This window comes from Piliocolobus tephrosceles, chromosome 6, assembly GCF_002776525.5.
Source record: "Piliocolobus tephrosceles isolate RC106 chromosome 6, ASM277652v3, whole genome shotgun sequence".
Lineage (NCBI taxonomy): Eukaryota > Metazoa > Chordata > Mammalia > Primates > Cercopithecidae > Piliocolobus > Piliocolobus tephrosceles.
Genome location: NC_045439.1, coordinates 30279090 through 30423268, shown reverse-complemented (window position 1 = coordinate 30423268; position 144179 = coordinate 30279090). Strand labels below are relative to the sequence as shown.

The 144179-nt window shown below is 42.8% G+C and overlaps 1 protein-coding gene across 5 annotated transcripts; it reads left to right on the top strand.

The window, feature by feature from the left end:
- The first annotated feature begins 56544 nt into the window (after positions 1-56544).
- Positions 56545-117197, top strand: GPATCH2L (G-patch domain containing 2 like). 5 transcript variants are annotated; one of them, XR_002724909.2, is made up of 11 exons: positions 56545-56651; positions 59019-59690; positions 71591-71655; positions 76767-76943; positions 78438-78517; positions 81557-81624; positions 82912-82966; positions 85726-85811; positions 101130-101224; positions 103759-103875; positions 106982-107117. XR_002724909.2 is itself a non-coding variant. In XM_023184557.2 (10 exons), the coding sequence occupies exons 2-10, from the start codon at positions 59029-59031 to the stop codon at positions 107137-107139; spliced, it is 1446 nt and encodes a 481-aa protein (XP_023040325.1). In that variant the 5' UTR covers positions 56545-56651; positions 59019-59028; the 3' UTR covers positions 107140-117197. The 5 variants fall into 5 exon arrangements, 4 of the variants coding, with proteins under 4 accessions (XP_023040325.1, XP_023040331.1, XP_023040350.1 ...); XM_023184557.2 differs by lacking the exon at positions 103759-103875 and having other exon boundaries at positions 106982-117197; XM_023184563.2 differs by lacking the exons at positions 82912-82966; positions 103759-103875 and adding an exon at positions 82816-82855 and having other exon boundaries at positions 106982-117197.
- Positions 117198-144179: the final 26982 nt, after the last annotated feature.

Below are 144179 nucleotides of genomic sequence, written 5' to 3'. Positions count from 1 at the left end.
GGTGCCCGAGCTCAGCGTGACAAATGGCTCGCCCGGCCCTTGCTAAGCGCGGCTGTAAATTGCCCCTCCCGTTGGCCTGGCGTGGCCAGGGGCTGTGCTCAGCAGCCCCTCCATGGGGGTGAGGGGGCCAGCAGCGGGCCTTAGACCTAGCATTTGGCCAGCCCCCAAGGCCTCTCCCAAGGTCCTGGTATCCAGGAGGGAGTGAGGGGGCTGGGTGGGAGGCGAGGGGCACCTGTGGCTTTGGCTGGAGCAGCTGGGCCATCTTCATTGATCGGGCCATAACTCCAGCAGCTAACATTTCCTGCACACCACCATGTGCCAGGCACTGTGCTGAGGCTCCGCAGCACATGTGATGTAATCCTCACAGCAGCCTGTGAGGTGTAGGCACCGTGACTACTCCTGTTTCACAGATGACAACCCTGAGGAAGGCTTAACAAGGTCACATAACTTGCCAAGGTCACCTGACTACTAAGTGGCAGGCTGAGTCTACCTCAGACCTCCCAGACTCTCAAATTTGGGCTTTGCATCCCATACCCTGTGTGGGTGGCACCAGGCTGGGCACAATGGGAAGCAAGATGTCAGCTCCATGCTCCAGATGGGCATGGTGTTGATTTCCTTCTCTACTTCGTGAAGCTCCTCCTGCCTTTGTCCCCACAGCCCATGGACAAGGGGAAGACGCTTGCGGCTCCTTCTCCCCGGAACAACTGATCAGAAGCGAGGAAATCCATGCTCTTGCTTTTTTTGCCTCTCTGGGAACAGCCAGGGCGCCCCAACTTGGAGAAGGAGCAGGGCAGGGGGCTTGTCTCATTCTGGCTCTAGGGGAGTCCCGGGGATTTGTGTTTTGTGGGATGGAGAGCCCAGGGCTTGCGAGTCTGTAACCTGGTCCCCATGGGCATCTGGTAACGTGGTAATGGGCATGTTCGAGCTTCTCATCTTTTGCTTTGGGTGTCTTTAATCGCTGCCAATGAAAGTTCAGACTGGAGAGGAAAACAGCCCGAGCTGGGGCTGCTGGACTTCCTCTCTCTGCCTTCTTTCTCGCTGGTAATTACAAACACCAGGCGCTTTGTGTCTAAAACGGCCAGGATAATTGAAACGGAATTTGGAATCAGGGCCCCGCAGGCAACACTTGTTGAAAGAAGAAATAAAGATCGGTTGGGTCACGTCTTTTGTAATTTGCGTTTAATAATCATACCAGGAGGTACGCACACAGGGAGAGGCGGCATGTGGGCCAGCTCCCAGCCTGCCCGCACCCTCCCGGGTCTGCCGGGGAGGGAAAAAGGAACATGTGAGGGGCGGGCAGGGGCGGGTAGAGGGAGGACGCACACAAGTTGGAGAAAGTTATCTCCACGTGGCAGGGGCAGGAGAAGGGGTGTGGGCTGGGGTGGGCCAAGTTGCTAGCTGAGATGAAGGTGATGTGAGAAACCTTCGTGCTGGGCGCCCTCATCCCCTGTACTCTGCACACCTGCTACTTGTCTCCATGCACATACCCCATGGGAGCTGAGGGTGACCGTGGCATGAGGCGGCAGGAGCCCAGGAGATGGATGCCGTGATTTCAGACATACTACAGAGTGACTCTCTGGATCAAGAGCTTGGAGCACTGCCACTACTCAGTAATGCCGGCCCCAGAGCTAGGGTGGAGGGGGGCTGCCCCGCAGGGTGTAGCAGCAGCTTCCAGGCTGTGGGCGTGCGTGCTTTCATAGGCGCTCCATGGGAGCCCTGCAGCCTACTATTCCCCAGAATCACTGATACTCAGGCTTGGGTCCTTAAGGAGTGTGCCACTTTTACACAGACACACCCCCACTCTCCTGCCGCCCTGCACTAAGCACACCTAGAGCCACACTCTCTCAACCACCGAAAACATTCCCCCCCTTCCCTTAGGATGCTGCCCCTTTCTGTCTGCAAGACCCCACGGAACTGAGATCTCAAGGGCTCCCCCGACACATCATCACAGGGTGGGGGGCTGTCTTGGAGGTGGAGAGATGGTGTTACAGACTGAATTGCGCCCCCTCCCCCGTAATTCACATTGTTGATGCTCTAACCCCCAGTACCCCAGAATGTGACTATATTTGGAGACAGGGCCTTTAAAGAAGTAATTAAGTTAAAATGAGGTCATGGAGATGGGCCCTCATCCAATCTGACTGATGTCCTTATAAGAAGAGGAAATTCACATACCCAAAGAGACACGAGGGCCGCGTGTACACAGAGGAAAGACCGTGTGAGGACACGGCGAGAAGGCGGCCATCTGCAAGCCAAGAGAGGTCTCAGGAGAAACCAGCCCTGTCAACACCTTGATCTTGGACCTCTAGCCTTCAGAGCTGTGAGAAAATACATATCTGTTGTTAAGGGACCCATCTGTGGTGCTTTGTTAGGGCAGCCCTAGCAAACTAGTACAGAGAATGAGAGGCAGGGAGACACTGGCCTGGGATGCCTCTTGCCCTGCAAGCCCTTCCCTCTCTTGTCTGGACATGCATAATGTGTGCTTGAAATGCACCAAAGAGAGGGACCCTAGCTGCTTCCCTTCCTGGTGGGGCCAGAGCCTGAATGACCCAGGGAAGGGAACTCGCATGCTGGTCTTTACCCGTGGCTCTTTCTCCAAGGCCCAGGGCTGCCCACCACCAGGCCCTGGTCATGGGGTGCTCACAGCCCTGTGATGCCCAACTTCCATCTCTTCCTTCCATTCTTAAGCCTCTTCCCCTTTCACCATTGATGAGAAAAAGTGTCCTGCCTTGATAACACAAGGGGGCTCTCAGTCCTTGCAGAAGCCAGAATCCTGGCAACCAGGGACCTGGAATCTGGGAACCATCCAGTCAGGAATATTTCTGAACAAACAACTATAGAAAGGGGGCATGAATGAAGAGCTTTTCAAAGTCTGGATGTCTGGTGTGCACGGTGTGACTTCCTCCCTACCTAAGGCCTTGTCATAGGGCACACACCCCTTTCAGAGCAAGGCCTATGGTCACAGGGCTCCAGGTGGCTGGTGGAGAACGCTGCTCCTGGGCTCTTGTAGGTGGATGGCTTAGACCATCAGAGGAGCAGACTCTGGGGAGCAGAGGTATCCCCGGGCTGGGGACAGAGGAGAAGCACAGCAGCAAAGGATGGAAAGGGGATAAACAGAGTCCTGGACTTTTCGGTTTGCAAGGGCTTTGTGGGTGAGGGGGGATGGGTGCGGGGGCGGGCAGTGGGCAGGGAAACCACGAGCTGCTAACATTCCGGAGAACTGCCTCTGCTGCCAAGAGCTGATGGATATGCTCTCAAATCTTTTCATTTTAGTTCCTCCATGCTAGTGTGGGAGGAAGGGGAAGTAAATGGTGGTATCTCCACTGTACAGAGAGAAAATGGGGTTTAGAGAGGTTAAGTTCTTACTCACAAATGCACAGCTTAAAAATGGCAGAGCTGTAACCCAGGGCTTCTAGACTCTCCATCCAAGCCTTTCCTTCTAGAACAGGGGCTGGCAAACTACAGCCCATGGGCCAAATCTGGCCCACTGCCCATCTTCATGTGGCCTGTGAGCTGAGAAAGGCTCACATTTTTCAATGATTGGGGAAAAAAATAAAAAAATAATATTTCATGACAAGTGAAATTACATGACATTCACATTTCATAGTAGAGCTTTATTGGCACACAGCCTCACCCATTGGTTTACCTTTGGTCCACGGGCTTTCGTGCCACAACGGCAGAGCTGAGCAGTCATGACAGAGACTGCAGAATCCTCAATACCTAAATATGCCTTTTCTGGGCTTTCATAGAAAGCATTTACCAACCTCTGCTTTAGGGTCACATAACTTGAGAGATGGAAGAGATTTCAGGCACCATCCAGTCTGAAAATTTCAATTCTCTCCCATTCTATCCATCTATTTCCCCCAAAAAGCAATTAGACCCATTGCATCTAAACAGCTCCATTCCTAGGTTACCCTCGGATCCTCATCCCCCGCCCAGCCTCCTCCCTGTCCCGCACTGCTCTCTGGAAGCCGAGCTCACAGCAGCCTGCCCTGGGGCTGAGATGAAAGACTTTGTACCTCTACATCTTTGCTCTGTTGTTGTCTGTTCCTGAGGCTCTTATGGGGCTCCTGTGGCACCAAGCCACCCATGTCCTCAGGCTTGGAAGCCCACAGCCTGCAGGAGGTACCCATACCAGGGTCCAGAGGTGACCACTACCTGGGTGATTGGAGCAGGACGTGGTGAAACTTGGGGGTGTGCCCTGGGGTCACACTGTTTTGGTGAAAGCAGGTTCAAGTCCTGGCTCTGGGTAACTGCTGACTTGGGTGAGTCACTTCAACATTCTGTGCCTCAGTTTTCTCACTTGGAAAATGACTAAAATAATAGCCTCTACCCCATGGGATTGTGTGAGCATGAAATGGGTCAATGCATGTAAAGTGCTTGGAGAGGCACCTGGCACACAGCATGCGCTCTATGAGTGACGATGATCATGACGATGGTGAGGATGATGACTATTATTAAAAGTCCTATTCTAGCCAGCTTATTGTTTCAGGCCTACTGAGCAGAAGCAGAGGTTTCTACTGGACCTCCCTGCACAGAGATCCCAAGGGCCCAAAGGCCTTCATGGGACCATCAGCTGCCAAAAAAATTTTTATAAGGCCGAGTCTTAGCCTGAGATTTTGTGCCAAATTTCCCCTGGAATCTGTGTCTGGGCTGAGGGTCAGGGGGATCAGAAGGTCAAGGCCACAGGCTAAGTGCTCTCTGTCTGGGGAAAGAGGTGCTATGAAAAATAAGGGCAAGATGGCAGTGAAAATGAGCGAACTGTCAACGCACTTGAATCCTGTAAATACGACAGGGAGCTAAGAAAGCAAGTTGCAAAAGAAGATAAACCACGTGGTGGCCATTTACACAGAAACGTGAAACATGCCAGACAATTCCGTGTATTGTTTAGGATACATTTCTATATGGTAAAAGTCTAAAGAAATATTACAGGAACGGGCCAGGCACGGTGGCTTACACCTGTAATCCCAGCACTTTGAGAGGCTAAGGTGGGCAGATCACTTGAGGTTAGGAGTTCGAGACCAACCTGGCCAACATGGTGAAACCCCATCTCTACTAAAATTAAAAAATTAGCCAGGTGTGATAGCGGGTACCTGTAATCCCAGCTATTCAGAAGGCTAAGGCAGGAGAATCACTTGAACACAGAAGGCAGAGATTGCAGCAAGCCGAGATCACGTCACTGCACTCCAGCCTGGGTGACAGAGCGAGACTATGTCTCAAATAAATAAATAAATAAATAAATAAATAAAAATTAAAAAATTAAAAAAAGAACTATACAGGGATGGTGAACACTGAATTTGTGAATTTGGAGTAGTGCTTTCCCCAGGTGGAGGCGAGGGGACTGACCTGGAGAGGGACACACAAGGTCCTTCACTTGAATTTGGGGAAAGAATGTATTCTGGAGGGTGAATGTGTGAGTCCTTCATATTATTCTAGAAACCTTTTTATAGGTCTTAAGTATTTTGTAATAGGAATATTTTTGATGTAGGCAAGACTAATTTTGTAAACCTAATAGATTTTGGAGGCAGGGGTCTCAAAATTGTACCAAGAAGCCCCAAAGATGGACCAGTAGAGATGAACGTATCCTGGTGGACAGTGTGCCCTGTAGCGTGCAGGCACTGCCTGACGCTCCAGACCCTCATGCACATCCCCCCTGCCCCACACCCGCTCTCCTGCTCCTCTCCTGCCCTCCTCCCTGGCGCCTAGCAGGCCTTCCCCATCTGCTTGCTGTGTTGTTCCTTGCTCGGTAATATGTCCTCTCTGGGCTGTGGCATGGGCAGAGGCTCTGGTCCCCCCTCCCTGGTGAGGCAGAGAGGCTTAGGAACATGTGTTTCTGGGAGGCAGACACCAGCTGGTTGGGGAGACATTTGCATATTCCACTGAGCCCCCCAGAGCCAAGCCAGGGTTGGGAGGAGGAGGTTGCGGCAGGACAGAGGGAGAGGGAAGGCTCTGGTCAGCTAGGGGTCAGATGGAACAGATTTCAGATTGCAGAGACAGATGGTTAAAGCAGAGAAGAGGGAGGGGAGCAAATCGTGACTCCTATGTGAAGGAAGTCATTCAAGAGCCCTAAAATATCTTGTGTCTTTGCAGAGATTTGCGGTTATCAAGACATTTTCCTCTTTGACTTGTTTCCTCCTTGTAGTCCTGTGAAGTAGGCATGACCATCAGCCCCATTGTACAGATGAGGAAGCTGAGACTCAGACCGCAGAGCTAGTGCATGGGGAAGTCTCTGGACTCCTGGTCCAGTAGTGTTCCTTTCACTCCACCTCAGAGCCAGCTGCAATTGCTGTCTCCACGTGCTTTTCTCACATTCTTCTGTCAGCCCATTCTAGTGGCGTTTCTGACCCCACCATTCCATTGAAGCTGCTCTCCTGTAGGTCACTAGTGATCCCCTTGATGCCAAGTCCAATGGTCACTTCTCTGTGTCCACTTTATCTTGCCTCTCTGCAGCATTTGTTGTTGTTGTTGTCTGAGACAGGGTCTCGTTCTGTCATGCAGGCTGCAGTGCAGGGGTGCAATCTTGGCTCACTGCAGCCTTGAACTCCTGGGCCCAAGTGATCTTCCCACCTCAGCCTCCCAGATAGCTGTGACCATAGGCACATGCCGCCACACCCAGCTAATTCTCTGTAGCATTTGACACAGGTGACCACTGACCTCCCCTTCTTCCCGAAATGGCCTTCACCTTGGTTTCCATGACAACCTCCGCTGTGGTTTCCCTCCCTCTCCTTGGCTGCTCCTTTGCAGGCTCTGCTCCATGTCTGAATGCTGGGATGCCCAGGGTTCAGACTGCAGCTCTCTCTTCTCCCTCCTCTCTCTGTACATCAACATGAACCTCTCCTGGTCCAGTCCTGGCACTTCCAATACCATCTATACTGAAGAATCCCAAATCTATTTCTGCAGGGCTGCTCTCACCTTGGGCTGCCCTACATGGTGGTCAAGAGCATAGCCTCTGAATCTCAGCTCTGCCATTTATCAGTTATGTGACTTCAGACAACCTTTCTCTGTCTCATTCTTGCCATCTATGAAATGGGGATGATAAAGCCCCTACTCTGTAGGGTTGTTAGGAAGATTAAATGAGATGGAAAGGGCTTAGGACATTGCCTGGCACATCATAAGCAATCAAGAAATACAAGACATTGTTGCTTGACATCTGTTTCTCCAACATGCCAAGCATCTTCCCACCCAGGGCCTTTGCACTAGCCCATTCCTTTATCTGGAATGTTATTCTCTTGACTTTCCTAAGGCCCACTTTTTTTCCTTCAGATTCCCTGACCTCACTGTCACCTCATTCTATTAAAAACTTTTGTATAACACCTATTGTTATTGAATATTTTCCTTTTTATTTATTAGTTGACTCCCCCAGTAGAATATAATCCTCATAAGAACAGGCATCTTTGTCTGTTCTGTCCACTCTATCTCCCTGTCCCTGGAAGTGCATACAGTACGTGCTAGATACAAATTTGTTGCATGAATGAATAGTAGCTTCAGCTTCCAGCCTGGGAATGGCCTGACATATGCCTCATTCCCTGGCGTCCTGGTCATTGTCAACTGGGGAGGAAGATGTTTCCAACTGAGAAATCACTCAGAAGACATTTTGTCATGTTTTCAAGCCCCAGAAATGTTAGAGTTCTCATCAATTGCCCCACCCACTTCCCAAAATACAATCACAGCAACCACCCTCTCCCCTGACTTGACCAGCCCAAGAGAATCCTCCCTGTTGCTCCACAGGGGTTGGGCGGCTGATTTCAGCATGCCCGGCACTGTGAAAGGCCCCAAAGAGACCTAGAAGTAAGATTTAGTCTCCACTCTAGAAGACCCTACAAATCACAACCAGAGTTAGGGTAAGGGAAAGATCAAGGCCAAGCTTGTAGAGGACATTCAGGGCTGCAGAAATCCCAACAGAGAGGCAAGAGTTGCAGAAGAAAGAGCCTGGTCACCCTCAGGTCAGAATGCCCTTCTCAGGGTATGGTCCCCTAGGATAGGGGAGGGGGAACTGACCATCAAAGACCTCCTCCAGGTCCCACTGCACCTCACCTCAGATCTCTTCTCTGGCCTGCCTCTCTGACCTCCAGGGCCAAGAATGATGACTGGGCAATGGTAATCTGGGAGGCTGGCACCTGGGCCTGTGCTGGCTGGCCCTTCAATGCACAGAACCATCCTCCTCACCTAGGGGCCAGGGCCATGCTCAGGCTTTGTCTTTAATCGGGGCCCTGCTCCCTTTGTAGACAAAGTGTTTCCCAGATCTTCCCAGAAAGTATGGAATGCAAACACTTGATCCCATCCGCTGTGTGTTAGGGCACCCAGGCTGGCCGGATGCAGGCCTGGCTTTTGTTCTGGAAGCTCTGCTCCTGAGCACGGAAGGGATCTGGTGTTCCTGCCCACCATAGGAGGGAAATGGCTTCAGAGAATGATCATGAAGAGAGTGACCTGGGAAGGGGATACCAGAGCTGGGAGCCACAGGATCCAGAGCAGGTGGCTGAGAAAGAAGGTAGTCTGGGTGTGGGAGCAGACCACCCCACAAGCCCATGCCCCAAGATGCACAGAGGTAGGACAGTGAGATCCTTCTGGGATGAGCAAGCACGGTCATTTCAGTGCTTGCTAATGTGCTGTAGCCCCTGCTCCTTCCATCTCCAGGTGGCTGCAGCAGCTCCAGCTCTAAATCCTCAGATCCACTGGGAAGAACCTCATTTTTAGGATTTCCGCAAATAGACTCATTGTGTTCTATTGGCTCCTACTGGGCCCATGTGCCTATTGAAGAACCAATCATTGGGTCCAGGGTGATGGATGCTGGGGTTAGCATCAGTGAGCCTAGATGAACTGCTCAGAGCTGGAGTTGGTGCCCTCCACGCACAGAGCCTGAGAGTGGGGGAGGGCTATGTTTCCTAGAGGAGAATTGGGGTACAGATATCACAATCTGTATCTCAGAGTCTTGACGTGAGACTCCAAGGAGACCCTGAAAAGCCTAGAAAGGGAAGCAGAGGCTCAGAGAATTTCCACTATCCTAGTCCCCTGGCTTGTTGGAGGCAGCGCCTGGGCTCTAGGCTGTTTCCCACACTTCTTGGTGCACGGGTCACCCTGCTGTCCCTGACCCTGCACTTCTCCCAGTTCCCATGCCGCTTTGCCCCACCTTGCTTTGGCTTTGCTTACTTTGGGTTTCTGAAGCAGAGGCCCATTGGCATCTCTCTGCAGGGCATCCCTCACCAAAGGTCACCTTTGTCTGTGTGTGTAGTCGGAAGGGTAGAAATGAGGCTGCTCAAGTGGGTGTCGGGACCCCAGGTATCTCCTACTGTGGGGTTCAGGTGAGAGCCAAGGGGGCTGAGCTGTTCCCTTCCTATGAACCACATCAGACCAAGCATCTGAGCTTGCCTGGGTGCAGGTGGCAGGGTTCCTGTGGTCCCGAGGCAGCCTGGCCATCCCAGGAGCTCTCCTTAACACTTCCAGCTTCCTCCTGAGCCAGCTGCAGGGGCAAGGAGCAGGTTTGAGGGCAGGAGCCCCCAATTTCCACCTACTAGTTCCTAAGCCAACTCTGTGTGACCTGTGTTGGATCAGGGCTCACCTCCCTCCTGGGGTGGTCTCACTCAGCATTCTCTTTCTCCCAATCCCATTGACCACCTACTGTGCCTGCCAAGCCCTTTCCTGCCACAGGGACTTTGCACTTCCCTCGGCCTGAAGGCACTGCCCCTGATCTTCACAGGCACCTTTAGTTGGAGCACAGATCTTGCCAACTCAGAGAGAGATTCTCTGACCTCTTAATTTAAATGAGCCAACTCCCAGCTCCAACTCCTTACCCTTTATTTTGTCATCATGGTTGTCTCCTCATGGCACCTACCACGACTGTAATTACCCCTTTGTTTACTTGGCTATTGTCTACTCATTACTAAAGCCCTGTGAGCACAAGAACTGAAGTCCTGTCTGTCCTGCCCCGTCTTGTGTTCCCAGCCCCTAGAATTGTGTCTGGCACATACTACGTGCTCAATAAGTATCTGTTCGAGGAGTGAACTGAAAAGGCTTAGAAGATATAGTTATTGTTCTACTTTATAGATAAGGACGTCAGTGAGAATAACAGATTTACAATGACTTCATCAGTAGGAAATAGTTATGCCAGGGACGCTACCCCAGGTCTCTGGACTAGAAATCTGTACCCTCACTGTCATAGTCCATTTGTGTTGCTATAAAAGAATACCTGAGACTGGGTAATTTATTAGAAAAAGAGGTTTCTCTTGACTGAAGCAGTGATAAAAGAGAAAGAAAAAAAAAGAGATTTATTTGGCTCACAGTTCTGCAGGCTGTACAGGCAGGATGGTGTCAGGATCTACTCTGGTGAGGGCCTCAGGCTGCTTCCACTCATGGCAGAAGGGGAAGGGGAGCCAGTGTGTGCAGAGATGAAGGAAGCAAGAGAGAAAGGGGAGCGATGCCAGGCTCTTTTTTTTTTTTTTTTAACAGCCAGCTCCCCTCGGGGGAGCTCTGGCAAGAAATGTTATGGAGAACCAGCACCAATCCATTCATGAGGGACGCACCCTGATTAACCAAACACCTCCCATTAGCCCCGGCTCCAACATTGGGGGTCAGATTTCAACATGAGCTTTTGAGAGGACAAAGAGCATGCACTCTGTCCAGTCTCTGTGCAGTTACATGACCTGAGGCCAGACACCCTGTGAGTACCTTGATGTGGGGTCAGCAGGCCCAGCCTCACAATCAGGTGGGAGTGGGGGTACCCAGTAAGGGCAGAAAAGGGGAAATTCCATTTGGGGTTGAAGGGCACGAGTGGCTAGGGATAGCCCACGCTTCTTTGTGGATTTGGAAACCCCAGAGTCTCTGCATTGCATTTTTCTAGGAGAAAATAACAAGCATGTGTTGGGGAGTGCAAACCTCTTTTAAGATGAAAACTACAGAAGTGACCACATTCCACTGTGTGTGTTCATAAGAACCTCCTCACTGTGCAGGCAGGGTGGTGAGTGCCCCAGTTCATGCCTATTGCAGCCCCACTCCAGGCCCGGGGCAGCCTGCCTAGCTCAGCCCTGCACGAAGAGGGCCTCAGCAGTTTCCTGCAGCCCTAGCAACACTCGAGAATGTGCACTGTGTAACCAGATTGTCCTGTTTTCACCAGTCCCTTCTAGCCTACGTTATGCAACCACAAGGTAAAAGTAGAATCAACTTAGACTAACTTTTCATCCCTTTCACTTCCCAAAGGTTGGAAAAGTCCCTGTCCCCAGCCCCAGCCTCTTTCCCGTGCCCTTCCCTGACACCCCACAGCAACCCCACTTAAGCCCAGACACATCACTCATTTGCTTCACCTGTGTTCCCCACTGCCCTTGAAATTGAATCTTGGCATGTGTCCTGCCTGCAGCTTCGGGGAGGTGGGCTAAGTCCTGATGGAGAGATCACTAGTGGCTGGGGACTGATGGACTCTCCCTTTTCTTGGTAGGTGAAGGAGAAAGAAAGGCCAAGTATCTCTTGGGCTGCCTCCAGCATCATAGGATTCAAAGCCTGGGGTTGTACCTGCACAGACCAAATGCAAGACTTTTAAGGGCACAAGGACCCAGCTCACCAGGGAAAGCCCAGCCCAAGGTCACAAACACAAATTCAAGGCAACCAGCTGTCCTGGCCCTGCCTTGGCCTGAACCTAACTGGAAAAGCCCTGGATTCAGAGCCCAAACGCCTGGGTACTAAGTCAGTCTTTCCTTTTAACTAACTGTGTGGCCGTGGGCTGGTGTCCACTTAGCTGCCCTGAAAGCTAAGTGAATATAGTCTAAGTAATATACATTTGTAAACAATTTTACTGCAGTGAGAATCGGTACCGAGCTAATGCATGGGAATGAGCTCAGAAGCCTATCCAGTGCTGTGAAGTGGAGAGTGGGCTGGACCGCCACTGTGTTTCTGCCTTCCGCAGCCAGTGGGTTGGGTTTCACCAGGCACAGGGTGGCCTGTGGCCTTAGTGTGTGCAGTAGGCATTCCAGCCGTTCACCCATATCCCATTCCTCTCTCTTTCCTGGCCTATGGGAAGATAGTCTTTCTCCAGCCCCTCGAAGTTAGGCGGGTCCTGTGATTAGTTCCAGCCGGTGGGTTGTGGGCAGAAGTGCTCAGGTGGCTTCCAGGTTGGTGTCTTTATTTGCTGATGTGAGGCCCTCTAGCTCTGCTCCTCGATAGCCAACCATCACCGACTTGTGGTCAAGACGGAGTGCTATCAGCTGGGGGTCTCTGAGTGACTATAGTGAACAGACCCTCCTTGCATTGGCCTTGGGGCCTGAACATAAATGAATGGTGACTGTTGTAAGCCACTGAGATTTGGAGGCTGTTTGTTACGACAGCACCGCTTAGCCTAACCTAACTGATCTAGTGCTCCATCAGCAGAGTTCTTCAACTTTGGGGTTCAGGGACCAACTGCCTGAGAATCTCCTGGAGCCTTGTTAAAATGCAGATTCTGGCCAGGTGCAGTGGCTCATGCCTGTAATCCCTGCACTTTAAGAGGCCAGGGCGGGCCGATCTTTTGAGGTCAGGAGTTTGAGACCAGCCTGGCCAACATGGTGAAATCCCATTTCTACTAAAAACAAACATTAACCAGGCGTGGTGGTGGGTGCTTGCAATCCCAGCTACCCAGGAGGCTGAGGCAGGAGATTCACTTGTAGTGAGCCGAGATTGTGCCACTGCACTCCAGCCTGGGCAACAGAGCGAGAGTCAGTCTCAAAAAATGCAGATTACCAGGTCCCACCCTAGCTGCCACCGAGTCAGAATGGTCAGGGCTGAAGCCCTGGGATCTGCAATTCTAAAAATAATAACATTAACGATGGCAGTGACTGCTGCCATCACGCCCAGCTGTGCGGCTGGAGCTGCACACTCCATGGAGCCGGTGGGAACCTCACCCCTTCCGAATTGGGACGAGAGGTCCCTGTGGTGCTGCAGCCACCCAAACTGCTGTTGCAGAGCAGGCAGGAGCCCCGCCCTCCTGGGTGGGGCTACAGCTGCCCAAACTGCAGCTGTGGATCCCAGCCTCTGTGTGCTCTTTGGGGAGCTGGGAACAGGCAGGATCTGCCTTCCTGGGTGCAGTAGTGGTGGCTGCAGACCTGGGCTTCCTGCTCCAGGAAGCGGGCAGGGGCCAGGGACAAGTGGGAGCCCTGCCCCTTCCAAGTTGATGAGGCGGGAGCTCAGGGCCCAGCTGTGGCCACCCTCCCAGGTGCAGGACGCAGGTGTACCCTGGGGACCCCAGGAAGGAGCCTCCCAATCCCTGCAGGCTCAGGGATGTCTTTTCCTGCTGCCTGGCCTCTCTCCACTCCTGGCCTCTGCTCCAATCTTGGAGCAGGGGTTGGGACCAAGCTCGGGTGGCCATGAATGGCAGCGGGAGGCAGATTGATTCCTGGGTGGAAGGGGATGGGTCCCCAGTAAGGCCCCACCTTCAGGCCAGGGAGGGCCTGAAGACTGGGGGCCGGGCTGTCAACGTCCCGTGGACTGGAGTGGGGGCTCGTGGTGCCTCTTCTGGCCCGCTCATGGCTGTCAATGGACCAAATGGCATATCATTCCTCCCCTCTGAGGTCCATAAAAGCCCTGGGCTCAGCCAGAGCAGGGCAGGGGATGGCCAGAGGATGAAGAGCACAGAGATGACGGGATGGGTTGGCCAGCTGCAGAGAGGGGTACCCTCCCCAGTAAGAGCTGCAGGGACAACCCACCAGCAGAGAGGAGCTACCCTCTCTGCTGAGAGCTTCAGAGGCCTTCAGAGGTCATTGCACCCAAATGACTTGTCTGCAGAGAGGAGCCACCCTCTCCAGAGCCTTCTCTCTGCTTCAAGAGCTGAACACTTGATTGGACAACCTGCCTATGGAGAGGAGCTACCCACTCCTCTGAGCTGTTCTAACACTACATAAAACTCCTTCTTCACCCTTTGCTTGTCTGCGTATCACCTCATTCTTCCCGGACACAGGACAAGAACTCAGGCAAAGGCGTCACAGCCACAGAGGTTTCCTGTCAGAAAAATCGACACCCCAGAGATCCCATAGCATTAATATATCTTCAGAGACCACAGGCCTTGGGAAGGTGGGGGCCTCGGCTCCCTCTTCCTCATCTGCTTCCTCTGGAATATTGCAGCAGGCCTGCTCTGTGGTCTAGCAGGGGCTCTTCAGGGGCTCACCTCCTGAGAGGCCCCTGCTCCAGGTGACAGTCACAGCGCTCTACCCCTCGCTCCTGCCTCCTTATCTCTGCCACCTCGTGATGCAGCACGTCCCCTGGGCCTGCGGCTGGGGGAAGGGCTCACGGAGTGGTCTTAGAGCAAGAGCGATAGAAACCCTGTATGATGGATTAAAGGAGACGAGACCATTCCTGGCTGATGGCTGACGTGCATCGGCAGTGACAGGCGACGATGTTTGTGCTCTGAACCTGCAATCTCAGTTAATGGGAAAGATTGAGGAGTTCGGAATGAGACACGTCGTGTGCTGCAGCCCCACGGGCAGAGATGCTGCTGGCAGAGAATAGCACAGCTTCCTTGCTCCCCGAGGGAGGGGCTGCGGGACACATTCCCGCCCCAGTCCCTGGGCAGGTACGCAGATGCCTCTGGCTTGTTGGGAGCTGGCTTTCCCCAGGAGGTTCTTGGGTGCTCCCTGACTGTCTGGGATCATGTCGGAGGCCCAGACTGGGGAGTTGCAGGAGAGGGCAGCAAGAGAGTCTTTCTTTGGGGGGCATCCTGAGTGGCTGCTCTCCCAGCACCTCCCACAAGGGGCTGCAGTGCCCAAATGAGCTGGGGTCCTTCCACCCTTATTCTTGTTCTATCCCCAAGGGAGCTTCAGGTGTCTTCCAGAGAGTAGCCTGAGGGAGGAGACAGCAAAAAATGCAAGCAAAAGCTTAGAATCCGAAACTCAGCTCATACGCTGCCAGTGCTTCTTTTGGTTTGGAAGCCATACTGCCCTGGGTTTGAATGCCAATACTCCCAACACGGTCATTTTCTGTCTGTGTGATCTTCGACAACCAATTCTACCTCTCTGGGTCTGTTTTGTCGGTTGTAAAATCAGAAGGAAAGAAAACCACTTCCTGGGAATGTTGTACTAAGGACTGATAGAAACAAGCGGGAAAGCCGTACTTCTCCAACCACACCATGCTAGCGAATCAGCAGGGATCTTGTAAAAATGCAGATTCTGACTCAACAGGTCTTGGGCGGAGCCTGAGGTCCGGCATTTCTAACGAGCTCCCAGGTGATGTTGATGTTGCTGGTCCGTGAATCTCAATTCTAGCAACAAAGAGTGTAAGAGATCATAGCAGGTACCTGGTTCATAGTGGGTACTCAGCAGGCAGTGCCTTTGGTTATTATTATCATGGTCGTCAATGCAACATAGGTGAGACCATCTCTTTCTTGACCATGGCCCATATCCTCCTTCAAAACTGTGTCATTCAAGGTTTCCCTGGAAGCCGCTGGAACACAAATATTGGAGGGGCCCAAAGTGGGGGCCATCACAGATGGCCCAGTGGCCAAACCGTCCACTGGACATCTCTAGAAGCAGACATTGCTCCCGCTGACCCAGTGGGCCCAGTTGTTTGGGCTCACATCTGGGAAGCTGGGATGGCAGTGGTGTTGCCCAACCACTTCACCACTCCATCCATCACAGCTGCCTGAAGGTACAACAGAGGTCACTAGAGTCCCTATCCCTCATCCCAAAAGGAGCCACTTGCTCTCCTATTTTCTCATGAGAGGGAACCCTAGGGGATCAGGAGCAAGCTCCTCCAGCAGCGGCGGAACCAGCACGGCTCATGGTTACCATCTTGAGACCTTGGGCAACTCGTGAACTCTTTCAGGACCTCAGTTTCCTCATCTGTAAAGTGGGGCAACACTCTACCACCCTGATGTTGTGAGCATGAAATGAGATAATGGACATAAAATCCTTCTCACACTGTGTGCGCCAACCGTGCATCATTTTTTGATTATTAGAGTGTCTCCACAGCGTGTCTCCTGCCTTCTCATCACCTAGCCACAAAGGCTGGTGCTGGACTCACCTGAGCTATGATGGAACTGCGTGTTTGAGCTGGTCCTGCGCTGACTTGGAGCTGAGAGCTTCATGTGGTTTGGGGTCAAGTTAAGTGTAGCAGAAGTACGAAGCCAGAGGAACCAGAGCTGTGGCTCATGAGAAGGGTGAGCCCCTCCTGAGAAATTGTGGGGAAGGCAGAAGGAGGGAAGAAGAAGAAGAGGACAAGGGGAATGGTGAACGCAGTTCCATCTTCCGTCGCAGGCGTGGGTATGGGGAGTCTGGGGAGGGCCCGGCATGCTGGGTAAGGCTGCAGGGTGTGTGGTGGCTGCAGCAGAGATACAGAGGGGTGTTGGGGCCTTGTCATTCAGATCGCTCACCCCAGCAGCTCTAAAACCTTCTCGGGGGACACTTCCTGGAGGCCTGTTTCAAACCCCTTCCTTCCATTTGCTCGTGAGCAGGTGCAATGGGTGAACTCAGCCCCTTCAGGAAACAGCCTGCTTGTGAATCAGCAAATGCCTGAGTGGAAGAGCAGATCCAAACGTCTGGCTCGCCCCTCTGTGCTTCCTTTTGCTCTGGGGCCTTGACCCTTCCAGTCCTTGCTCCTATAGTAGCTCTCTGCTGCCTTCAAGTGGGTGTTGCTTTTTTTTGTTTGTTTTCAGGTTTTCTTTTCTTTTTTTTTTTTTAACTTTGACAAAATACACAACATAAAATTTATCATCTTACCCATTTTTAAGTGTACAATTCAGTTATATTAGGTATATTCACATTGTTGTACAACCAATCTCCAGAACTTTTTCATCTTGCGAAACAGAAACTCTGTAAATTTGACTACTGTACATATCTCACATAAATTGAATAATACAGTATTGTATTTATCTTTCTGTGACTGGCTTATTTCACTTAGCCCAATATCCTCAAATTTTATCCATGCTGCATATTTTCTGGTTTTAGATCCACCTTTACTAGTTGCTCCTGGAGGCTTGGTTGGCCAGATAAGAACTAGTGATTATAGATGGAAGCAGAAGTCCAGCCCCGATGGTCAGGTAGGTGTGGGACTAGCTCCCCTGCCATTGCGTCCATCACATGCTAGGAGGTCAGTGTGAGAGCATCCCTCCCACTCAACAACTTCAGTTTTAAGCAATAATTTCCAAGAATACCAGGCTAGTGAACTCAACAGGTTGCAGGCTATAGGTTGGGTTCATGAGGTCAAGTTCATGCATTTGCTACCTCCAAGGACAGTGTTATGTACTGATGAGGAACTTGGGCTCCAGGGTCAGATGGCCTGGGTGTGAATCCTGGTGCTATTAATTACTCTCTATGTGGCCTTAGGCAAAGTGCCTAGCTTGCCTGAGTTCCTTTTGAAAGTGGAAATTGTAATAGGGCTGATGTGAGCATTAGATGACATGACCTCTTTAAAGAACATAGCCCAGGTTTGGCACAGAGCAAGTGCTTAGTGACAGCTTGAGATCAGAGATTTTATTAGCATTTCATGGGTCAAAAACCTCCTCTCCCTGGCTTCTGATGTTGCCTAGCATGGACTGAGATGAGCAAGATGTGCCTTGGGGTTGTTCTCCAGCTAGTCCAGTGTTTTTCAATTTTTATATATTTTTAAGCAGTGGCACCCTTTGGTAAATGCTTTTTGCACAGCTCCAGTGTTGGGTTGGAAAAGGAGAGCTGCACAACTGGGGAGCAAGGAGCCCAGTCCTGTCCCCATTGCATATGCTTGCATGCACGCACACACACACACATGCATGCACACACACACGCACACGCATGCACACACACAGCACACACACACTCTGCCTCTTCAGACAGGAATTCTGGAAAACTCTGGGTTCCATGGAGGGAGCTGGAAACCCTTGCCCTGTGGGAGGCCCCTCCTCATGGAGAGTCCTGAAGAATCTCTGGCTCCCTGTGAACAAGGAAATGCCACGTGTGGACACAATTCACTGGGCTCCAGGAAGGCAGGATAGGGCCTCTGCCTGAAGACGCCTCAACATCATCATGGGCAGGCTGGGCAGCCAGAGGCCTGAATCGAAGCCAAAAGGAAAGTGGGCCATGAGTCCCCCATATTCATTTGTCTTGAGTCTTCACAAAACACCTTTCCTCACTTCCAGAGAGGAAACACACCTTCAAAAGCAGGTCTCTGACAGTGAGTCTCAAGGTCACCTGCTGGAGCTGAGGACAGTGTGTTTCTAGCGTCGTGATGAAGCCAGCCAGATAAAGGGGTTTGTCAGATGTGGGTGAATGAACGTGCATGTGCCTGTGCAGGTAGCTGTGGGCATTGTGTGTCTGTGTGCATGTCTGTGCATGTGTGTGTGTGCAGCTGTGCATGTGTATATCCATGCACTGTGTGCATGTCTACATGTGCATGTGTTTGTGTGTATATGTGTATATATCTGTGCATGAGTATGTGTGTTTGTGTGTGAATCTCAGACTTCTCAGAAAGGCCCTCCCACTTCATCATGTTCCCCTGCAAGACTTTTTGTGAATTCACTGATTCACCCACTCATCCATTTGTAACTTCCTTCCATAGACTAAATAAGGAATCATAAAATGATGAATTGTAATTTTGTTAAATGCCATGGTGTCTTGAGACCATATAATGGGAGCACCTAATTGCCCATCATTTTATGATGTCACAAGCACACGAGGTTTCTAGGAACTGTGTCTCCCAGATCGCCAATACCATCGACTGCATCGTCACCTTGTTCCTGGCACTTTCCCGGGCACCTCTGCCTGTGCTCTCTGAGTTCTAGGCCCTTGCCCTCACACACACCTGCCTGCATTTATGCATATAACCTATGGCACTGGGCCACCCTCGAGGGCATGGCAGCACGAGGGGCCTTGTTCCTCTTCCTGCTTTTTTGCCACATCAGGCATACATGAGTCCCATCAGAGCATTCCTGTGTCAACTCCAGACGTGTGTGTGTGTGTGTGTGTCTGGATAGGTGTGTATGTACCTCGTGGATATGGGTAGGTATGTTCTTGATCTGAGGTCTGGGGGGGATACTGAGGTCCTTCTGGGGAGAAGTGTGAGCAACTCCAGGTGTGTGGGTATGTCTCTGAGCATGCCCTGGGCCTCGACTCATTCTCAGCCCATCCCCAGAAGCCCCCACTGTGTTGTCCTGCCAGTAATTACAGCAGATAAACTACTCCAGTCGAGGGCTGCTGTCCCCGGCTGGCTGCCAGCCGTGCGGCCCCAGGCTGCGCCGTGGGAGTCCATTCATTTTAATAAGAGGTACACCCTGTGTTATTAAGAAGAGTGTTTATTACTGTCGCCACGCACTGACAGCAACTTCCATCATCGTTAAACGGCAGATGCGGGGAGAGTAGGGGGGCTGCGCACTGCAGCTTTGCAGAGGCACAGGCCCAGCTGGCGAGGCTGGGGAGGGAGGAGCTGTCTCTCTCCCTCTCTTACCCCAGGACCGCCTGGCACCCCCTTTCCCAGACAGAATGGAGCTTCTGCTGAGCCTGACCCTGTTTGGGGTGAGGGTTGGGGCCAGCAAAGGGATGCAGGAGGGGACTCTGCTTGGCATCTGCATGCTCCCCCAGAGAGGGCAAGGGAGTCCAGAGTTGGAGCTTGCTTCCCTGGGCCTGCTGACCCTACTCCTCCTGATGTCACCAAAGGCAGGCCAGACTTTTATTCTGCCTGGAATGTTCTGTCCTCCATAGGGATCTTGCAGTTTCAGCTCAATCTAAAGTAGCGCCACACCTGCCCCAACCAGCCTTGGGTTGGTCGAGGTTGCAGTGAGCTGAACTGAGATCACACCATTGCACTCCAGCCTGGGTGACAAAGTGAGACCTGTCTCAAAAAAAAAAAAAAAAAAAAAAATCAAGCCCAAACCTGGGTGGTGGGCTCCCTTCCCCTCGCTAGGGCACATGTGAATGCCAACCAGCCAAGGCTGATTGGTTCTTTCCATCCCCCTGAGGAACGCTCCATGAAGAAGGGTGCCACTTCGGGCTCATTCACTGCTCTGTCCCAAGCACAGAAAACAGGGTCTGCTGCACAAAGGCATCTCACAGACCTGTGTTCAACCACTGGATAAATGAAGCCCCTTTGACCTTACCCTTCCTGTTGTCTTTCAGGATGTCTGGGTGTGGATTGGGTTTATATACCTTAAGGACAAGTGTTGTAGAGTAGAAGAAACAACAGGGGATCTCAAACTTTCTCAGTTCTTAGCATCGTGGTAATTTTTTCATGGTGCCGTAAGTTTAAAGAAACTCCTGGCTGGGGGCAGTGGCTCACACCTGTAATCCTAGCACTTTGGGAGGCCAAGGTGGGAGGATTGCTTGGACTGGGGAGGTGGAGGCTGCAGTGAGCTAGGATTATGTTGCTGCAATTCCAGCCTGGGCGACAGAGCAAGACCCTGTCTCAAAAAGAAAAATAAGAGAAATGCCTGAACATTATTATTATTATTATTATTTTAAGTAACTAGGTCCAAACAACTTAAGTATTCATAACAATGAATTAGCCCTTTGAAAAAACAGCATCCACATTTGCCCCAGAGAGAGGAAGGGACCCCACCACCCAGGTTTGGGTTTGATTTTTTTTTTTTTTTTTTTTGAGACAGGGTCTCACTTTGTTGCCCAGGCTGGAGTGCAGTGCTGTGATCTCAGCTTGGCTCACTGCAACCTCGACCTCCCAGGCTCAAGTGATCCTCCTACCTCAGCCTCCCGAGTAGCGGGGACTACAGGCATGTGCCCCATACCCAGCTAATTTTTGTATTTTTAGTAGAGACAAAGTTTCTCCATGTTGCCCAGGCTGGTCCTAAACTCCTGGGCTCAAGAGATCTACCCACCTTGGCCTCCCAAAGTGCTGGGATTACAGGCATGAGCAGCTGCGCTCAACTGAGCTTGATTTTTTAAAAAAATTTTATTTAATTTTTTTTTTTTTTTTTGATACGGAGTCTCCCTCTGTCACCCAGGTTGGAGTGCAGTGGTGTGATCTCGGCTCACTGCAAGCTCTGCCTCCCGGGTTCATGCCATTCTCTTTCCTCAGCCTCCCGAGTAGGTGGGACTACAGGCGCCTGCCTCCACGCCTGGCTAATTTTTTTTTTGTATTTTTAGTAGAGACCGGGTTTCACCGTGTTAGCCAGGATGGTCTCGATCTTCTGACCTCATGATCCGCCTGCCTTGGCCTCCCAAAGTGCTGGGATTACAGGTGTGAGCCACTGCACCCGGCCCCTAATTTTATTCTTTACTGTAATTACATAGCAATGGGACGTGTGAATCTGTTGAGACACAACCTCTCAGACTGGACACTGCCACCCTCATTTTGGGTTCCATGTTGATTTCTATTACAACAGCCACCAGAAAACCACCTTCTCGAAGATATGGTATCACTGAAAAAAAAATGTAGCAAGATCTAGTATTAACTTGTGAACTACCTTGAGCTAGTAGTGCCTGTGGTGTTCAATGGCTGTTGAGTATTGCTGTGTTTGCCTGGAAAATTTAAGACATCCCAGATATCTCTGTGTGTGTGCTGCAATGCCTAGGGGCACCTTGGTACCTAGTTTGGAAACCATAGTGGTAGAAGGCCTGGTTCCAGTCCCTGTTTTTTGTTAGCTTGTTGACATATTTATTTATGTAGGAAACACTTTAATAGTACTGATTCTGTGCCAGGCCTTGTTCTGAGAGCTGTACGAGCATTAACTCATTTGATCATCATAACAACCTCCTGAGACAAGTACTACTCTGTGATGGTTAATTTCATGTGTCAACTTGGCAAGGCTATGGTACCCAGTTGTTTGGTCAAGCACCAGTCTGGATGTTGCTGTGAAGCTATGTATTAAGATGTGGTTGGCATGTAAATCAGTGGACTCTGAGTAACTCAGATTGCTGTCTCTAATGTGGATGGATCTCATCCAATCAGGTGAAGGCCTTAAGACTGGGGTTTCCTGAAGAAGAAACTCTCAAAACTGCAATGTAGAAATCCTGCCTGAGTTTTCAGCCTGCTGCCCTGCAGAATTCGGACTCAAGACAGCAACATCAACTCTTACCTGAAACGCCAACTTGCTAATCTGCCCTACAGATTTCAGACTTGCCAACCCCCACAACTGCATGAGTTAATTCCTTAAAATCAATCAAAATCTCTCTCTCTCTCTCTCCTTTCTCTCTCTCTCTCTCTTTCTCCTTTCTCTCTCTCTCTCTCTCCCCATAGATATAGATATAGATAGCTCCTGTTGGTTCTGTTTCTCTAAAGAACTCCCACCTGATTAATACATATTATCCTCATTTCTAGGTAAAGACAATGTTCAACTTTAACTAGCAGTGTGGCCTTGGATAAGCCTTTTTCCCTTTAGGCCTCTGTTTTACCATGGCCAAATGTAGGCCTTAGGTAAGATGAATTCAAGGTTACTTCCGGGGCTAACATCTGCTTCCTCAGCCCTGGAGCTTGGCTGGCCTTTGCTGGGTCTCTGACCAAGACTGCAATCTTGCCAAGGATGCTGCAGTGGGCCTTGCATGTTGGCCATCTAGCAGCCATTCCTAGCCCATTTCTCCCTTGCCACCACTTACAAATTGGCCTAGAAACTCTCGTTACTAGCCACTCAAGTAATTAGGGGAAGTTGTGTGAACTTCTTCTGGCTAATGATATATTAGCTAATGATGCAAGTCTACTGGGGATTTCTAGAAAAGATATTTTGTTTCCCAACAGAAAGTTTAGAGAGAAGAATTCACTGGTTCTGATCTTTCCCCTTTCTTTGTGCCTCAAGGAAGGCCATGAGGCTTAGACCTACAGCAGTTGGCTTGTGACTATGGGGCACAAACCAGCTGCTTAGGATGGCAAAACAGAGACAAGCACAAAGGTCCTTGATATATGCTTGAACTGCCAAACGAACCCTGAGACCTGCTGCCTCTGTACTTCTTGGTATTCAGGCTGCACAAATCCTTATGGTTGAGCCACCATGGCTAAGTCCGTGTTACTTGTACTTGTTACTTGCAAGTAAGTCACAGTATTGTAAACTGATACCAGGCCCTTCAAATACTGCTAGAGACCAAGGCTCAGCTTGGTGAGTGATCTAGGGAAGGGTCCTGACTGGGGAATGTTGCTTTCGGCCTTAAGAGAACTGAATTTACTCATTTTGATTGAGTCATGACTTTGACCCCAAAGAGAGAGCCACTAATACTATGATTTTCCAAATTCCCAATAGGTGGTGTCACATATTCTTGATCAGTAAGATTGATGCTCCCCAGGCAGTTTCAGAACAGTGTGCTTATCAAATAGATGGCTTTGGAGCTCATAGAAAAGTATGTGGGTCAAAGGGGCCTGCATTGCTCATCCCAGCCAAGCCTCACTTTCCTGTTTTGGAAGATTGATAAGGGGAATGTCAGAGACTTCACATTCTTATATTTCAGAGTGTTTGATAAAACCTATCATAACGGACTTGGGGCCTCATACAGAAACGTGGGTTAAATAATAACAGTTTCAGTTCACAGCTCTTTATTTCTTTATTTATTTTTGAGATGGAGACTTGCTCTGTCACCCAGGCTGGAGTGCAGTGGCACAATCTCGGCTCACTGCAAGCTCCGTCTCCTGGGTTCACACCATTCTCCTGCCTCAGCCTCCCGAGTAGCTGGGACTACAGGCGCCTGCCACCACGCCAGTTAATTTTTTTATTTTTGGTAGAGACGGGGTTTCACTGTGTTGGCTAGGATGGTCTTGATCCCCTGACCTTGTGATCCACCTGCCTCGGCCTCCCAAAGTGCTGGGATTACAGGCGTGAGCCGCCACACCCGGCCTCAGTTCACAGCTCTTGATCTATCAAATCCCAGTTTGTTTACCAAATATTTTCATATTACTTGCTGTGTGCTAGGCCTAAGAGCTTTACAAATATTAACTCATTTAATTGTCACGTCCATCTTATGAGCTAGGTGCTATTACTATTCTCACTAAAGAGGGCTGATCATTGGATTGATGTGAGCCTAGGTGAAGTGTCTAGAGGCAAGCCACAGGACTCTGCTCTTAACCCTGTTCTGTTCAACCCATTTTTAAAATCAAAGACTTGGGGCTGGGTATAGTGGCTCATGCCTGTAAACCCAGCACTCTGGGAGGCCGAGGCCGGTGGATCACCTGAGGTCAGGAGTTTGAGACCAACCTGGCCAACATGGTGAAATCCTGACTCTACTAAAAATACAAAAATTAGCCGGGCATGATGGTGCGCGCCTGTAATCCCAGATTTCCTGGAGCTGAGACAGGAGAATCGCTTGAACCCAGGAGGCAGAGGTTGCAGTGAGCCAAGATTGCTCTACTGCACTCCAGACTGGGTGGCAGAGCGAGACTCTGCCTCAAAAATAAAATAAAATAAATAAAATAAAAGACTTGGATAGTAAGCATCTGGCATTTTGACCACAATTTTAGGACTGCCAATGCTGTCCTGTGTTAGATGATTCCAGTGGGCCGGAATGAGGCAGCTGAAACCATCAAGCTGAAATTGAATAGGGTTACATACAAAGCCATTCATCCTTGCTTAAAAATTCCTACCTTAAAAACACAGAAAAGGAGCTGGTGGCTAACTGCAGCACACAGGAAGGAAGACATGAGTGTGTTAGTTGCCTGTGGATTCAGGGAGTCAAAGCTTCAGTGTAGTCACATCATATCAAATGGGACACCTGTTTCTGTGATGAAATGGGGTGCCCGGGGGTGCAGTGGGTAGACTCAGCCCCCAGTCTTTGCTGTTGACAGCACACATGAGATATTGGGTTCCAGTATCTGAACTACACTCCACAGAGAAAGACTAACACATTAGAGAATGGTCAGAAAGAATCGCCAGGATGGGACAGGCCTCAAAACCATGGGAACTACAATGGGCAGTGGTCGTTTTGGCTCAAACCCCATTCCCCTTTGTTCTGGAAATAACTGTATGACTTCCCTTAGGAGATCCACTCCGGCCCTCTTTCCATGTCATATAAGTGTGGTCAGTCCCAGAGGATGGACACATGACCCAGGCCCAGCTACTCAGAGACTTGTGACTTCCTGGCCACAGGGATTGGTTCGGGGTAGACATGTAACCTAAGGCAAGCCAAAGAGAGCCCTACCCGTGGCTTCCACTAGATTTCCTGGGAAACAGGAGTTCTCTTCCTGCTGTGTTTGGTGAGCTGGCAGGATTTAGGCTGGGTCTCCCAGGGCTACCACATTAGGAGTGCCTGCCTGAGAATAGGGTCAATGCAGAGGAGGGTGGGGACCAAGAAAGGGGAGCAGGTTTCTGAAAAATTTATTTATACCCTTGCATGCCACAGTCCCTAACTCTGGATTTTCCCAGTTTCATGAGCACTAAGTTCCTTTTTTGAGTTGGCTTTTGGCCCCTGTGACTCTGACTGGCACAGCAGCTGAGCCTGTCTGGTCCGACAAAAGGGCTTCAAATTCTTAAAAGTGAAGTGACTTGCATAGGATGAGACTTGTCCGTGTGGATCCCAAGAGCCAGTGGTAACAGAGATGGAACCTCATGGATTGGGCTCCAGAGAGGTGAGAAAGAGTTTTCTAAGAAAAGAGCGCCAGCAGGTGCTGCAACACCCCATATTGAGGTTATCATGAAGGTCACTTGTGTGTAAGGTAGAGAATGGGACCCTATGGTCCTTGAGCTCTGAGTTATGATGATTCAACTGTAAGTTTGCAGCTAGGTGTGGTGGGGAACATGATTCCCTAGACTGTTCTGGTGGAAAGAGACAGATCTAGAATCAGAATCTCTGGGTTCTATCCCTTTCTTTCACTAGCCAGCTCCATGGGCTAAAGCAAGTCAGTTAACCCTTCAGACTCATACTCTCCCTCTGCCCAGGTTAGGGGAGTGCTCTCTGCTGGAGATTATTGTGAGACTCAAAAGTAGTAAAAGCTGTAAATGGTTTGCGGAAGTTAATGCATGGGCAGACAGATGTTAGAGTCTGGCAAGAGGGAGTGAGGTGGAAAAGGAGATGCCAGAAGAATGAAGGGCTGAGTGGGACCACCCAGAAGTCAGACCTGGGCTTCAGGGGCTTTCTTGGGGTCACGCTTCTTGTGGAGAAGAGGTGAGTGATGTTAATGACTAGAGCTTGGAGGGAGGTTGAGATGGCAGGTATCTGTGGAGCACGGATTGTTGAAAACTTGCCCTGTCTGAATATCTGCTCATTCTAATCTGATAAAACCACTGCAGATCAAATATAGACAGACACTTGTGGGGCTATGTTTGGCTTATGGGCCCTAGTTTGCACCTCCCAAACTAGACTCAGGGAGTAGGTAAAGAAGCACTTGGAAGCCTGCTGGTCTCTTGCAAACGAGTGTGTTTAAGGATAATCAACTCATGCCAACTCAAGGGTATACCCACAGAGGGGGATATGACTGCCCAGGCCAGGGTTCCAGGCCAACAACATTCTATTCTTTGCACCTTGGTGGAGACAGGTTGGCCCCGATGAGTGCTGCACACAACCTGTGACATCATCCTCATCAGTGCCCTCTGTCCAGCTGGCTTCTCACCATGTAGGAAGCATCACACCCATGCCTGATTCTCCTGCCCTGCCTCCTACTTGGAAGAAGTTCCTGATTGAGCTCTTTAGAGAACCCCATCCAAGGAGGGGCTAGGCCAGGGATTGCTTTGCATAAGGCTGGTTCTCCTTCCTTCCCTCCCCTCTGTGATACAATAAAGCCGCCTACGAGCCAGCATCTGTGGTCCTGCTGCCCTTCCCCATTCCCCCTCCCCAGGGACATTGGAGTGGACGTGACATTGGAACTCCTGTAGAGGCTGCCGGCTTTGGCAAGGTTGATTGGGACCCACATGTCAGCCTGGGCCACTTCCTCATCACCGTAACTCTGCGCCAAATAACAAGACCACGGGAATCTGCTAGCACAGGCCTGGGGAACGCACTCCATTACTCTCTTTTATTCTCTCGGGAGATTTATGTGGCCTATCTCCCTTCCCTTTGTCCACCTGCGAGGCCCTATAAGTCATGTCTCGGGGCTGACAGGTCACAAGGCCTGTGCTGCTGCTCTGTCAGAGTGAGTGATGCCGAGGGGTGATTAAAAGAGAGGAAGGGTGAGAGGTCAGCAGCAGACGGCATGATGGGAGTTTGGGATGTAATTATCACTCCTGTGACATACTGCTGGGCTGTTCTCCCCCTTCTTATAATAGATATACACACTTGGGTGCAGCTCAGAGAGAGGAGGAGGGCAGTGATGCCAAGAGGTGCTGAGGACCTGCTGGAATGGGCTTTGTGTACTGGGCGTCACAGGTGAAGTTAGAGCACCAAGGGACCCAGCAGCATCTGTGGCCTCACTGGAGAGCAGCACCCTCCATACAATGAGATGTTCCCCAAAGCCCTCTGCACAAAGCCTGAGACACAGGAAGCACAGGTTACTGCTGTTACTGTTAATTATCAATTAGATCTGAGGGAGATTATTGGGGAAGACAGAGATGGGGCAAGCTCAGGAGGTAGCTGGGTGGGGCAGATGGGTCACACTTCTCTGACTTTACACTTTCGTGTGGTTTCCTCCCACAGTGAATCAGAACTGACCTATGACTTGCAGCCAAAGTGAGATTGTGCAAGGTCTGAAGGTGGTGCCTAGGTTTGAAGAAACATTACAACTTCTGCTTTCTTTCTTGGAGTTCTAAGCCTCCATATAAAGAGGTCTGGGTCATCCTGCTGGAGAAGTCATGTGGCGATAAAAGACCTGGAGGATGAAAGACTGCGAGGAAAGAGGAGTCCTAGTGTTCCAGCCATCCCAAGGGAAGGGGGCAGGCATGAGAAGGAGGACACTGGGGATCTTCAAGCCCAAATTGTAAGCCACACACTAAGTCCAGTCAAGCTGCATGGAGCAGAGATGAGCCATCCCAGCTGAGCCCTGCCCTGCTTTGCCAACCCACAGAATCATATACAGTAAAATGGCAGTTGTTGTAAACCATGTGTTTTGGGAAGGTTTGCTATGCAGTAATGGAGTTCTCTTATCTGTGGTCCCTAGACCCATTCCTCCCTTTGTTCTTTGCCTCCTGCTAGGGTCCAGGGCTAGGACTCCTTTCTGGAGTAGATGTACCTGTACCAAATAGAACTTCTGCCTAGGGGTGTACCAAGGATAAGTTGGGGGTTAATTGTCTACCCTGACTGCAGGCATTTAGAACTTAGAGTAACAAAATATTTTTTCAGGGAGGAGAATGTTATCACTGGCATGGTTTAGAATTACTAGCAAATGGTAATAATAAAAAGCAGACTTTCAGTTAGTACTATAATTTTTTTAAGTTTCTTAAGGCAATGGACCCACTTATTGCCAGATCCTGGGGCAGATGGTGCTCACTGCTTCACCCTTGGGCCACCACTGTTCTTAGTTCTTCCTCATGACCATATGAGCTTTGAGAAGAGAGAATTGGGAAGAGGCCAAATCTGAAAATGGCCCCAAAGTCCAAGGCAAGAAAGACAGTAAGGGTTTTGGGGGCCCCTGTTCTATGAAGGGCTTTTGCAGGCATTGTTGCTTTTAATCCTCAAGGAGACCCTGCCTGTATTTTAACCAAGGAAGACAGGGAGGCTTGCCTGAGTTTACAGAGCAATGAAGTGGTGGAGCTGGGGTGCAGACACAAGGCTTTTGGACTCTGGACTCCATGACTAGTAAGAATGGAGGGAAGTATGTCCCAAAGGCTGGGACATGCTGTACAAGGCTGGGGTTGTGATGGCCTCTTCCTGGTGCTTTTCTGAACCAGCTAAGAGGTTTATCCCACTTTTCACAGTTACCACAAAATGTGAAATCTGGCTCCCCTACCCTCCCTTTTAACAATACATAGTGCAGTGATTAAATGGTGCTGAATGACCTGAGTTGAAATCCTAGGTCTGCCTGTATGGTTGTGTGACCTTAGACTAGTTTTTCAACCTTTTTTTGCCCCAGTTTCTTTTTCCATAAAGTGGGATTAACAAGAGTATTTATTGCATCAGAACTGATGGGGGACTCAAATGAATCAATATACATAAAGAACATAGATGCTGGCATATATCTGTAGTTACCTACAAATATGAATATCCACTACAGTGGGCACTTGAAAACTCTACAAATACTGTATTAGTCTCTGCTCACGCTGCTAATAGAGTCATACCTGAGACTGAGTAATTTATAAAGGAAAGAGGTTTAATTGAGTCACAGGTCCACATGGCTTGGGAGGCCTCACAATCATGGTGGAAGGTGAATGAGGAGCAAAGTCACGTCCTACACGGTGGCAGGCAAGAAAGCGTGTGCAGGGGAGCTCCCCTTTATGAAACCATCAGATCTTGTGAGACTTACTCACTATCATGAGAACAGCATGGGAAAGACACGCCTCTATGAATCAATTACCTCCCACCAGGTCCCTCCCAAAACATGTGATCTACAATTCAAGATGAGATTTGGGTGGGGACATAGCCAAACTGTATCAAATACTAACTCATTTAATTTTTCCAATGATCCTATAAGGTGGCTACTATTATCATCCTCATTTAATAGAAGGGAAGCCAGGACTCATAAAGGTTAATGACTCCCGCAGTGTCACACAGTTAGAAAGTGGCAAGACCAAGATTCAAACCCAAGTACACCTGCCCCCCAGACATGTGCTTAACATCTACACAGGGTTGTGCTCAGTAAATGTCAGCTGTTATGATTTTACCCAGTTTCCCTGAATAAACGCCAGGGGTTGCTCTGTCTCTCTCCACTTTTCTTCCATGGGAATTATACTAGGGACCCCTTTGCATAAGTAATCACAGGAGAAGAAAAAGCAGAAAAGTTAAAGTGGGCACCATTTTCCACTCATCAAGTAAGTAAAATTTAAAAACTATGGTATCATCAAGTATTGTCAAGAGTGTGAGGAAGCAGTACTTTCATACGTTGCTGGTGGTACTGTAAACTGTAAGTCCTCTTTGAAGGGATTGTTTGGAAGGACAATTAAAGTTAAAACCGTGTATTCCTATGATCCAACAATGTCACTTATGGGTGTCTATCCTAGAGAACCACATGCACAAGCACACAAGACAACACAGATATTTTTATTGCTATCATAGTTGCCACTGCACTGTGATGTGATAGCAATAAACCAGGAACAGCCTAAGTCCATTAATAGGGATGGCTTAGCCTCAAATGGAGTGAAAACCGTGTAGTGGTAAACAGAATTCTGAACGAAGGAAGTCAGTTGCAGGCCAGGTGCAGTGGCTCACGCCAGTAATCCCAGCACTTTGGGAGGCTGAGGAGGGAAGATCACTTGAGGTAAGGAGTTTGAGACTAGCCTGGCCAACATGGCGAAACCCTGTCTCTACTGAAAATACAAAAATTAGCTGGGTGTGGTGGCACACACCTGTAATCCCAGCTACTTGGGAAGCTGAGGCAGGAGAATCACTTGAACCCAGGAGGTAGACGTTGCAGTCAGCCGAGATCGTGCCACTGCACTCTAGCCTGGGTGACAGAGTGAAACTCCATCTCAAAAAAAAAAAAGAAAGAAAAAAAGAAAGTCAAACAACACATAGAAAGTCATTTACACAAGAATAAAATGACACTGCAGTACAATAATATGTCTTTCCCTAAAGGGTATGCACATATGTATGTAAGGACATAGAAAAATCACTGGAAGGTTATGCACCAACTTGCTCACAGTGATAACCTCTGGGAGAACAGGAGGAGACCAAGACTTAAGGTTGGTCAAACATTATCATTTATGTTTTATTTTTTAAATGATAATTTACTTTACTATTACTTTTATAATTAAATTTTAATATTAAAATGGGAAAAATCAATCAGGGACTGTGGTTTTCTGTAGTGTAGACCTCAAAATTAGACAAGCCTGATGTCTTAGCCCATTTGGGCTACCATAACAAAATGCCATGGCCTGGGTGCCTTAAACGCCAGACATGTATTTCTCACAGTGTTGTAAGATAAGGCCCAGATCAAGGCATTAGCATCTGTCTGGTGAGGGCCTTCGTGCTGTGTCCTCACATGGTAGAAGGCGGATGGGCGGGGCAAGAGAGAAACCAACTCCCTTCACCAAGCCTCTTTATAAAGGCAGCTAATCCCCTTGACAAGGCAGGAGCCCTCCTGGCCTAATCACTCCTTAAAGGCCCCACCAGTTAATGCTGTCACATTGGCAACACCTGAATTTTGGAGGAGACACATTCAAACTGTAACAAAGAGGATGACCCTAACCAAGGTTCCCTCCCTTCTGTTTTTCTACCTGTGCCCAGGAAAACTCCAGCAACCCCTCCCTCCAGTAGTTTTTCAAGGAGGTAGGGAACCCAAAGGGCAGGAATTTGGGTTCGTCTCAGCAGCTCCAAGGCAGATAGGCCTGGAGTCAGAACTGGAGTGTGTGTGGGTTGGCAGTAGAGAATGTGCTCTGTTGAGAAGGTGAGAGCTTTATTCCCAGCACAGTGTGAGGCTCAGTGAAAGTGGGAAGGAGTGAACAAGGGTCTGCAGTGAGAGAGAGTGGTCACACAATCCACACATGTTAGTGCTGCAGAGGCCATGTGGCACAACAAGGAGAGCAGAGAGTATTTCCACCACAGAACTTTTCTTTCAAATAAAATCCTGCAGAGAAGCCCAGTGAATGACACAGACATAGGTGGAACAACTGAGGCTGCCCACTCCATCTCCTAGAGACCCTCATCAGTGACCCCTGAAGCATCTCGAGAGAATTCTCTAACAGTAGCATGGCTAAAATCCCTCCTCTCACTCAACAGTGCACTTTCCAGAAGCCTAGAAAAGAATAGCTCATTATCCAAGGAACTCTCCCTCTTTCCCACCAATCTTCTGGGTCCTTCATGGCCTGAGAAGTTTTGCTCATATCTCACCCAGGTCTTCCTCTGACAAGATTTTGACCCTCAAAAGCCTCACCTGGACACTGGACACTTCTGGGTTGTTGGAATTGCTCTGTATCTTGATCTGAGTGGTGGTTGCACAAGTTTATTCTACAATGTACAGAGCAGTGCTGGATCCAGCTTACCCTGGCTCTCATCCACTCACATCTCTTCTAAACTCTGCATTTGGTGAGGCCATGTTGAGGTTTAGAATCAGCCATGATGGGAGTACCTACACCATGGAAATGGGCAAATGTTACATTTGGGGCTTTCTTCCCCATGAAGAGCCAGTTAAACATCTACCAGTACACTGCTGGATATACACATATATAATTATTCATTAAGCTGTGCACTGATATTTGCATACTTTTCTGCATGCACATCGTACCTCAATAAAAAGATCTGGGATCTCCAGACTGCAAGGTCCATGGCTGCAACCTAAAATTATTTATTGTCTGCCTTCTTTCTCTCAGTTCTGGGAGAGCAGGGGCCTCATCTGCCTCGTTCACTACCCAATAATTAGCAATTGCATGAAAAAGGAATATCTGTGATGCAAAGGAAGCATGGACCATCCTAAAGGTGTGCTCATTCATGACATGCCTAGGTTTGTGCTGCTGAGGGCCTAGGCTGCCCATGGGGGTGCCCACCATTGGTGCCTCTGCAGCCTAGAACTGTAAGGTTGGCATAGCTTCTTATCCCCACTAAACTTCCATATTTGGAGAACACTAGTTCCTTTTTCAGTCTCTACCACCTGAAATTCTATCTATCATCACCTCACCCACAAAATAGATAGAATTAACTACTGTTTTCTCTCAAACTCTTTTCCTGTTTCTCTATAGAGCACTTAGCCATGTTTAATAGAGTTAGGAGGTCATGTCTGTTTCCCCTGCAAGACTAGAGGTTAAGAAGGACCATGTTTTATTCATCCCTGCATAGATGGGACTGTGGGGCTTACATCCATCAGACCCTGAACAGAGGCCTGTGGAAAGAGTGAAATGGGCTTCAAGAGTAGCAAGTGGGTTGGGTATAGTGAATCATGCCTGTAATCCCAACAGTTTGGGAGACTGAGGTGAGGTCAAAGTCAAGGCTCGTTTGAGCCTGGGAGGTCAAGTTTAGGCTGCAGTGAGGTTGCAGCACTGCATTCCAGCTTGGGTCACAGAGCAGAATCCTGTCTGAAAATGTGTGTGTGTGTGTGTGTGTGTGTGTGAGAGAGAGAGACAGAGAGAGAGAGAGAGAGTAGCAAGCAAGAGTAGGTTTGGAGGAAGAATAAACTGCCCCACTGACAAGGTCACACATTGTTGAAACAAGAGTGACCCTCCAGAAACAGGCCAGGCCAGTGTGCTTCAGGATATGGACTTGCTTGGTGGTGGTGGCCAAGCAGCCTTTTGAACTCTTCTCCACTTCTGGGGCCCTACTACTCCAAAGCAGAGGATATGTGTGTGACTACTGAGCACAAGATCAGAAGCCACTTCACCACACGAGCTCAGACCTGAAGGAGTTAGCTCACATCTGGTCTAGGTCTCCTTTCCAGAAGAGGTTTTATTCTTAAACATCTCCCTGGTAAAGCGGAAAGCAATTAGAGGTGCTAGAAATGTTTTACATCTTAATTCAAGTGATGGCCACGGAGTGTGTATGTAAAACACCATTGAACTGTACACATAAGAATTGTGCATTTTGTGTGGGTTATACCTCAATGAACAAGTGTTCCCTGGTGTTGAGGAAGGCACTAGCTCAATGAACATCATTGAGGAAGGCACTAGCCCAGTGAACATCCCTCTGGCTCCTGCAGGGGATCCTGTGCAGGCAGCCAGCAGAGACTGAAGTTGCTCAGAGGCTAGGCTAACCAGGAGAGAGAAGATGGAGAAAGAAAAACCATCCAGGTGTTCCGGGGAAGACAAAGATGCCTGGGCTTTTGGGAAACAGGGAGGGTCAGGCTGGAGGAAGGTGTTGGCATTGAGGAAGCCCTGGGGAATGCAGAGGGTGGAAGGGAGCCTTGCTTGCCCGTGGGTGGGCTGGGCAGGAGCGCTGACCATGGCGCCTCGGAGGAGGGAGGGGGCGGGCTGGGGAGGGGGAAGACAGCGTGACTGCGTCTGATCTACAGTGACGAGTACCAATGTTAACTGTCACCTCTCATCTCCAAACTAAATCACACCTGGAATTGGAGGAGCCGAGGAGCTGATAGAGTCAGCCTCGCAGAGGCGACAAGTCAATCAGCACAGAGATGCCCGCGGAGACACCGGCTCCACAGGCTGGGCGCCTCCATTCATTCTGGGATTTACACTTGTCAGGCTGCCGCCTCGGGTGGGCAAGAGGAGGGGTGGGCAGGAGGCCAGTCTCACTTCAGCTCCACTTAAAATGGGATGACAAGCGGCTCCTCCCCAGAGGCACCACAGGCTGGGCCCATCACTCTTGATGTCCCTCCACTTCTCTCTGTCCTGTGGGTCATTCCCCCCGGTCAGCGAACTTCAGGCTCAAAGAGTTGGAAGAAGCCCAGCAGTCAGCAGATAGGGACAGATTGGTGGTCTCTTGGGGCAAGGGGTATTGGCTGTTTGAGAAACCTTTGTCTGAGAGCTTGACAAGAATTCTTTCCTGGTCCCCAGGTCATCTGTTTGGGAGGGAGCAGTGGGGCTTTGTGCAAAAGGATGGAGTCAAACTACTTTGGAGCAATACTATCGGTGGTCAGATGAAATGGAAAAGATTGTTGCTTTTTCTTTCATTCATTTCTTTGCTCATTCAACAGATGGCATTCAGTCGGGCTGTAGTAGAGTGCTGGGGGTTTAGCAGCACTGAGCCTCCACATCCTGAAAAGGGGGAGAATTAAAGCAATTAGAACTTCTCAGGTTGCCATCTGCCACTGTCTTAGAATTAGTGAATGAAACTGCAGCTCCCCCATCACTTTCCATCACTGACCACACCATCATAATCCTCTGCACAGTCATTTATAAAGTGCTTTTTCATCTATAAACATAACTGTGCTAAGTGTTGTGCCAAGGAAAATGCCTAGAGATATAAATTCCAGATGGAGAAAAGCATATTGAGGTCCCATTGCTGTTTGAACATCTATTTTATTTTTGTCACCATGAAAGTAAGAAAACTTCATTCCAGAAAATATGGAGCAATAGAGAGGGGGGAAAATCCCCTAAATACAAAGTTAATATTTTGATGTGCTTCCTTCTTGACTTTTCTCCTATATCTCTTTAACTTATTTTCTCAAAAGTCCCCAGCCCAGACCATGTACTATGTCAATGAATGTGGGGTCAGGGTAGAAACCTCATTTCTCTCCTCTGACCCCCATTCAGAGTGGCCCCTGAGGCCTTGACTTCATTCTGCCTGGTGCCGGGACACAGCAATGGTGATACAGGCATTCGGTAGGCTGATCTCTTAATCCAGATTGGTGTAGTCATTTGAAACTGAAAGCAGCTCCTTTTTATGTCGCCTGCTTCTCAGCATTAACTTCTCTTTGATGTAATTTTTGCTTCCGATGGTCTCTCCCTTCATGGGTTAGATTAGTGTGAAATTGGCCTGGCTCCTCTAGAGACTGCAGTGTTAAGCTTCAAATACTTGGTCCTTATTGGAAATCCTTAACCCACATCAGGAGAGAAAAGTGGCAGTATTACTTGGGAATGAGAGAGAGAGAGAGAGTGTGTGTGTGTGTGCGCGCGCACGCACGTGCACGAGCACGCGTGTGCATGTGCTTACGAACACGTGTGCAGGGATGGGTGTAGACTAAGAAGGAGAGAAGTAAGGGGAAGGTGGGGAAGGGGAGGTTGAGATTCTTCTCCATTTATTGAGTGCTGAGAATCTGCTTATCTTAATCTTAGGAGGAAGAGGTAGGAATCGGTCTTAGGGAACTTGAAAATGTGATAATAAGGGTAAAAATCATGTTTAATTTGCTGGCTCTCTGGGTGGAGCTGTCCAAAAGTCTTGGTGCTGAAGGGAAGAAAGAAAGGTGCCAGTGCTAGAGAAAGTAACAGGGCTGTTACATAACCTAACCTACTTCGCTGGGGTTATGTCTGCCTCTATGGGTGTGGCACCTGGTTCAGATGTGACCTTGAGTTGCACACAAGACCTGGTTACCAACATTCTGAGAGGACTGGCAGGAGCCACCAGTCCTGCTCTTATTTCTTGTTACTTGGGACAAGAAATTTGACTTGGGAAAAAGAATGGCAACTAATTAGGCCAGACTGCTGGAGGGAGGTACTCAACTGCAGGGGAGACTCACCTGGACAGGTGACCCAGGAGAGAGTTTCCTTCCACTTTTAAGGTATAACTGGGGGACCTCCTCCCATGAGCAATTCTGATCAACCCAGAAGGAAGAGACTGCACCTCCCACTTGCTCCCCCAGTAACACAAGCTCAGACCATCTGCCCCCAAATTCAAGTTGCCACCTGAGGACATCACTGGAGAACAGAAGTTGCCAGAGGTGGTTCTGATAGCCTGGCCAACAGGCCAGAGCTGTTCATAGAGGATATAATTGCCAAACTGTATGACCACTGGAATGTTCTCAGCAAACTTTAGACTCCCTGTTCAAAAACAGTTTACCTCCAAATATTTCAAGCTTGTTACCAGCCAACCTATACTTTCTCCCCTCAATCCCCATCCAACTTTCTCTGCTCCACTAGCCTTGGCCTTTTCTTGTACTCTCAGCTTCTGCCTCAGTTTCTTTTCTTTCCCACAATGCCCCTTTTTCCAGTCTCAGCCATCCGTTACCCCCAGACACCATATATCTGTGACCTTTCATTCCTTTGCTCTGTTCTCTGTTCATTTTTCCACTCACCTGGGTCTTCCACTTTGCCCCCTTCTTCCCTAGCTTTGTTCCACTCGCCCCACTGGAGTGCCCCAGCCCAGCCTCTGCCTGTGGAAGGGCCTTGGCCCACCATGGCTTAGCCTTGTGCCTCCTTGTGCATGGGCCCTCCTCTCCCCTTCTTGAGTCCGCAAATCACTTCTCCCAGTGTCAGCCAGCAAATTGGTTTATCCTCCCCCCAACCCGGCTTTCATTACCTTGCCGAAATGAAGCGATATCTCCTCGGCTGAGGCTTCCCGTCCGTGCCGCCGCTGGCATAATAAATGAAGACAAAGTGCCGGCGGCATAGACCATCTCTCCCACCGCACCACCGTCCGCTGCCAGCTTCATTATTCGCTTAAGTTGCCGGAGAGAATTACTTAACCCTGACCCGTGTATTAGGGGCCTGTATTAATGCCGCGACAGGCGCCTCTTACGGCAGAGAACAATTTATTAGTGCCGAAACAGGCTGCTTTTCTCTGTCATTTTTCCAATCTGAGCTTTGAACACACATCATTAAACTTGTCTGACTCTCTCCCCTTCTCCATCATTCCTTTTTCATTTTTTTAAACAGAAAGTACCGTAAAGAATGGAGATTGTTCTGAAAATCTCCAAGTGCCTCTCCCGCTCTTTTCTCTCCCTCTTTTCCCTTTCTTTCTTTCTTTTCTTCTTTCCTAATTTTTCCCAGGCCTCCTTTTGGTCTTGATGTCTCTGCTGGTGGCTCTCCTATTTTTGGAGTCTGGATATATTGGAAGGGAACATTTGATTCTTGGAGGAGAATTCAGTTGTCCTTTGGGTGTGAGGTTTGGGGACAGGATAACCACAGCCCCCCTCCCTTGAATCCCACACCAGCTCTCTTTCCCTCATATTCCTCTGCTTCTGTCTCTTTTGTGCCTCCAGCTGGGAGCACCTTACTTTGAAAACAGACATTGGGAAGCATTCTGGGAGCTAGAAGAGCTGGGTGTGAAGAAGAACTGGGCATGGTTTCCGTTTGTCTTGGAGAATGTCTCAGGTCCACAGTTGGGAGAGGAGGTCAGGAGGATTTGGAAGCACCTAGAGATGGCCATTTAGTATCTGGAGCACCCTGAGCCCAGGTGCAGTGTCTGGCCACATCCCAGGAAGCTGGCCATGCTGCTGTGGCTATGCCACCACAGGGCTGCCTAACAGACTGTCAGTTTCCCCAACAGAGTGTCAGTTTCCAGGAGTCGTCATCTCTGGCTCACATGTGGTTTTGTCTCAGCACCTGAGCTCAACCTGTGGCTTCCCCATTCTCCTTGGCTCCTGATCTTGGCTCTTCTGCCCTGGTATATGCCTTTGTCTCTAGCACCTGCTGCTGCCCAGAGCCATTCATTCTCTGATGTAGTGCTTGCCACTCTCCCTTGTGACCATCTCCTGCCCTTTGTACTAGGGACACGTATGGCCAGTGTCTCAGTTTGTGTTTCCCTGAAAGCAGAACTGAGCAGACTTGGGTACAGATAGTTTGAGAGGTGATACCAGGTAGCAGGAGTGAGGGTGGGGTAAGTGAGATACACCGATACAGATGCCAGTGAAGGAGTGTGGGGCTCGATTCCACCAGGCCCTCTGAGCTGGACACAGAAAGGCCCCCAGAATTATCCTTCCAGGGTATTTATTCACAGACATCTGTCCCTGATTGGCTCAGGAGGCATAAATGCACCCAGACTTCTGCACTGTGCTTGATGTGTGTGTATGGAAGGGGCTGTGTTGGAGGGCTGAGCACCTTCTCCTTGGAGAAGTTCCTGGGGCAGAAAGCTTGAGAGAAATATGAGGTCCTGCTTGAGGCGAATTGGGTTGGAACATGTTCCCATGACACTGACCAGCATAGCTACAGCTGAAATCACAAGTGGGTGGGAAGGATGTGAGGTGGGTACCAACAACATCCACCCTTAGTACCATCCCAGGTGCCCATCTCCTCTCACTGTGTCCTCCCTCTCAATCCCCAACCGCCTCCAGCAGTTCTGAGCTCTGCAGCCCCAGCCTGACCGAGCTGCACACACAGACCAGGCAGGGACATAAACAAGTGAGGCAGGATGGTGGCAGTAAACAGGAACTGGTGGGGACTGGTAAATCAGGGAGTACAATCACATAATTAAAATAAACACACTGAGCCAGAGGTGGTGGCCCATGCGCATAGTTCCAGTTCCTCAGGAGGCTGAGGCAGGAGAATGACTTGAGCCCAGGAGGGGTTTGAGACCAATCTGGGCAACACAGCGAGACCCCATTTCTAACAAATCAATCAATCAATCAATCAAATTAATTACTTTTAAAAATCACACATGCAGTCTCTTAGACAAACATATTTGGGGGCTAGAAAATTTGACCTGGAGGAGAAATGACTTTTGCGAAGTTTTCACTCACTTTTTTGCATTCTTCCCAACTCTAGTTGCTAGTGTTGGGGACTGTTTGAAAGTGAGTCCTGGGGAGAGGGGCTGAGAGGGAGCAGGAAAGCCTGTCTACAAGACCAGTGGCTTTTCCCCCAACCCAGCCCTTCCCAAATTCCCACAGCCTCCAGATCCCTGCAACCCTCCCTCCCGCTTAGCTCAATAGCTCTTGAAAGTTCTCTAATCACCTCTCTGCTTCCTGCATTAATGAGCCTCTCATCTCACTGATGGCAATCAGAATATTTGCTTATGAAAGGGACACGGTTAATAACACGATTGCTCCCCTCCGCCTCCTTCCTTCCTCTCCTTCCCCCTCCCCTTCCCTCGCCCTCCACACAATTCTCTCAATTAATGATAGGCAGAAATTAATTTTTCCCCTCGATCGAAACAATCGCAGGGAAGCGGATTGCCAGCGTGGCTTCAGATAGGGACGGCTCCCAGCAGAGTCAAGAGAAAGGAGCGAGATGCGGGAGATAAGCAGGTTCTATCTGCAGGCACAGGACAGAGTAATACAAATGTTATCCTTAGAAATGTACTTAAAGAGGATATGTTTATAATTCGGAGGGGATTTTCGGGGGCTCTCCTTCCCTCCCTCCCTCTCCAGGGCACTCCACTCAACTCACTTCTGCATAGCAGAACCCAGAGTTTGTTGGGAATTTTGATCCTGTTGCCTCGAAATGAGTAGCGTGGCCCTGTGGTGAGAAGGGAGATCAGGTTATGCAGGGGGTCTTGGCTATGGTCTGGGCCCAGGGCTTAGGCCACCATTGATAGGGCTCTCTTTGTGGCGAAGTGCCAAACACCAGGTGTCAGGTCTGACTGTTGTGTGGGCTTTCCAGGTGAGGGCCTGGCTTTTCTGCCATCTTTACCACCCCTTCAGCACCAGCCTGCACTCCTGGCATGGGCCTCCCTCCCAGCCCACTCCACCATCCAGGTAGAGAAGCAGAGTCCTGTGTGGAAGCCAAGATTGTATCCCAGCAAAGTGGGCTTAAGAACACAGACACTGAAGCCCGAAAGCCTGCGTTTGAATCGCAGCTCTGCTGCTTCGCAGCTCTGTGATCACAGGCAAGTTGCTAACCCTCTCTGTGTCTTGGTTTCCTCATCAGTAAAACAGGAGCCACATCTACCGAGCAGGGTTGTTATGAGGATTCAGTGAGTGAATGTTAGTAAGTGCTTAGAACATATCTGCCATGCAGCAAGGGCAAATGCTATTTAAATGTCTGGCAAACATAGAGAGAGAGAGAGAGAGAGAGAGAGAGAGTCTCACTCTGTCACCTAGGCTGGAGTGCGGTGGCATGATTTCAGCTTACTGCAATCTCTGCCTCCTGGTTGGAGCAATTCTCCTGCCTCAGCCTTCTGAGTAGCTGGGATTACAGGTGCCTGCCACTGTGCCCGGTTAATTTTTTTTGTAATTTTAGTAGAAAGGGGTTTTCACCATCTCGGCCAGGCTTGTCTTGAACTCCCGATCTCGTGATCCACCTGCCTCGGACTCCCAAAGTGTTGGGATTACAGGCGTGAGCCTTTTTTTTTTCTTCCTTTTTTAAAAAGCTTGTACTCTTGTGGTAGTCAGAAATGTGTTGATCCATTGATTCCAGAAACATTTACTGTACACCGGTCCTAGGGAGGATACAGACGTTTCAAAGATTTGGTAGTCTCTACACTTGAGTTATAAGCCACCATAGCATGGGCAGAATTAGCCATAATCACAGTGTGTGAAGAGCGCTATGGGATTTTAGAGAGATTCAGCCCGGACAATCAGGGTCGGCTTCACGGAGGAGGTGGTATCTGAGCTGAGCTTTGATGGATAAGTCAGGTTTTGGGAAAAGGTTGCTGCTGGGTAGGGGGCAGGAAGAACGACGTATCTAGTTGTAACGCCAACAGGTCAGGGGGGAAAGTTGGAGAATGGGGTGGGGGGAGGAAGAATTAGAGTGGCCCCTTCCATCATCGCCATCCTTCTGTGTTCACCCACCCCCGCTCCGTCCCAACTCTCCCTTCCTCTCCACATCCAGGAAAGATTAACTTCTCTCTGTGCGAGAAAGTTATCATTAGCCAAGAATTAAAAGAGTGATTAATGATGCGCCCTTCCCCCCCCCGCCCCCTCCCCAAGGCCTTATCTGGTGGCGGTGGGCTGGACAATGCGGAGGGGTGGGAGGGGGGAAGCGAGGGCGAGGGAGAAAATGGGAAACAATAAATATTAAGTGCAAGGAAAAAGGGAGCGCAGCGTCGTTCCCACTTGTTAGATTGAAGGCGCCTCTCCAGAGGGGGGAAGGCTCCAAATTGCTAATTAGTGCCTGTGAAAAGGCCTGGCTCTGATATGCACGCTGCTGAAAGGCCGGCGTTAATGAAGCCGCGGCGCGCCCGCTTCCCTTTGACTGGCCTTCATCCCTCCTCCGCGCCCCGGGCCGGCCCGAACAATGCGGCGGGGAGCGCAGGCTCCCCCAGGCCTCGCCGGGACGGCCCCGGCAGCGCGCGCGGGGGGCGGCGCGGCGCCGGCGAAATGTGGAGGGGGAGATAAGGCAGAGCGCAGGGAAGAGGCTCACTCCCAGGGGCCCAGGGAAAATTTGCAGTTATTATGAAGGAGATGAGACAGATTACAAGCCCTTGTGTTCGCCGCTTTGCCCCTTTATTTAGTGGCTTCATCTACGAGATGAAAGAAGTTGGAAATGACTTTCTCTGCTTTGCGCGGCAAGAAGCTTCATGGCACATTTCTTGACTTTATTTCTTCTTTTGTTTCTCTCTTTCTTGCCTTTAACCCCTGAAAGGCTTCACTTTTCGGCCACAGGTACTTAAGGCTGGGAGGCAGGGACTGGCAGGGGCCTTTGCCGGTCTTTGGCTTTTGTCTCCGAGGTCAGTGGCTGAGGCAGGCAGGTGGTGAGCTTGCCCTTCTTGGAGGGCTCCAAGAGGAGGCTGGATGACCCATTTTCCAGATGGGTTGGAGGCTCCTGGAATGCCCTGGGCCTGTCCCTAGAGGGAGGTAGAGCGCTGTGCTTGAAAGCACAGGGACTCCAGAGCCACATCACCTGGGTTCAAAGCTACCCCTTTGGTAAGATCTTGGGCAAGACATTTAACTTCGCGGTGTCTCAGTTTCCCATCTGTAAAATGGGGATGATGATAATAATTCTAATACCCACTTCACAGGTGGAGTAGACACTGTGTGAATGTCCCTGATTTTTCATGCCTCTCTGTATCTACGCCCCTTGCTACTGCCTTTCCATACTGACTCTGGGCTTGGCCACTTGACTTGCTTTGGCCAATGTCAGTTACAAGGTTGATTCAAGCAGAGACTTGAAGAAGTGCTGTGTGTTTCTGCCTCCTCTCTTAGAATCCTACAACGGTTATGAGAATATACTAGGGCTGCCCTCTGGTCATGAGAAAATGACCATGCCATCTATCTCAGGTGTGTGGGAGACATGAGGAAGAGAGTTAAGTTGTCCCAGACTAGGACATCCTAGAACATCCAGTCCCCAGCTGACTGCAGATGCAGGAGCAAGCCCAGCTAAGATCAGCCAAGCCTAGGCCAGATAAGCAGAACTTCCCAGCCAGTATATGAACTTACGAGAAGTCATAAGTGAGCGCTGTTTTAAGCAACTAAATTTTAGGGTGACTTGTTATGCAGCATTAAATTGATGCCTAAAAATCAGGCATTGCTATAAACCAAACCAAAACCAAAATCAACTCTAACACATATAGTACTAGCTTTGGGATTAGAAAGCAAGTAGAGGCTAGAAAAGATGATAAAGAAACTGGCTAGGCGCAGGGGCCCACACCTGTAATCCCAATACTTTGAGAGGCCGAGGTGGGGGGATTGCTTGAGGCCAGGAGTTTGAGGCCGGCCTGGACAACATAGTGAGACCCCACCTTTAAAATAAATAAAAAATTAGCCAGCCAGGCACAGTGGTATACACCTGTAGTCCCAGCTACTCTACTCAGGAGGCTGAGGTGGGAGGATCTCTTCAGCCCAGGAGGTCAAGGCTGCAGTGAACTGTGATCATGCCACTCATAGAGTGAGACCCTGTCTCAGAAAGAAAGAAAGAAAGAAAAAGAAATAAAAGGAAGGAAGGAAGAAAGAAAGGAAGGAAGGGAGGAAGGAAGGAAGGAAGGAAAACTACTATAGTAGCCTAGAAAAGAAGGTGACCCATATTATGTCTAACAAAATAATAGGCAAAACTGTTGTCTGTGGTAATTCAGAAGATAGAATTACTTAATGAACTTGTGGATTTGAGCAATGAGATTTCCAGGTAGAAGGCTGAAAGGATCAAATGGCTCTTACTAACCGAATTTGATAAGGTACTAGGAGAAAGATAAGCTGAAGAAGGAAATGACCAGTTCGTTAACATAATTTAGAGGGAATATAAAAGGCCCAGAACTTGCTGAATTGGAGCAATTTCACCATCCTTATCCCCAGTTGTTCCAGCCAGTAAAAGACTCTCAGTGTACTACAAGACCTAAGACTTTCACTTTAGGCATTAATGGAATAACAGTGACTGTGTTTACCCTCTCACCTAAACAATTAAAGGAATACAAAAATTTCCAGCATCCTACAAGGAAAATTAATAATATATGGAAAACAATAAAAAGTATGAGACACAGAGAAGCAGGAAAATACACTTATACAGAAAAATCAATCAATAAAACTGAACCAGAAATCACACAGATGACAGAACTAGTAGTCAAGATTAGTAGTCTATTAGTACGAACAGTAGATGATTGACTTGTAGAAAATTAAATTATAGCAATTATAACTATATTTTATATGTTTAATAAGGTAGAAAAATCCATGAGCATACTAAGGAGAGACAGGGAAGATATAAAAAAGCTCCAAATCCTGGGCACGATGGCTCCTGCCTATAATCCCAGCACTTTGGGAGGCTGAGGCAGGTGGATCATCTGAGGTCAGGAGTTCAATATCAGCCTGACCAACATGGAGAAACTCTGTCTCTACTAAAAATACAAAATTAGCCTGGCTTGGTGGCACTTGCCTATAATCCCAGCTACTCGGGAGGCTGAGGCAGGAGAATCACTTGAACTGGGGAAGTAGAGGTTGTGGTGAGCCGAGGTCGTGCCATTACACTCCAGCCTGGGCAACAAGAGTGAAACTCTGTCTCAAAAAAAAAAAAGCTCCAAATCTAACTTCTATATGAATACAATGTCTGAGATGGAAAAACGTATTGGATGTGATAAATAACAGGTTATATACTGTGGAAGAAAAGGCTGGTGATTTTGATTTTGAAGATACAGCAGTATAAACTATCTAAAATGAAACAGAGAAAAAGAAAAATCCCTAAAAAACAAAAAAGAAAAAAAAGACAATAAGGAAGGAAGGAAAGAAGCAAGGAAGGGCAGATGAACAACTTAAAGTGACCTAATATATGTGTAATTGGAGTTCCAGAAGCACAGCCATACATTGGAGATATTGTGGTTTCAGTTCCAGACCACTGCAATGAAACTAATATTTCAGTAGAGTCACATAGCTTTTTTGATCTCTCAGTGCATATAAATGTTTGTTTGCTTTTTTGTTTTTGTTTTGTTTTGTTTGTTTTTTTGAGACAGGGTCTCGCTCTGTCTCTGAGACTGGAGTGCAGTGGCAGGGTCACAGCTCAGTCTCAGCCTCCTGGGCTCAAGAGATCCTCCCACCTCAGCCTCCTGAGTAGCTAAGGCCACAGGCATGTACCAGCATGCCTGGCTACTATTTCTGTTTTGTAGTAGCAGGGTTTCACCATGTTGCGCTTGCTGGTCTTGAACTCCTGAGCTCAATCTGCTCACCTCAGCCTACCAAAGTGCTGGGATTAAAGGCGTGAGCCACTGTGCCTGGCCGTGCATGTAAAAGTTTTGTTGGCTGGGCACCTTGGCTAAAAATGTTTTGTTTACACTATAGTGTAGTCTATTAAGTTTGCAACAGCATTACTTAAAAATGCAATGTACGTACCTTAATTATAAAATATTTTATTGCTGCTGGGTGTGGTGGGGCATGCCTAAAATCCCAGCTACTCAGGAGGCTAAGACAGGAGGATCACTTGAGTCCAGGAGTTTGAGTCCAGCCTGGGCAACATAGTGAGACCTTGTCTCAGAAAAATACCACAAAACCTTTACTGCTAAAAAATGTTAATGATTATCTGAACCTTCAGGGAGTTGTAATCTTTTTGCTGGGGGAGGGTCTTGCCTCAATGTTGATGGCTGCTGACTGATCAGGGTGAGGGTTCCTGAAGACTGGGGTGGCTGTGGCAATTTCTTAAAATAAGGTATCACAATGAAGTTTACCACATCAATTAACTTGTCCTTTCACAAAAAATTTCTCTGCAGGAGGTGATGCTATTTGATAGCATTTTAACCGCAGCAGAACTTCTTTCAAAATTGGAGTCAAAATTCTCAAGCCCTGCCACTACTTTATCAACTGAGTTTATGTAATATTCTAAATCCTTCATTGTCATCTCAAAAATGTTATCAGCGTCGTTACCAGTAGTAGATTCTATCTCAAGAAACACTTTCTTTGCTCATCCATAAGAAGCAACTTCTCATCCATTCATGTTTTCTCATGAGATTGCGGCAATTCTGTCACACTTTCAGGCTAGTTCTCTTGCTATTTTCACCACATCTACAATTACTTCCTCTGTTGAAGTCTTGAACCACTCGAAGTCATCTAGGAGGGTTGGAATAAAATTCTTCCAAACTCCTGTTAATGTTGATGTTTTTACCTCCCCCCATGAATCACAAATGTTCTTAATGGCATCTAGAATGATGAATCATTTCCAGAAGGTCTTCAATTGACTTTGCCCAGATCCATCAGAGGAATTACTATCTACGGCAGTTATAGCCTTACAAAATATGCTACTTAGATAATAAGACTTGAATGTCACTTGAAATCACTTCTTAATCTATGGGCTGCAGGATAGATGTTGTGTTAGCAGGCATGTAAACAACATTAATCTTCTTGTATATGTCCGTCAATGCTCTTGGTTGATCAGGTGCATTGTCAGAGCAGAGCAATAGTATTTTAAAAGGATTTTAAAAAATCTGAGCAGTAGGTCTCAACAGTTGGCTTAAAATATTCAATAAACCATGCTATAAAATAGATGTGCTATCATCTAGGCTTTGCTGTTCCACATGTAGAGCACATGAAGAGTAGATTTAGCATAATTCTTAAGGGCCCTAGGATTTTTAGAATGGTATATGAGCACTGGCTTCCATTGAAAGTCAACAGCTGCATTAGCCCCTCATGAGAGAGTCAGTCTGTCTTTTGAAGTTCTGAAGCCAGGGATTGATTTCTCTCTAGCTATGAAAGTCCTTAATGGCATCTTCTTCCAATAGAAGGCTGCTTTATTAACATTGAGTATCTATTATTTAGCACCACCTTCATCAATTATCTCAGCTAGATCTTCTGAATAACTTGCTGCTCTAGATCAGTACTTACTGTTTCACCTTGCGTTTTTACATTCTAGAGATGGCTTCTTTATCTAAACCTCATAAACCTACCTCTGTTGGCTTCCAGCTTTTCTTTTGCAGTATCCTCACCTCTCTCAGCCTTCACAGAGTTGAAGAGAGTTAGGGCCTTGCTCTAGATTTGACTTTGGCTTAAAGGAATGTTATGGCTAGTTTGATCTTCTAGGCAGAACACTAAAACCTTCTCCCTATCACCAATAAAGCTGTTTTGCTTTCTTATCATTCATTTGCTCACCAGAGTAGCACTTTCAATTTCCTTCAAGAACTTTTCCTTTGCATTCAAAAATTGGCTGTTTGGTGCAAGAGGCCTGGCTTTCATTTTGTCTTGGCTTTTGACATGCCTTCCACACTAATCTTAATCATTTCCAGCTTTTGATTTAAGGTGAGAGCTGTATGACTCTTCCTTTCACTTGAACACTTAGAGACCATTGTAAGATAATTAATTGGCCAAATTTCAATGTTGTTGTGTCTGTGGGAATAGGGAGGTGTATTAGTCAGTTCTCACATTGCTATAAAGAAATACCTGAGACTGGGTAATTTATACAGAAAAGAGATTTAATTGGCCCATGATTCTGCAGGCTGTGCAGGAAGCAAGGCGGCTTCTGCTTCTGGGGAGGCCTCAGGAAGCTTCCAATGGTGGAAGGCAAAGGGGGAGGGAGGCACTTCACATGGCTGGAGCAGAAGGAAGAGAGAGAAAGAGAGGGGCAGGGGAGGGAGGTACTATACACTTCAAAATAACCAGATTTCATGAGAACTTACTATCATGAAAACAGCTCCAAGGTGTTAAACCATGAGAAACTGCCCCCATGATCCAATCACCCCGAGTAGGGCTCACTTTCAACATTGAGGATTACAAATGAACACAAGCTTGGGTAGAGAACCAGATACAAACCATATCAGGAAGCTTGAGAAAGGGGAGAGAGACAGGGAAATGGCCAGTGAGTGGAGCAGTCAGAACAGAAACAACATTTATTGATTAAGTTTGTCATCTTACATGGTCACAACTCATGGTGTCTCAAAACAGTTATAATAGTTACACCAAAGACCACTGATCAAAGATCACCACAACAGATGTAATAATGAAACATTTGCAGTATAGTGAGAATCACCAAAATGTGACACAGAGACATAAAGTGAGCACATGCTGTTGGAAAAGCAGTGCTGATAGACTTGCTCAATACAGGCTTTACAGGGTTGTCGCAAACATTCAATTTGTAAAAAAAAAAAAAAAAAGAGTGAAGCACAATAAAATGAGGTATGCCCATACATAAAAAGTGGGAGAAGAAAAATATTTTAAGAAATAATAGCAAAAAGTATGAAAACTATAAACCCACAGATTAAAAAGCTCAATGATTCCAAGGACAAGAATCATAATGAAACATTATGAAAATGACACCAACATACATTATAAACAAATTGCTTGAAGCTACTGATAAAGAGGAAATCTTTTTTTTTTTTTTCTTTTGAGATGGAGTCTTGCTCTGTCACCCAGGCTGGAGTGCAATGGTGCAATCTTGGCTCACTGCAACCTCCACTTCCTGGGTTCAAGCAATTCTCCTGTCTCAGCCTTCCAAGTAGCTGGGATTACAAGCAAGTGCCACCATGCCCAGCTAATTTTCATATTTTTAATAGAGATGGGGTTTCACCATGTTGGCTAGGCTGGTCTTGAACTCTTGACCTCAGGTGATCCACCTGCCTCGGCCTCCCAAAGTGTTGGGGTTATAGGCGTGAGCCACCATGTCTGGCCAAAGAGGAAATCTTAACAGCAGCAAGAGTACAAAGACAATATGTATAGAGGAACAAAGATAAGAAGAAAAACAGGCTTAATCTTTGTAATAATGTGAGCCAGAAGACAGCAGTGCAACACCTTTAAAGTGCAGTCACATGTTGCTTAACAATAGGGACAGATTCTGAGAAATGAGTCATTAGGTGATTTTGTTATACAAACATCATAGAATATAGTAATACAAGCCTAGGTGGTATAGCCTGCAACACATCGACATATAGCCTCTCCTCCTAGGCTGAAAACGTGTATAACATGTTACTGTACTGAACGCTGTAGGCAGTTGTAACAAAATGGTGTTTGTGTATCTAACCATGTCCAAATACAGAAAAAATACAATAAAAATGCAGTATTATAATCTTATGAAACCACCATTGTATATGCAGTCCATTGTTGACCAAAACGTCATTATGTAGCATATGACTGTCCTGAAAGAAAAACATTGTCAGCATAGAATTCTATACCCAGCAAAGACGTCTTTCAAAAATGAAGACAGTTATAAAGACTTTACAAGAAACCAAAGCTGACGGAATCATCACAAATGTACAAGAACTATATGAAACATTAAAAAAAAGTTTCAGACAGAAGGAAAATCATACCAAATAGAGATCAGAAGATAACAAAAGAATGAAAAGCACCAAAAGTGGTATTTATGAAACTATAAAATATATTTTCTTTAAAAAAATCTCTTTCAGTAATAATTGACTGTTTAAGAAATATAAATGTATTGCAGGATTTCTGTCATATGTAAAAGCAAAACATATGAAAACTGGTGGCGTTCAGGACACACTACTCCAAAATATAGCACTTTTGCTATAGAAGAAATAGCAGAAACAGGCCATAGAAACTAAAAAGAATTTCTCTCACTTCCTTTCCCCTGTAGTGGGCCATAAACCCAAGTTGACCTTCCCTGAAAATAGGTCATAGGACCCTCATTCTAGAGGCATTCTCCCTATACCCGGAGAAAAAGAATGTCCTTATCCTCAAAGATGCAAAGACACCAAAAAGAATCTGAACAAATGGGCTTTGCTAAGTTTCCCCCAGTTTATTACCATTAGATCATATCCTTTTGTCTCCAGTCATATATCTGAATGACTGTCCATAAAAATACAGTTTTCCCTGTTTTGTGAGGTCTTCATTTCTGAATGCTCTTGTGTCAGGTAAAACTTATCTCAAATACATTTGTATGCTTTGCTTTTGTTAATCTGTCCTTTATTATAGGTGCCATAGCCACAAATGTCAAAATGGTTATTGACAAGATTAAATGAAATACTGAATCTAGTCTTCAGCATGATTCTTGGCTAAGATTTTAGTAAATGTTACTTCAACAAAACCCCCAAATTCAACAGAGTTGAGGAGGGTAAGTGAGAGAGCATGAGAGGCATGGCAAGGGAGGAGTTGGCGAACCTCTGTCCACTGCCACCTGCTCCTTGGCTGCTGCCGTGGGTCCCAGCACAGCCCCTCACTGTCCCCTCTCTTGATGTGCTTTATAGGAGATGTGTTTCTGTTGTCACTGCTGCCAAGGAGTGCTCAGCATCTCTCCATCCCTGCATTCCTGTCTCCAGGGAAGGTTCCTATAATCCCAAAGAGAAGGCACCAGGAGTACCAGGGTTAGGGGAAGAGGGCAAGTTGCCAGGTGTCACTCATTTTCCAAGTAAATGCTAACACTTCCTGTCCTCCTTGGTGGCCACTGTTTCTGTTAGTAACATCTCTCCAATGGCTGCTGGGAAAACTTTCTGGAAAGCTTCCAGGATGTCTTGGATCTGTTCAGAGAAGATCTGAGCCAGGAAAAGGGGAAAATGGAAATAAACTATGGAAAGAGGATGAGGAATCCATTCATTCATCAAATGTTTATTGAGCACCTACTATGTGACAGGCATTGTTGTAGGTTCCAGGGGGATACAACTGTGAAAGGACAAATACCGTCCTTATTCTTATGAAACTTACGTCCTGGTGGGAGGCAACAGAGTACAAACAAATAAGTACCAAATAATAAGTACCATAAGGGAAATATACAAGGTGCTACAGTTTAAATGTGTCCTTTCCAAAATTCAGGTGTTAGAACTTAATGGCCAGTGCAATTTTATTAAGAGGTGGAGTCTTTAAGAGGTGATTAGGTCATGCGGGCTTCTCCCCTCATGAATGGAATTAAGGCTCAGATAAAGGAGGTTTTACAGAATGTTGGCTCACTTGCCCTTCTGCCTTTCATCATGTGAGGACACAGCATTCCTTCCTTCCAAAGGGAGGGAGGAACCAAGATGATGCAGCAACAGGGCATCATCTTGGAAGGAAAGAGTGAACCTCATCAGACCACCAAACCTGCCAGCGCCTTGATCTTGGATTTCCCAGACTCCAGAAACCATGAGAAAATAAATTTTTATTCTTTATAAATCACCCAGTCTATGGTATTTTGTTATAGCTGCACAAAATGGATGATGGGATAGAAAGTACTTTAGATCATATTAGAAAAGGTCTCTCTGTGGAGTTGATATTTTAGCCAAGGCCTCAGTGATGCTCTCAGGTGCAGGACAGCATATCAAGGCCCTGGGGAAGGTGGAAAAAGAGGATGGTGGTTTGGTATTGTGGGCACAGGGAAGAGAGTCAAGACCAGAGGCAGGCAGGGCCCACATCACACCTGGTTGTGTAGGCCATGGTGAGGACTTTAGTTTTATTATAAGTGCAGGGAATGTAATAAATCAGCAGTGGAAGATTTTCATTTATTATTAATTATTTGTTTAAAAAATATATTGGGCTGGTCACAGTGGCTCATGCCTGTAATCCTAGCACTTTGGGAGCCAAGGTGGGCGAATCTCTTAAACCCAGGAGTTTGAGACCAGCCTGGGTAACATGGTGAAACCCTGTCTCTACAAAAAGTACAAAAATGGCCAAGTTTGGTGGCTCACGCCTATAATCCCACCACTGTGGGAGGCCAAGGCAGGCAGATCACTTGAGGTCAGGAGTTCGAGACCAGCCTAGCCAATATGCAAAACCCTGTCTCTACTGAAAAATACAAAAATTAGCTGCATGTGGTGGTGTGTGCCTGTAATCCCAGCTACTAGGGAGGCTGAGGCACGAGAATCGCTTGAACCCAGGAGGTGGAGGTTGCGGTGAGCCGAGATAGCGCCACTGCACTCCAGCCTGGGCGACAGAATGAGACTCTGTCTCAAAACAAACAAACAAACAACAACCCCCAAACAAGTAAACAAACAAAAAGTACAAAAATTAACTGGGCATGATGACGCATACCTGTAGTCCCAGCAACTCAGGAGGCTGCGGCGGGAGGATGACCTGAGCCCAGAGAAGTCGAGGCTGCGGTGAACCATGATCGTGCCACTGCACTCCAGCCTGGGTGACAGAGTGAGACCCTATTTCAAAATATATATATACATTTATGCGGGGAGGAAAGAGGAGAGAAGTCTATTATTTCCTTCCATGTGCAGGTTCTTTTTCAGCTGGGAATTTCCTCATTTCACTATGTTTGATGGTCAAAAAAGGGAAACTTCTGTTGACTACTCCCCTCTTTTCAGTAACTACTAATACTTTTGGAGCAGTTAATTTGTGTTGGGCTGTATACTAAATGCTTTACGTTCATTATTTCATTTCGTCTCCATCCAAGAGACAGGTATGTACAAATATTGTCTCCATATTGCAGATGGGGAAGCGAAGGCTCAAAGAGGTGAAGCTGCTAGCTCTGGACACAGTCAGGCAGTTAGGGCTTCATCCTTCACCTCCTTCCCCCTCCTCCACTGCTGCCTGCTAGCAGCCTGCTCAAACCTTATTACCATCAGTGACCTCCTCAGTTGCCAAGTGTGGTGGCCTTTCCTTAGAACTGTTCATCCTCAAACTTCCTTTTGTTCTTCATTTTCTTAAAACTCTCTCTCCTCTGGCTTTTAGACACAGGTTCTCTTCAGATGCTCTCAGTCTCTTTGGAGCTGTCCTCTTCTTCCCCAACAGGCCACTTCTCTCGCCACCCTCTTTCATTATGTGATTCTGCCCCTGGATTCCACCATCCCATGAAGGTGCACGTTTCACTAAAATTTTCTCATGGGACTGAGACAAACACTTCTAATGTCCCTGACCCAGCATTTAGTAAACAAGTATTCATTTAATTTTTAATCAACAATAACTATGGAGCACCTACCATGTGTAAGGCACTGTGCTAGGCACTGATGAGATACAACGAATAGGACAGGGTCTTCAGGGCAAAGCAAAAAGGGCTTTGGTTTTGTTCACACAATTATATATGTATAAGCACAGGGCAAGGCATACTGCAGATGCTTAGTAAATATTTGTTGAATGAGTGACTTAGTTGGGGAGGCAAACTTGCACATAATTGGCTCTAGTTCAGGTTGAATGAAGAGAGTGCGATCATAAAGGTACTGGCAAGTACTGAGAGTGAGAGCCAAAGGAGTGGGCAAGCAAGGGTAAGTGTCTTTATTGAGGTGACATTGGAATTGAGCATTTAAATCACCCCAGATCCCAAGGGTGTTCAAGAACTAGCAAGTGATATGGTGTGCTCAAGCATGTTGCAGGAGGTAGTGGAAGATGGATGAAGTGACACGATTAAAATTGTGTTTTAGGAAACTCACTGTGGTGCCTGTGTAGAGGATGACATTTGGGGGGGAGAGACTGCAAGTGGGAAGACTAGTAAGGCAGCAGCTGCTGCATCATCCAGAAGAGTGGCTGCCTGCCCAGATGAGGCCAATGGCAGAGCAAAAACCAACGAGGGAGGACGGATGCAAGACTACTGCAGGAGTGCAATCTACGAGGCTTAGCACTTTACTAGATAAAGGGGTAAAAGAAGAAACAAGAACAAAAAATGGATTTGAAGCTTCTCACCTGGGTAACTGCATGATGGTGGTGATATTTCCCAAAGAGTGAACAGTGGAGAAGGGGCAGGTTTGACAGAAAGTATGGAAGAGGCTGGACAAGATGGCTCTACAGCACTCTAGGAGGCTGAGGTAGGAAGATCATTTGATGGTAGGAGTTCAAGACCAGCCTGGGCAACATAGTGGAGATCCTATTTCTCTACCAAATATTTAAAAATTAGCTGGGCATGGTGGTGTGTGCCTGTAGTCCCAGCTACTTAGGGTGCTGGGGTGGGAGGATTACTTGAGCATAGGAGGTCAAGGCTGCAGTGAGGTAATGACCATGTCACAGTGTTCTGTCCATAGGTGTATCATCATGTACTTAACTAATCCCTGTTGCAGAATTTCTGACTTTTTCTAGTTTCCTCAGTCCTCCCTCAGAAATGCTGTAGAGAAGAATTTAACCTGTATTTAACATTTTTGAGACCATTTCCTTTTTTCTTTTTGAGACAGTGTCTCACTCTGTCTTCCATTTCACAGAGACCCTGTCTGGGGGAAAAAAAAAAAAAAAAAGGAATGGAAAGAGGGAAGAAAGGAAGAAACTATGGAATAAACTAAGCTTTATTTTTATTTTTGACATTTTATTTTATTTATTCATTCATTTATTTTTGACACAGGGTTTCACTCCTGTCACTAGGCTGGAGTGGAACAGTGTGCTCTCAGCTCACTACAACCTCTGCCTCCCGGACTGAAGTGATTCTCCTGCCTCAGTCTTCCCAGTAGCTGGGATTACAGTCACATGCCACTACACCTGCCTAATTTTTTGTATTTTTAGTAAAGACAGGGTTTCACCATGTTGGCCAGGCTAGTCTCAAACTCCTGACCTCAAGTGATCCACCCGCCTCAGCCTCCCAAAGTGCTGGGATTACAGGCGTGAGCCACTACACCTGGCCTATTTTGACATTTTAAATTGGAAATGCTGGTGAGGTGAACAAGTGGAGATATCTAGTAGAAAGATGAAAATACAAGTTGGATTTCAAGAAATTTGGGAGCTTTCAGTGCTGATGCAGGCAACCAACACCGTGGGAACAGATGTGATTTGTGGGAGAGAATTTTCACTTATGCAGAAAAGAGGCCTGATGGCCGTGGACACCTGTTGAACATTTCCATATTTCTGTCCTGTGGGAGTCACAAATTCAGCATGTCCAAAATGGAATTAATCATCTTTCCACTAAACCCGTTTATCTTCTTGACTTCTCTAGCTATGCAGATGGCACTGACCATTGTCTTAGTCGCTCTAGCTCGAAACCTCAACTATCTTCGTCTCCTACATTGACTTTTTTTCACCTATAGAAAATTCTGAAAATCCACCAAAAAACAACAGATAGGAGATATAATCATTAATAATGAAATCATTTCCGATATTGTGTAGTGAATTCTTCTGGTCATACTCCTATGTGAGTACAGATTTAATTTCCTTTGTATGGGAATCATACTCTACATTTTTAGAGCAATCTTTTTATTGAAGTATAACAGTCATGCAGAAATGTACACAATCATAAGTCGATGGCTTTTCATGTCATTAAATATTCTTTTGCAACATCAATTTTAAAAAGTTGCAAGGTATTCCACCCATTGATGTACCCTAATTTAGTTAACTAACCCCTGTTGTGGAACTTCTGGCTTTTTCTAGTTTCCTCATCTCTCCCTCAGAAATGCTACAGAGATGATTTACCTATATTTGACATTTTTGTGTCCATTTCCAATTTTTCCTTAGAATACAGTTCTTTGGGGCAAAATTTCTGGGTCCAAGGTATGTGCATATTTTTAAATAAACTTTTTATTTTAGGATAGTTTTAGGTTTAGAGAAAAATTATAGATACTACAGTTTCTGTATAATCCACAGCATTTCCCCTATTATTCACTTTTTTTGTGTGTGATGGAGTCTTGCTCTGTCGCCCAGGCTGGAGTGCAGTGGCTTGATCTTTGCTCACTGCAACCTCTGCCTCCTGGACTCAGGCGATTCTCTTGCTTTAGCCTCCTGAGTAGGGACTGGGACTACAGGCGTGTGCCACCACGCCCGGCTAATTTTTTGTATTCCGGCTAATTTTTTGTATTTTTAGTAGAGACAGGGTTTCACCATGTTGGCCAGGATGGTCTCGAACTCCTGACCTCAGGTGATCTGCCCACCTCAATCTCCCAAAGTGCTGGGATTACAGGCGTGAGCCACCGCACCCGGCTATTCACTCTTACAGAAGTATAACACACGTCATGATTGCAACCAAAATTGATACATTATTATTATTATTTTGAGACGGAGTTTTGCTCTCATGACCCAGGTTGGAGTGCAATAGTGGGATCTCGGCTCACAACAACTTCCGCCTCCAGGGTTCAAGCGATTCTCCTGCCTCAGCCTCCCGAGTAGCTGGGATTACAGGCACGCACCACCATGCCCGTGTAATTTTTGCATTTTTAGCAGAGACGGGTTTTCGCCATGTTAGCCAGGATGGTCTCAATTCCCTGACCTCAGGTGATCCGCCCGACTTGGCCTCCCAAAGTGCTGGGATTACAGGCATGAGCCGCCTCACCCAGCCCGATACGTTATTATTAACTAAAGTTGATACTTTATCCAGATTTCCTTAGATTTACCTAATGTTCTTTTTTTAATTGCAGTGTCACACCCAGGATACCGTATTACATTGTCATGCTTCCTCAGGCTCCTCCTGGCTCTGAGTTTCTTATACTTCCCTTGCCTTTGCTGATCTTAACAATTTTGAAGAATACTAGTCATGTACTCTGCAGAATGTCCCTCAATTCGGGTTTGTCTGATTTGTTTCTTATAATTAGACTGGGTTATGAGATTTGGAAGGAAAGTAGCATAAAGTGCCATTCTCATCATATATCAGTCCACATACTATCAACATGATTCAGCACATAGTCTTGATCACCTGTCTGAATTACTGTTTGCCAGGTTTCCCCACTGTAAAATCACTCATTTTCCCCTTTACAGATGTTGTACTTTTGGGAAGGAAGTCACTATGCACAGCCCACATTTAAGGAGGTGGAAGTTATGCTCCAGGATGGCTGTCTACATAAGTTATTTGAGATTCTTCTGTGGGGGATTTATCTCTTCTTCCTCATTCGTTAATTTATTCAATCACTTATTTATATCGGTATGGGCTCATGAATATTTCTTTTATACTTTGAGTTATAATCCAATATCACTTGTTTTATTGCTCAAGGCAATTTGTAATGTTCTGAGTAACTCAGTGAAGAACAACCCCTCCCAAAGGTTGTACCAGCTCACAGGGTAGACGTCATTAAGATCCTTTTCTTCTCAACTTCTCAGACCCATTAAAAAGGTCAGAAAGCAAGGGGGAAGCTGACACCCCTGCCTAGCGCCCAATTTCTGGACGCCCCTAAGGCAGATGAGGCCAGCATGCAGGGGTCTTTCCCCCCATGGGCACCTCAACCCGTGAGACGCTCTTTCCCGGCCAGACCTTACTCAGCACCCCTCCTTGTCCCCAGCCCCATCTCCTGGCTTACTGTGGCTCCGCCCACCGCGGGGCGGAAGTGGGTGTGGCCACGGGCGGAAGCAACGGGTCAGGGGCCCAATCTTGCGACCAGCCCCTCCCACTCGCCGCCGCCCCGCCCCTCCGGCCCAGACCGGAAATGAGGTCAGAGAGGGAAGCCCTGGCGGTGAGAGTCGGCCCAAAAAGCGGCGGCCGTTCGAGGTGGCTGCGGCAGCTGGTGAGGGGGAGGAGTGGATTGAGAGTGTTGGGGTCCTGGGGGCTAGTACCAGAGGGGATCGGAGCGCCACGCCGCGGCTGAGCGGCTAAGGGCGTCTTGGGGCTGCGACAGCTGGCCGGAGGGTGAGGGTGGTGGGGCCTTGCTTTTCAGGGCCCTTGTCCCCATCCCTGGGGATGTGGGTCGGGCCGTCTTCGGGGCCACAGCCCCCTCTTCCTCTTTCTTCTTTCTGCCTCTCTGGGGCTGGCGGCAGCGTGAGGGCTTGGTGTCCTGAGCCATGGGCGCCCCAGCCCTCAGGGACGGGCCGGGGCGAGGTGGAGAGTCCTTCGAAACACAGTTTTTCTCGCATATGTGGCCATGTTGCGACCCCTGATCCCGGAGGGAGCTCAGTCGCCACGACTTGCATTTTTTCAGTTTCTGCCCTAGAAGAGCCGACCCCCGCCCCTGGTGAGCCCAAATGAGAAGTTACCTCCTGCCTCTCCTACCTCCTACTCCGCCCCTCACTTCCACCCTGCTCCTGTTTCTCTTCTTACTTGCTGTCCACCAGCTACCCTACCCGTTGCTTCCTGTGCGTGACTCAGCCTCATCTCTACCCGGGTGCGTGCCTGGACGCCGGGTCCTCTCGAGAGTGTGCACCCGCGACTGGAGATGGGGAGCCTTAGGGTTCTTCTGTCACCTACTGTTCGAATTACAGGCTTTGAGGCAGGAAAGGATTCTGCACAAGCATTGTTTGGTGACTTCCTTCCGTGTTCAAGTTTGTGCTATTTTGCCTGAGGTTTTTATTTGTTATTTTGTTTTTGTTTTTTTGTATTTTAGTTGCCTGAGTTTTTAAAGCAGTAATTCTTTATTAAGGAAGTAGATTTAGGCATGCTGTTCCCACTTGTTTCTTTATTTTGGTCTTAGGGACAGTTGTCTCCCAAACCTTAATCGTGGCATTTTAATCCACTTTTTTTTTTTTTTCCCATTTTTTCCCCTTCTTTTCACAGGTGTTAATAAATCACTTCTTAATGCTTAAAATAACTTGGTCTTGTTTAAACGTATGTGCCTTTGGACACTTTGAGAAGCTTCATTTGTATGGTAGTTTTGGAAGTAGGTGTCACCATTGCTCCTACAGGTGTGGCAGTTAAGCCGGAGGACTGTTTTCCTGTCTTTAAATTCATTGGCATAGGCACAGCATGAAAACAGGTTTTAGAAAGCCCTTTGCAAAGTGAAAACTGAACGAATGGGAATATGGTGAGAGAGTGGCACCACATAGAATTTTAAGCTGATCTTGAAGTACTTTGGGCATAGAGGCAAGGGAAAAGTGCTAAAAGTTTAATGTGTATTTAATTAGCTGCTATACAAATTGAACATTTCCCCTTAAGAGGGAATTTTGAAGATTGCTCCTACTACTCTCATTTCTTGAAATGTTTGCCTCTGAAGTGACTCCTGAAGTGTGATGTTTGGTTTGAGGATAAACAGAAAAATAAGAAATTTTGGAAAGCAGTTCAGCCAGAAATCTTAGAAACTTCACCCTATCCCTGTCATTTCAGCTGCTATTGTATCCTATTTTTGTGTGATTGTGTGGCACTGAAGCACATAACTAGGACGGACATTTATTTTCTGAAGAGTAGGAGAGGGGCTTAAAAATTGTTAATTATTCAAAAATATATGACCTACTGTATAAGGTTCTGTACCTGGTAGCTTCCAGGTGATCGTTGGTACCAGAATGGGTGCAAACTTAGTCTCTTCTCCATTCTGACTTCAAACCTGGGTCACTACAATTTCTTGAATCATGAAAACTGCATTCTTCCTTGAAGGATATCACTAAGTTGTCTTTCTGTTTCTTTCTGCCATGGTCATTGTCAGCAGTGACCCCAGGCCAAAGAACAGTTTTTCATTCATTCTCAATACCTCAATGAGACCGTGTCCTGCTCTGTGTTTCTGCAACTCTAGTGTGATTTTGAAGTTGTATGTTTTTCTACTCCTGTCTAGTGAGACAGTCTCTAATCTTTCTGGATCTCATCATTAGGTAATTCAGTGACAAGTTTAATTGGGGAAAAGTGAGAAGAATCTAGTCCCCCGAATTTGTTTTGGGGCCCTGTCCCAGTTGTCATCTGGTGAGTAGGTTTTTGTGCTTAAGAATATGTTGACTTCAGGCGTTTAACAAGGGACAAAACATCTATTTTTAGTGGCTTTAGGAAGTGGTAGGAACAGAATCTAAGTGTCGCCAGATGAAAGGTGACTTATTTCATTTAGACAGGCAGAACTGTGGACTACCATGATCGGTTTCATCAAATTATTCCAAAACAACAGATCCTTTTCAGGCTTTCTTTTTCTTTTTCTTTTCTTTCTCCTCCCCGCCCCCACCACCAAACTTCCTTTTGGCAGATGTGGCCTCATGGATGAGCTGGTACACGACTTAGCCTCAGCCTTGGAGCAGACATCTGAGCAGAATAAGCTTGGTGAGCTGTGGGAGGAGATGGCCCTGAGCCCCCGGCAGCAGAGGAGGCAGCTTCGGAAACGCCGAGGTCGGAAGCGTCGTTCTGACTTCACTCACCTGGCAGAGCATACCTGCTGCTACAGCGAGGCCTCTGAGTCAAGTCTGGATGAGGCCACTAAGGACTGTCGAGAAGTGGCTCCCGTGACCAATTTTAGTGACTCTGATGACACAATGGTGGCCAAACGACACCCAGCTCTCAATGCCGTTGTTAAGAGTAAGCAGCATTCTTGGCATGAATCTGACTCCTTTACTGAAAATGCACCTTGTCGACCACTCAGGCGCAGGCGGAAGGTGAAGCGAGTGACATCAGAGGTAGCTGCTAGCCTTCAGCAGAAGCTGAAGGTGTCAGATTGGAGCTATGAGAGAGGCTGCAGGTTCAAATCTGCTAAGAAGCAGCGTCTGTCCCGCTGGAAGGAGAATACTCCCTGGACCTCATCAGGCCACGGATTGTGTGAATCAGCAGAAAACAGGACTTTCCTAAGCAAAGCAGGAAGGAAAGAAAGGATGGAGTGTGAAACAGATGAACAAAAACAGGGCTCTGATGAGAACATGTCAGAATGGTGAGATCTCCCTTACTAAGTCAAAGATTTTCCTGGTTAATGTTTCCCAAAGTACACATCCACAGTCTTGGTGGGTTCTGCCTTCTTTCAGACCAGCCACTCTGGTATTGACTTTGAAGACTTCCTTGAATCAATCAGTAGTTTAGCTTTTTAAGGTACTATTCAAGTGTCTATTTCCCTCTGTTAGGAAGGCTATAGAAACAGTTGTTTCTAAAAACTGTTTAAAACGTGTACCTCAAATGCACAACTAATAATTTTAAAAAACAGTTTGTTGCTTATTATGCCATGTAGTTTGTACATAAATATTGTTGTTTAGAACTCAGGTCTCAGCAGAGGCTGGTGTGTGTGTGTGTGTGTGCGCGCGCATGTGTGTGTGAGAAAGAGAAAATGTTAGCACCAGGCATATGGAGTTTTTAAATGTTCCGTTAAGTTGCCTGTCTTCATTAAGAATCATGGCTTTAGATACTTTTTGGCTATAATTCTGTTTTCTGCTACTCGTGGTTTGACTATATTGAATTTATTTTTTTATGGCTGACATTCAAATTGTCTGAACACATGGCGGGCTTTGAAAATAACAGTACCGAGTCCCATTAGTCTTACATCAGATGTGATCAAGCCAGAAAAATTTGTCTCTAATGGGTACGTGTTTAAAAATGTAAGTGTAGTTTTGGTGAGTTTTTTTAGCTTTTACATCTCAGATAATCCTAGGAACATTGATACCCCCCAGCTTGATACTTTAATGTTATTAATGTTAATCTGTGATTATCTTTTACTTAATAGTGAGGATGCCATTGGTGTTTTGGATGGGACCATTCTTTATGGTGCATTGCAGAATATTCAGGATCTCTACATTGTTCACACCCCCTTTTCATTGTATCAACCCCAAAGCCTCCAGGGATGATCCCTAGGTGGATTGAGTACTCCCTGTTGAGAACCACCATATTCTATTATTGTTAATATTAGTTGACATTTATTAAGCACTTAACTATGGGCCAGGCACTGTACTATGGACTTAACATATACTCTTATTTAATGTTCACAATTCCACTATATGGTGGATACCACTATTTGTATTTATAGAAGGGAAGCTGAGGTTATAAGAGCTTAGATAATTTGCCTAAGGTCACCCAGTGCCAAAACGGGGAATCAAGCCTGATTCCAAAGCTTGTTCGTAACCACCACGTTCTGCTGCCCTTTGAGTTGTTCTGTCTCAATTTAACTTTCCCAGCTGTAGAACAGATGACCTTTCTGAAGTTTATCTTAAAAACAAAAACAAATCAATCTTAGGAACTCTGAGGTGAGGCTGTGTCAGTAACAGGAAAAGCTGCTTAGGTCTGTGTACCTGTACCTTTCATGGATGGTTTTTAATCCAGCTTTTAAACTTTTTCTTATTAAGTTTATATTTGCCAGTCTGCAGACTATATTGAGATAGGCGCATATTTTGACTTTCCTAATTTTCCTCTAATGCCTCATTCCTTCTAAGGTCTATTTACAGAATTTATATGTATATATTTGGATTATAAAGGTATTTTTTCCTCATCAGACTATTTTTAATCAAACAAGAAATGCTTAGTCAACTTCTAGCCTTTCACACTATTGAAACCCTCTACTGAGACATTCAAGTTTGTTTTAATATTGAGCATATATACCAAATAGAATTCTTCTTAGTGTTGAGAATGGTGATTTTAAAAGTAGCCTTTTGGGATAATAGCTTTGTGTATGTTTCTTCCCCATAATTTCTTGTTAAACTACGACATAACTGTATGTGAAAGAGAGACTGTTAACTCTGTCTGCTCTGAGATAACAGCTCAAGTGTGGCTCCAGATGCAGAGCCTATAATCTAGCATGAGATGCTTCACTCTTTTCTGTTCCTTCTTACTCCAGACACATCTATTGCACATTCTAGTCAGGATGTAATAATATAAATTCTCGTTACCTGAGAGTCTGGATAAACTTAAGTGGATGGGAATTCTTGTGAAATTCCTCCTCTTTTCATATTGAGGAGACCTCATTCACCCATTTGGGCTATTACCCTGGCCTCTCACTTCAGAGTTCTTTCAATATGTAGATGCTAAAGGGCTTGTAGCTGTGAAGGAATAATGGGTAGAGTGGTGGCGCACATGGCGTGAGGAAAGTTCTTTAAAATCTTCTAGTTATTTAGGAGTTCTAAATTCCCCTTGACTTGTCTGGATTCATCTGTAGTTACAAACAGAAGTGCTTTGTATTTTTTTCCCCTAAATCCATTCTGTGGGAGAGGGGGTGATTCTTACTCTTTGACCGCATGTTGTGTTCAGCCTGTCTTCAAGAGGAGAGTGGAACTAAAATCTCCCTTAATTGTTAGGCACACTTTTAAAAAGGGCTAGCATTAGAGTGTAAGTAGATAATAGTTTATGATTTGGATATTATACTGTCTTGGTCAGTTGATTCTGTCAATAATTTTCTACTTTTTTGTTTCCCCTGCATTTTTAAAAGAAATACTTTCAAGAATCTTCTTGGTTACCCTTTCATAAATCTACTTGGATGTGCCACTGTTCACATACAGATCAAAATGTAGACTTTTACTTTTTAGCAGTGATATTGAGAGTTGTCAGAGTAATGATCCACGTTGTAAGATTATTAAGATGAAGTTGATTGTTAAGCTTAGCTTAGCCTAGTCAATGGTAGAGTTTTTTTGTTTTTTTTTAAAGCATGTATTAGGTGTTTTGGATTTGAAAATGTATGTCTCAATCGGCCTATTTCTAATTTCCTTAAACTCACTCTTTGTGAACTAAACATGGAGTAGTTATAGACTTCATCAATATTTGTTTGCTTTTCTGTTTCTGGTCTTCCTTTAATATTACACCAGCCAATCCCTCACAAGTTTTGAGGAACTAAAAATGGTTATAGTATAATAGTTTTTTCCTGCTTGCATAGAGATCAAACTTATTTTAATATTTTTCTGTGTATGTGTGTTTGTGAGTATTCTAAAGTAGAACAATTACTGTAAAATTATTTTCTACTGATCTTTATTTAAATTGTCTATATAGCAGCTATTAATAGCTATTAGCTATTAGGTGACTGTAGCCTAATTTTGCTCTATTCTTTACTAACACATCATTTGTTTGTTCCCCTTGAATATAGTTTAGCTTCTTTTTTTTTCCTAAGTGAATTGGTTGGGTGATGGCCAGAAGTCACATTCAGGAGCCTTCCTAAGGTGATGTATTAGAGGCTGATCTCACAGGAAAGAAAATATTCTCCTCTCTTGGAAGGCAAGTGACAGAGATAGAGTGCTAAACCTACCCCTCCTTCTCCAGCCCAGGCTGACCTTCTGCGGCCCCTTGGTGCCTCTTGTTTTCTTATTTTTATAGAAAATCAATATCCCTTCTGACACAAACAATAGCTCAGAAGCAAGAATAAATGGGAGAAAGCTGAGATCTCTGTCCATCACCTCTCACTTTAACTCCCCCGAACTCTTTAATTATGAGTGTGCTTTGCTCCAGGTGTTTGTGACAGTGAAATTGCTAAATGAGGACCGTTTTAACCAAAGATTGTGTGATCAATAACACTCTATAGCAGTAGCTTGTTGGATCAATAGCATTCATTATTTCATGGTTAAGGTAAGTAGCCTCCTTTGCAAGTGGAGGTCATTAATCAGGGGTTCCTGGAGCTGTGTAAAAGAATATGTATGGTAGGTGGGGGTGTTCTGATTTCTATTCTGTAAGTAGGGATGCTGACCAAGAGTGTATTTACTATTGTTGCAGGTGGTAGTATTGCATGTGAGATTCTCGAATCTAGCATAGTGTGCTTATATGGATATATTCACAGTTCTGCTAGTATCCTTAGGGACAACTAAAAAACACACCTTGGGAGGTAGATATGATACTATTGTACTTGAAGGTCTCTATCTTGAAAGAAACATCCATCTCTTGAAAGAGTCTACCTCTTAAAAGAAATATTGGGATTATTCCATGTGGCTCCACAGGACAGAACTCAGGAATAAAAAGTGCAGAGTGTTAAATGTTGCTGCGGATAAAAAATAGCATTCTAAAAATTAGGACTCTGTAAAAATGAAGTGAATTGTTTCACCATGTAATGCGTAATGACTTCTAGATAAGTCGGGGGGATTCAAACATGGGCGTGATGACCGCTTGCTTAGTTGCTGTGGAGTTGAGAGGGTTGAATGGAAGACTTCTGAAATCCCTTGTAACACTGAGATGCCGTGATTCTTTTCAGTTATAGTCTACCTCCCACCATTGTAACATCTTAACTGGTAAGTAGCCTCAACTGCCCACTTGAATTCTTGTAGTTTCCACTGGCAGTCATCTTCAAAGATTCGTTCTTTCTCTGAACTTTTAGAATGATATTCCCTTTTCTCTTATTTTGCAGAATTTGTTCAAAGGCCTCTTGGTATTTGCCAGCAAGGGTGCATAGATTACCATTGGTCCCCTTCTTTACTCCCATGGACATAGGTAACATGACATTCTCAGATCTACAGCTGGCCAAGAGAATATGCAGAGCCCCTAGCCCAGTGCTCCCAGTGCTACGGGGAAGCTTTTATCTCATACAGCTATGCTGGGCTGAGATAGGATCATTCAACCCTCACTGCCTGATTCTGACCCCATTCTAGGAGTGTGCCATAAATGAAGGTGTAGAAAACACAACAGTCCCCAGAATGTACTATCTCCAGAATGCACTTCTCTACCCATGTCAACTGGAATCTTTGTTCTTGAAGACTGTGCTTTCTAGGACTCAATACCCTATAACTGCTCCTTACCCTCAAACACAGATACACACAGAAAACACTAAGCTTCCCTATCTAAGTGTATTCTGGGAGTTAGAGTGACCAAATAGAAACTGAAAGATACTCAGGCCAGGTGTGATGGCTCACACCTGTAATCCCAGCACTTTGGGAAGCCGAGGCAGGTGGATCACAAGGTCAGAAGATCAAGACCATCCTGGCTAACATGGTGAAACCCCGACTCTCCTAAAAATACAAAAAAATCAGCCGGGTGCGGTGGTGGGTGCCTGTAGTCCCAGCTGCTCGGGAGGCTCAGGCAGGAGAATGGTGTGAACCTGGGAGGCGGAGCTTGCAATGAGCCGAGATCACGCCACTGCCCTGGAGCCTGGGTGACAGAGTGAGACTCCGTCTCAAAAAAAAAAAAAAAAAAAAACCAGAAACTGAAAGATACTCATTGGGAAGAGAAGGATGGAACCATACCCTGCCTCAAACTGTAGCTGCCTGATTTTCTGACTGAAACTGGCCTGGCATTTCTGAACCTCAAGGTTACTGTAGAGAAAGGATGCAGAGGCTTGCTGTCTACCTTCAGGGCAGGCCCAGCACTTCTCATGTGGGCCTCCATTTCATTGTTGAGTGCAGTTCTATCAGCCTTGTAGTTTGAGGAAACCTTGGCAATAGGCCATCTGTATTCTCTATTGCTACAGAAAAAAATCACCCTAAAACTTAGTAGCTCTAAAGAGGCCAAGTCTGTGAGTGTGTAAATATTCCCAAGGAAGAAACTTGCTGGAGAAGAAGAAGATACAACTGAAGAGAAAAAAGTGTTCTTGAGTTGAAAAATTAAGTCTAAAGATTAAAAGAGAAAATTAATGAAAAGAGACCTCTACTGAGATGGATCATTTTAAAAAGTATTTTATTTTATTTTTTCTTTTTTTCACATATGCTCAGGACTAAGGAAAGAAAAATCTTTAAAGGGATTGAAGGCTGGGTGCAGTGGCTCAGACCTGTATTCCTAACACTTTGGGACGCTGAGGCGGGGGGATCCCTTGAGCCCAGGGGTTCAAGACTGCACTGAGCTGTGATTACAACACTGTACTCCAGAGCTTGGGTGGCAGAGTGGGATACCGTCTCTTAAAAAAACAGTTGGGGGTGGGACATGAAAATAAAACTGACATTCATCCCTACAATAGTAAGTGTTAAGGGCTACATTTGCCCATAGAGTTTTGAGAGGGAAAAAGTGACTCACTTCACCTTGCATTTTATATACAGTAAAGGTATATTTTATATGGAAAGGCAGCAGAAAGACATTCTTAGATATGCAGGCCTCAGAATCCATGCTCTTTAAAAATTTACTCTGAGAAGATGTTTCATCTACCTGAAGGTGAATAACTTAGCTCTAAGAAAAGGGATGTCTTGAGGCACAGCCCCCAGCTCAATAGCAGAGTCCTGAGGAAAATTGTATCTCTGGAAAGTGTACCTGATTGTACAGGTCACAGTATCGAACCTGTCAACCTGGGGAGGTTGCTGCCTTTCATGTCACCGTCTGAATGAAACTGAAAAACAAATGCTTCTATTATATATTCTCATTACTTATAGGAATAATTTCGGAACTGATGTGAGATATTTCTCTGAATAACCTCTCCCTCAGTCTTGTTTACTACTAGATTCAGAAGTCTGATTACAAAGGGTTACAATGTGCCACCTCTACCCTGGAAAATAATAGAGCAAAAATACCTTTGGGCAGGAGATCTAAGAGTGACTTTTTCCCACGTTTTTCTAAATTCCGAAACAACTTTTATTTTTGTTAAGTGCATTATTATTTACTAAGAAAAGTTTTTTAGAAACGATGTAAGCCATAAATTTTATTTTAAGATATCTATTAATTAGATGCAAAAAACACCTCTTATTAAGCTACTTGGTTAATAAGCTCTTAAATGGGGAGAAACAAACCCAGATGGTAACTTATTAACACCAACTTTTGATTATAGGTGATAAACTAATTCTGTAGCTCCTTATTATAATTGGGACAGGTATAAGTTACTCTTTCAGTTCTCACTTTATAGTCTTCTGTGGTTAGGAGTATGAAAGAATTAGCAAGCTCTCAGATCAGAGGGTGTGCCTTGCTTTTTTCTGCCCCCTGCTCCCCCCGGCAATAGTGGGAATTCAGAGCGGGGGTTTGTTTTGTTGAAACTAGAAGCTACTGTTTAGGAAGAAGGGAATTAGTTTCAACAAAGAGTTTATAAAGATTCTGTATTATCTGTTGCTGCAGAAAAATTTGCCCTGAAACTTATTAGCTCTAGGCTGGGCACAGTGGCTCATGCTTATAATCCCAGCACTTTGGGAGGCTTAGGCGAGTGCATCACCTAAGATCAGGAGTTTGAGACCAGCCTGACCAATATGGTGAAACCTTGTTTCTACTAAAAATATGAAAATTAGCCAGGCGTGGTAGCATAGTCCTGTAATCTTAGCTACTTGGGAGACTGATACAGGAGAATTGCCTGAACCTGGGAAGTGGAGGTTGTAGTAAGCCAAGATTGCACCACTGCACTCCACTCTGGGCGACAGAGGGAGACTCCATCTCAAAAAAAATAAACAACCAAAAAAATTACTAGCGCTAAACAGTGAACATTTTATCACTTGGAATCTGAAAGTGACTTAGCTGGATGGTTCTGGTTGAGTCTTCTCACGAGGTCATAGTCTAACTGTTGGCAGGGACCTCAGTTCTGTCAAGGCTCTACTAGGCTGAAGGATTTGTTTCCAAGCTCACTCACATGACTATTGGCAGAGCTCATTTCCTCATAAAGCTGTTGGACATAGAGTCTCAGTCCGTTTTCACATGGGCCCCTCCGCATGCCCATCAGCATCCTCAGGACATGATAGTTGGCTTCCCCTTGAGTAAGTGATCTGAGAGGGATGAGGAGAGTCAGAAAGAGAGCCCACGATGAAAGCCACAGTCTTGTATAACCTAATCTCAGAAGTGGCAACCTATTGCTTCTGCTGTGTGTGATCAGTTATACAGACCAGACCCTGTGCAGTGTGAGAAGTACTACACCGGGGTGTGCATTAATAGGAGGTTGGGTAATTGGGAGTCATCTTGGGAGTCTGGTTACCGCAGATGACTGCTGGCCTGAAACATTGTTTTCCTAGCCTTGTGTGATGCTAAAGTCAGGAATAGTATTCTCAGGCTCTGCTGTTTCCCCTGAACTCATTAAGAGAATGTTTTTACTTTGATTTCAAAGGAAGAGCATTCAGGAACCATAAAGGCAAGTGAGGTATGGGTCCCTGAGAATGTATTTTGGTGTATTTTATGTCAGCATACCGAAAATGAGTGTTAATTGAATTCAAGATACAGCATTAAGAAGGAGAGCTTCTTTCCAAAGTGAGTTTATAATTAGTTTTCTTAGGGTTCAGCATATATGATGTATTATTTGCTGATAAGGGACAGTAGTCAAGGCACAGCTGCAGTTTCAGCTGTGCCTGAACGTTTTAAGTAGCTAAAAGCAAACAAATACTTCTTCCTTAGCTCAGTTAATCTGTTTGCATCTTCAGGAGAATGAAAAGTCCTGAAATTCAGAGGTATCTTCTGAATAGAGAAACATTTGATTGACTTTAGTAAATGAGATGAGTATCTGTGCTTTCTGTGTTGTAGTGGCCATTCAGTGAACACATGGGCTTTAGACATACACTGCCCTGGCTCTGATGCTTACTTGCTGTGCGATCTTGGATAACTTGCATGCTTTCTCTAAGCCCCTTTCCATTTGTAACATGAGGTTGATGTATTTACCTTGTAGAGTTTGTGGGTAGAAGAAGCATAATAATTAATATAAAGTGCTTAGTATATTAGCTGGCCTGCAGTCGAACTCAGTGAATGATATTTTTGGTATCATTAATAGTAGCCTTCTATATTAATAATTTTATGAATAAACTCAGTTCAAGTACCAAACCCCTTCCTGAGGCACTTGTAGATCTTGGCTGAGAGTAGTGCCTCCTCTCTTTTGGATGAAACCCAGTGCAGGAAAAATAATAGATTTCATAGGCCATATTTTGTTTTTCCATTTAAAATGAAAATAGGTTTGCATCTTATAAAATGTAGAGTGCTGTTCTAATGAAGATTGTCAGTGAGGAAATTACTACTATTAACCTCTAAAATAATACTTAGACACAGACTTGGTGCCCTAGAAGTAGCTTTCTAATCTTTCATCGTTTGCATTTGTGTATTGCTTTAGAGTTCACAAAGCAGGGTCACATACCTCATACTGTCACATCCTTAATAATCCATCCACATTTCCATGTAGGGAAGTAGGACTAAAGAGTTGAAGTGACATGCCACAAGGCTGTATAAGGGCAGGCAACAGAGGTGTCTAGAACAAGTTCATTCCATTTACATAACATTTACTGAATGTCTGATATGTGCCAGGCGCTGTGCTAGGCATTGGGGACATTGAGATGAGCAAGATATTTTTTTTTCCCTGGATCCATGGATCATTCTCTTCTATGGTTACAGGATCTTCTTTCTGCCCCAGTTAGGCAAGGAAGGGTGAACTGTACGACTCATGAGTAATTTCAGTTCTATCAGTTTGTCTGAAGGTCTGGCTGCCTTCTGATTGTTTCTGGATCTGGAGGCTTCAGATCATTTGAGGCCCTGGCCCAGCTGTGGCAAGGAAGTGGTATTGTTGCTTCTATGGGGTGTTGACTGCTGCATCCAGCTAACGTGCACAGGCTCCTCTCTTCTCAAGTAGTTTCCCTAAATGGGACGGCCTACGTCTTCCAGCCCTCTGCTTTGTTCATCACCGTGGATCAGGGTTCGCAACTTAGGCACTACTGGCATTTTGGGCCAGATAATTCTCTGTTGTGGGGCTGTGCTGTGCATTGAAGGATGTTGAGCAGCATCCCTGGCCTCCGCCCACTAAATGTCAGTAGTTCACCAACTCCTCCTTCTCTGCTTCAAGCCATGAGTATCAAAAATGTTTTTGGATATTGCCAAATTGGGAGAGGGGCTGCAAAATTGTCTCTAGTTGAGAACCATAGTTCTTGATGTTTCTGGTACTGAGATTGGGTTTTTACTTTATTGACTCTGCTTTTACCAATAAGTATGAGTTTCAAATTGTAGAACATAATACAACCAAAACATTGATCTATAGATAGAATGTAAAAATATAAAAAATATAGAATAAAAAACCATTGATCTACAGTTTTAAAACTAAGAATTTTTGCTAGTTTGAAAACGATACCCTTTAATTGCACCTTGAAAGGCAAACAGTTCATCTTCAGAACTTGAAAAGAAAAGCAGTTGAGATGAAAGCATTTTCAAGTCAGTACCAAGTTTACAGTGTTTAGTTAACAGTGGACAAGAGGGCTCCATAGTGTTTTATTAGGCTCGATTCCTATGATAATATACTTGTCAGAAAGTAGATGCCATGCCCAATCATCTGGCTTACCTAGGGTGCCTCTGTTTTCAAAGACTCTCTGGTGGGAAGATTAGATAGAGAGACGTGTGAAAAAACAAGGAAAGCAAAATGTTACTTGCAGAATCTAAGTGATGAAAAATTTCCTAGTAAAACGTTGAGAGCAAAAACATTTGGAGCTGCACATTAAGATGACTTTCTTCACACTAACTGTTGTTTCACTTGGATGTGGTTCAGTTGCTTTTCTAGCAATGTTATAATAATTAGGTAATACAGTTGGAGACCCAGCTTATACTAAGTACATAAGAAAATGAAATGAAAGAATCTATAAAGAAATAGGGTTTGGGCCGGGTGCGGTGGCTCAGCACTTTGGGAGGCCGTGGCGGGCGGATCACGAGGTCAGGAGTTCGAGACCAGCCTGACCAACATGGTGAAACCCCGTTTCTACTAAAAACACAAAAATTAGCTGGGTGTGGTTGTGTGCTCCTGTAATCCCAGCTACTCCGGAGGCTGAGGTAGGAGAATTACTTGAACCTGCGTGGTGGAGGTTGCAGTGAGCTGAGATCACACCACTGCACTCCAGCCTGGGCAACAAGAGCGAAACTTCATCTCCAAAAAAAAAAAAAGAAATAGGGTTTGTTCCACCATGGCACATGTATACCTATGTAACAAACTGCACATTCTGCACATGTATCCCAGAACTTTAAAAAAAAAAAAAAAAAGAAAAGAAATAGGGTTTGTTTGTTGACTATTTCTGTGACAGATCTTTTGCATCTGATATTCAGGGACAAGCTTGAGTAAGGAAAGCATTGCTCCTTAATTTAATTGGCATTTTTAAGATTTAGTGTTGGAAGGATGTTTGGAAATGTTGCAAAATACAAAATATTTTCAGATTTTTGATCCAGGAATATAGATTGGGATTTTGCCAAGCCTGTGTTTTCTATAGCATGGTGAAAATGCTTCTTCCTCGCTTTGGTTTCTTGCATCTTCTAGAGTAGGTGAAAAAAAAATTTTGACTATCTTGGAAGGAAATACTCCCAATCAAAGAAATAGCTAATACTGTAGAGGATTGAGAAGTTTTTCTTTAACCAGAGAAATCAAATTTAGAAGCGCACCATCAGAAGAAACAGAATCAACTGTGAGCAATAGCTCAGAAAATGAAACAGATTGGGCAGAATTTCATGGGACAAAAGCTATATTTCAGTGAGTGCAAATGAAGTTTGTTTTTATATTTTTGTTTTTAACTTTAGTTCCTTTTTTCAGAATGAGTTTTGTGCTCAATATGAAGGAGGACAGTAAATTCAGAAAACAAGTTTTGCCATATTTTTTTTCTTGTTCATGGAGTTTTGTTTACCTCTTTGTAAATGGGGGAAACTTTAAAGGTGCTAGACGTCTTAAAATTACATAGCTTCATTGGAAACTGATAGTTGGCAATATTTAAGAATAAAATTGTTTGGTAAATTTGTAAATTTGTGTTTTGAATATATCAAACTAGGTTGAGATTATGTCTTTGAGCTTTAATAGCTTTCTAGTCCTTAACTAACAAAGTGACTTTAGATTTTTTTTAGTACTTTAAAATATAAGTGAAAATTTCAGAATTCTCCTCTTATATTTCTTTTGTTTGGGGAGGAAAATAAAATTTTGTACCTTCCCAATGAAATTTACGTATCTGATTGGCTAATAGGTTGGAGTGAAATTAGGGAAGCTTGAAAACCATAATAAGCATACGGTGCTTATTGACTGGAGCTGATGAGTTCTCTTGTGTTTTACTCTTTTTACAGTGAAACCAGCAGTGTGTGTAGCAGCAGTGACACTGGGCTCTTTACCAATGATGAAGGGCGACAAGGTAATGTTGATCCCAGCTTTGGGACATTGGTTCCGTGTTTATGGAAATGTTTGAGTAATCATAGGAGTGACTTGTGGAGGACATGGTGACTGTCTATGGCAGTGGTTCTCAAAGTTTAAGGCATATGAGAGCCACCTAGGGAACTGTTAAAACCACACAGTCCTAAGCTCCTAGAAATAAATAGGTCTAGAGTTGGCCCCTGGAATCTGCATTTTTCACAAGCACCTGAACTGATTCTTATGCCGGTAGATCAGACATTGGGAATCGTTGGTCTAGGTGGTCAGAGTGTTGAGCCTGGGACATTGGGAAGTTTCTTTTTATTAGAATCAAGAAATAGCTTCATGTGTTACTGTCTTTTTTTAGGTGTTAAGACATTGTTTTCATATAGAGAAAATCTTGTCATTTTTATAGCCTTATTTATAATGATTATAGTGTTCTAGGTGAATATATTATATAAAACATCATCTTCCTCAAAGTAAAACTCCTGGAGTATAGAGTCCTGTGAATAAGGCTAGTATATGTTAATTACCAGTTCTTTATTTTTACTACCTAAACACTAATTTAAAACTTTGCCTGTATATCAGGGTATTTTAGAAAATGTTTGTCCTCTAAACTTGTGTGGGGCCACATGCCAATAAAAATTTTATGTAGCCTTTTTGGACTGTGGTTTTCTTAATCTAAATAGGGGACTTAGGGATTTCTAAAGTCCCTTCTAGCTCCAAAGTCCAATAGTTTTTCTCCATGGGTTAAGCAATTGAAGGACTGACGTAGTGGCTACATGTCTAGGTTGATCCAGGTAGCTTCCCCAGTAACTGAAGGGATACTGGGGCTGTGAGACTTAACATCCAAGTCCTGATTTTTGGAGAAGGACTGTGGGGACAGCATCTTGTTCATGCCTCAAAGTTGTAGGCGTAGAGGCAGTTTATCCTCCTGGAGTTGTTGAGCTTCCTACTGTAATGGAGGTTGTTGTGAGTACATTTCTATCTTTTAGATTCTGAGGGAATTAGGTGTCATTAGAGATTATGTGTGTGTGTGTACAGGTAGGCTCTAACTAGAGTTTTGATTTTATTATCTCATACCAGGAAAGTCTGATGTCTTTCCATGAATGAGTTATATATACTATTCAGAGTTACCAGTATTTGCTCTTTTTCTTTGCTTTTCTACAGTTCTAGGAATATCAAAATGCATCTCTTAAAGGTTATGATGCATAATTATAGAGATGGAAGAAAGTGTGGACCTGTTAGAGCAGATTAAGTGTTTGGGCCTTTGGAAAGCCTTTTCACTGATAAGGATTCCTTAGTTTATCATGAGAGATTATAGAATATTCTGTAGACTCAACTTTCCTCTCTTTTCTCTGCTTCAGCTTCACACATTCTGGTGACATTGATGCTTAACATTCTCAGTGTAAAGCTATGGAATTTCTTGCCTCTGTGCCTTTGTTTATGCTGATCTTTCTCCCTGAAATCTCATCCTCATCTTCCTTGAATGACTGGTCGTTTACCAAGAACAGTTTTCCTTTTGCCCCTGCAAGGGCATATTTATGAACTATATCAGTGGGTCTTCTTGGTTTCAATTTCTTGTTGGAGTTGGCCTATAGGAGACATCAACAGAAGACCGAAGGGAGGGAGGTGAATGATATTGGATATATTGGTCAAGTATTTATTGTGGTAATGCTGCTTAAGAGCCCCCAAATTTTAGTGGCTTATCACAGTTTACCACACTCATTTTTTGCTATGGGGTTGTGGGTTGCCTATGGTTCCACTGATCTCGTCTGGGCTCCACTGGTTTCCAGGCTTCAAGTTAGGTTTACGTCTGCTCAATGTGTTGTATTTTGGGACCTAGGGTGGAGGAGCAATGGTGATAGGCAGCATGGACTTCTGTGGCAGAGGATGTAAATGCCAGGTGACCAGGCTAGACCACGTGTACATATTTAAAACCTTTGCTTGAATCATGTCTGTTAATTTTCTACTATGTAAAGCAAGTCATATGACCAAGCCCAGTGTCAGTAGGATGAGGAAGTGTGCTCTTCCTAAAAGGGAAGGTACTGTGGAATCCAATGGCAAAGAGCAAAAGGCATGGATGAATGATTCTATTATGGAGAGGACTTGGAAACGCTAATGCAGTCTACCACATTAGATTTTTGCTTTCCCTGACACCTTTTCTGTTGGATTGCTGGTTGGCAGTGGTTGTGTTCCTCTGCTGAGGGCCACCACTCTTGTTTGGCAGCCTTCTTTTATAACTGTAGTTCTTTGGACTCTGATAACCATTCTTTCCCTTGCCACTCCAGGTCTAGGAATGGTAAGGGCCTCCTGCTGTGCTGGCTCTACCTGATGTGCTTCACCATCCCTTGTGGGGTTCCTTGTTAGTACTGTCTACACTTTTGTGAATAGTCACTTCATTACATCTCTGCAGTGACTCCATTTAAATGTGCCATGTGTTTGCTGAAGGGGTTCTGGCCAGTAGCCCTTTCTCCTTTGTTCTCTGTGGCTCCTTGTATTATACTTACTGTTTCTTTTAGTACTCACTAGATTATGTTATTGTTTGTAGGTATACGTCTTTTCCCTTGAAGCTTTTCAAGGCAGGAGTTACTACGTGCAACTGCAGTACCTAGCACGTTCCTGGCATATAGTAAATGCTTAATAAATAATTATAATCCAATTAAGGGGAAAACTCTCCTTTTTTCCCCCCAAACAAAATCATACATAGATTCTCAGATTGTAAAACAACTAAGCCTATTTGTTTTAAAGCAAAATTCTAGAGGAGCCAGAGGTCAGGAACCTGATCCACCCAGCTTCTTGCTTATTCCCTGGCAGCACTCTTTTAAGGAGCTCCTCTATCAGGTGTCTTAGTGAACCCTGATTGAAGACTACTGGTCTACAAAAATGTTCCTTCTAGTTCAGAGACTCCCTTTTTGTATTATTAAAAATCTTGAATGAATGCTTGAGAACCAAAAAAAATCCATTATAGTTTGTCATTTGTCATCAGAAAACATGGCCTAATTAAATATACTATTTCAATAAATGTCCTGAGGAATGCTTATGAATAAGAAAAGAATTAATATATTGAAGTACAGAGAAACTAATTATTATGCAGTAATGCCTGTCTTCAGTTCATCTATGTATCTGATCTTGTGAATGCTTTTAGAGTAGTGGTTCTCAAAACATGGTCCCCAGGCCAGCTTAGCATCATGAAGGAACTTGTTAGAAATACACAATTTTGGTCTTGCCTAGACTAGAATCAGAAACTCTGGAGTTAGGTCTCAGCGGTCCATGTTTTAAGAAGCCCTTCTGGTGCTTCTGATGCATGCTCAAAGTTGAGAACTACTGTATCAGAGAGATACAGTAGTTTGTGGTGTGTTTTTATAAGGGAACACTTTGAGTAACTTTCTTAATTGTAATATCTGCTGCTTTTTACCAGAATGCAGTTTTCATTCCCCATTTTGGAGATCTCCACAGTGATTTAAGAGTTACTATCCTGGGTGTTAATGACCCGTGAATCTCATACTTCGTGGGATTGACATGTTCTGAGCAACTTCTCTGGAATCCAGTATACATTAGAGAATGACTACATTGTGAACTCTTTTAGATATTCTTGTAATAGTTTCCTTCAACTTTGCTATTTTGAAAGGAACATGGTGTGGCAGACATAAAATTATCTATTCTTTGTTGGCAGGAATAAACTCTAGTGGAAACTGAGATACTATCATTGCAGCCAGTAGAGAGAAGTTTGTACCAACAGTCTGGATATATGGATCTGATTGTGACTTTGCTGTTAATTAACAATATGGTCTTGGGAAAATGGTATAACTTATTGAAAAGTCTTAAGGAATTATATTATTTGTTGCTGTGGTTTTTTTTTTTTCCCCCAGTAGGTTGGATTGCTAGTGTCAAGATGATTTCTGTCCCATTAATGAGATACCAAGGATAAAATGAAGTATGGACGTATATTCTTTATTCACCTTTTATGAGAGAGGCAAATATAGCAAGAAATCCCTCAGGAATAGCTAGCTTTGAATTGAGAAACATTTATGGGCTTTGAACCCCCAAGTTTATACCACTGAGAATGGTATAGGGGAGACAGTTTGTTTTGGTAATAAAGATCTCAGGCTTTTGAGTTAGTCAGGCTTTGGGTTCAGATCCTGGCTTCGTTGTTTACTAAATTGACCTTGACTTCTCTAGGCATTAGTTGCCTTGTTTGTAAGTTGGAGTTAGTGTAGGACTTGAAAGAGATGACATATTTACAGATTTTTAGCATGGATCCTGGTAGGTTGTAAGGGCCTAGTAAGTGGTAGCTTTATTTATTTATTTTTAACTGTTAAAGTAGTCCAGTTTAACACAGTATGACGTTTATGTGAAATCAGGTTGACGTTTCAGTTTTCATTGCAATATGAATCAAGAAGAACCAGAACAATTTCTTTTTTGTGTGCCTTGATTTATTTAAAAGTATAATCAGCCTGTAATTCCAGCACTTTGGGAGGCTGAGGTGGAAGGATTGCTTGAGCCCAGGAGTTCAAGACCAGCCTGGGCAACGTAAGGAGATCCAGTTTCTACAAAGAATTAAAAAAAAAAAAAAAAAAGGCTGGATGCGGTGGCTCATGCCTGTAATCCCAGCACTTTGGGAGGCCGAGGCGGGCGGATCAGTTGAGCTCAGGAGTCCAAGACCAGCCTGGCCAACATGGCAAAAACCCCATCTCTACTAAAAAATACAAAAATTAGCCGGGCGTGGTGGCGGCGCCTATAATGCCAGCTACTCAGGAGGCTGAGTCAGGGAGAATTGCTTGAACTCGGGAGGGGAGGCAGAGGTTTCAGTGAGCTGAGATCATGCCACTGCACTCCAGCCTAGGCAACAGAGCAAGAATTCATAATAATAATAACCAGGCATAGTGGCATGAGCCTGTGGTTCCAGCCACTCGGGAGGCTGAGGTGGTAGGATTGCCTGAACATGTGATTATGCCACTGCATTCCAGCCTGGGTGACAGAGCAAGACTGTGTCTCAAAAAGGAAAAAAAAAAAGGATGATCAAAACTATAGCACTAAGAAATCATCCCTCTCATTTGTTTTTCTCAGACCTTGTTTAAAATTCTAGCTTATGATACGATCTCTTTACTTTAGGTGACGATGAGCAGAGTGATTGGTTCTATGAAGGAGAATGTGTCCCAGGATTCACTGTTGCTAATCTTCTGCCCAAGTGGGCTCCTGATCATTGTTCTGAAGTAGAAAGAATGGATTCTGGATTGGATAAATTTTCAGATTCCACATTCCTTTTACCTTCTCGGCCAGCTCAAAGAGGTGAGTTCTGAGGAGACCAAGAACTTAATGCTTTTATGGTTCTCCTTGGGCAGAGCAATCATCTCCTAGCAAGCATACTCATGTCTTCAATCACACATTAACTATCTGAATTTTGGAGCTAGCTCAGGGATTTTCTAGAGGATTCAAAGTAAGTCTCAAAGCTTAAGGTCCTCTCCATTCCTTCCTAAACTAATCCATGGAAACTCTTGGGACATATATATTAGCAGGGCATTCCTTCAGCTTGCCATTGCCGCTTGTGCCAGATTTAGTGACAGCTGCTTATCCTGATGTGAAACTGATAGGTTATTGAGTATTGGATTTTGGAAGAGAACAGATTTCAATAAGAACATTCACGTACACATTCTTATTTTCAGTAAGAGTATTCACATATAATGGTGTTTTAAAAATGGATGCTTTTAAAATAATTTAATTAGTTCTATTTTAATGACCCTATTATTGGGGACTTTAACACAAATATGTTTCCTTTTCCCTTTGCTTTTTCTTCAATTATGATGTAGCAAAGTGGGTGGAAAGAACCTAGGACAGAAAAATGGAAATGTGGTATTAATACTCTGGTACTGTCTACCAAGCTCTGTGATAGTCGCTTCATTTTCTTGGGATGACAGGGTCATCACTTAAGATATGTGACATTGGACAAAACCATTTCTTTTAGCACTATAAATTTATGATTCTAGGGTTCCCAGTAACCCATAATCAACCAGTTAATCAGTTGCCAAGAATTTGTTGAACATCTGTTGGTGATCAGAATCACACTACGAGATGTAAACTTGTATTATGTAGGATTTTGTCATGGTGAACCAGCAGTTGGTTCTTGGTAAGAACTGACTGAGGCACACATTGCTTTATTGAACATTTTGATGAACATTTCTAAAAGTTTCTAATGGACCATTTAAAATATATACAAATAAGCAAGAATAGTAAGAAGAAACTTAAAATGGCCTATAATCTCATATCCAGAGACAATCTCATTAATAACATTTTGATGTGGTTTCCTCCAGTTGTTCTTTCCTTGTGTAGAACACATGCGGCAGTGAGAAAAATTGGGTTATCTGATGCATGCTATTTTCCCCATTATGTCATGAATTAGAATGTTTTTGACATAGAAACTAACATTTAATTTTAAATTAAAAATTGTTAATAGTACCTTATGTTTGTGTGGCGTTTTCAGTTTATAAAGTCCCTTCTACTTGCTATTTCATTGGGTCTTCAAAACAGCCCAGTAAGGTAGGACTGAGTGATTATCCCTCTTTTATAGATGGAGGATGCCTAGGTCAAAGGTAAATGGCATGCCTGTGATCATACTGCTAGTGACAAAGACCTGGGAATAATAAATCCTCGGCAGATAGCTCTGTGATACTAGTTTAAAGGTCAATCTAGTAAGATTCTGGGGGTTAAGCCTTCAGTGTACTAGAAACATAGGATTGCATTTGGATTTTCTGCATTCGGCATCTGAGGCCTTCCTTCTTTTTTTAGGGTATCATGCTCGCTTGAATCGTCTGCCTGGAGCTGCAGCTCGGTGCCTCAGAAAGGGGCGAAGAAGGCTGGTTGGGAAGGTGATACCTCTCACAGTTTGCTGGGCTCAGTGGGGAGATAACATTCCCTATGGGAGTTGTGTACCCTGTTAACAATCAGAGGTGCTACAGAATTCCCTGAAGTTAATGGAAGCAACTGGAATGTGTTGGGAGTTTACAAGAGTGAACATTATATAGGATGTGAATGAATATACAAATAAAAGATGAAACGTAATTCATACAGAAGTTCTGACAAAGCAAACACTGTCATTACAATGTCTGTTGCCTATAAACCTACAAGCCTGAGCTGTGTCTTCTGTAACTTTTGATTAATGTTATGTTATTATTGTGTAAGTTAAAATATTCTTGGCTTCTTTATGACTCCTCTTGAATTCATGAATGCATCTTTGTTCTTTCCTAACTTTGGTCTTTCATCCTAGAATTCATAAAAAAGAAAAAAAAAAAACTGTTACTGAGTTTCAAGAGCCCCTCAGCCATGAGGGAGAACTATCTGCTGTTCATTCAGTTCTGCCTTTGCCAGGGATGATGCCAGGGACTCAACTCTTTTAATCCTTCCAGCAACCTTGTAGAAAAAGGGCAAGCTCCTTTAGCAGATGAGGAAAACTTAGGTTCGAAGAAGTTAAGGAATGTCTGATGTTACCCGGATAGGAATGGTGGAATAGAGATTTGAACCCAGGTCTACTTTTGTCTTTTTACATTTTTATTGAATTTTATTTTTTACTCTACTTTGAGATTGAGAAATAAATTAAGATAGGGGCTCATCCTCAGTCAGAGAAGATGGTGGTGGGCAAAGAATAAGGAAAGTAGCGGCATTGAAGCATTAATTTGTTTGTTCTTGGTAAGAACAAACTTGGTAAGTTACAAGTTGTAACTTGGTAAGAATTTAGAATGCCTGCTAGGTGGCACAATTTGTGCCACAGTCTGGCTTCCCTTAAGGGGATACTGTTTTATAGCCTGACTAGGGAACAGTTTTCTGAAGTTTTAGGCATACAAAAAAAAATGAGGCTGTTTATTTCCAGACGAGCCCAGGATACTTATTTCTTTTTATCTTTCAATTCGAGTTCAAATCTTTTTTCTTTTCTTGAGACGAAATCTTGCTCTGTGACCTAGGCTGGAATGCAGTGGTATTATCTCGGCTCACTGTAACTTCCCACCTCCCAGGTTCAAGCGATTCTCCTGCCTTAGCCTCCCCAGTAGCTGGGATTACAGGCACCCACCACCTTGCCTGGCTAATTTTTTTGTATTTTTAGTACAGACAGGGTTTTACCATGTTGGCCAGGCTGGTCTCGAACCCCTGACCTCAGGTTGATCCACCTGCCTCGGCCTCCCAAAGTGCTGGGATTATAGGCATGAGCCACCGTGCCTGGCCTCAAGTTCAAGTCTTGAATTAGAAGACATTTGATTATTGGAAGACTGAAACCGTTCGAATTACTCATTTTACAGACAAAACGCTGCTTTTGCTGCTCCGGGAGCTTATGTTAACAGGGGTAGCTAGCAAAATAGCAGCACATGGGGTGGAGGAAGGAGAGGATTTTACTTTTATTGTTTAGGCTTGACAGATAATGTTCCCCCTGCCACCTATGTTACTTTCTTTCAGCTCTTATAAAATGAGAGCCATCCACGTCCATGGAGGCAAGTCACTTTGTCTTGAAGGTTTCCCTTTAGCTTGCCTGGAAGGGAATGAGGGCCTATTGGATGTGCCTTTAATGATGTCAAATGAGTAGGATAATATTTACTTGTTTAATTCATCTTCATCACCTCAAAGGGATATTTATCATTTCTAGCAGAGGTCACCGCTCTGCCCCCCTTCTCCCCCCTCCCCCATCTCGCTTCTGCTTTTCTAAATTGTAATCATAAATAATGAGTTTCATTCACAGCTCCCTGCCAGTGAGCTGCTAATTACACAAAGTACTGCTTGTAATTTACACAGTAATAAACTGTAAATTTAAACATTACGGCACTTTCAGTTAATAATTTTTCTGCTGTAACAAATAGCTCATTTTTCAACCATCTTTTCCCTTGGCCCCCCTACCATGTCTGTGTCTGTGACCAGGAGGCGTAGCTATAAGAAATGCAGAATGTGAAGAGTATAGTATATGAAAACTTCTCATTTAACTCCACTACTGCCCGGACTCTGACCTCAGAGTAATTTTTCTATAGCCAGTTCAGCTAAAATGTGTAGCCTGATGTTTAGGACAGTCCACACATATAGATGAATACAGGTAATAACATTTGTCCAGACACAAATGTGTTTGAAGAACAGCCTTGACATTCTTGACAGTCACGCCCGTGACTTGTGTTATCTCAACACAACAATTACTCAGATGTGTGTTGGCATGCTTTCCCAGGTGCCATGGTAGGTAAGCATTGGGAATGGACTCAAATGAAGAGTGAATTGCCATTTTCCAATTTTTTGGAAATGGTTGGTTTCTGAACTATTTGTGGTGATATGGGTAAGCTTTTACACTAATGATGTTGAGAACCCTGAATTTAGGAATCAATTTTATACAAATTTCATTTTTATTTCTTGAGATGATGTTTGAGGGACAAAGTACAGAGTAACAATTTTTGCAAGTCACAAAACTCTTTTGATGTATTTATATTTAGTCAGCAGATACTTTTACCAGTGAGGATTTAGTCACGTCCCAGGATGAAGGCTGTTGGGACTATAATCACATAGCTCTAGGGAGCTTGGTGTGCTGGCCTGTTAAAAATTGGCTACTGTTGAATTTTCTAAAAAAGGATTTTTACTCCTATATACTGCAGTAGTTCCAGGAGGTATAGTACTTATTAAAATACCATATATGGTGAATAGTGTCTATAAAGTGTTGATAAAGACTTTTGGATCACTGGAGAATAATAAATGTAGGGTAACATGTAAGACTTTTAAGATGAATTCCAATAAAAAGAAATATAGTTGCTGTTTTATTTTAAGATTGATTTTTAACATGTGCCTTTTGAGGTTGCTTTAGCTGGCACAGTTACGGGAAGGATTGATATTGTACTTCAAATGTTTGTTTCTGTGGTTGGATGATACTCTTGTCTGCCTTGTCTTTTTAGGAGACCAGCATAAACACTTTGGGGACTGAGAGGATAAGCCATATCATTAATGACCCTCGGCAGAAAGAGTAAGTGCTTACGTATTTACTGGCTGTGCTAGTCTGCTCCTTGGAGGTGGAAGGCAGAGGGGAGTTTTATGGAGCAACTTAGAAATCAGGCTTCAGAGCTCAAAGAGATCTTAAAGATTTGTACTTTATAACAGTTAAAGATGGCAACATCCTAAACCTGTGACAGTGATTTTCTTTTCCTTTCTAGACTAGTTTCATTGTATTGTTTTTTCATACCTGCAGATGCTACATTAGTAGCCTCCAGTAAAGATGTTTATTTTAAACTAATTTTTCTATCTCTAAATTTTTTTTTCCAAAATGGATGATTACCTCTATCTTTCTATATTCTCTTCCCATTTGTAGACCTTTTCATAGGGAAATATCTTTTTTTTGAGACAGGGTCTGGCTGTGTCACCCAGGCTGGAGTGCAGTGGTGGAGTCATGGCTCACTGCAACCTATGCCTCCTAGGCTCAAGCAATCCTCCCACTTTGGCCTCCTGAATAGTTGGGACTACAGGCATGTGCCACTGCGCCTATCTAATTTTTGTATTTTTTGTAGAGACAGGGTTTTGCCATGTTGTTCAGGCTGGTCTTGAACTCCTGGGCTCAAGCGATTTGCACATCTTGGCCTCCCAAAGTGTTGGGATTACAGGTGTGAGCCACTGCGCCCAACCTGTGAAATACTTTGTTCTAATTACTGTGGAGAGTGCTGTAGGAAGCCTGTATGTAGCTACAGGAAAATAATTCTGCAAATTCTCGTGACAGCCTTGTCCCCTAAAGTGGTTGGTTCTTTCATATATCTTGTATGCATCATGGTCAGTAACCCAGTTATGATCCTATACACATCCAACCCGGGCTAATTTTAACATAGAAAATAAATATGTGGGTGTGGTTTGTGCCCTTGTTGAGTTGAGGCTTCTGTTGTCACTGCACAACTGAGAGAGTATTGGTGTCACACTGTTATCTTGGGTTTATTTCTATTGTCCAGTCTTTTACATTCCATTACAAGCCTTTTTCCTTTGAAGAGGTTTTTTTTTTTTTTTCCAGAACCTTCACATGCATTTAATGTCTTCTCCTCTGATTGCATCTTTTCTCTATTCCCTGCTTTGTCTTTACTTCATTATTCCAACATCTTATCTTCTTCTCCCTTCTGTAATTTTCCTATCACTTCTTTTATTGTTTTCTTTCCTGTTATTCTCTCCCTCTCTTTAGTTTCTGGTTACCATCAGCTGGGAAAAGAGAACGAAATCAGGTAAGATCATTTTTCTTTGTCATCTTTATTTTATCATTTGGTTTCCTTTTCTTTAGAAAGAATAAAGCGTTGGCTTCTGATTTTCCTCACATTTCTGCTTGTGCACATGAGGTAAGGTTTCCCCTTTCTTGTTATTTTGATTTTCTTGGAGAAGTGTTTTCTAAGAGTAACCAATACTTACTGGTAAAAACTGCAGCTAATTCCTCTTTGTAGGTTCAACTGTGATCATTAGTTTCTTGTAGCATATATTTCATAGGAATCCTGTTTTTATTTTAGTTTTGAACTTTGCAGTAAGAAAGCGGAATGAATCTCATTTGCATATGGTTTAGTTCAACATGAGAATCCTGCGTTGAGAAGTACTATGTTGAAGCCTAAACGTATGAAGCAGAAGGTAGAGCTGCTCTGGGTGAAGTGGGGTCAAAGCCTTAGAGCAGTGGTCCCCAACCCTATGGCACCAGGGACAAGTTTTGTGGAAGACAGTTTTTCCATGGACCCGGGATGGGGGCATGGTGAGGAGGGTGGTTTCGGGATGATTCAAGTGCATTACATTTATTGTGCACCATATTTCTATTATTATTACATTATAATATATAATGAAATAATTATACAACTGACCATAATGTAGAATCAATGGGAGCTCTTAGCTTGTGTTCCTGCAACTAGACAGTCCCATCTAGGGGTGATGGGAAACAATGACAGATCATCAGGCATTAGGCTTTCATAAGGAGTCCACAACCTAGGTCCCTTGCTTGCTCAGTTCACAGTAGGGTTTGTACTCCTATAAGAATCTAATGTGGCTGTTGATCTGACAGGAGGTAGAGCTCAGGCGGTAATGCCAGCGATGGGAAGCAGCTGCTTGCTGACAGCTCACCTCCTGCTGTGCGGCCCTGGAGTTGGGGACCCCTGCCTTAGAGCCTCTCTTTCTTAGTCTTTTCCCTACCAACCCCCTGAGGGGGGCCCTTGGCATATTTAGGCCCATGTGGAGGGCTCACAATTTAAAAATTAATTCATAGTAGTTATCGATATGTTTCTTTATGTGTGAAGCTTTGTGATTTTTTTTGGAGGATTGTTTTATCTTGGTGATTAGTTGTAAAATAGATGAACACTGACAGGTGAAAAGTTGTAGTCTTCCTGTTGGTCGTGTTTTTTTTTAACTACTTAGTAACTTATTGAGTTGATACACATGATCCACATTTTAGACTTGGAATCTTCATTATGAATCTGCTGTTTCAAAATGAACTAGAGTGGTAGAAGACATAACTGGTGTATGTGTATGAGATAATTTTAGATGGCATATGGACGCACAATTTTTAAGTTTTGTATTATAGTTTACATTGGAAAAGATGTAATTATTATATCAAGCTTGTTATTTCACAGAAATGTAGTAAGGATAAAGCTGAGCAAAAATAATTGACATGAGGAAAAATAATAAGTAAACAGTAATACAGGTTTTAGGCAGCTAAGGAAAATCATGAAGGTGGTGTGTGAGAGACTGCAGTTTGGGGAACACTAAGCTAGAGCACTAACCATGTTTGCATCAGAGGATCTAAAGGCAGAAGGGGACCTGTGGCAGTCACCTGGTCCAGATCTGTTATTTGCAAATGATGAACTGGAGATCTATAAGATTCAAACTATTTGCCCAAAGTCATACAGCTAGTAGAACCAAGATTGGAACCTCTGTGGCAGATAGAACAGTTGCTTAGTTTGTATTCTCAAAAAACACGTTTGAAGTTATCATTCCAGGGTCTTCCAGTCTTTGTATGTCGCAAGGTATTAAGTTCTAAACTTTTTGGAGAGGACTATTGGTTGTGGAAAAAGTCCAAAGAAAGCTAGCAAACATAAAGTGAGGGATCTCATTTGATCCTCACAGCCACCTTTTGAAGTCAAATAGATGTTTTTGCAGATGAGAAACTGAAATTATACTCCAAAAGCAATATGATAGCAATGAAAGTAAAATAGGTAGGGCAGGCCTGGCGCAGTGGCTCACGCCTGTAATCCCAGCACTTTGGGAGGCTGAGGCAGGTGGATCACCTGAGGTGAGGGGTTCGAGACCAGCCTGGCCAACATGGCGAAACCCTGTCTCTGCTAAAAATACAACAACAACAACAACAACAAAAATTAGCAAGGCGTGGTGGTGGGTGCCTATAATCTCACCTACGTGGGCGACTGAGACAGGAGAATTGCTTGAACTCGGGAGGTGGAGGCTGCTGTGAGCTGAGATCATACCACTGCACTCCAGCCTGGGTGATAGAGTGACTGTCTCAAAAAAGAAAAAAAAAATTAGGTAAGACAGATAGTGATATATTCATTTAACAGATGAGGATAGTAAAGCTCAGAGGTTATGTAATTTTTGACACCCAGTACATCAGTGGTAGATAGGAACTAAAAGGTGTTCTAATTCTTAGTCTAGTTTTCTTTCCACAATGTGATGCTGCTGTTATGTGCCAACCAGTTATTCTTGGAAACATTTGCCAGGATAAGGAAATGAAAAGGTAATTTCATGCTAATCTTGGAAACAAGGGCTGATACATAGTTGATCATCAGCAGCAGGCACAAGTTCCTGTTACATCATGTGGAAAAAACTGTCTTCTGCCATTTAAGTGACTGTTGTATATCAAGTTTTTGAAAAAGTGTTGTTTAATAAGGATTAGTTTTTTTTTTTTTTTTTTTTTTGAGGTGTGCTAGATCAGGTTGGGTACATTCACAGGCACACTATTAAATATGCATGACTTTACTGAGTAGTGCTTGTGTTTGGTATGACAAAAGAGTTGGACAGTCAAAGGGGAAAAGTAATCAAAGTGTAGGTTACCCTTTAGGATCAGGTCTGTTTCATGTAAGCCTTACTAAAATAGTCTTATTCATTCCTGCAGTTCAATCCCCTGTCTCCCCTTTACTCACTGGACGTTCTTGCCGATGCTTCTCACCGAAGGTGTTCACCAGCACACTGCTCTGCCAGGTAATTGTCTTTTAGTAGCTGTTATTTGCTTCTGGACGATACTATATTCCTTTCTGGTACTCCTGAAATTATAAAATATATTTGTGTACAGTATCCAATTTGATCCTGACAATCCTCCTAATCCATAGGAATCTTTTGAGGTGAATAGATGTTTTACAGATATAGAAACTGAGGCAGAGCAGTGAAGTATCTTTCCTGTGGTCCAAGGCTAGTATGTGATTCTCAACTTTAACCTAGGTCTTCTGGCTCATATTTCATTTTATTTCTGCTGCTAAAAGCCCCATCTTCAAAGAACATTATTAATGTTCCTTGCCATGACCCTGCAAAACCCTGCATAATCTGACTTCTTCCTACATGTACAGCCTCCTTTCGTATAATTTTCTCCCTCTGTCGGGGAGAGATCCAGCAGTACCAGGGAGCTCTGTTTTGTTCTTCAAAAATTGCAGCAGTCCTTTCCTGCCTCTGAACCTTTGCTCTTTTTCCCTTTGACCGGAAAACTGTCTTTGAGCTGCTGCTTGTCTCAGCTCAGGTGCCACCTCGTCAAGGAGGCCACTCAGACCATCCCGTCTAAGGGGCCACCTCCAGCACTTCCTGCTCATTATCTGTTTGTTTCCTTTATTGCTCTATCACAGTCTGAAATGAATTTGCTTATTAGTTTATTTTAGTGGGTTTGGTTTTTCTTTTTCTTTTTTTTCTTTTTCACTTTATCCCTTAGTCTTTCCCACTAGAATATAAGCTTCAGAGTACTGGGATGTTGTCTTGTTCCCGATAACTCCCTAACACAGTATCTGGGACTTGTTAGGCATTAATATATATTAGTCAAACGAATGACTCCTTACAAATATAAATCCTTTTAGGTGACGTGGGAAGTAAATATGGTTTTAATGGTAGCACCCCCTATAGGGCTGTTATGCAGAAAAGAGTAACTAATAGGCTGGACCCTAGAAGTTTTATTGTTTCTGATGTCACAAAGAATTTCTTTCCAAGGTTCTGATAACTCTTTTTTTCCCTAATAAGTTCTTAAATGGTTATGTTCATAGTTTTTGAGGTGCAGGCTGCACAAATAAGTTACTCTTTCGTGGATACAGTTAGAACTTCTACTGTGGGCTATAATAATAAATTTTGCACCATAACCTACTGCCAGATCTTTCTACTGAAATATTGATATTTCTGTACAGAATGTCTTTTGAAAAGAGAGACCATCACAAATGGTGTTATTAAGAATGTGGAACCAGCCTAGGCTATAACATTGTGAGACCTTGTTTCTATGGAAAATTTTTTAAAAAATCAGTTGTGTCAGCCGGGCGCAGTGGCTCAAGCCTGTAATCCCAGCACTTTGGGAGGCCAAGACGGGCGGATCACGAGGTCAGGAGATCGAGACCATCCTGGCTAACACAGTGAAACTCCGTCTCTACTAAAAAAATACAAAAAACTAGCCGGGCGAGGTGGCGGGCACCTGTAGTCCCAGCTACTCGGGAGGCTGAGGCAGGAGAATGGCGTGAACCTGGGAGGTGGAGCTTGCAGTGAGCTGAGATCCGGCCACTGCACTCCAGCCTGGGCGACAGAGCGAGACTCCGTCTCAAAAAAAAAAAAAAAAAAAAATCCGTTGTGTCTGGTGACGTACACCTGTAGTCTCAGCTACTTGGGAGGCTGAGGTGGGATGATCACTTGAGCTCAGGAGGTCAAGGTTTTAGTGAGCTGTGATGATGCCACTGCACTCTAGCCTGGATGACAGAGTGAGACCCTGTCTCAAAAAAAAAAAAAAAAAAAGAATGTGGAAAATTGTGGAGTGATATAAACTATTAGTAGTAAGGCCTTTCCTTCAGTAGCATGATATTTATCCATCATTAATTCATTCAGCGTTTGCTGGGATCCTGCTGTGAGCCAGCCTCTTTGTTTAGATACCACCCTCAAGGAGCTTACATTCTCATGGGAAAGTCAGGTATGGAAGTTGACAATTACAATAAAGGTTTGAAAAAGCACAGAGGAGGGGCCCCTAACTTCGAGGCTCAGGGAGATCTTTTTAGAGGTTGTGCTCAAGCTGTCAGAGAAGACAACAAGATTTTAATCCATAGGAAAACAGTCCTTCAGCTGTTTGTCTTAATACCAAATAAAATAATGTCTGTGTATACTGTTTGGGAAAATGATTTGAGTAGCATGATACCATGTCAGAATGCTGAAAGTGGATTACTTTCCCTCCTCTCTTTACCTCTGCTACCTAGAGCTGTGCTGTGCTGAGATCAGTATTCGTACTTTTGTTAGGCTTCCTGTTTCTTTTAAAAGCCTTATCCTGGGGCTGGACTAGGCATTAGCTTCTTGTTTCTTTGTGTGTGTCATTATCTGTATCACTGTCTTCACTCTCTTGCCTGGCAGTGTTTGTGGCTGAACTTGGAAACCTAAGGAAGTCTCTACTGTGCTTCTATGTACTCAGCCCTAGGGTAATAATGCTTATTGTTTTGGACCATTGCTGAAAGCAAAGGAGAGAGAATGTGGACAATCATACATCCTCTTTGTCCTTCTAGACATCATACCCAGGGCAATAGATACCAAGTGGGTTGCATACATGAAGGTTTTTTGGGACAGGGGAAGTACATTTTTAAACTTACATTTATTTATAGCTGATCCTTCAAATTTTTTTTGTTTTAAATTGTACATATGTGTCTAGTAGCATGTATTTATATTTTATGTGTATGTACTACACGTATCATGTTTTTTCAGATTTTTTACTCTTGAGGGTACACATCAATAAAACTTGGCAACCACTGCTCCATAGGAAATGATCAGCACAAGTGACTTCTATGCAATGTTTAGAAAATGTGAATGATGACATACTGAGCTCTCAGGGTAACTGGTCACTCCTTTGTAATAGTTCCTCCCCAGCAGGGGGTTAGTGAGGATGGAACCGTTTAGCTCCAGTGTAGCAGACTGATGAGACTGGATTCAGAACAGGGCAGTAGCTTTGCAAAGAGTGGATCATTTAGCAAAAGCCTGGCACCAAGGAGGAATGTGAAGGAGTAAGTGGCAGAAGAAGCAGGTGAATGACTGTACTAAAAACTGTTTTGAATGGAAATTGTATCTTTTTCTTGTCCCATTTTATTTGTAGTAGGGAAACATTTATTTCAAAGCATCTGGACAGCATTGGAAATTTCACATGCATCATTAGCATGGTATGTGTGTGTGTGGAGGGGGGGGGACTATGTTATCATTAGTGGTATAATTTTATTTTGCAAAGAGAAGTGTTTCCTGTTTTATCACAGCTTTCCCTGAGGAGGGCTGGTGTATTAATTTGCTGTATTGCCTCCTGGCTGTTCCCAGGCTGTTTTTCCTCTTCATCATGGAATTTTTAATGGCCCTACTGCCTCTTGGGAAGCATGTGAGGAAGAGTTCCTCAGGGAGTGCTTCCCTTTTTTCACATGCCTATAATTACTCTCCTTTAAGAGCACAAAGAGTTCGATAATCATGCCTGAGCTATGAAGGTTCTCTCCTGTCAGATTACTGAGCTGAGGCTGCTTCTTGCCTGGACACTGCCAGTTCCATTCTCCCAAGCAAGAGGAAGGGCTTTTCAACAGTTTCCTCCCTGCTAGAACTGTATGCTTTTCTGGTTCTCAGAATAGGTGGGGGCGGGGGGCATTGGGAGGATGGCGCATGACCTAAAATCCTCTCTTGTTTAGTATTTCATTGCTATAAACAAATAAATAATTGGACCATAATCTTAAAATAACATTTTATTGATGTATCGTTTTAATACAGCCCAGATGACAGGTGCAGTGGATGGGAAGGTTTGTGGTCTTTGTACCATCTAATAGATTTATAGATTTATGGATTTCAGGAATACCACTCTGGAAATAGTTAACTTGGTGGTTTTCAACCCTGGCTGCAAGTTGGAATCACCTAAGAAGCTTTAAGAAAATATATCCATGCTGGGCCCTACTTCCAGAGATTCTGATTTAACTGGTCTGGAATGAGGCCTAGACATTGGCATTATTTTAAAGCTCCCTAGGTGATTAATATGCAGCCAGGGTTAAGAACTGTTGTCCTAAATGCATATGGTTTTGTGACTGGTGCTTTGTAATTTGCTTAATAGGGGCTCCCATTTCATAATTGGCATGAACTCTGTACTTTGGTATGGTATGCACCATTCCTTATAGGAGGTAGACCCCTGGACTTCTCTTAGTTTTGGAGAACCTACTGCAGGTAAAGAAGAGTGTTAGTATCTGCACAGTGCCCAGCCCATAGTTCTTAATAAATGGAGGGGCAGAGTTTTGTCAGGTGGCTGTATGGATAGTTGGATTGTTGGCTGGCCGTGTGGATGAAATCCATAAACCAACTGTTTTGGTTTGGTTGTTTTGGTTGCTAGTATTGGGATTTGCTGTTGAAGGTGTAATACTTGGTAGTGGTGTTAAGAATTGCTGCTGCTCAAACAGCAGATGGTGTGATTGGCGTTCTAGTAGAGGCAGTGGTATTGTTTAAGGTCACAGTCACAAACTTGTAATAAGGAGACTAGTGCTGCAAGCAGTTTTTCCCAAAATGAGAGATTTGTTGATTGTGAAGGATAGTTTTTCTTACTATTATTACCAAAGAAAATGATAAGTAGGATTTATCAATTGCTACATACAGGTCAGTTGCATCTGTGTGATGCATAAGTCACCAATTGCAGTTTTTGAGTGCAAAAACTTTTCATGGCAGTGTTTTAGTTTTCTCCAACTCAAAGGAAAGATCAACTTGTAGTGACCTTTCCTTTATTTTGGAAGATAATTTGGTCATGCATTACCATTTTAATTTATTCTTTCTTTAAGCTCTGAAGTAGCAAAGTACTGATATCTTCTTTTCATATAGGTCAGCTTCCTTTGTAAATAAACTATTTTTTCTTTGAGAAATCTTATTTTTAGTTGCAGTAAGGATGGCAGATATCAGCCTGGTATGCAAATATTGTACATGTTTCTTAATGAATGGATGAAAAGTTTCATAGCTTCTACTTTCTTCATAGACCATTGGCATAGGTGGTAGGAGATTAAGAGTATGGATATTAGTGTCAGGCAGACCTGGGTGAGAATCCTGGCTTCACCCAGGCAAATGACTTAATCTTCCCATACCTCAATTTCTACATCTTTAAAATAGAAATATCAATACTTTTTAAATTGGTTGAGTGGGGATCAAAATGAAATAATATATGTAAATATTTAGCATCCTGGTAAATTTTTGTTATGTAGTTACTGCGCTACCTCATCCTTAGGATAACTGCAATTTTAAAAACTTTGAGTTGGCTTCCAGAGTCATTTGCTAATTAGATGTAATACAGATTCTTGAGGTGCTTAAATGGCCTCAAATGGTCTATAAGAGGAGGCATTTGGACAGAGTTGGGATTAAAAAAAAAAGAGAGACAGAGAGACCTTCCTGCCCATTAGAGAGCTGAAATAGGATAGGCTGAGCTCATTTGTAATTCATTTTATGTGTTCACAAACGTTATGATCTACATATCAGAGTTGTGTGCCCAGCTGGCTGTGCCACTTGACAAGGAGTTTCAAAGAGTAAGAAGAAGACTCACTTCATGCTATTAATTTTGACCTTTGGAGCCATAATAAACAGCCTGAGGTTTTACCTCAGGGCTTGGGGGAAGGAACCTTTTATTAGTCCTGTATCTGTTGATGCTGTGAAGTACAGTATTGCTTTCTCACCTCTTTAGTGCCTCAGTTTTGGCCATGTGTGAAGCAATGTTTCTGCTGTAGTATTGTCTATAAGGTTGCCCAAGCCTATTGGAATTGCCCATTGTATAGTACACAGTTCTTGAATCTTTTGTCCTCTATTGGAGGGTCTCATTGACAGTGGCTGTCAGCTGGCTGGCATCTTACTGCCTAAGTGGAATGGTGAAAGCATTTTCTCTCTCTCTCTGTTTTTCCATTGTAACATACCCATCTTTCCAACTGATGTGAAATGATTCGACTCTTATGGGTGGCATGAAACAGCTTCATGATATGCCTACTTTAGCCCAGCTAAGGGAATTAGATTAGGGAGAATTTTCAGGTGCCGGTGAGCAGTTTGTCACAGACTACTGAGGGTTAGATTTAAGTGAAAACCATTAGTGGAATTGCTAGGATTGCTTCCTGTTAGATAAGCCTCCTCTGTTTCCTATGATAATTGTGAAGTGGTTTTTTTTTTTCCTTTTTTTTTAGTTCCTAGCTGCTCCTAGTGCCATAGGCCTAGATCTTTTCCCAGGTGCAAGTCTGAAAATATTTCCCCCTCTGACTGCTTAATAAATGTCAGTAAACCCTAAAGGTAAAATCGCATGTGAGAAAGGAGTCTCACATTTAATCTAGGGATTAAATCCCTAGATTTAATCCTCCTTTTTCTCCTTTTACCCTAGCACTTACTTGTTCTCTGATTACAACTCAGTGTCTCGGAGTATTAATTCTTTCTTTAGAAATTGGCCTTCCTACTATGTTGTGAGCTCCTGGGGACAGGACCTCAGCTCAGTCATCTTTTTTCTCCCTCTGCACATCCAGCATAGTATGTTACATTGGGTAGGCCTCCATAAATTTTTGTTAAAAATAACTGAGGTGAACAGATTAGTAATTAAGGAGAATAATTGGAATATATGATATATATGACCTTTGGTCCCTAGAAACATCAAATTTTTTCCTGGTGTTACTTGTTTGTGTTAAAGAAAAAGTATAGAAAACAAATACCCTTTTTACATTGAAATTTATTAACTTTCTAATTTTTAATTTTTGTGGGTACATAGTAGGTGTATATACTTCTGGGGTACAAGAGACGGTTTGATATAGGCATGTAATGCATAATAATTACATCATGGAAAATGGGATATGCATCCCCTCAAGCATTTATCCTTTGTGTTACGAACAAACCAATTTTACTCTTTTACTTTAAAACGTACAGTTAGATTATTATTGACTATAGCCACCCTGTTGTGCTATCAAATAGTAGATCTTATTCATTCTTTCAATTTTTTTTGTACATATTAACCATCCGCATTCCCCATCACCCTCGTTACCCTTCCCAGCCTCTGGTAACCATCCTTCTACTCTCTGTCTCCATTAGTTCAATTGTTTTGATTTTTAGATCCCACAAATAAGTGAGAACATGTAATTTTTGACTTTCTGTGCCTGGTCTATTTTCCTTATTATAATTATCTCCATTTTCGTCCATGTTGTTGCAAATAACAGGATCTCATTCTTTTTTATGGCTGAATAGTACTGCATTGTGTATATGCACCACATTTTCTTTATCCATTCATCAGTTGATGGACACTTAGGTTGCTTCCAAATATTGGCTATTGTGAACAGGGCTGCAGCAAACTTGTGGGTACAGATATCTCTTTGATATACTGATTTCCTTTCTTTTGGGTATTTACCCGTAGTGGGATTGCTGGATCATAAAATAGAGTCAAAAAAGACTCTGTTTTTAGTTTTTTTGAGGGACCTCCAAACTGTTCTCCGTAGTGGTTGTACTAATTTACATTCCCACCAACAGTGTACGAAGGTTACCTTTTCACTGCATCCTCACCAGCATTATTAGTTCTATTTTGGATGTAAACCAATTTAACTGGGGTGAAATGATATCTCATTGTAGTTTTGATTTGCATTTCTCTGATGATCAGTGATATTGAGCACCTTTTCATATGCCTGTTTGCCACTTATATGTCTTTTGAGAAATATCTGTTCAAATCTTTTGCCCATTTTTTGATTGAATTATTAGATTTATTTTCTATAGAGTTGTTTGAGCTCCTTATATATTCTCATTATTAACGCTTTGTCAGATGGGTAGTTTGCAGGTATTTTCTCCCATTCTGTGGGTTGTCTATTCACTTTGTTGATTGTTTCCTTTGCTGTGCAGAAGGTTTTTAACTCAATGTGATCCCATTTGTCCATTTTTGCCTTGGTTGCTATGATTGTGGGATATTACTAAAAAAATTTTTGCCCAGACCAATGTGCTGGAGATTTTTCCCAGTATTTTCTTATAGTAGTTTCATAGTTTGAGATTTCAAATTTAAGTCTTTAATCTACTTGATTTGATTTCGTATATGCTGAGAGATAGGGGTCTAGTTTCATTCTTCTGCATATGGATATCCAGTTTTCCCTGCACCATTTATTGAAGAGACTGTCTTTTCCCCAGTGTATATTCTTGGCACCTTTGTTGAAAATGAGTTCACTCTGCATGTGTGGAATTGTTTCTGGGTTCTCTGTTCTGTTCCATTGGTCTGTGTGTCTGTTTTTTTGAGACAGAGTCTGGCTCTGTCGCCCAGGCTGGAGTGCAGTGGCGCGATATCGGCTCACTGCAAAATCCGTCTCCCAGGTTTATGCCATTCTCCTGCCTCAGCCTCCCGAGTAGCTGGGACTACAGGCACCCGCCACCTTGCCCGGCTAGTTTTTTGTATTTTTTTTAGTAGAGACGGGGTTTCACCGTGTTCGCCAGGATGGTCTTGATCTCCTGACCTCGTGATCTGCCCGTCTCGGCCTCCCAAAGTGCTGGGATTACAGGCTTGAGCCACCGCGCCCGGCCTGTGTGTCTGTTTTTATGCCAGTACAATGCTATTTCAGTTACTATAGCTCTGTAGTATAATTTGAAGCCAGGTAATGTGGTTCCTTCAGTTTTGTTCTTTTTGTTTAGGATAGCTTTGGCTATTCTGGGTCTCTTGTGGTTCCATATAAATTTTAGGATTCCTTTTTCTATTTCTGTGAAGAATGTCATTGGTATTTTGATAGGAATTGCATTGAATCTGTAGATTGGTTTGGGTAGTATGGACATTTTAAAAGTATTGATTCTTTCAATCCATGAACATGGAGTATCTTTCCATTTTTTTGGTGTCTTCAATTTTTTTATCCATGTTTTATATGTTCATTATAGAGATCTTTTACTTCTTTAAGTTAATTTCTAGGTATTTAATTTTATTTGTGGCTACTATAAATGGGGTTAATTTTTAAATTTCTTTTTCAGATTGTTCACTCTTGGCATATAGAAATGCTACTGATTTTTTTGTATTGATCTTGTATCTTGCAACTTTACTGAACTTGTTTATCACTACTAATAGTTTTGTGGTACAGTCTTTAGGTTTTTCCAAATATAAGTTCCTATCATCTACAAACAAGGATACTTTGACTTCTTCCTTTTCAGTTTGGATGCCCTTTAGTTCTTTTTCTTGTCTGATTACTCTAGCTGGGACTTTTAGTCCTAAATTGAATAACAGTGGTGAAAGCGGGCATCCTTACCATGTTCCTAATCTTAGAAGAGAGACTTTCAGTTTTTCCCCATTCAGTATGATACTAGCTGTGGGCCTGTCATGTATGACTTTTATTACGTTGAGGTATGTTCCTTCTATACCCAGTTTTTTGAGGATTTTTATTCTACATAAAAAAATGAACTTTTCATTAACTTTAAAAATGAGTGATTTTTGAAGGTGAACTATTCCTTAAACTAGCTTGCCATTGGCAGACAGACTGTTTGCTCTCCATAGGAGTGACTCTAAACATCTTTGTTCCAAATCTAAAGCAGTCACTTCAGTTATTTTTTTGCCAACATTGGTTCTATTAAACATGCATGTATTTCTCAAAGTATTTTTTTTTCCCTAAAAGTACATTCCTGCCCCAAGGACATAGTGATCTGCCCAGTTTCCTAAGTAACACTGCAGTTTTAACAACTCACCTGATCTTTCAGTTACCTGCAGTAAAAAAGAAAACAGAAATGTTGTGTTTATGCTTGGATAGAAAGAATCCTCTTTCCATTAATTGTTAATCTTCAGCATTCACCTTCACACTTGTAATAAGAATTTAGTGACTTTTTCTGCGATAAGAATTTTTTTAAAAAGAGTGTACTTTTTGCTTTTAGTGCTCTTTCTTCCAACTCTGCCCTGGCAAATGCCACCACAGTGGGGAAACTATCACACTCTTAGGGGAACTACTGATCCCACACTTACACTGTGAAAGAAGCATATGCCCCAGGTTTTACTGGCCTGAGTGAAGATTGTCCCTGAGGCCCTGATCAGATGAAACAGAAAAGGCATAGCCTGTCTTTTCTCTAATTGCATATATACTGGGGAATAGTATTTTTATCTAAGTGTATATTAATTTAATCATTCTATTATTCTTTAGGTTGAATAGTTAGATCTGTATTATTGACTAGGTTGACTCTGGGAATTTGGTAGATTTTTCAACTCAGTAATTTTCAAAGTAGGTAGGTGCTTATCAGAATTACCCAGGGAAAAATTTAAAAATAAGTATGTTACTGATTCTCCTCCCACTCCTGCCCAGCCTACTAAATTAGGATCTTGATAGGGACATGTATATTTAATAAAAGCTCCTTATATAATTCTGATAACCATTTGCTACTCCAGTTGAGAATTAAGTTTTAACTTGGTGGAGACTTTAACTTAATACTTAGCCTTTTATACACTATGCCTAATTGAAAGATCACTTCCCCTAACATATTACATGGTTTACAACCCAAGAACAACCATATACTACTGTGGAAAAATAGTTTTGAAATATCTCGTTAATCTTTTACCCTTTCTACTTGCAGGAAGGGTCTCTGTGTTGGTGAGAAAGAGAAGCTTAGACTCTTTTATCCTTTTTGTTACCGCATTTGTGCTTTTGTTCCTCTTTTAGTTTCCATTTTGAGAGTAAACAGTGATGCTTTCAAAGTAAAATAACACACATTAAATAACACGTTAAAAAGAAAAGGAGCCAAGTGGTGGTTAAGTACCCATAAATGAAAATGGGGTTGGGGAGGTGGTCAACCTCTTTATTTTTCCTTCCCTTCTTTAATTTTTTATGTCTGCAACCCTTGATGATCTGGAATTATTTGGGGATAGACAAAAAACTGGAACTACTTCTTCGATAGGAAGCTGAAGCTGTAGCAGTTGCCTTAGCCACATGCTAAGGTTACCCAAAATAATACAGGCGGCCCTGCCAGCCCCACAGGTAGTAGTATTCTTTATTCCTGAGCAGGGCTGTGCTGATATTCTGGATGTGCCATGCTGCATGACAGCTTCTGTTTCCTGCCTCTAAATCCTCTTGCTCTAAGCACCCAACTTCCTTCTTCTTTTCCCCAGACTTGTTCTTTTTTTTTAGTTCTTCTTTTTAAAATTTTATTTTATTTAAAAAAAACTGACACATAATGGTTGTACGTATTTATGGGGAACACAGTGGCATTTCAATACATACAATATGTAGTGATCAAATCAGGGTCATTAGCATATACATCTGCTCAAACATTTATCATTTCTTTTTGTTAGAAGCATTCAATATCGTCCTAGCTATTTGAAACTGTGTAATATATAATTGTTAACTAGAGTCACCGTACAGTACTGTAGAGCTAGAATTTATTTCTCCTATCTAGCTCTAAGTTTGTATCTTTTAACAAATCCTTTTCTATCCCTCCCTTCCCATACCCCAGCCGGAAGTATCCTCTGTTCTACTTTTTACTTCTATGAGATCAACTTTTTTAAGCTTCCACTTATGAGTGAGAACTGGTGGTGTTTAACTTTCTGTTCCTGGCTTGTTTTCACTTAACCTAATATCCTCTGGTTCCATCCATGTGGATGTGAATGACAGGATTTACTTTTTTTTTTTTTTTTTTTAATGCCTGAATAGTATTCCATTGTATAGCAGGCTTGTTCTGGGTCCTCTTCCTTCTTTGTCCTCTAGGGTTCTTTCCAAGTAGATGGGGCTTTCACATAAGAAAATAGATTTTTCCAAGCTGCGAACTCTAGCAGTACTAATGTTCACTTAAAACCAAGAAAGAAGCAAAATGTCTTACTGTCCTATTATAACAGTTTGATCATTTTTCTTCTTCCCTCCCCAAATCTTGTCTAGGAAGGGACATAGAGAAAAATGTCCTCGTATACTGACTGCTAAGATATGATGTTATTCTACCTCCTATGAAATAGCTCTCCAACCTCGAAATGTGTCTTAAGAGAAATGTTTTAAGAGGGAAGGATCATTTAAACTGAGTTTTAAAAATGAACATACCTTCTCTTTATTGATACCCTAGTTTCTTTGTTATTCGTATTCTGTAACCTGAAAAGCTGCACAGCTGCAGGTAGAACTTGGCTATAAGATCCATCAAGGCAGAGATTGTCTCTTGTTTATCACTATATTCCTAGTGTTTAGTACAGTGCTTGGCAAGAGTAGGTGCTCATAAAAATTTAGTGAACAATGAAAGAAGCAACAAAACTGCTTAGTAGAAAGGAAATAGTCCACAAAAGTACATACTTTTACAATAAAATAATTCACTTAACAAGCTTCATTACTTGATTTCCTTAGAAAGTCTTCAGTTCTTTCCTGTTATAACCAGAGGAATTTACAAAATCTGAAGGATTTAGGATATTCAAGACGACAGTTAGATTTAGGAATGGGGTGGTAGAAGTAGACCGTTTACCACAGAGAGAAGTAATATGCTGGAGGCATAGCAGTCAGGGGTCACTTAATGTAGAGACAATTGACCTGAAGGCTAAACAATATCGCCTAGAGGAGCAGGGTGGTGGAAGGACCACCTGAGCCATTGAACCCACAACAACACCCTAAGAGTTGCAATGTAATAACCTGTGTACGTAATAATAGGTAAGTAATACTTACTCTCAGTTTGCTAAAGTAAATAAGCATTTCCATTAAAAGTTGTTGAAAACTTAAACATTTTAGTTCATAAATTTTTTTTTAACTTCCAAAATGACACTATCATTCCTTGAAAGTGTGAGATAAGTAGTGCTGACTAGATCCATAAAAGAGTTGATAATATGGGCCTTTTCCCATGTTACCGACATATGTCAAACATACAAAATGGTAAAAATGATGGATGGGGGCAAATAAAAGGCAGTATTTGTGTAGCTCAAGTCGATACTCCAAGAATTAATATCGTAATATACTTCTTGAGTACTTATGCTTCTCGTTTTGCATCTATCTCATGAAACTCAGCATATTGTAAACTGTGATCTTGAAGAGGCAATGTTTTTAATTTTTATTGAAGGATAAACATACAGGGAAGAGTACAAAGAAATATACACTCAATGAACAGTCACAAAGTTATAGTCAAGTAACAAGCATCCAGATGAAGACAAAGAGCATTATCAGAAAGAACCCCAGAAGCTCCCTGTGCCTCTTTCTCTGCCTGTCTTCCCCTCGCCACTGCTGTAGAGCGCCACCATCCTGATGTCCAACAGTAACATGGTTTAGCTTGAAGCAATGGTGTCAACATTTTTTCTGAAAAGCTTTGGAGGTTCCTTTAATGAGCTTCAGATAAAGAGGAAAGAAGTATGACTATACACTGTTAGCCTTTGTTTGACTTTGTTTCTCCTTCTGAATCATGCCTGAGGATAAGGATGATTGAATAAGATCAGAGTGCTTGGATAGTCTCAGTTTGGGTCTGTACTCAAGTCCCATGTTTGTGGAAAAGATGGATGCTGTATGTGTTCCACATTTCTCTGTTTTGAGGAGAAACACAATTTTGTCATGTCAACTTTATTTTCTGCTTGTGTCTGGACTTCAAAGGGAATTACCACCACTCCATTCAGACTGAAGTCCTGTCTACCTTTGATGTTGTCATCTATGTTAATTTGTTCTTAAATCAGCATGCTGCCTAGACTTATTCCCAGGATTTATGCAAGGTATGAAAAGGGAAGTGTTTTCTCTACTTTACACATTTATAATTAGCTGTTTAGAATTAACTATTTGGGCTTTCAGAATTAATTATTCATGAGGTATTTGACTTAATTTTCTGTACAGGACAGAGTGATCAATAAAAGGTGGTTTGGATGGAATTTTCCAAACCACTGGCTTTGTATTATAAATCTCAGCCTGTAACATTCTTCACATTCCTAGTTTCTTAGGATTTTAGTCAAATTCTTATGTTTTCCTATTTATAAATTGAATTGACTCTTAAACTTTTGCTATTTAGAGAAGTGAAAGTATGTGTGTGTGTGCGCGCACGCACACGTGCATGCATGCACCCCTTTCAACTGTGCAAGTTATTTTGGGGGCTTTCTGAGTCAAAAAATTTGTCCATTCAACAGCTGTCTTGTTGCCTTGCTAACCAGGTTTTCTTAGGTTTGTCTGAGGTTCCAGTTTTAAGACTACTAAGGGTCTTGATCCTCAGCTGGGACTACTGATTAGGAGTTTATCTGGTGTAATTTTATATGCTATTTACTTTGGCTAGTTTTTTTAAATTGTGAAATGTACATAATATAAAATTTACTATTTAGAATTTGTATTCATTCATAGCAGTTTTAATCAACAGCTAATGAGGATTGCCTGTGTGCCTTGAGCCAAAGTTGGTAGATCATTGGAAAATTATCAAAAAAGTGTAAATAAAGTTTGTTCTCAAGATCCCTGTTCTTAAAGAGATTAAGCCTTCTTGTTTCATCAGAGAAGCAAGATATATGCACACCAGTTAAACATTGCTTCATGGTAGATGAGGCCCCAAATGTTCAAGGGAACACTTTGTGTAAAGGTGAGACTCATTTTGGTCTTTAATCAGGGGCAGGATCTGTCTAGTTTGAGAGGGACAAAATCTTTACATACGTAAAGAGTTTTTTTAGTGCTTTCTGCATGGCCGGGCCCTGAGCTAAACACTTTGTAACATACATAAAGATTTTTATTTTACCTCTTAGTTTGCATACAGTACAATACATTCTTGGGAAACAGTGGTGAACTAAAATAGCATACCAGCTAGTTCAGTGTTAAACCCATTGTCTTTCACAGAATCATTTGCTTTTAAAATAAGCTGAATATTCAGATGAAGGAACATATTGTCACATAATTAGAAAAAAAAGAAAATATTTCTTTTTTTGCCTGTAAAATAAAAAACATAATTTGTATTTTTAAAAGTCACAGAAGCCAAACTTACTTAACTTGTGATGTAGACAGTATTAAAAATTCAGATTTACATGGCAGGAGGTTAAACTTCCTATTAAAATTCTGTGCAAATATCTGTGTTCATGCAGCATTAAACTTTTCAATGTATTACCTCTTGGGAGTAAGTATTTCATTAGTGAGTTTAGAACAATTGTGGTTGTAGTTTTTATGAAAAACAATTGTATAAAAATAAGCATGTAATGCAACACATATTTATTGAAATTAGTCTTGAATGTCTCCTACACTGAAATCAGGTAAAAAGTTTAGAATGGGTGTGTATTGTGGATAAAGAGTGAGTTACTACTAATTCTGAATAATGTTGTCCCAGTGCTTAATGGCAAAAGACGGTGCCCATTTTATTTATGTTTGTAATGGGTTAAGGATTTAAACTGGGCTACATGTAATGTCTTACAATAAGAATTAAAAAGTTCAAACCTTTTTTCTCTTCTTACATCTGCAGACAGGCAAATGTACATTGGGGACCACCATGTTCACGTGACATCAAGAGGAAGCGGAAACCAGTGGCCACAGCATCTTTGTCTAGCCCCAGTGCAGGTGATTACATGCAGTTATCATTTATTGAGCATGTACCGTGTGTCAGGCACTAAATTATGTGTTTCGTATACCTTTTCATGTAATGTTTGTGATAGTGTAGATCATTTTACTCCCACTTTACATGGGAAAACTGAGACTACAAGAAATAATTAGCCTAGTTCTCGCTGATTCTGAAAGTCTATGCTTTTTCACTGTTACGTGACTGTCTAGAGTTTGAAACCCTATATTCCACTATCAGCAATCTCCAGTCATCTGAGCTTTTGTTTTAGCACAGACAGGAAATTAGGTCCATGTTAATGAAAGTCCAGGTGAGGTGGCAGTTCAGTCAGCAGTCAGGCAGTCACACGGGGTTATTTACTTTCTTGTTTTGCATACAGTACAGTACATTCTCACTGCTTTTATAAAGGGACTGCTAATATTTTACTGGTCATGACATTCCTAATTAAAAACAATTTTTTAGGCTAAAACTTTTCATTTTTTTTTTTTTAAACAAAACTAACACGAATTGGTAGAAGCCAAAATAGTGCTTATCTTTGGTGGGGGGAGGGGGGCAGTGACCAAGAGAGGGCACAAAGAAGCCTTCTGGGCTGTTGGCAGTGCTCCATATGATGAACTTGGTGTGGTGTATGGCTGCTTACATAGGTAGAATCTGGAGCTGTGCACTTAGGATTGATGTCCTTCACTGTGTGTATGTTATCCTTCAATGAAAAAAAGGGGAGAGTTATGTATTTATTAATATTTCAGTGAGAAAACTGGATATTGAATATGTCATTGAATATTTTATTTTGTTTAGAAAATGCTACCCATTATATAGATCAGAGCAGTTGATAGCTGAATAGAGAGTAAACCTCAGACAGATGGGGAGGGAGCCCTGTCCTCTACCTGGACTTAGTAAGTTTTGGTGAACTGTGAAATTGTCCTCTTTGAGCTTCTGTTTGTGATGTCTGCTTGATGGTGGTTCATACTGGATAGTCTTCATCACAGGTCTGATGATTGTAGTACTTTTTTTTTTTTTTTTTTTTTTTTAGTGCTTTCCACATGGCCAGGCCCTGAGCTGAACACTTTGTAAACATTATTTCACCTAATCTTTGCAACAGCCTTGTAAGGTAGACGCTGTTTTTATTCCCAATTTACACATGAGAAAACCAAGGCTTAAATCACTTCCCTGAGGCCACATGGTTGATAAATTGCAGAGCCAAGATCAGACCAGTTTCCCTGTGACTCTGGAGCTGTCCTCTCGAGCACTGCAGGTGTTCTTCTTTTTGTATACAACAGGATCAAGTCCAGACTATGACCCCGCATCACAACTCAGATCCTCATTCAGTCTGTGGTCTTGGAAGCATTAAAAGAAAACCACCCTTCTTTTATCTTTTTGTTCTTTTTTTTTCTCCTTAATATCTAGCTTCTAGTTTTAGCTTTTAATTGCTTATAAGAGAGGAACGAACCATTGGGAAGAGTTTAAAATCCTTATTCCATATTCAGGTTGGGAAATGTACGTGTGTGGGGGTGGGTATTAAACAAGACTTGAGCATTAAACATTTCCCCTCCTGAGCCCAGCTCCTCTCCTCTCACTTGTTGACTAAGCCCTGCTTCACTGAGCATTTTCTTTTTTTTTTACTCACAACCTGAGTGCCCCATGGAGGTGAAGGACATAGCCTGAGTCTGTGCCATCAGTCAGTAGAATAAATGGGCTTGCTCTGCCTAACATCGGGCCATCTCGGATACCACCTCTTTTATAGGAATGAGTGATGAAGAGAGGTGCGTTCCGCTTTGCCGCTGTATTAATACACATCAGGGGCCAGCTCCTGGCACTAAATCACGCTACTGCATACATCTGTTATCGGACTCTTCACCAGTGTGATGAACAAGACTGCAGATAGAGGCTTCCTTGTGTCATTCTTTATAGGATTTTCCTAAAAGAATAAATAGCTCAGATCTCTGCCAACACTCTCCCCTGTCACTGTGATGAATTCAGCTTCTTTCTTAAACATGCAGCCACAAATCTTTTCCCTTTTTTCCCCTCCCCCACTGGTAGAAAGTTTTGAGTTGAAATTGACTGAATTTAAAGATATTAATAAGGGTAGAGAGGTGAAGAGCAGGAAGAAACAGTATGTCTTCCTTGTTTTTATGTAGTAATAGTAACAAAAGGCCAAGGAAAAAGACCGTAAATGACCATAGGGTTGTTAAATAGACCCATTTTGAAAGTGTAGCACCTTTATTTTCTTTGTATCTTCATTCTCCCCTCCTTATGGCTTTCTAGCCTACAGGTGTCTAGTGCACAGAACCACATCCTGGATCTTAGTGAGCAAGCATGCTAACCTGCTTCTGAGACTTGATACACCAAAACAGGGATTTTCCCGCAAGTGTCTCCCTCATGCTGAAGTGAACTAGCTGAATATGCTCTTAAAGAATGTACTTAGAAAAGAAAAAAATGGATTATCTTCTCCAAAATTTGAGACTAAGTAGCTGTAAAAATCATAATAAACCCAGATGAAAACCAGACTTCGTTTTCTTGAAATGATTTTCTTCATCAGAATGGTAGATCAGAGCCATCGGCATGCAGATTCCAATCCTTCAAAAAGTAAACACATGGCTTTTGATAAAGCGGATTTGAGGTGATCAGAAATTCTGTTGAGAACCCAGCTATTTGTGTGAGTATATTTTAGCTATCCCCAAAACTTTTTCTGACCTTTCTCTTTCTGGGATAGGATATGTGTGCTTAGAGTATCATTTAGAAGGATACCTAATAGTTAATCTGCTAATTAGTTACATCAGGTTTCAAATACTAGGTCAGTGACATAAGAGAAAGAAAGAGAGAGAGAGATGTGAATTGTCAAATGGATTGTCAGATGCATTCACAAGAGCAGAACTGCTTATCTGTTTTGCTCACTACTGTACCCCTAGCATCTAAATGAATACCTAGCCCATGGAACAAACCCACTAGTTATTTGTTGGAAGAATAAATTATTAGAATCTCAAAGTTGAAACAGAGTGATTCCTGATGTACTCTAACCACATGGTTGGATTCAGTAGTTCCATTTTAGGATGTCCCTTTTCTCGGGAGTCATAGGGCAAATTCTTACTGCCCACTGTGTCTTTTTAAAGTTTAAATGTTTTTTAAAATTTAACATGTTTCTTAGTAAATATTAAATGGGTATAAAAGAACGTTTATAGCAGATATGTAAGGAGTAAAGAAAATATAGCAAATATCCATGTACCTACCATTCACTTTAAGAAAAAGTTAAAATTTTCTTTCTTAAAAAGTTAAAATTGTCTTTAAAAGTCTTCTCCCTGCTCTCCTCGGAGGTAAAAGTTATTCTGATTGTTTTTTATTGTTTGTTATTCTTTTGTTTTTTTTCAAGTAGTTTTAGCAGACATATGTATCTTCAAGCAATATATTGTCTAGTTTTGTGTTTTTGAACCCTTGTATATATGGAATCAAAGTATGTCATATTTTATGTTGTAGCTTTCACCTGGTTCTGTTTTTGAGATTCAGTCATGCTTTGTCCTGCCAAAATCTAGTTTTCAGCTGCCATGTATATGGTATTCCATTGTATGAATATGATTAATATACTATAATTGAATGTTCTTGATGGACATTTGGACCGTATTCCTGTTTTATGCTATTATGGAAAATACTGCACTGTTCTCTGAGAGAACAAGTGCAAACATTCTTTGAGGCCACTTCCCGCTCGTTAGGATGGCTGTATCAAAAACAGAGAGCATCAGGTGTTGGTGAGGATGTGGAGAAATTGGAACCCTTGTGCAGTACTTGTGGGAAGGTAAAATTGTGCATTGCTGTGGAAAACAGTATGTAAAAAAAAATTCCTCAAAAAATTAAACATAAAACTACCATATGATCCAGCAATTCTGTTTCTGTGCATATACCCAAAAGAATGAAAAGCAGAGACTCAAAATAGATTTTTGCACACCTCTGTTTACAGCAACATTATTTGCAATTGGCAAGATGGGAACAACTCACATGTCCATTGCTGGATGAACAAAATGTGCTGTATACGTACAATGGAATATTATGTAGCTTGAAAGTCTTTCTTATTCAGAATGAAACTGCTACAAGCTACAAATTGGATGAAGACATTTGCTAAGTGAAATAAGTGAGACATAAAAGGAGAAATATTGTATGATTCCACTTTTATAAGCTGCCTAGAATAGTCAAATTCATAGAAACAGAAAGACAAATAGTGGTTGCCAGGGGCCAGGGGAAGAGGGAAATGGGGAGAGTTATTGTTTAATGGGTATGGAGTTTCCATTTGAGATGATGAAAAAGTCCTGGTGATAAATAGTTGTGATAGTTACACAGCAGTGTGAATGTACTTAATGCGACTGAACTGTACACTTAAAAATGGGTAAGACAGCAAATTTTATATATTTTTTACTGTAATAAAAAATAGCAAAAAAAAAAAGTTTTTCTAGGGTAGTGCTTTTTTCACTGCTGTTTGGTGACCATGTAGGTATAGTTTTTTGAAATTTATTACCAGTTAAATATGAGTGAGTATGTGTGCCTGAGTTTGTTGTGAGTGTGTGTGTGTATGAGAGAAAAAAAGAGAGAGAGATTTGAGTTGTCAAATGTATTTCCTGCTGCTCCGGTGAAGTTCCAAAATGTTTGAAAGCTTTTGCCCCCAAGAAACTCTTGTATCTAGAGTAACAGCTTTCAAGATAGTTTTACATTAGCCCACAATAAGAAATTCATGTTTGAATATGTGTGTTGATTGCACATGTAAATCTGAAATAAATCCTGGGTGCATGCTGATACTTTCTATTTTTTTCATTGAGAAAAAAAATGGTCATGACCCACTAAATTGATTTCGTGACCCGCAATTTGAAAATTACTCTTCTAGGTTACATTTCTGGGAGTGGAATTATTGGGTGACAGGGTAAAATCCAAACTTTCCTAGGTTTTGCCATATTTTAGTATATATTTGTTCTTAGCAGAGTGGGTGGAGATGATGGTTTGTGCCACTCCACTCAGGGGCGTTTGGAAATGTGAAGTAAATGTTTGTTTGTCACAATGACTGGGGAATGTTCCTGGCATTCGGTAGATAGGATCCAGATCGGTGAGTGTTCTGAAGTATACAGGACAACCCTGCACAAGCCATGTCTCCTGTCCAGAATGTCTTTAGTGATCTTATTGGAAAATATTGGGCCTGATTGTGCTCTTTTTCTGCCATTTTCCTTGTTGTATGGTATATATTCATTGGTAACACTGCCCTGTCGGAGGCATGGGTTGTGGCAGGAAGAGCGTGGGGTTTAGAGTCCAGTATCTGTGTTTGAATCTTGATATTTAACCAGCTCTGTTTTATCCCTGAACAATTTGTCTGATCTCTCTATACCTCAGTTCCCTGATCTAGAAAGTGGAGATCGCTATGAGTCATCTCTACGAGTATCTATAAGTAAGGGTTTGTATTAACAATTAAGATCATGAGTATTCATTGTTTAAGCAATAGGCACGTAAGTACTTTATAAGTGATTTTTACTACATTATGAATGCGTGCTACTGAGTTTATTTATTTGTTCAATTGAATCCATTTTCTCAGATTAGGAAATACTATCTTACTTAAATTGTCTTTACTTTTTTGTAGAGAAAAAAGAGATACCTTATGTGGCCACTTAGGTTACTAGGACATGAAGTATAAGGATTAAGAAAATTTTGTTTCTAAGTGTCTCTCATTCTAATTTGTCTTATTCTAATTTATCTCCCCTTGATGTTTTTGCTTCCCTCTATTGTAACCTTACTAGTTCACATGGATGCAGTGGAGCCAACCACACCAGCGTCACAAGTCCCCAAATCACCCAGCTCTGAGTGGTTGGTCAGGACCTCTGCAGCAGAGAAAGCCACAGATGCAGCTACTACATTTTTTAAAATGCCACAAGAAAAGAGCCCTGGATACAGCTAGAGAGCAAGACTTCACCCTCCAGGAGCTGACTGGGTGTTGCTGAAGCAAATGTTGGACTTTGTGTTAGATAGTCTTGCATATCTTAATCGACATTCCCAGTCCTTTCACCACCAGAACCAACTCCTCTTTCAAACACAGCAGTGGACTCTCTCTCAGAAGATCATGTTGTGGGAGTCTTTTTTTTTTTAATAGTAAAATATTGAGGCAGCAAGTTTTTACAAAAAGGTCATCCTCTGCTCTATTTGTTACCTTGTTATTGCTGTCTCAACATTTACTACAGCTCCATTTACAGAGCTGTTGCTTTTTTGCAGTTGTCTTTGTTCTTGAAAAACCAGTAACTGCTTCTGCATACGTTTTGTGTAGAGCTTTTAATATCATTTGAGGAAGTTCCAAATTTGTAGCCAGTTCCAAACAAATTTAAATACTGAGTTGAGGCCTGTATGGAATTGTTTGCAGGAGATAAGGCTTGCCTTTGAGCCTACTCTTGATTCACGCAGAGTGCCAATAAGATAAATCAACGAGGTTCTCATTTTGGAGCCTCAAAAGAGACACCAGCAACTGGGCCTTGAGAACTTCCATTTTTTTGCAGATTGTCTGCAGAAACTCAGACAGCTCATCAGCAGCAGCAGCTGTATTGTATTTTACCTCATCTTCAGAGTTTATGTTCTACTGAAAGAGGACGTGTGTATACATGCACACGCACACACACAGCTTGGTGTAATGGAGACGATGGTTTAGGTGTACAGCAAATTTAAAATAGTCAGTGAATTGTGTCTTACTACTTCATGTCCCAGTGTAAGCCTTTATGTCCTAAGCAGAACTTTATTGTTAGTATTATAGGTTAATAACCTGCAGCAGAAATTCATACTCTATTATAATAATGGCTTCTTGGGGCCATGCTTTGGGGAGGTAAAATGTCTTTTTGACATGCATTTATATTTGGCGTGTTTATGATGGCTCAGCTGCATGTGGAGTTATATATACAGTCGTGCCTGAAGTTGGATGCTGCTTTGTCAAAATGAGAAATAAGTGATGGCCTGGAGCTGCTGGAGAGAAGCCACGCTTTCTAAAAAGTATTATCAAGAGTGTCTGTCATTCATTCAGGAGACTAGCTGACAGAAGGGCTTTTTTTTAATACCAATGAGTGCATTTACTCTGAAATACACAGAAGCTCTTGGTGAATTGCTGCCTGCTCTGGTCACATTGTAGAGGGACTCCCACTCATGTACCTGCTTATTTTCTGTCTTAAACAGGTGCTGGATGGGGCAGCACCTCCTTCCCCCAAAATGTGATTGCCTCTGTTTCCCATACAAAGTGTAATGATGGGTTGCTTTATCATACTCCCTTTTACAATTATAGTCCTTATCAGTGGAAACTCCAGATTTCTTTATCGATGAAGTGGGGAGGTGGGTGGGCATGAATCTAGTTGGAAAAGGGGACTTGAAGCTAAGTTTACATGGCACTTTAAGACTGAGAACATGTCAGTTGTTCAAATCAGGAATATGGTAGAGGGAGAGCAGGTGGAGATGATGGGACGGGAAAGTGCTGAAAGCGGTCCAGCATGCCTCTGAGTCGCCCTTGGTTCTCATGCAGCAGTGTGTGCTTACAGGGGTGTTCCACTCTTGGTTCTCATGCAGCAGTGTGGGAGAGTGCTGAAGCCGGCCCAGCATGCCTCTGAGTTGCCTCTGGTTCTCATGCAGCAGTGTGTGTGCTTAACAGGAGTGGAGATGATGGGACGGGAGAATGCTGAAACTGGCCCAGCAGACCTCGGAGTCACCCGTGGCTCTCATGCAGCAGTGTGTGTGCTTACAGGGATTTCCCAGGCTGCACTTCCTTTCCCTGTGGGCTGCACCCACAGAAGTATAGAAAATATGTCTGTTGAATGTAAATTGGTACCACTGAATTGTTTTAGTGATGAGGTTAGATTTTGTTGTCATGTGCATTGTCACCATAGTGACCTGTGGCATATATTTTTAACATACTTGGTTGGGTTTGAGAGAAATCTGTGGACATAATTTTTTGTTTGTGTCAAGCTGTATGACTCATGCAGTGATTGGTCCCATGATCATGGCCTATTAGTGAACAACGCCAAAGGTCAGGTGGCCAAGGTGTTCCCACATTTTTTCTATATAACTTATTGCCTGATAGTCTACCTTTCTACCTATGATTAAAAATAATTTTTATATACAACATTATTTACATTTCAAACATCTCTACAAAGTCATGCCAATTTAAGGAGACAAAAACAGTCACAGAGTTGAGTGACTTGCTCCAAATCACAGAACTAAGCCAGGACTAGAATCCCAGACTTTCAGATTTTCTCTGCCCTGGGTTATAATCTCTTGTTTTTCAGTGATAGACCTGAGTCAGTCTGAGATGCTTATTTATGAAACAGTATGCCGTGAATATTTAGTATCTTCTTGGGCATGCTTTTCTACCCATTTTGAATACTTTCAACAGGGATTACCCAAGAATGCAACATCTACCTGTAATAAATGGGGAGAAAGTTAGTTGCCTGAGAGAATAGAATATTAAGCACACAAATACTTTCCAACACAGGGTTGTAAATTGTGCTCCTCATTTTAAGGTGCTGTATGTGCATGTTTAAGGAATTATTAATCAATGTATTCTGCTTGCTTTCTGTATTAACCAGTTCCAGAGGATAGCCTTAGAGATGAGTGTATTTTGAATCTTAAAACTTAAAGTTTCTTTATATGCGGCACAGTGTATAATGTCATAAGTTAAGAAAAATCTATTATCTTTCAAAGAAATTACCTAGTTTCAAAAATCAGGTTTTGTAATCAGTGTTGAAAAACTCTGAAACATGACTTACTTTGAGGATGATCCTTGAGCTCATGTATTTGATCTGCTCAAAAGTAATAACTAAAGCTGAGTTAAACAGTTTTTATTTATTTTAAGGTTCTGATTTTTCCCAGCTGGCTACACAGATGGCTGTCTGAATCCTAATTTTGTGTGTTTTCCACGATGGGCAGAAGTCAAAACATTATCTGCTTCTGTGAGGATCATTAATAAAAAGTTGGTTTTAATTACGAGTTTAAGGGAATTTTAGATTATTTTTCAGATGCAGTATTTGAAAGGAACAAAACTCTCGTGTTGCTTTTTGTTGTTGTTGTTGTTGTTTCCTAGAGACAGGTTCTTGATCTGTCACTCAGGCTAGAGTGCAGTGATGTGTTCATAGCTCACTGTAACCTTGAACTCATAAACTCAAGCCATCCTCCTGCCTCAGCCTCCTGAGTTGTGAGAACTACAGAAGTGTGCCATCACACCTGGCTAATTTTTTAAGTTTTTGTAGAGATGGGGTCTTGCTCTGTTGCCTATGCTGATCTTGAACTCCTAACCTCAAGCAATCTTCCTGCCTCGGCCTCCCTAAGTGTTGTAGTAATAGGTGTGAGCCACCATGCCCAGCCTTGTGTTGCCTCTTGGTAAGAACTAATAAAAGGAAATTAGTAGCTTGTTTACCTGGTACCGGATTTGGAGGGGGCTGAGTATAGTTTTTACTGAGTGGTATGTGGTTGGAAAATAGGCCACATTAGCCTTGAATTGTTTAGAAATCAAATGCGATTCGAAATTTTAGAGGACATTGCTGGGCTATGAAATAGGCTACTAACAAGGCTATTTTTGTAGCAAAATGGCCAAAAGCTGAAATAAATCTTCTTAGTCTGTGATACGTGTAGAGCATCCTTTGTTAAGTAAAGCACAACACCTAGGACAAGTAACTAAACTAGTTATGACTTCCAAATAGATTGATAGAGCCTTGCATTTTGGAGTTAGAGCCACTGTAGCTGTATCTATATACCTGTAATATAGCCTGGGAAGTTCTGTTGCTGCAGAGTTATCATTAAAGTCACTTGGAATTGAAGAAGATACGGAGTGTTGAGACAAAGGAACTAGGCTGGCACAGTCATTGCTGATGTGATGGGTTCTCCACTTTGGCTCCAGGCGTAGGCTCCTGGTGGTGATGCATGATTCATTTCAGGTCTTTGTTTCATTTTGGCTTCATTACTGTGGTTCTGAGCCACACAGGTTTCTCCCCCTGGGGAGAAGACTGTAAAAACCTCAGCGTTAGCAGCTGTGTTCAGTGCCCTGTATGTCTTGTGAAGCTTATCTGAGCTGGACTGAGCAGAGTGGCTCACTCTAGCAGCTGTGGATGCAGTCTAGTTGGAGGCATGGCTTGGAGGACATTATGGTTCATGCGATGGTTGGAGGGATGGTAAAAGCAGTTAGCTCTTGTCAGCTGCTTCCCTCTGCTGGTGCTTGAGCTGCCAATTTTGTCTGTCAGTGTTTCCTTATCTCCCACTCCTGTTGTGAAAGGTCACAGAGTTACTGTCACTGGCAACAATTTCTCCCCTTAGAAGAAATCTGGTACAGAGGGAAAGGGTGAGGAAAATGGTGAATTCCATCACTCAGAACTAAATGCAGGTGGCACAGAGACGCTTTCTCCTGTGCTAACGTCTCCAAAAGATGAACATCAAATGCCCAGAAACAGCAACATCAAAAAGAAGGAAGATGAGAAGTATTGTTGAAGAGTATGGACTACAGGGTTTTTAACAAGTCCAGCAAAACAAACTTATGGCCAAAAGAAGACATTTTTCTATCACTGCAAGTAGACATCATAATGCTTGGTAAAATTGCCAGATTTAGGGAATAAAAAATTTTTCAAGTACAGTATTGAAGAATGGGGGCATATCCTGAAGACATTCAGCAAAGAAGCAATCTTGGCAAGGTGGAGAAGTGGGAAGCAACGTGGAGAGAAAGGGAGCTGCCCAGCAGGAATTCTCAGCGTGTGGTCCCTAGGCCAACAACACCAGCACACCTTGCCCACACCAGACCTACTGAATCAGAAACTGCCAGCGCAAGGCCCAGCAGTCTTTCCATAAGCCCTCCCCCCTGGAGGAGGGGTGCATGCTCAAGTTTGAGAACCATAGACTTTGCCACAGTTTAAAAGATGTTTTAATGGACTGGTCTCCTTCTAAGCTCTGAGATGCTCTCATATTCCCTCCATAAGTAAAGAGATGTGTTTTTTTTTTTTTTGTATAATTCTTTGCAGAAACTGTTAATGTCTTTATTTCTCATATTTTTTTCCCCTACAAGCTCCTGAAAGATCTTTTTGAAAAATTGACAAAGGATGCTATCAAGGGCTATGTTTTTAGATGGATGGAAATAACCTTGAAAATGGATAAAGCCTGGGTGTGGTGACTCACGCCCATAATCCCAACACTTTGGGAGGCCAGGGCAGGAGGATTGCTTTATCGCAGGATGTGAAGACCAGCCTATGCAGCATAGTGAGACCTTGTCTCTACAAAAACTTTTAAAAATTAGCTGGCTGTGGTGGTGCATGCCTGTGGTCCCAGTTGCTTGGGAGGCAGAGGCAAGAGGATCACTCGAGCCCAGGAGGTTGAGAGTGCCGTGAGCCATGATCTGGCCACTGCACTCCAGCCTGGGTGACAGAGCGAGACCCTGTATCAAAAAATGAATAATCAAATAAAAATGGATAAAAATGTAACAATGAATTGTTAGTCTATGAATGATAGTCATTTTTCACAATTGGCAGTAAAAATATGATTTGTGTAAGGTATGAGTTTACCACATTTGTTCTTATAAGATCTTAGTTTCAAGGGAAAGTATCATGTATTTTCCAGCATGATAATGATGAATCATTTAAAGTATGGCTCATAAAAATGAAAAAAAAATATTGGAAGAAAAAACCACCTTGGGTGCATAGGTGTGTAATAAATAGCTGTTGAGTTATTGGTAATCTCTTGCTAGGACTGAATCTCAGTACTTCAGAGAATGTAAAAATCAATTTTCTGTGATCCCACTTAATCACACCATGTTCTCTTTTTTTTAGATTTCAGCTAGCGATTCTGCAGGGGTTGGAGACCAATAGCAATCTCATGCTTTGTTGTTGTTTTTATTGCCTGACTCGTGGATTCAGCATTTCAGAATATGGTACTCTAATCTTAAGGTTTTGAAAAAAAAAAACCGTGGCCATTTTTTCTTTATATTTTACTTGTGTTAATTGGGCTGGGTCCTAACTGGTTGCCAGAGCCCGGAAATCCAGGTTCTGTCTTTTCAGGGAATATGCATAGCTAAAGAGTTCATTGTGTTTGCAAAGGTACACTAGGAGTTCTCATTTCCTCAGATGCTCATGTGTGTAGGCTGTTAAGCTCTCATTTCAATTTTTGCAGTCTTTTAAAACACCACACAATTTTTCTTTTCCATCTTAAAGACCAGTTAAAACTACCTCTGGCCACAAATGTTAGTGTTACTAGATATTATCAAGGTGTGAGACTAAAAAGTTAGAAGGCTTTAAGATGTAAATTATATAAGTTAATGTTTTATTTCTCTGAAAGTTCTGACCCTTGCTGACCTCTCATTCAAATGTTTTTAATTGAAAGGGGTAAGAAAATATCAGAGAACTTAAAGATGGCCTTCGTGACTTTGACTCAAAATCAACACATTTCATTATGTATAGGTCCTACACCTTGCTTCCTCAAGCGGGCCATGAAAAAAAATCTCATGACCATGCAAACTGATGCCACCCCAAAATCATAGTAACGATTTGAATTGCTCTCAATATTGATCTCAAACTCCCTCCTGTTGTCAGCAGCTACTGCAAACTGGCTATTATAAACCCTTTCTACCCCCACCTTCTCTCAATCTCAGCAGTTAATCTCAGCCCTCCCCCACCACATAACAGCCTCGGGCAGAACTTCCTGCTTAGACACCCTCACACACACCCTTCCTTACCTTCCTGCCAGTGTCTGTCCTGCCCAAGACGTGCCCTAAGCCCTCTCCCTTGATAAATGACTTGATCTAGATACAGCCTCACACTCCTGGCACATACAGCTTTGCATTTAAACATGTTCAGATACTCCTGCTTCAAACAAAAATACCTTTCCTCAACCCTTTGAAGTCCTAACTACCACTAAAATATACTGCCCTTATCTGCACTTTGTCCATTCTGCAGTCCACTGAGGCAGTGGGTTTTAACCCTGGCTGCATGTTAGCATCACCTGGGAAGCTTTAAAACATCCTAATTCTGGACTGGACGACAGACCCATTAAATCAGCATGGGGAGGTGGGACGGGTTTCAGTCTTTAAAAAGAAGTGTAGCTGAGGCTGAGAACCAGCACTCTAAAACCCGGCTGCTACCCTTGCTACCATTAAAACTTCTTGCTGGATTCACCAGTGACTTCTACTGTCAAAATTTAGCCCATAGGTTGATTTTTATGATACTGATGCTATATAACCACTTCCTTCTTTGGAATGCTCCCTTTCCTGACCCTGCTTTCCTGATTTTTCTCCCACTTCTTCGTTCTTTCTGTTTCTCTGAGTTGTTTGGTAGGTCAGTCTAGCACAGACTGGATGCCAGTCTCTGCCACCACCCCCGTTACTTAAGTGAACACCTGTGTGCCAGTGAGTTCCTTTGCCATACCACCTAAATGCACCAACTTAAAAGCACAGATTAGAGGGAAGCGTTCACATTCACTAATCACTGCAGGCTTCTAGGAAAGCATACTAAGGGACTCTGGTCCTTCTTTTACCTCCCTTGTTCCTCCTCCAAGCCCAGTGAGGTAGGAGGAATTGCTGATTAGATTAGTGAGACTCTAAGGTGGATCACTCCTGTTTACTTATGAGTTGCTGTTTATGAAAAGATGACCTGGACTGTGGTCCCTCTTCTGCTTTCTCCTCTTCGGGGTCTTGGCCTGGTAAGGGGGCCCGTGCCCAAAAGAGGCTCCTCTACCTAATGCTGTCTTCAATCTGTGGCTTTCTGCTGCTGGTTAAGATTTTAATTGGGCTGCCTCATCTCTTTTTGACCTTGAGCTTCATGTTGATCTTTATCAAGGAACTTTTTACTGGGGCATCAGCACTAGCCCTATGAATACAGTGAAATTTGATTTCCCAGTCTACTGTTACCATTGCATGCTGCCCCTGGAACTGGATATATGGGTTCCACTTTCATCAGAAGTGATGCTGTGTGTTCCTGATGTCTTTGAATCACTAGTTTCTGATTCAAAATATGGGGTAGGTGGATCTGATTAATAGTCATATGCCTGTGTCCTGGCTAGGAAGTCAGAGTGAGGTTATCTGGAAAGTTGAGCTTCCTCACATGTGGGAAGGTACTTCAGATGCTGGACAGCCAATAAGAATAACAAAGGTCCACCAGAGCCATTGCCTCAGTTACTGATTCAACAAACATTTACTGAACACTGATTAAGCCAAGTCTTCCTCAGGGACCTCTTAGGGAAGAGGATAACTGCCCTAAAGCAGGATACTCCTGGGCCCCTTAGATATACTATCCTTGAGACTATTAGGCCCCTGTCCAGAATACCTAATAATAATAATAATGGTAAATATGTACTTAGTGGTCTGCCATTTGGAAACAACATCTCACTTATTCAACAACTCTAAGTAGGTACTTTTATCTCCATTTTAAAACAATGAAATACACTTACAGTTATATACAAACTTGCTCAAGTCACATATCTATTAAGCGTCAGTGAAGATTCAGATTCAAGTCTATTTGATGTTAAAGAGTGTCTGTTCCCACCCAATACCTCTGCTGCCTCTTTTGACAAACTGAACTGTCAGAGGGCATGTACGTATGCATAAGCTGTGGGCCACTGGGCCCTGGGCCAGTGTCTGATGAGACCTCTTTATTGACTTGTTTCTCTTGGTGGGCTGTTTCTCTACCAGGCAACTGAATGGGCTCATCCCTTCTCTGTGCGTACATGATTGAATGGAGATAGCTGGTTTCTGTGACATCCTCTTATAACAACCTAGTTTTGTTCTTGAGAGTGACCAGAGCGAGAGAAAAGTCAAGATCTTGCAGATCTTGCAAACCTATGGCAATAAAAAGGTATTGTCCTTTGTGTACCAAGGCACAACTGATTCCTAAGCGAGGAAGATCTGTGTTATGAGATCATAATGTTAGTGATAGACTGTTTTCAACACCTTGGTAAACATTTCTTTGACTGTTAGCAAAAGCTGCCTTAGCAGTCTTGACTTTTAGAAATGTCCCTTCATTCAGTAGATGTGTATAGAACACATTTTATGCCAAGCACTCTGCTAGGAGCTGGGTATACAGAGAAGAAAGGCATTCCTGCTCTCATGATGTTCATGGTCTTCTGAGGAAGAGACAAGAAAAGCAAGTATTACGGTGTAGAGTGAGATAAGAATGACAGGGTATTTTGGCAGCAAGGAAGAGGGCACTGTAACTCAAACTGGGCAGTGGAAGAAGTAAAAAAAAAAAAAAAACACGGAACGAAATCCTGAAGGATGAGCAGGAGTTAAGAAGAGTGGATCAAGCCCTCCAAGGGTAAGAGCATGGTTTGTTCAGAGCACTGCAAGTTTTTCGTATGGCCCACATGTAAAGCTTATAGAGGAACAGAGAGAGGAAGGCAGGAGACAGGAAGTGAAGGGTCCTGTGTATACTGGCTTACTTGTTGAGTTGGAGAACTATTGCAGTATTCCTCAGCTAAGCTCAGGGTGCATTCATGGAAACCCTACTGCAACTGGCCCATTGTGCATACAAAGCTGGAACTGAGATGTGAACAGGTTGGCATTGCCTTGGTCACCTTCCGTGGGAAATATAGCTAGGCCCACTTATTGGTAGGAGCTACTGACATGTTAAAACTAGGTTAAACTGAATTGGAAGTAATGCTTTATTTGGAATCATGGCTGACTGATTCCATTACATGTTCTAGCATGATACCAGTCTGAGGTTATTCCCCTTGAACCACCGACTTAGTAGAGTTTAATGCACAATGTGATGGTCTTAGTTCCTTGTACTGTTCTTCAGCAACAAAGTTGTTCAACTGCCAGTTAAGTTTTTTGGGCTTTGTTTCTCAGTAGTGACAGTAAATTTGTGTTGATCTGTTTACAAAACCTTTTGGACTGAACACCTTAGCAATCTTTGATATTTTAAGCCTACAGAAAGTGCCCATGGGATAAAACCAATCTGCTGATCTGATCCCATGATTTTGGTCTCATTAATACTATGCTATAAATAAAGTTAGCTAAACCTTTTGAAACTGCATAAAAGTGAAATAATTGCGAGTTTTGGGCCAACATTTTTCCTGAACAGCTTCTGACTGACCAGCATTTTAAATTAGGTGATGTAGTCTATCTTTTGTACATAGAAATAAGAAAGTGGCTTTTATGTTCCATTATTAAAATAGTATAGGGAGGACAGGTAAATATACTAATTTTTCATTGCTCCTACTAGAGAATTAAGGTATATTGACTAACGAAATAGAGGATTATGGGGATCATATGAAAATATGATTAAAGAGATTATCACTAGAAGAAAAATTCAGACTGCTAATTATGAGAAAAAACATGTATGCACAACCAAACAAATCACAAAAATTAAAGATTTCTAAAACAATAGAATAGGAACAAGTGTACCTGTCATATTAATAAAAGTAAACTTAGCTGTAGATAAAAGGCAAAAATGTCAGCAAACACTAATTTCATGTTATAAGATTCAGAAAGGTTGAGCAAAAGTAAACCAAGCAAACACAAACAAGAAAATGAGTTGTAGTCTGCATATCAGGCAAGGTTGCACTTAGGGAAAAAGAATTGAAAGGAAAAGAAAAACACTACATAATGCTAAAGTGTGTGACTCACGAGATATAATGTTTCTCGATATCTGTACCAAATAATGGAAAAGCATTTATGTATTGGAAGCCATGGGGGAGACAGGAAGAAACAGAAATACAGTGTTAGTTGGATATTGTAATTCAATTCTGTCAGTTCATGACAAATCAATGGATAAAACCTAGGACATGGGATGATTTAAATAAGATACAGAAGATCTAGTTGATACATATTAGACTTTACCCTAAAAATGGTAACTATACTTTACCCGTAAAACATTTCCCCATTTGACTGTGTATTAGAGCATACAGAAAACATAAGTTTCACAACAGAGAAAAGGAACAACAGATGGCATTTGCTGAAAAAAATGCAATAAACTTAGAATTTGAGGATAAGTGGTCAGAAAAAAAAGAATGCAATAAATTAAAGCCAGAAAACATTGCTCATCTGCAATCTAAAATGTTTTTAAGCTCTTCAACTATTCTTGGGTTGATTAGGAAATGCAAAGCATTAAAAAAGCATTTCATATCTAGACTATAAACTTGTTCTTCTGAGATACACATAAAACTGTGCTCAGAGGAAAATTCATTGCCCTAAAATTTGTGTATTAAAAACTAAGATAAATGTTGTATAACTCAAGATATTAGGAAAAGGAATCTTTTAAAAGCAGACTAAAAGAATCCAGAAAAATTAATTAGAAAAATGGGGAAACAGAATTAAAGAGCTAATTTTTAAAATACGTAGTAAAATATGTAACATTTTAGCTACCATTACAAGAGAAGACAAACACAAAATAAAAATTACCAGATAATATATAAGAGCCATAAAATATACTTTGCTCAACTGTATGCAAACAATTTAAAAACTTGGATTAAATGGATAATTTTCTAGGAAGGTATAATTTGCCGAAAAATGACATCAAAAGAAATCTAATATAACAATTGTCATAGAAGAAATGAAATATTTCAATTAGCATGACTAAGTATTTTTAAAGACCCTACCAATGAAAACAAAGAAATGCATTTGGAGGATTAAAAACTTTTTATAACACCAATTTTTTATTTTACATTTTAAAGCATGACATGGAATTTATTGAAAAGACATGTATTTTATAGAATCCAAGCAAAAGCTAACCAGCCAGAGATAAAGTGAGACCAACTCAGGGAATGTGAGCAGTGGTGATTTTTTCCCTCTGGTGTTCCATGTTAGCCTGACACAGAGCTCCTTTTCCACATTTTCAGGGGCTCTTGATCCAAAACCTTTAAAAAAAAAAAAATTAGACTTAACAGAAAAGCTGCAAAAATAGATTTCCTGTGTGCCCTTCTCTCAGCTTCTCCTAATGTTAACTTACATACCAATGGTACAATTATTGAAACTAGGAAATTAACATTGGCACAATCCTATTAACTACATACGTTATTTGAATTATAGCAGTTTTCTCAGTAATGTTGTTTTTCTGGTTTGGTATTCAATCCAGGATCCATATGTACTTGGGTCTTTCTGGGTTTTCTATTCTGTTCCACTGGTCTACTTGTGCATGGTACCACACTCTTTTAATTATAGAGACTTTATAGTATGTTTTAATGACTGGCAAGGCTAGTCCCCCTTATAATTTTTCCTATTTGTTGTGCTTCTAGCTATTCAAACATGTTTGTTTTTCCATATGAACTTTAGTATCAACTTGTCTAAATTCATTTTTTAAGGTACATTGGTATTTTATTGATATTATATGATATTAACTGATTTAGAGAGAACTAACATCTTTAAAATGTGGAGTCATCCTATCCAAGAACAGAGGATGTATTTCCATTTATTCAAGTCTATTTTGTGCCTTTTCAGCAGTGTTTTAAAATTATCCTTGTGTAGGTTTTGTGCGTTTCTGGCTAAGCTTATCCCTAAGTATTTAATTTATTTGCTAGTAAGTGAGATTTCCTCTGCCATAATGTCTTCTAACTGGTTATTGCTCTATATATAAAATCTACTGATTTTGTATGCTAATATATCTTGCTGCCTTCCTTATTTTTTTTTTAAATAAACAACAGAAATTTATTTCTTATGGTTTCACAATCTGGGAAGTCCAAGATCAAGGTGCTGGCTGATTCAGTGTCTGGTGAGAGCTTGCCTTCTGGTTCATAGATGTCACCTTCTAGTTGTGTCCTCACATGGTGAAGGGGACTAGTTAGCTCTCTGGGGTCTCTTGTATAAGGGCATAAATCCCAATCAGTAGGGCTCCACCCTGCTAATCTAATGACTTCCCAAAGGCCCTGTCTCCAATACCAACACTTTGGGGATTAGGATTTCCACCTGTTTTCGGGGGACACAAACATTTATGCCATAGCAGTCGGTAGCAAACTCTTTTTGTTTTGCAGCCAAAGGTCAGTCAATTTTTATCTTCTTAGCTTAGTATAATCTAAGCCCTAAAGCCATGAAATGCATGGAAAAGGTTTTTTTTCTTTTTCTAACTTTTATTTTAGATTTGAGGGGTACATGTGCAGGTTTGTTACCTGGTATATTGCGTGATGCTGAGGTTTGGGGTATGAATGACCTGTCACCCAGGTACTGAGCATCCTTACAGAATTCTTTTACTTTTGAAGTTAGTTTTATCGTTGCTCCTCTAGAAAAACAAACAAACAAACACAAAAAAACAAAAATTGTTTCTAAATACCCAGAAGAATGATGAGAAATGAAAAAAATCTATAGAAGTAAAAAATGACATGAAAGTTTAAACCTAGGAAAGCAAGTAAGACAAAACTTTACTGACTTTGGCCCTGGGTGAAGGAAAAGGTGTTCCTCTCCTACCAACCTACAATTGTTGAACAAGTTGTCCCTTATATAGAGGGCTGGGGCTCAAACTTATACTACTTGTACGGTGCAGAATACTGCATGAGGAAATTTAATTTACCATAGACCCAAGCCAATTGTAACCCCGGGTAACTACTAGAAGCAACCACAAATTCTCTCTGGAGGAATGAACCTTCAATCCAGTTATCAAAGAACTCTCACAGATAAAGTTATGAATATGTACAACTTAAGCCAATAAATTTGAAAGCTTAGACAAAATTCCTAGAGAAAATAATTTCACAAAACTCATTCAGGGGAAATAGAAAACTTGATTAGTTCTTTAACATTACATTTAGTAAGTAGTTTAAAATCTGGGCCTGTGTACTCTGCAGAAAGATGTTGTGGGACCCCCAAAATACCATCGGTTTTTTTTTTCTGGAGCTTGACACATTGATTATAAAGTTCATGCAGAAGAACAAATGCACAAGAGCAGCCCAAGGAAACCCTTTTAAGAGAGCACTTGGTAGGAGGAGGGCTAGTCCCACTACGTATTAAAACATAAGGCCTCAACTCTGAAAGTGTGGTATAAGTGCATGCATAAGTCAATGGAACAATATAGAAAATTCTGAAACAGGCCCAATCGCATACGACAATTCAGGATACAATAAAGGTGGTGCTCTAAGTCGGGGGGAGGGGGGGGAGATGGATTATAAAAATGAATGGTGTTGAGATAACTGGATATAGTTATATGGCTACATATAAATATATAACCATACAGGAAAAAGTGGATCTGTTTCTCACACTATGCCAGGATAATTTTAAAATTGATGAGAGATTTAATTGTACAATTTAAACTATACAACTACTAGAAAAAAAAGATGAATTCCTCTGTGACAGGGGTCAGCAAGCTACATAGCCTGTAGGCCAAATCTGACTGACCCAAGACCTAGTTTTGGGCTGCTGCAAGCTAAGAATGGTGTTTTGTTTTGTTTTTTCTTCTACCTTTAAAGTGTTCAATAACAAAAAGAGGAGACCTTGGAACAAAGACTATGCAGTTGCAAACTCTAAAATATTCACTATCCAAACTTTTATTTAAAAAAGACTGTGGACCCTTGCTTTGTAACGTGGGTTAGCTATTGCATAATAATGCCACTGAACTCAGCTGCTCTAAGTGTCTCTCATCTCCTTGGACCAGTACAAAAATACACTCCACTCCTTTGATAGAAGGGAATGTAAATCCACATGGCAAAGGATGGGGATATAGGGAACTGAAAAGTTTTGGAACCAATAATGTACTCGTCCACACTAAATACTACTAAAAATTTAGATGCAATAAGAGATATATTTGTTTAAAAAAAGTCTTGTATGCATATACACAGTAAGCAAAGTAAAATACAAGTGATAACCCAGAAACATGGTTGCAACTTACATCACAGATTAAAGGCTGATACTCCTAATTTATAAATAACATAAAAACAGAGAATTTCCTGTAGACCACTGTGGAAGAGATATGAGCAGACGGTTCACCGAGAAAAATGCAAATGTCTCTCAAACATACGAAAAGATGCTCAACTTTCCATATAGTCAATTGATTTTCATGGCAACCTAATGAGTAGATATTCTTATCCCCATTTAAGAGACAAAGAAACTGAGTCAAAGTTGTGAAGTATTATGCTTGAACACAAAAAGCCAAGAAGTAATGGTGCCGGGATTTGAACCCAGTCAGGCTGGCTCTAGATGAAAGACTAATTTACCATGACTAAATGAGGCTTATTTCAGGAATTCAAGGATCATTTAATATTAGGAATAGCTGGGTGTTTCCTTAATATGATAAAATATATTTATCTCAATCCAAAACCTGCGTCGTGCTTAATTGAGAATACCAGAAGCAATTTCATTAAAGTCAGGAACAAGAAAAAGATGTCCACTAATTAGCACTATTATTTAAAAATGTTCTGTAGGATGTAGGCGAAGCAATTAGACAAGTGAAAGAAAGATAGAGAAATTAGAAGAGAAAATTGTGATTTTCAGATGCTACTGAGTTTTTTACTTAGAAGCTAAAGACTAAGCAGACCTTACAAAATAAGAATAATTAATTTTCAGAAATCAATAGCTTTTATAGATACAATGTCTGATTTCAAGCTCTAAGGGAAGAAAAGACCCATTTTATAACAGCACAAAACATAAATGATAACATACTTAGGAATAAACACAAGACATATTATTTGTAGAAAAGGTTAAAATGCTAATGAGAGATGAAACAAGACCCAAACAAATGGGAAGATATACCATGTTCTCGCATAGAAATACACAGCATCATAAAGATATCACTTCTCTCAATTTACAAATCTGTGATCTTCGATAAAAATACTGATAGAATTGAAAAAAATCACATAAATTGATTCTAAAGTTCGTATTCAAAAACAATAGTGATGGAGACTACTAGATATTAAAATTTATACATCTACAGCAATTAAAACAGTGGCAGTAATTTGTGAGTAGTCATACAGATGAGTGGAACAGAACAGTTCAGAAATAGATCTAAATACGAGAATTGAGAAGATGATAAAGGTGGCTTTTCAATCAGTGGAAAAAAGATTAGTCAGCAAATGGGGTGGGAACTACTAGGTAGGGCTCTGTTGAAAAAAATTAAGTTGGATCTATACTTCACCTCTTATACCAGGACAAATTACAGATAGTCTGAAGTTTAAACATTAAAAAAATACTTTTTCTAAAAGTAGAAAAAAAAAAAAGGGAAAGTTATTTTATAACCTAAGAGTAGGGAAGGCCTTTCTAAGTATGACACAAAACTCAGAAGCCATAAAAGAAAAGACTGCTAGATTAGACTTCATAGACATAAAAAATTTCATCGTGACAGCAGCACCATAAGCAAATGCAAATGAGAACCTGGGCAAGAAATGTGTAACTCTGCCAAGATGAGGGACTAAGTTATCTAAAATAGAAAGAGTCCCTATCAATGAAAAAGAAAACAGATTAGCAATCCAGTATAAAAATGGGCAAAGGAGATGAACAGAGACGTTTAATAGAAGAGAAAATACAAATGACTTTAAAGCATACGAAAATACTTAATAATAGAAGCTTTTCACCTACCAAAAATAATAAAGTTTGTTAACACACTATAATGGCAAGTGCGTAGTTAGATTGTCTCACACATTGTATAAACTAGTGCAAACTATAAAGGGTTGGCAGTATCTTAATAAAATTACAAAGGTACATTACATTTTTAAACCCATCAATCCTAGGAATTTGTCGTACAGATAGGATTGTATCTATACATACAAAACATGTGTCAACATAAAAATGTATAGAAAGATGAATCTCTAAGTAAAAAGGTTTTATTGGGGAATAATACACAAGATGTGGGATTGCAAACCAGGTCATACATACAAACCAAGGTGTCCTCCAGTATGTCCAGAGGAAAGGAAAATGTTAGGGTTTTATTGGGGAAAGAGGAGGTTATACATGTCATTTTGAAAGAAAGTCATTGGGGATAGTGTCTTTTGGGAGCTGGCAAGTGGTGATTTGTCAGTGGCCGCAGTTGTTGGCTGAAATTTGTAATCTTAAAATTATATTTTGTTCGATTGGCCTTGCATACGAGTCAGTGTGTCAGGCAAGTGTTCTTACAAAAGTGATTAGTTGTCCTGCTGTCTTTGTGTGACTTAAATGGTAAGCTTTGATTCGCTTCTGTTTTCAGGCAAATCGTGCACAAAATCCCTCCTTTCATAGCCTTCCCTGGCTCCATTTTGTCAGGGTTTGACACAAGTGACTCCATTTTGCGTGAGCAAAACTAACGATCAGAATTCACTAGAGGTTAGGTTCAGTCCTCACACAAGGAAGGCGATTACAAAAGGCTTTAATACCAAGAGGTTGGTCATTTGAGGTCATCTTAATGACCTCATTATTAGAGGTTAGAGGCTGCCTAACACATGGGTAAATATTTTAAAAACCTAACTATATCTGGCTTTCAAGAGGCATACTTTGAGTGTGAAGAGAAAGATTGAAAGTAAAAGGACGATAAAAACACACCAACTAAAAAAGGCTGATATAGCTATACAAATATCAGTTGAGATAAATCTAAGTCAAGAAGCATTACTAAGGACACAGAGGAACGTTTCATAGAGATAAAAAGCTAACTTTACCAGAAAGATGTAGTTTGTATTTTAATGCAACTAATAATATAGCTTCAAAATATAGAAAACAAAATTACAGACCTAGAAGTACCTGATAGTACAAGTAGTCATTAATAATATGGATGATTACAACAAAATGAATAATAAATTTAATGTAACTGATGTCTGTAGAATACTATAACCAGCAGTGTCAGAAGAGGTATTCTTTCCAAGTACCAAGTGAATTTTTACCAAAATTTATCATATGCTGGTCTTTAAGTCCCAACAAATTCCAAAGGGTAAATCATCTAAAATATGTTCTCTGACCAAAGTAAAATTACTCTAAAAATCAATTTTTTAAAAACCCCAGAAAAGCCTGAAATATTTAGAAATTAAGCATTATACTTCTAAATAACTGACAGTTCAAAAATAAATTACAATAGATGTTAGACAGTATTTTGAACTAGGGCAATTTTTAAATGACATCAAAACTTGCGTTAAAAAGTCTAAAGGCAGTCTAAGTACGCATCTCAAAAAGTATAAAAAAGATAGCAACAAACTCAGAGATTGATTCTCTGAAAAGACTAATAATATAGATAAACCCCTAGCAAGACTGATCTAAAAAAAAAAAAGAGAGAGAGAGAGAACATAAGCCCCAGACTGGGATAAAATGTTTACAAAAGACACATCTGACAAAGGACTGTTATCCAAACTGTAAAAAGAACTCTTAAAACTCAATAAGAAAAAAAAAAAAAAAAAGCACCCAGTTAAAAAGTGGACAAAAGATCTGAACAGACACCTCACCAAAGAAGATATACAGATGGAAAATAAGCATATGAAAAGATGCTCATCATATGTCATTAGGGAACTGCAGAATAAAATAATAACGAGATATCATGACATACCTATTACAATGGTGATTTTCCAAAACACTGACAACACTGAATGCTGGTGAGCATGTGGAGCAACAGGAACGCTAATGGGAATCAGCTAATGGGTATGAAAAATGGCACAGCTATGATGAAAGACGGTTTGGCAGTTTCTTGCAAAACTAAGCACACTCTTACCAGATAATCTAGCAACCATGCTTCCTGGTATTTATCCAAATGAGCTGAACACTTATGTCCACAGAAAGACTGCAGACAGATGTTTATAGCAGACTTACTTGTAATTGCCCACGATGTATTTCAGCAGGTAAATGGATAAACAATCTGGTACATACAGACAATGGAATATTATTTTTAACTCTAAAAAGAAATGATCTATCCAGCCATGAAAAGACATAGAGGAAATTTAAATGCATATTGCTAAGTGAAAGAAGCCAATCTGAAAAGGAGACATATAGTATGATTTCATCTATATGAAAAGGCAAAATTATGGGGACAGTAAAAAGATGAATTGTTGCCAAGGGTTAGAGGGGAAGGAGAGATGAATAAGCAGAGCACAGAAGACTTAGGGCAGTGAAAATACTTTGTATGATACTACAATAATGGATAAATGCCATTATACATTTATCAAAACCCATAGAATGTACAACACTAATAGTGAACGTTAGCCTATCAAATAAATGCCATTATACATTTATCAAAACCCATAGAATGTACAACACTAATAGTGAACGTTAGCGTATCAACTATGGACTTTGGATGATAAAGATGTGTCACTGTGTTGTGATAATGTATTGATTGTAACAAATGTATCACTCTGGTGAGGAAGGCTGTGCATGTGTGGGGGAAGAAGGTATATGGGAACTCTCTGTACCTTCTGCTCAATTTAGCTGTGAATCTAAAACTACCCTAAACTCTATTTTAAAAATAGAAAAAAGGCACAAATTACCAATATAAAACCCTAGAAAAAGCCCGGGGTTTTTAAAAACCCCAAATCTTTGTATTCTAAGAATATAATATGAAGAACTTTATGTCAGCAAATCAGAAAATCCACATGAAATGAAATTTCTAGGAAAATACAGTTTACCAGCTCATGAGTAAATAGAAGGCTGGGCATGGTGGCTCATGCCTGTAATCCCAGCTCTTGGGGAGGCCAGAGTGGGTGGCTCATTTAAGTCCAGGAGTTCAAGACCAGCCTGGCCAACATGTGAAACCCCGTCTCTACTAAAAATACAAATAATCAGCTGAGCGTGGTGGCATGCACCTGTGATCCCAGCTACTCAGGAGGCTGAGGTGGGAGAATCACCTGAGCCCAGGAGGTTGAGACTGCAATAAGCTGAGATGCTGCTACTGCACTCCAGCCTGGGCAACCAGAGTGAGACCCTGTAACAAAAACAACAACAACAACAACAACCCAAAAGAATAAATAGAAAATTTGAATTGTCTGTATCTGTTTAAGAAGTTGAATCTGGGCTGGGCGCAGTGGCCCACCCTTGTAATCCCAGCACTTTGGGAGGCTGAGACAGGTGGATCACTTAAGGTCAGGAGCTCAAGACCAGCCTGGCCAACATGGTGAAACCCCATCTCTACTAAAATACAAAAATTAGCTGGTCGTGGTGGCATGCTCCTGTAATCCTAGCTACTCAGGAGGCTGAGGCATGAGGATTGCTTGAACCTGGGAGGTGAAGATTGCAGTGAGCCGAGATCACACCACTGCACTCCAGCCTGGGCGACAGAGTGAGACTGTGTTTCAGAAAAAAGAGAGTAAAAAGGAAAAAAAAAAAAAGTTGAATCTGTAACTATAACTTTCCCATAAACAAATCCCCAGTCCAGATTTTTGCTTCACCAGCAAATTCTTTTAAACATTTAAAGAATTGACACTAGTCTTATACAAACAGTTTGAAATAATAGAAAAAGAAAAATAATTCCCAATTCACTTTGAGGCTACCATAAATTTAATACCAAAGGGTGGCAGGTTCATTACAAGAAAGGAAAATTATAGGTCACTATATCTAATGAACATACTTCCAAATATTTTAAAGAAAATACTAGAAAGTAAAGTTAAGTGAACTATTTATTTTAGGAATGCAAGATTTTGGCTTAACATCATAAAATCAGTGTTTTCAACCTATTCAACTGGATTTATTTTCAACAAACTACCTGGGACAACTGGATATCCACATGCAAAATAATGAAGTTGGATCCCTCTTTATACAATATGCATAATTAACTCAAAACATATCAAAGACCTACATGTAAGGGCTAAAACTAGAAAACATTGAGAAGAAAACAAACGCATAAATCTTCATGACCTTGGATGAGGTAACGGTTTATTAGATATGACACCACACACACAGCAATTGAAAAAAAAAATAGATAAATAAGACTTTGTCAAAATTTAAAATTTTGTCCTTCAAAAAGACACTGTCAAGAAGATGAAACGATGACCACAGAATGGGAGAAAATATTTGCAAATCATGTATCAGATAAGGGTCTGATATCCAGAATATATAAAGAACTCTTATGACTCAACAACCAAAAGGTAAACAATCCAATTTAAAAATGGGCAAAAAGACTCGAGTAAGCATTTCTCCAAAGAAGATGTATGCATGGCCAACAAGCACATGAAAAGATGCTGAACATCATTAGTCACTGAAGAAATACTAAAACTACAAGATGCCACTTTACACCCACTCCTAGATAGTTAAAAACTTATGTACCCCCAAAAGCTTGTACACAAATGTTCATTATAGCTTTATTTACAATAGACTAAAAGTGAAAACCACCCAAGTACCTATCAACTGATGAATGGTAAACAAAATGTGGTATATCTGTACAATAAAACAGCATTCTGCCATGAAAAGAACTGAAGTACTGATTCATGTGGCAACATGGATTAACTTTGAGAATATTATGCTAGTTGAAAAACACCAGATACAAAAGGCCATATTCCACTCACATGAAATGTTCAGAATAGGCAAATCCATAGAGATAGATATTGGAGACAGACAGTAGATTAGTAGCTGCCAAGGGGAAAAGGGAAATGGGGAAGGACTGCTAGTAGGTATGAGGTTTCTTTCTGGAGTGATGAAAATGTTCTGGAGTTATATGATGGTAATAGTTCACAACTTTGTGAATATACTAAAAACCACTGAATTGTACTCTTTAAAATGATGATTTTTAAGATATATGAATTATGTTTCCATTTAAATATTAGTGTATTTCACTATATTAGCATCATAAGGCAGAAAACATATCTCAATAGAATGATGCAGAAAAAGAATTTGATAAAATCAAATACGTATTCATAGTTAACACTTAACACACTAGGATTGGAAGGAAACATCTTTAAATTGGTAAAGATCATCAGTAAAAATCTTACAGGAAATATCATAGTTAATAGTGAAATATTAAAAGCTTTCGCCCTGAGATTAGGAATATTTCCTAATACTATTTCTATTAAACATTGTACTAGAGATCTTAACCATTGCAATAAAGCAAGGAAAAAAAGTTACAGACTGCAAAGCATATGATTGTTTATGTAGAACATCCAAAAGAATCTATGGTCAATAAATTTATTAGAAATAAGTACATTTAGCAAGGCTGCTGGATTCAAGTTTACTATATAAAAATCAATGATATTTTTACATATCTGCAATATTCAGTTCAAAAATGAAATTTTAAAATATTTACAATAGCATCAAAGACATAAACTGAGAATAAATCTAATGAAAGAGAGAAAAAAATCTTTATATGGAAAGCATTACAGAGGAAAAATAAATAAGGTCTAAATAAATGGAGAGATCTGCGGTGTTCATGAATTAAAAGCCTCAGTATTATAAAGATGTCAGTTATTTTCAAACTGGTCTACAGAGTTAATGCAAGTCCAGTCCAAATCACAGCAGATTTCTTGGGGGAAATTAAGCTGATTCTGAAACATATGGAAACATTAGAGACCAAGAATAGGGAAGAGAGTGTTTAAAGAACACAGCTGGAAGACACACTGCTAGCTATCAAGACTTCTTATAAAGTTACAGTAATTAATACCATGCGGTATTGGTGCAAGAATAAACAAATAAAACAGTGAAACAGAACAGAGTCTAGAAGCTGATCCACACACATAGTCACTTAACTAAGGACAAAGGTAATGATGTAGTGCAGCAAGGAATGGGTGAGCTGTTCGATATATGGTGCTGACTCAGTTGGATGTCCACAGGTAATATACATCTTGATCCCTGTTTTCACAGCTTGAAAAAAGCCAAGTCCATATAGATTACATAATAAAGATCAAAGTATAAAAAAGTAAAGATTATGGTTAAAAAAAGGAAAGTATCTTCATTTACTTGAAGTAGGTAAAGATTTAAAAAATAAAATACCAAAAGCACTATCTAGGAAGAGAAAGAAAATGATTACTATAATTATTGAATTATATTAAAGTTGAAATGTTCTATATATCAAAAGACCCCATTAGTAAAAAGGCAAACCATAAAAAAGGAGATTATACCTGTAACACAAATATTTGAGAAAGACTTGCATTCAGAATCTATTTTCAAAAGTACTACAAATCAATTAAAACAAACAGATGATCCAGTGAAATTATAAGCAAATGACTTGAAGAAAACATCACAAAAGAGAATATCCGAATGGCCAATAGACACATCAAAAAGTGCTTAAACGTCATTAGTCATCCATGAAATGCAAATTAAAACCCAATGCGATATTACTACATACTCAACAGAAAAGATAACACCAACTACTAAGTAAGGATATGGAACAGTGAACACCCTCATAAACTACTGTCAGGGAGTAAATTCGTACAACCACTTTGGAAAGTTATTTGACAATGTTCATTAAAGCTGAACATACACAAACCCAATCTACCAGAAATTCCACTCTGAAGTACAAACCCCATAGAAATATATATATACATCCATATATGCATCAAAACATATGTACACAGCAGCGCTACATATAACAGTGAAAACTGGAAATGATACCAATTCCTAAGTGGTGTTATATTCATAGAACAGAACACTATACAGAAATGAGGATTAACAAACTGTACGCAGCAACATGTATGAATCTCAGAATTACAGTGTTGAGCAAAAGAAGTCAAAGATGAGAATGCATTATGTGATTCCATTTATACAGGGTTGAGAAGAGGCAAAACTGAACTTTGCTGTTACAAATCAAGATTGTGCTTGCTGTAGATGTGAGTAGTCACTGGAGGGAGAAGAAGGGCCTGTGGAAATTGTGGTCATGTTCTGTCTTTGTTTAGAGGATGTGTTCTTGCTATATCCCGATTCCATCATGAAAGACTGAATGTATGGCCTGGTTTTGACAGCAAGCATAGCATCTAGCGTATGAGGGAATACCAATCCCCTACAAAACTCAAAACTCAGAGATTAAAGTTCACTGAAGGCTCGTGAATGAATTAATGATGCTATAAAAAGGGCTCGTGGGTGTGGGTTCACCCCCTTCCACCATCTGCTGTGTGAGGATGCAGCAAGAAGGTTCTCATCAGATTCTGATGCCTTGATCTTGGACTTCCCAGCCTCCAGAACTGTGAAAAGTAAACCTCTCTTATTTGTAAATTATCCAGTCTCAGGTGTTCTGTTACAGCAGCATGAAATAAACTAAGACAGTTCTCTTTGTAAAAGAGAGTGTACATGGAGCTGTACACTTACGATTGTACATTTTTCTGGAAGCGTATTGTATTCAATGAAACAAGGCAAATGAAAGCTCAAAAAAGTGTATGAGCATGGAGAGGTGTTTTTGAGTGTAAGGGGATATCTGAGAGCCGAGGGGAGGGCATGTGCAGTCCCAGCTCCCCTTTAAGCCCAGAGCCTCGGCAGGAAGTATTACACAGAGTCCCTCCCTCCTGGACTGTCTGCGAGCTCCAACCCTCCTGCAGTTTGGGGATCCTTGAGGGCCCATGGCATTTTCTTTTCGAATAGGCTGTCAGGCCATGTATATTCTCCATGTTGTTTGAAAAGAAACTTCCACAGCATCAGACACACTGGGATTCTGACCCTGAGTCTTTTGGCCAGCATCTGTTCTGATGAGGATACTCACCCTCCTACATGATATCACTGGTGTGGGACTAAGTGCCTGCCAGTGTTTGTTTCTCCCTCTTCTCCTAACCTCAAAAGACCTGAGCCCCTGACTGGCCAGTGTGGGGTGGAGGAAAGACCCCAGGCTGCAGGGAAATGAGAACAATGGAGTACCAGAGTCCAGAGGAGAGTGGCTCAGGCAGGAATGGCTGTGACCAGTCGATGGGGTAGAACCCAAAATGTGAAGTTGATTCCCTGTGGAGTGACGAATCCAGGGGTGTGCAGCAACACTGTATAGGATGTTTGCAACCCACAGCTTCAGTGGCAGCATCCTTGCAAGTCATTCGTGAATTGCATAACCGAAATGAATCATGCTCCTGTGAAGACACATGCTTTTAGTTTAAGATATTAAACAGTAGCTCCTGTGAGTAACACAGATATAATCCTATACATTTATGAATGCATTGGATAAAGTACTACTTACAAGAACTCCAGTAGAATTGATATCCACACTGCATAGGTATGTAAAATATGAGTTGCCCAATTCCCCCAACAGGCAGAAAACAGACTCCTTGGCTCAGCCCCATGAGTCTGTACCACAGGAACCCTACACAGAATCAGAGTTGGAAAAGCCCGTTGCAGGTCACCTGGTTCAGCCTCTCCCAGGCAGAGGGCTCAGTCCCTGATTCCTGTCCCCAGGGAGCAAGGAAAGCAGGGAAGACCATCTATTCACTTCTCCCAGCGCAACTCCTATGTGAAAGGGAAAAAGCAGTGAACAGCCTGGAGCTTTCCAGAAGCAACACTGCAAAATAAACTAAGCAGCACAAAATAAACTAACACAGTTTCTGGATCTGTGTGGCTACAGCGCTGATGAGGTTAAATGCTAACAAGATGCCTTGTCTGGAACCAAAGTATCTGGATATTATTGTTTTGCATCCCCATTTAAAAGATACTAAAGTGGTGGTGTTTCCTCTTTACCCTGAAACCCCAGAAGGAACAAAAATTCCCCTTTCTGTTACATACAAGATTCATAAGAGTTTTGTTTTGAATGCTGGATTCCTTTGGGGGAGAGGGAACATAAATACTTGGGTTTGATGCGTGTGTGTACACAAAGAAAGAGGTTGCTTTCTCCCTCTCACTTCCCTGCATTGCGAGTCTTTGCCTCTTGCTCTGAACTTGTAACTTTCCGCATTGTGCCGGGGGCAGGCAGTTTCTAGGTTGTCGGTTTTCCAAGGTCATCCTTTGAGATTAGTGTTCTGTGGGTTGCATCTGTAATAAGTCAGACAAGGGTTTCTTCAGCTGACTTAGTAGGCTCTTCCCTTCTGATCTGATACTGCTGAGGAAGTCTCAGCACAGCCCGTAGACTGTTTTGTTGCTCTACGTTCCTAAAAGAAAACAAAAGCAGAGTTTAATCATTTTTGGTGCCCACTCCTCATCTGTCTCCTCCGTCTGTGTCCTTTGGTGACTGTGAAAGGAGGTGACAGTGTCTGGTGGAGTTGGTGGAGAGAGAAACAGTGGCCTGTGGGTTGGAGCTCAGAGAAAGAGGTTATCCTAGGATGAAATATCAAACCAGATCCCATTGATTTTCCCTTTGGGGGCCCGGATATCACATCCTTCCATTTCCCTCTAGTCCCTGCCCGCCATCGACAGGGAAGCATTAACAGGGAATAATCAATGACGCCCTGTCCTGAAAATAAAAGGCTTGTCATGTCTCTCCATTTGGTGGAATGGATGTGGGACCAGGGGTCATGTGGCCGCTTCCATCTGTCTCCTGACAGAGGCACTGACTCAGACATGCTTTCCACCCACAGGGCTGCAGCCACAGCCAGGTGACTGCAAACTCTCTGTGGGCATCAAGAAAAACAAGACTTTAATTTCTTTGAACCCCTGTGTCAGGAGCGTGGCTGACTATGAAATATGGCAGCTTAGGAGTGGTGTGAGTGAACTTTAATTACTGAGTTTTGTAAAGGATTGACATTCCTTCTTATGCTAGATGCTGCTCGTGCTGTCGAACCAGGCCATGCATTCACTGTTTCATGATAGAATCAGAAATTCAGAATTGACAGGGACTTTGCTCTGCGGTCCAGCCCCATTCCCATCTGATGTATGAGTTCACTGCAACTTTCCTGGTAAACCCAAAGATTGTCTGAACGTCACTGCTGCCTCCTGTAATTGCTCATCTGTTTGTCGGAAAGCTCAACTCTTAGAAAGTGTTTTCTTATACTTTACCAAAATCTAACATGGGCCCTGGAAACAGAGGTTCGTTCTCCCAAGAAGCTGCTCTCTACGGGCCCTGCGTAAGTGTCAATAAGGTGGCTCACTTGCCTTATTTCCAGCAATAACTCTGATTTTCTTTGGAGAATCTGCCTTCCTCCACTCTCATGTCATGAGGTTTAATGACATCTCTCTCCCTCCTTTCTCCAAGCTTGATTGGTAGGCACAGTTTCTAAAGCTACGCAGTGGGACTCACTGTCCTGAACTTTCAATCTTGATTAGGTGGTAGAAGGACAGCCCCCCTGCCCCGAGACAACACTCAGAGGCCTGTATTCCAGCGAGAGTGCCCTGACAAGACAGTTCTGGCCACCCTTGCCTGGACCCTCCACCTTCCCATCAGTTTCATGAATTCTCCAGTCTTTTCCCAGGTAAGTTGAGAGTTATAGTCTATTGCCTAAAGCAATATAACTCTCAATGTAAAACGAAGTGCAGGTTTCAACAGTAACCAGGCTCTGAGGCCGGCCCGCCTTGACTCACGTTAGCCTCACTGACACAGCTTTCCTGGTTTCCTGGTGGGCACCTCATGCTTCAACCATCCATTAAGGAACAGCCTAGCCTTGTGCCTGACACAGAAGGGGAGTAAGAAGCCCTTTGCTGAAATACAGATGGACCACATCCAAGAGTCTGATATGGCAAAGACAGAAATGATGTCAATTGGATGTAACGTGTGTGTGTTGTAAATGAACCCGTGCAGCATCACTGTGATCACCATTTTGATTTCTAGATGCTCAGAGGTTATTTAGGATCTGAGATTCTTGCTTGGCAGCCATGAGTAGCTCCTGTATTTGCAGAATGAATTCTCGGTGGGACTTTCAGTGAGTCTAACTTGGGCCTCAACTTCCTCAACTGTAAAATGGACGGAATCATTTTATTGATCCCACTGATCATACCTGCAAGCCTCTGGGTGGGGCCTTACCACTTGTGGTCACATTGATCCTCTATACTTTGGCCCAACTATACTTGTTTGTTGGGAAGAACAAACAAGAATTTGTGTAAAAATACTTAGCAAAATGTAATGCTTTATGTCTAGGCTGTAGTTTGTTATAAGAGCACCAACACTCATCTTCTAAAATCTTTTGTTCTCTTGGTGGCCTCCAAGATCACTGACAATTTACCAGTCCCATTTTCAAGGGTTATCAGCATCTGGAAAGCAATTCATCGAGGTAAGCAGCTTTAATTCATTCGCATGGCTAGAGAGCAGGTGCACTTTTTATCACCTCTCCTCTTGGAGCTTTAATTCCCTCTTACCAACATTTGTATTACCCGTTTCATGGTAAAAGACTTTATTTGACAGAAACGACAAGTAAATTAAGGGTGGAGGGCTTCTGCCTTCTTTCTGATAATCACTACTGATCCTAAATTGTGGCCTGTGTTATCTTTTTTTATACTTGCCCTAAACTTAACTTTAAAAAGCAGGAGCCATTTGTGATGCCCTGGGCTCTTTTTGCAAGTCTCAACTCATTGCTGGCTTCGGCCTTCTGACACTCTTTAACCAAAAGTCAGCTTATTTATTAATTCACATTCCACTCTGCCAATAACAGAAGCCCATGAGAATAGAGGCAACATTTAGGAAAGTGTTTTGGGCATGGTATCAACTCAAGACCCCCTTGCCTGGCTCAAGGAATGAAGCCTTCACTGTTGGTACTGACCGGGGAGTGATTCAAAGGGTTTGCCAGGCTGAAGCCCCCCATTATCGACTCACACCATCCTTCATCACGACCCTCTCTTTCCTAGTGCTGCCTGGCACCCTGCTCAGGGCTTCATGTGACCTTCTGTGTAGGTCCTCGCTTTCTGTTTCTTCTTCCCACCCTTTATATTTGTCCTTCCCCCTTTTTAGTGGTGCCCATCAGAGTTCCTTCTGCAGCTGCCTAGATTTCTTTATATCCCATCTCCCTTTCTTTCCTTTTGGTGACATTTTTAGTGACAGAGTCAGATTTGAGGTTTTGAGGAGTTCCTAGTCATGAACCATCTTTCTTTATGCTATGGAATCGCCCCTAGTATGGCTAAAATTAGAAACTCCACACACACACACACACACACACACACACACACACACACACACACACTCTCCTCTGGTTATCAAACTAAGCTATGCGTATCAGCATATTGTAGACCATTTGAAAAATATGCAGAAGTAGGAAATGCAAAAATAAAATCATATGTATTACCACCCCCAAACAGATACTCATTTGCATTTTGTTATAATTTCTGTGGATGTTATTCTACATGTGTTTTGAATTCTACATGTATATAGTAATTATACTATGCCTCCAACATTTTGTGTTTCATGTGTTATGTAGCCATCCTCCCATATAAATATATATACAACAGGGTCTCACCTTGTCACCCAGGATAGAGTGCAGTGGGGCAAACACATCTCACTACAGCCTCAACCTCCCAGGTCAAGCAATCTTCCTGCTTCAGCCCCCCAAGTAGCTGGGACTGTAGGCATGCGCCACCACCCTAGGCTAATTTTTGTACTTTTTGTAGCAATGGGATCTCACCGTGTTGCCTAGGCTGGTCTCGAACTCTTGGGCTCAAGCGATCCTCCTTCCTCAGCCTCCCAAAATGCTGAGATTACAGGCATGAGCCACCGCACCAGGCTTTCATGTTAGTATATATTTTTATAAGTGCTATATTTAATGGCTGTATGAAACGCACAGTGTTCCTCTTATTGAACATTGCAGTTGTTCCCAGGCCTTTTTGTTTTTGAGACAGAGTCTCGCTCTGTTGCCCAGGCTGGAGTGCAATGGTGCGATCTCGGCTCACGGCAACTTCTGCCTCTCGGGTTCAAGCAATTCTCCTGCCTCAGCCTCCTGAGTAGTTTGGATTACAGGTGCCCGCCACTGCCCCTGGCCCTTTTTTCTTTTATAAATAACTCTGCTCGAAGTTAGCGGGAGCACAGTGCACAAGACCACCCTCACTTCTGACACCAATTGCAAGTCCCGGGGCGTTCCAAAAACCACCGTGGGCTTTGATAATTCACTAGAAAGACTCACAGAACTCACTGATAGCTGTTATACTCACAGTTATGGGTTATTACAGCTAAAGGGCACATATTAAAATCAGCCAATGAAAGATGCAATTGGCAGAGTCCAGGAAGGTTGCAGGCATGGAGTTTCCAGTTGTCCTTTACCCATGGAGTCCTGGGCAGTGTCATTTTCCAGCACTGATGTGTAACAATGCATACGGAATATTGGCAACCAGGGAAGCTCACTCGAGCCTTGGCGTCCTGAGTTTTTGTTGGGGCTCCACAGTTGACTGCCCGTGCAGCTGATCTTTAGTCTCCAGCCTCTCCAGAGGTAAAATGGATACTGCATGGCCCAATGTCTCCATCATAAATCACTGTGAAACTGTCCAGTGGCCAAGGCCCCAGGCAAACAAAGGCACTCTTATCAGGCAGGAGATGCCAAGGGCCCAAAGCTCACCTTCCTGCAGCAGAGAACAAAGGCCAGACTGCTCTTTGGGTAAGGTGAATTCTTTACTACACAGCCTATGACAAATATCTTTGTGCAGAAGCATTTTCCATTTTGAGGGTTAATTTTTAGGGTATCATCAGAAGTGGCATTATTGGAGCAAAGGACATAAATATTTTAAAGATTGTTGATACATATTGCCAAGATGCTTCCCAAGGCTAGACCAATTTGTCTTCCATCCCTCTCTACCCCCACCCAGCAGGTATCAGAGCATCCATTTTATCACTCCCTCACGTGCAATGGGCGTTGCCATTTTTAAAGAAATTCTAGCAATTTGATAGATACAAAGGGGTGGTTTCAAATAATTTTCATGTGCATTTCTGATTACAAATGAGGGCAAATACTTGTCCATCTTTAAAAGTTTTCTTGTGGAGAATCTTGAACACCCGTAAAAGCTGATAGAATAGTTTGATGAATTCCCACGTGCCCATCATCCCAGCTCCACAACCATCAATCAGCTCCTGGGAATTCTACCTCACCTGTAGCCTCACCTTCTTCTCCCACTGTCATAGTGTTTTTGAAGAAAATCTTCTGGACACATCATTTTATTTGTAATATTTCAGTATGAATTTCTAAAAGATATGGACTCTTCATTAAAAATTCACAAACACAATGATCATACTTTAAAAATTAATGATAAGTCCTTAATGTCATCATATACCCAGCTAGTACTGAATTTCCAGTTGTTTCATAAATAACAGGGTTTTTTTCACATTAAAAACAATTAGGGTCCAGGCCAAGTGTTGTGGCTCATGCCTGTAATCCCACCACATTGGGAGGCCAAGGCAGGAGGATCACTTGAGGACAGAAGTTTGAGACTAGTCTAGGCAACATAGCAAGACCTCCTCTCTACAAAAATAAGAAAAAGGAAAAATTAGCCAGGCACAATGGACACACCTGCGGTCCTAGGTACTTAAGAGGCTGAGGCAGGAGGATCAAACTCCTGCAGCCCAGGAGTTTGAGGCTGCAATGAGCTCTGATTGTGCCACTGCACTCCAACCTGGGCAACAGAACAAGAATCTCTCTCTAAAAAATAAAAAATAAATTAGGATCAAAATGAGGACCAGATATTGATTCATGGAGATTCATAGATATGTCTTTTAATGTAATATATGTTCTTTAATTCTTTAATCTATGGATTCTTTCTCTCTCTGTCTCTTTCTCTCCAGCTGCTTTCGTCTATGACATGGCTTAATGTTCACTGTTGTACCTCTGGTGCCTAAAACAGCAGGTGTGGCAGACAGACTTTAAGATGTCCCATGATTGCTGCCTCTTGGAGTCTACAGCTTTGTGTAATCCCCTCCCCTTGGCTGTGGCTTGCTTCTAGCCAATAGGATGTGGCAAAGGTGATGAGATGTCATGCCCATGGTTATGTTACAGAAGAGTCTGTCTTGTTATCACTCTCTTTCTCCCTCTCCCTGTTACTGGCTTTGAAGGAACAAGCTTCCATGAAATAAATGACCATGTTGGAGAAGCCCATGTGGCAAGGAAATGTCAGCACTCTCTAAGAGCTGAGGGTGGACTTCAGCAAGAAACTGAAACCCTCAGTCTGGTGGCCACAAGGAAATAAATTCTGCCAACAACCTGAAGAAACTTGGAGCAGATCTTTCCTCAGTTGAGCCTCTGATGAGATTGCAGCCCCAGCTGTCACCTGGATAGCAGCTGGTAAAACCCTTCAGCAGAGAAGCTAGCCAAGCTGTGTGTAAACTTCTGACCTGCAGAAATGATAGATAATGAGTGTGTGTTATTTAGAACCGCTAAGTTTGTGGTGGGTAGTTAAGCAGCACAGAAAATGAATAAAGTAGGCAGGAAGTGATGGCTCACGCCTGTAATCCCGGCACTTTGGGAGGCCGAGGCTGGCAGATCACCTGAGGTCGGGAGTTTGAGACCAGCCTGGCCAACATGGAGAAACTCTGTCTCTACTGAAAATACAAAATTAGCAGGGTGTGGTGGTGCGTGCCTGTAATCCCAGCTACTTGGGAGGCTGAGGCAGAATTGCTTGAACCCCGGGATGTGGAGGTTACGGTGAGCCAAGATAGCATCATTGCACTCCAGCCTGGGAAACTCCATCTCAAAAAAGAAAAAAAAAAGAAGAAAAAGAAAAGAAAAAAAAATGAATACAGTAGACATTCACTAAACTATATTGAATTGAATGACTGATATGGTTTGGCTGTGTCCCCACCCAAATCTCACCTCGAATTGTAATAATTTCCATGTGTTAAGGGTGGGGCCAGGTGGAGATAATTGAATCATGGGGATGGTTTTCCTCATACTGTTTTTGTGGTAGACTTAACTCGAATATGTCTCATGAGATCTGATGGTTTTATAAATGGGAGTTCACCTGGACAAGCTCTCTTGCCTGCTGGCATGTAAGACATGCCTTTGCTTCTCCTTTGCTTTCTGCCATGACTGTGAGTCTTCCCCAGCCATGTGGAACTGTGAATCCATTAAATCTCTTTTTCTTTATAATTACCCAGTCTTGGGTATGTTTTTATTAGCAGTGTAAAAATGGACTAATATAATGATCAAACGTGAAGGCTAGTTAAGACCGATCAGACACTGCGCTTTTAGCTGAATGAGTCCTCCAGCCATTGACCAGATGGTTGAACCTCACTATCCTTTGCTTCTGAGGTGGTTTTGTGACCCACGTCAGCACTAGTTGAGGTGGTCAGGCCCTCCTTCCAGCCAGGCTGATTGTAGCATTCTCTGACAATTGCTTCACATCCTCTCGCCTTCCCCCATGATCTCCTTGCAGCCTGCCCACACTAGCCTTAGGGTGATTTTCTGGAGAGGCAAGCATCTTCATGTGAGACCCGCCAAAGGGTGTATACCTTCTCAACAGACCCTGCAGTTTCTTCTCCAATGTGGACAACGCTGAGTATATGATCTTTGGGTGTCTATCTGCACTTTCTTTGCCCTGTGAATATTTCTGTTTATGGTGTAATTTACTTTCCCCTCTCCACATAGCTTCTCCAGTCTGATTTCTGAATGGTTGTAAATTGCTCCCGACAAAAAGCTTTAGAACATAAGCATTTAGCCTTGAGCTGAACCTATATGGTCACTGTGCAGATCTGTCCACCCTGGGACCCTCCCTTGTGCCCTCCCACCATGCAGGGACAGTTCTCCCTTTTTGTTTTCATGGCTCATGGCTCTGTTCTCTCTCTAGTGTTCTCTCTGTCACCTCTCCTTTCCTAGCCTGGGTGTTTGAAAACAATCATTGTCAGAATATGACATTTAATCTGTTTTCATTTTTTATTCTAAAAAGAAGAAGCGAAGACTAGCAGTTAAGATGCAGATGACTAATAAAAGAATTCCTTACAGCTGTTCAGGGATATATATTCTTTCTGTAGTGGAGCAAGACAGATTCCCATCACAGCTCGGGGACTTGTTCCTTGAAGCCCCTCATCTGTCATGCTCCAGGGACGAAGGGGGCAGTGGAGAAATGTCATTATGGATGTAACTGGACTCAGAATGACTGGTCAAGGTTGGCACTGCAGTCCTGATGGAGCTGCTTATGGAAGTTTTCCTGGGAGGCGCTGCTGGCTGGTGGAAAGGGCAGCTCCAAACAGCCCCTGCTTGTGGTTGATTCCCAGGTTCTGTCCAATCAGACCACCTTAGAGCTGAAATAAGTCCCTCCAACATAGCTATCCAAGGAAAATACCCTTTTACCTATTCCAAACCAGACAGGAAATCAAAACAAGTATTTTCTCAGGTTTTACACCAGACCTGAACAGGTGCTCTAATCATCTGCTCTGATGCCACTGGCCCATCTCCCTGGGAACTCTGAGCAGAGTGGAACCAGGGTGGTCTGGATCTGTGCCTGGTGCATTACACCAACAGGGAGGAGTGCTTGGATCCGTAGTGCCTGCATCAGGCTGACCAATCCTGTGTGGATACTGACTTAGTCTCAAAGGGAGAAGGCTAAGGAAGACAGAGATCAGCTGATCTATAAGACACAGATTCTACTGGGCGCTGTGGCTCATGTCTGTAATCCTAGCACTTTGGGAGGCCAAGGTGGGTGGATCACCTGAGGTCAGGAGTTTGAGACCAGCCTGGCCAATGTGGTGAAATCCTGTCTTTACTAAAAATGCAAAAATTAGCCAGCTGTGGTGGTGGGCACCTGTAATCCCAGTTACTCAGGAGGCTGAAGCAGGGGAATCTCTTGAACCCGAGAGGCAGAGATTGCAGTGAGCTGAGATTGCACTGCTGCACTTCAGCTTGGGCGACAGAACGAAACTCCATCTCGGAAAAAATAGAAAAAAGACACAAATTCCTTCTCCATACTCCCTTTTCCTAACCCCAGGAAAACAACTTGAGCAAAGAGCTTTTCAGCCACTAATAGCTGTCCTTCCCCTTTCTGCTCCTGCCTTCAGGCTCGCCCATCCACCTTCCACCAGAGGCAAAGAACCTCCCCCACCCCCACTGCCCACAGCATCGGCCAGCCCCCTTGGGCTTCTCCACCTGACTGGACCCATGGCTGTCACGCCTTGACTGCCCTTCCTCCCAGGTTTCATGTTTGCTTGAGGAGAGAGCCTTTCTCTTTTCTCCCCCACTTTTAAATGTATTTCCTTATTGTCAGCCTCATTCCTAAAAGGATTTGAAATATCTGACAAAAACAAAAACAGTGCAGCAAAGGAGGACACTCAGGCAGGGGAAATAAAGGCAGGAAACATGAGGCAAAGCCACGTGAGGCTCTCATACCAAAGGCTGATTGATGTTCACTTGCTAATTTGAGTCTGCGTTTTCTGGAAGAAGGAAACATAATCAACAATTCCCTTCACAGTGTCCACGAGATAAAAGCAAACGAGCTGTTTGGGAGAAAGTTCTGAAGTGCCAGATGCATCTCTAGTGGGATGTTTATCCTTTTAAGGATGTGAGCAACACCCTCAGTCATGAAGAGTTTCATGAGCCCTACAATTATTAAAAATTTTTAACTTTCTTATTAAGATTCCTGTGAAGATCACTGGCATTTGAATTCTGACTGTCTTTCGAAAGACTTTGTGTCTCATGAAATCGTGTTTGAAAATACACTATATTTTATCCTTTTTCTTCCTCCTCCTTCTCCTATTTCTCTACTCTGTCTCTCCCCTTTCCCTTTCTCTTCCTCACCCTTCTTTCTTTTTTTTTTTGAGACAGGGACTCACTGTGTCACCCAGGCTGGAATGCAGTGGTGCTCACTGCAGCCTCTACCTCCCAGGTTCAAGTGATCCATCTCAGCCTCCCAAGTAGCTGGGACTATAGGAGTGTGCCACCATGCCTGGCTAATTTTTGTATTTTTTGTAGAGATGGGGTTTCACCATGTTGCCCAGGCTGGTCTCGAACTCATGGGCTCAACGGATCTGCCTGCCTTGGCCTCCCAAAGGGCTGGGATTACAGGCATGAGCCACTGTGCCCAGCCCTTACCCTTCTTGAAAGGACGCTAGACATTTTCCACTCTCGGGGGTCAGGGAGTTTGGGCTCTGGTGCTTACTCTATGAATGGTTGTCTATGCTATTCATTGTGCTATGGGTGTCCTGTGTCCTGATCTCTCTGTGCAGTTTCTGTGCTGGTGTGTTTATGCATGAACAGTAATGAGTGAAAGTATCCAGCCCAGCTACTTTACTGAGTTATTATTAAATTACATGCAATGAGCTGTGTGTAGGACTTTTTTTTTGAAGCAGTGTTTCTCAAACTCAAGCATGTTTTAGAAAAGTTTGTTAAAACACAGATTGCTGGGCCTCACCCTAGAGCTGCTGATTTCGTAGTTCCGGGTGGGACTGAGAATTTACATTTCTAACAGGGTTCTAGGTGGTGCTGTTACTGTCAGTCTCAGTATCATTGAGAACCACTCTTCTAAAGAAACTTCCTTTCCTTTCCCTTAAACCATCCTAGGTTGGACAACTCATTGTGGTCCATTTGGGAGTTCCCATCTCATTAAAACCTGAGAACATCCTGAGCCAGGCAAAGATGCTCTTTGTACTTTTAGTTTCATTCTGAACCCAAGCCAGAAATCTACCTAAGCAACTCACATGGGAGTCAAGAGGAAACAAATATTTAGACTTTACGAGCATGTGCATTCTATACTGACCAGTGTTGAATTTTTCCACGATTTTCATTTGGGCAAAATACTTTGTGTTACAATCAACCAGGTGGTACCTCTCAGATGCCTGATAATGTTCTGAAAATTAGAGAGATAAACATTATCCTTGTGTGACAAATACAGGTACATCAGTACAGGCTGGCTGAAGATCTGATTTGCTGGGTGAAAGCTCCTTTCCCAACTCTTTCACCTGAAACTAAAAGTTCTTGCTAGTGAGCATCCATTTTGGCCAGAGTGTGGCTACATCACCAACCCAAAAGTGTTTAGGGAGGACAGGGAACAAGATCTCATAGCTGTGTAATACCAGGCATTCCCAGAAGTGCTTTGCCACCTTTGCTGGTATGTCTTCTGTGGCTCCACACGTGCCAGGTAAGTTGAGAGCAGAAAATCAGTATCCACCTGTTGTGGTTTTAAAATATGTTCACATAAAAAGTTGAAAGCATTCCCCCTGAGAACTGGAACAAGACAAGGATGCCCGCTTTCTATTCAACATAGTGCTGGAAGTCCTAGCCAGAGCAATCAGACAAGAGAAAGAAATAAAGTGCCTCCAAATTGGAACACAGGAAGTCAAACTGTTGCTGTCCACCAATGATATGATCATATACCTAAAAAACCCTAAAGACTCATCCAAAAAGCTCTTAGATCTGATAAAGGAATTCAGTAAAGTCTCAGGATACAAAATCAATGTATACAAATCAGTAGCACTGCTATACACCAACAATGATCAAGCTGAG

Excerpts from the sequence above, each read along its gene's own strand:
- GPATCH2L (XM_023184557.2), top strand. The coding sequence starts at position 59,029 with ATGGATGAGCTGGTACACGACTTAGCCTCAGCCTTGGAGCAGACATCT. Across the intron at positions 71,656-76,766 it reads CAATGATGAAGGGCGACAAG|GTGACGATGAGCAGAGTGAT; the intron begins GTAATGTTGATC and ends TCTTTACTTTAG. Across the intron at positions 101,225-106,981 it reads TTTGTCTAGCCCCAGTGCAG|TTCACATGGATGCAGTGGAG; the intron begins GTGATTACATGC and ends TAACCTTACTAG.